This window comes from Channa argus, chromosome 1, assembly GCF_033026475.1.
Source record: "Channa argus isolate prfri chromosome 1, Channa argus male v1.0, whole genome shotgun sequence".
NCBI classification, from domain to species: domain Eukaryota; kingdom Metazoa; phylum Chordata; class Actinopteri; order Anabantiformes; family Channidae; genus Channa; species Channa argus.
Window position 1 is genome coordinate 31,854,652 of NC_090197.1, and position 144,179 is coordinate 31,998,830.

General features: G+C 38.1%; 1 protein-coding gene across 6 annotated transcripts; it reads left to right on the forward strand.

Annotated features, from left to right (window-relative positions):
- Positions 1-22,581: 22,581 nt before the first annotated feature.
- cdh11 (cadherin 11, type 2, OB-cadherin (osteoblast)) lies at positions 22,582-104,785 on the forward strand. 6 transcript variants are annotated; one of them, XM_067512712.1, is made up of 17 exons: positions 22,582-23,096; positions 57,885-57,950; positions 65,840-65,921; positions 75,208-75,610; positions 76,560-76,699; positions 77,358-77,652; positions 80,977-81,096; positions 82,812-82,979; positions 88,007-88,194; positions 95,772-95,885; positions 96,012-96,151; positions 96,451-96,587; positions 98,347-98,468; positions 98,684-98,801; positions 100,727-100,978; positions 101,782-101,933; positions 102,225-104,785. In XM_067512712.1, exons 4-17 carry the CDS (start codon positions 75,463-75,465, stop codon positions 102,588-102,590), a joined length of 2,460 nt encoding a protein of 819 aa, XP_067368813.1. In that variant the 5' UTR covers positions 22,582-23,096; positions 57,885-57,950; positions 65,840-65,921; positions 75,208-75,462; the 3' UTR covers positions 102,591-104,785. The 6 variants fall into 6 exon arrangements, with proteins under 6 accessions (XP_067368813.1, XP_067368803.1, XP_067368835.1 ...); XM_067512753.1 differs by having other exon boundaries at positions 22,589-22,689; XM_067512702.1 differs by lacking the exon at positions 65,840-65,921.
- The last annotated feature ends 39,394 nt before the right edge of the window (positions 104,786-144,179 follow it).

Genomic DNA, 144,179 nt, shown 5'->3' on the forward strand with positions numbered 1-144,179 from the left:
TCTAAAAACCACCACTCACATCTCTGGTGAGCTCTACAGCTGTGTGTGTGGGTGTGGTTATATTTATATGTTGCTTTTTGCATATATGTGTGTGTGACAGCAATAGACCAAGAATCAGACAGTGGGCAGATGCTGCAGGACTGCTGAATCCACAATACACACGCACATACTGTACAGGGAGAAAGATTAGTCATTCATAAGACAGATGTATGTGTTTGTGTGTGTGTGTGGCAAGTGTGTGGTTATGTGTGTTTGTAAGATTACTCTGGCTTTTCTCTGAAGTGTCAAGTGATGAGGTAATACTCACTGCTAAATATAGAACACTAATTCATATGGCCATAAAATATGTGTTTGTGTGTGTGTGTGTGTGTGTGTGTGTGTGTGTGTGTGTGTGTGGGGGGGGGGGGGGGTTGCTATTTGATTTTTCTGTTTGACACTTCCTGTTTTCTACCTCATGGCCTCAGGGCCACACACGTTTGCGTTCCCTCTTTCATACATTTACTGTCACATTCTAAATAATTAACTAATTGTCCTGGTTATTTGAGTGGTATGTGATGCAGCATTTGCCAGGCTTATTGTCTGGCATCTGTGTTTAAAACAGATGCGTTCATGGAAATAAAAATATAGTTTTGGTAGATAATCATGAATGTAGGGGAAAGCACTGCACAGAGGACAAAATGGTAATATACAATGTGATTTAAGTTAAATGCTGGTTATGCATTTAACAAGTGGGGTATCTTATATTTGCTGCTCCTGCAGCTCAATGTAAACATTGACCAAAAAGTCACACTACCTAAAAAAGCAGTAATAGAGTTGGTAATGACTACTTTCCATTCCACTAACTATGCCTCCTCGTCTTTGCTTCTCCAACCCATGACCCAGAAATCAATCGAGGTCCCCCATCATCGATCAATTAAATGTGTCTCAGTGGAGACAAAGAGAGAAGAAAGAAAATACTCCTAGAATAGTGTGGAGTGAGGAACCACAGGTGTGGACATTTTTACCAGATTGGCAACACCTCTACATATTAAATGCATTGCATGATTAGAATTCTGTAGATCTGGCAAATCATTACCAGTGGAAAAATAAAATATGTGCTCTAAATATATTCCTGTTTATTCATGAAACAAAATGCTCAGCTGTGTATAAAATTATGTCATGGATGAATTAAAAAAAATATTTGCTCAATAGCAAATAGACTTTTATTTTCTTATTTTCTGATTCAATTTAATGATGGCTCAGCTAGTAAAATGTTGCACAAAATATTTTTCTTATACAGTCACAAGTATTAGTCCTCAAAGTGCAAGTACTTATCATACCTATTGTAAAAAAATATTATGTGCTAAATTCAATCCCACCATGCTTCATCAATCTCCATCAGGAAGAGATCAGCACGAGACGAGAGCAGGAAGAATCCATTTTCCGCTGATCATTCTTAGTTGCTGTGTCAGTTTATCTTAGATTCTAGTTTTAAAAGGCTTTATCTGCTGCATCCTCCAGTGGCAGAGTAAAGTTTAAGTACACAGACTGCCAAATATTGAACCAAACGCCAGGTCAGGTCTTAGGCCAGTGCTCAAGAGCCTTGGCAACAGTAAAGACATTTTTGGTTAAGGCTGGCTTGTATTTCACAGTTGCTAATCTCATAGGTCCTAACTTTTGCCTGGTCTATAGTAATCCCATCTGGTTTCCCATTTCCCGTGAAGCCAATAAGATGCTAAATGTTTGGCCTGTACGAGCTTGAAGTTTGGAACAACATAATAACTAAAGTATACTAAGAATAAACATTAGGGTTGTAACAATACATGTACCAAACCATTTTGGTACTGGGCTTTCAGTCTGGTCTAAAGTACCCTATGCACTTTTTAACAGTAGATAACAGCAGGTTTGCATGTGGTAGGGACTGATGCTTAAGAATAAAGACTAGAAACTTTAAAATGCACACAGTTAAGCTGCCAGCTGTCAGCATCAACTGAGCCCGATTGGCACTAACCAGGACCAACTAAGTCCAATCAGTCTTCATGACTAAATCAGATTGGTAATCATCTCTACCTTTAGCTTTGCCATGCCTCTAGCTAATAAACCAATGTTATGTCCAATGATAACAAGAAGACAGTCCCCCCCTCCCTTGTCTCTAGTATGAGAATAAAATAAGCACAACGAGCAAAGAAATGTGGACAAAAGCCAACCCTGTCTCCTAAAAATTATGTTCCTATACAACAAAACGGCAAGCGCATTTCTGTTTTCCTGGAAAATGTAATTTCAACCACATTATGTTTCCTGTGAATGTAATGACAATATGTTATCATCTAACATAAATGGTGAGTTGCAAATACGTTGATAGTGAACATATCAATGAAATGTTACCACACAACGTATTTTGTCTGCCAAAATATCTCATCTTGCAGCAAGATATCCGCTTTAATTTTCTGCCATAAAACCCGATTGTGCAGTACAATCTCCAGTTTGTGTGAGTACAGTGTTATTAAAGCATTTTATGGCTGTGATTAGGTACAATACCTGATTGAGTCTGAGGAAAACCGAGGGCTGGTGTAATAGAGGAAAATCTAACAGTTGTTTTACACAAAACAAGTTTCCTCACTTTTAAACACATCCAAGATTTTGCTCTAATCCTAAAGTGAGTAGTTGTCTTGCCTAGGTCTAAGGTCTAAAAGAATAAAAACTGAATAGTACAAACTCTTGTTCCTGCATCATATAAACAAATTAGGATTATGCTTAATTAGGATTAAGCAAAACGAGTATTTTTATAGCAAAATATCTACTAATATATTTAGTTGAAAGAGCACAAATTTTAAAGATATGTCGAGGATTAGTCATGCCCGGAATGAAAAACCTTCCTGTCCCCGTTTTAGCCAGAAAGTCATACCAGCACTTTATCAACATGCAAAAACTGCTGTTGTTTGCTGCACTTCAAAAGCAGCTGCTGCAGCACTCACGACTGCTGGCTGCTCATCACAGGCTACTGTGGTCTACTTAACAGTGACTGGCCGTCCCATCTCATCTTTTTTATTTTTATATATTTTCTTAGTTTTATTTAAATGTTTCATAAAATGTTGACTGTACAAATAAAATAACCTGTGACTTTAAAATAGAGGAATGTGATTTTTGTGTACTGTTGCATACCTACTAAACACATGTTCACAGAAATGAGAAAAAAGATGGGACTGGCACGTCAGAAGGTAAAGGAATAAGGTGGGCAATAAGGACTGTAAACTCTGCACTAAGAATTGGACGTGAGTGAACTTTAAAACACTGAGCTAATCCTCAGCTGAATTGTGACTCTGCACTTACTGAAATACTCTAAATACATCTATGGCCAATGATTTCCCATTTGCTGATTGTTTCTTGACTTTTTTTCTTTGGACTTCATAGACTCCATTCTTGTAAAAAAAAATAGATATGTTCAATTGATCTAATAGGAAGAATGAGACTGCATGACAGTATGATTTGTATCACATAACTCTGCTCCTGTTAAGCGATGATGGGACTAAACATCCAACACACACCAAGACACATTGGGCCTCCATTGACACACTAAGGTTTAAAGTGATAGCAACCTGTCTTTGTTGTAAAACTAAATAATTTAATACAACTTCTATATTACAGCAAGTTCTATATACTTGGAAAATGGCTTTGCAGTGCCTGGCATAGTTCTTGCTCCCATCTTACTACAGCTTTCAGTGGATGTGCTGTGTTTCAGTGGAAGCGCCTTTGCTTTTTCCCATCACTTTTCCCCATCTCATGTTGTTAGCGTCTGATTTGTGTCAAATAGGCCTCGTCTCATCTTGTCTTCACTAATACTTTGATAACCAGGTTTTTAATCTTTGAATACAATACAGCTCAATTGATTATTCCTATTGGTTGATTACAAGTTTGCACTGAAAATAAAAATGCTCCTGCTGTATGCTTGCTCTATCCTTGTGTTCTTTCCACATTCCCTTCTCCTCAGTCTGCCAGACTTTTCATGCATAACAATGAGAAACCATGTTTCTGTTCCCACCACTAACCCCTTTCTAAAATTTATTCAGACATGTTTTTTCTCTTTTCTTTGCTTCTCATTCACCAAATCCCCACACTGTAAGGGTATTAAAATATGCGCACCGAGAGGGAGAGAGGAATTGAGTGAAAGAAATAAAGAAAATGACACTAGAATGTGTGCATGCTTATGAGCGTGCGCAAGAGACAGGGAGGGATGTTAGAGAGTGAAAAGACAGAGGAAAGAGAGTCGCTGTGTTCTTGAAGATGGCGTGTTGGAGAGAAAGGATGTTTGAGTTGAGGAGGCAGCGTTAGACAGCAGAGTTGAACTGAGCCCAGTCCTCCCTCGCTAGCTTGTTAATCTCCCCGGACTTGACATTTGAAAACCTCCACCCCTCTCTCCTCCTCACCCCTTATCCGCCCTCACCCCCAGCTCCCCCCTTTACTCCCAGTGCACTGATGTGTATAAATCCAACGCTACCACTGAATAGACTAAACTTCTCCTTGGCTCTAAATCCCTTCTGAAACCTGGTAGGACAACTATTTCTCAGTGGTAAAATTCACCTTGAACAAATGACTCTGGCTTTACATAGAAACTATAATACTGTAACAGGGCAAATTATGGGCAATGACATGCAGGTAATTTTTGGACATGAGCAGTGTTGCCTTGCAGCACAGTATCTCCTGGAATTATGCTCATGTTGCAGATTCTGCAGGGACTAGTGTGCCAGAAAGTGAGGCAGAAAGGGCCGGGTTTAAAATGCTGGATTCTGTCTTACCACAATATCACTGAGTACCCATTTTACCAATCTGGGATTGTTCAGTATTTCCTCCTTCGTTTGTTCCTTAAATTTTGTTTTGTTCAAACACTTGGAATTTAAAACTGCTTTCACAAACTTTCATCAAAGCCACTTTAGGTTTATTATGCTAGGTGTGTAATTTTAAAAAATGTACAGTGATGACTGTCGTCTACACTTAGACTGGGTCTACATTGACCAGAGTAAAATTGTAAATGCATGCATTCCTCTCCAAACTAAAAACTCGAAACTGGCATTTTCCCCCTGCTACAATTGAGCTTTTGTAAAATGATCACGTATGATAATAACATTGTGTGTAACAGCCAAATTGTTCAGTTTCATCAAACCATGCACAAATATCCAACAATTCATCTGTTCAACTCCATCTCTGTCGCTGCTCTCCTGTTTATTTTTACTGGGTTATGAGATGCTGACAAAGAATGTTGTTGACAGGCAATGTGCACTCGTGCACTGAGGTGAAATGCTGGGAAAAAAGAAAACCATGAATTTCGATCTCACCGTTCTGACAGTGGTCACATTGTGTAATACCAGACAGGAATCGGGTCTAAAACCACATACAAAAGTGGTGCTGATCTGATTTGAGGAAAAAAATAAAAAATTCAGATTTGACCTGAGTCAGTTGAGGAAGAAAGATTGGATTGGTTCATTTTAGCATGAAATTTTAACAGACCCAAGGAAACAGAATACCATAGAGAAATAAAATTGGAGAATTGTCCGTTGTATTTTGTACTAAAAATTTACATCCCTCCACAATGTACATCCTTCTTTACAATACATGGCTTTGTAACATATAACAAAAGTGCAGTTAGTGCAGGGCTATTGTAACGAACGCAACCCATAATCCACAAACACCTTGTTAAAATAAACATGAAAAATGTTAGAGGAACATTAAAAGGGTCAATAAATCCTTAAAAATGACTTGAGTGTATCTTGTTTTGGAAAAAAACCCCAAAACAAAACAAAAAACTTTATTGTGTCCCTGGACACTGTTCCTTTGAGCTAGAGGACACCAAAAAAGACATGGAATTCCAATAGAATAACAATGTTAAGTTCGGAGAGATCCACTTGATTTCATTATTTAAAACTGTATAAGCATATTAGGTCCTGTGGTGCACATTGGCACAGAAGCTTTCGTTAATTGTAAGCACAATGATGGCAAACAAAACAGTTTCAGTGTCCATATGGGTATCTGTTATGTTAAGAAAAAAAGCAAACCTATCCTTCAAGATTTTATAATATAATTTTGTTATTTTGGCTTTGTCTCAAGAGAACATAACATGTTTTATATGTCTATGTGGAAGACAATATTGGTTTTCTTTGCCAATACAAATACAATACTGGTACACAAAATTGAAAATGTGAACTTTGTTGAGAACTCCCCAAACATGAAATGCATTTTCAGATATGCCATAAGTCATCTGTGCCGGAAAAAGCAAGAAGGGTTTGTGTGTGAATAGAATTTAAAGAATCACTGATCAGAATTCAGCTGTAGATCCAGTCAGCTCAACACTGTGATGTGTTATAAGAAGTGGCAGTCAGAGTAAATTGATTCCACTGGGTGTATCTGCAGCAGGTGTGTGTGTGTGTGTGTGTGTGTGTGTGTGTGTGTGTGTGTGTGTGTGTGTGTGTGTGTGTGTGTGTGTGTGTATTTCCACAATTTGATCTTCAACTTGCAATGACCTGGTTTCATAAGCAGTATAATGATGACCATGGACATCACAGGATCTGATTGAATAGACAGTACATACTGATATCAATCACATGACCAAACACAGACACCCACACACACACACACACACACACACAGATAACATATCCAGTTGCCAGAAACAAGGCCAGATATACCAGGTGAAGGACTCAGATTCCAGATTTAACTCTGTTAGTGGGGTGTCAAACATATGATTATGGTTTGGTAAAGTTAAGTTTCATATCTGATCTTACACAAATAAATGTTTTTAGTTCATCTTTCTGAAAATGAAGTGTTTAACAGTACTTATGTAAAATTAATCAAATAAGCAAATATAAAATACAGAAAAAGATAACTGATTTGCACTGTGTGAGTCTCTATGTCTCAGTTGGAATATTCTTTTATCATCTGGATACCAGCTGTCAATCAATCAGATAACTGGCCAGAACACACACATGGGACCACCAATGGACAAGTATGTGTCTGTTTGTGTGTGTATGTCTGTGTGTGTGAGTGAGAGAGCGACAGCAGGCAGTTGTTATCATCCACTGAAGTCACTGGCCCTCACCCTGAGCCATCCATCACTAGAAAGAGAAAGTTAGACATAAAGCCAAACATAGAAGGAGTGTGAGTCAAGGGCTACTAGCTGGTTGGCACGGGGGGGAGGGGGGCTTATGAGAATAACACTAAGCCAAGTGAGTGTGATGCTACTCAATGGTCAGCCAAAGGATATCAGCAGAAGCGGAGACTGACACAGACAGACACAAAACAGGTTGCTTGTAATTCATCCTCATTATTAGGATGTGCTTCTTTGTTAAGGCCTCTTTTAGTAGCTGCACATCAGGAATGTTTGTTTTTTAATAAAGAAGTCAAATATCTGGATTCCTTCCAAGGCCAAACTCATTTGTACACTACAAAGCTCCAGCTGGTGTTGGCAGGAACAAAATGTGCTGCTGTAAATGAGCAAAAACTAAATGTCCTCCCACAATATTTGTGACCGTTTTGTATTACTAGTGTTTTTTCTTTGCTACAAAGTTGGCAAAATGTTTAGGGTTTTTTTTTTAAGGACAAGGACAGTGAACTTTAATGAACACTGCTGTAAATCTGCCAGTGTTAGCCAAGAGGCTATTTATTCAGCAAAGCTGGGGTTTCTCTAGCGGGTTCCCTAACCCTACTGATGCAGTGATTTAAACTAATACAATTGTTGTCATGTTTTGTATGTCAGATACTGTATGCTCTTTACTCTTATGTTGGTCTATATGACAAACAGGCAACATATTTTTATTAATTAATTTGTTAAACTTGTTGGTTGCCATAACTGTATTCTAGTTCAATAAAGTTCAGTTCACTACGCTCTGTTATGGGTTTCATTTAGAGAAGAAGAGGTTAAAATCCTGAAAAGGTACATTTTCTCCAGCAAACTCTAAACCCCAGATATTTGTTCATTTAGAAGAAGTAAGCCCATGTGAAAATGTTAAATTGTTTGCCTCTGCCACGTTTTCACTTTGCTTTGATTTTTTTTGTTGTTTCCACAGTTTGAGAATAAGCAGTTCTCCAGTGTTTAGAAATAACTGAATATCAGTGTTTGTATGGGCTGCTGTTTTGTAGTATAGCTCTAATAAATAAAATATTCCTGAAAGGTTAACTGAATCCTGTTAGTGTTATGTATATCTTAAATGACTGAGCCCTATGTATTGCAGTATTTACTTCATCCATTTGCCACAGGTGAAACTTGTGTTTGTGAACCAGCCTAACCTGAAGTCTGAGTAACGCAGAAAACTGCTGACTGAAGTGAAACATAAATCTGATTAGACAAACACTAACCTCAGGGAAATAGGACACATGTTCATCATGGTTTCACCAAGTCTCTCACATCTTGTGAGACTTGAAAAAAAAATCATTCGATTTTCCCAATTGACACCTATGCAATTCTGGCATTTTACCTTTACAGTGGCTGTCTGACATTTTCTCATAGTCACAGTGCAGTGAGAGGGATGAATGCTAATCATTGCTGCACTGTGCTGGAATATAAAAATGTGTTTTAGTTGGAGAGACAAAATGACCAATTGCTTCTTATGACCCAAATGTTTCTTCTCTTTTAAAATTTGACAAAACATTTTTGAGGTTCTGGGCTTTTCTGCAGAGGTGTGCTCTAATGATTTTACATTGGCCTGTCATCTGATCAGCGGACTATAGAAGGCTCATGTGCCCAATTGTGCCATTTTTATTTATATACTTATTTGTTTGTGTACATGTGTCTAAGCGTGAGAGAGTGTGTGTGACTGCTTATGAGGATCTACATGGCAGCTTCATAACTCAACCAATTCCACAGTGGGTGGTTGTGTTGGGTTATTGTGTTACAAACATGACAAATCACTAACTGGCTGCTCACTAACTGTCCCTTGAGCCCGGAATACAAGTGCTTGTTGTGAGCTAATTGTCACCCAAAGGGAATGTGTAATTCACTGAAGTGAGCTGAAACAATATGCACATGGCTGAAAGGCTGTTATTAAAAGCAAAGCCATAATAGATAACTGATTACCTGAAAATAAATGGTACATTCCACCAGAGATCCAAACGATCTTTCAAAGCTGTTAACATAATGTTGTCCGTTTGGATGTACTGACCCTCAAAAATTCATTGAAGTTTAGGTCAGCTCATCTAATTTGCACTCTCATTTGAGTCATCTAAAGTGGCAATTAATGGCTGCCCATTGGGAGCTGCCTTTTTGGAACAGTTGACTTAAATACTGCTTGAAAACAAGTGGCTTGCCCTTTACAAAAATCTGAAAATTTTGGCTACATGCATAAATATACATAACTTCAATTTGTGTTCACATCATAAGCACAAATTATAGCTAACTGACAGAACTCTGCGTTTTTAAATGTAGATGCCCATCTGGAAAACACTAATGTAGCTGTTAACAATCTGTTGAATACTAGTTGTATCTTTTTCCTTAAAATAATATGGGGTCTGATACATGAACAAACCCTGGATCCCTGTACAGAACTATGGTGTGTTACAGACAACGTTCCTCAACCTATGTAAGTTATTTATTTATTTATTTTCCCCTCACTACTTTGAATTGGTTGGAACAGATGGCATCACATATTTACATACGCCAGGGTCACAAGCCACATTTTAAGTTGGTGGACTGTTTTTGAGTATTAAATCTTTAATGAATCTGAATTGTATAGTAAGTAATAAGAAATAACTTCATCCAGTTTTGAGTGAAAAGCCCAAAACTTTCCATTGCTTAGTGAATACAGGGCAAAGAATCTTAGAGAGGTACCTCTCAACTGCAGTGGACTGTTGACCACCATTCTCTAGAGGTGCAGCATAACAGTTAAATTAATAAATTAGATATCAACCACTTTCTTTGGAAAGATGAACATTTTTTGACAAGCTTTTGCCAAATGAAACCTAGTCAACTGCAGTATCACAACACACAGGGGTAGCAAGTCATCCCAAATTACATTTCATTAGATAAATAAAACCCAGAGTTCATAATGAAAAATACTTTACCAAAAACAGAAAAACTGAAATGAAAGTTCAAAGTTGAAGACTAGAAAATATATTATCATTTTCCAAATGATTTAGGCCTATGTAAAAACTATAACAAAGACATGTGTCTGCAACAATTGATAGCAAGACGACGTGTTGATCGAGGTAAAAATGAACATAACATTTGTAATATCTAGTAACAATTTTAACAACTATCAAGTTATTTTTAATTGGTTTTAAACCAAAATCATTTTTTTCTTACAACACTGCGAACAAGAGACAACAGATGCTTAGGACTGTGGCACTCTGTGGCCTAATGCTGGGCCCACAATTTATTGATAACTGGGCCAGTTTGCTCCATCCAACACTTGGAGTGGGGTAAAATGGTAAATGGCAAATAGTGGGGAGAACCGTATTACAACCCTGGTCGGAACTGATTATCTAACCAAACGTGTGACGAGTTTACAGACTTCTTAAAGCTACTGACTGCTTTAGAGTCCCGAATTTTGATTTAGTCCTAAATATTGCAGTATTGAAGGAACAGACTCTCTATGCTGATTCTGTCTACAGATCGAGAATTTATCCACATTTTCTACTCTTTAGCTTCGCAGTGTAAAACATACACTCAAGGGCTACAGGCTGAAGATGATGTTCTGTCTGCATATTTGTTTTGCCCTGAAGCCAAGATTGACCACACGAGGTTCTGTGAGAACCCTTGATTTGCCTCTCTGAAACTATTAGGCTGAACACTAACTGTGTGGTTCTGAATCTGAACAAAACATGTGCTGTGTGTGTTCTTATGATTAAAATATAAAAAATATGGTAAACCTGCTTTATGTCTGTGCTTTCATAAATCGGTTAAAATTTGAAAATACTCTAATGTGCATCCAGCATAACTTTAAAGGCTTTACTACAAGTCATATTGGTTGATGCATTTTCATTGTCATTTTGTTGCCCTTAACAGCAACACGAGTTTGATTTGCTTGGCCATAAATACATTATCTCACTCACTTTCCAGGCTGGGAGAAAGTGTATAAGTAAGCAAACAAATGCCATTTGAGTACCTTTGACTAAAGTAACTCTTTACCAGCAAAATAGGGCTGTGGTTGTATTGGGTAATCCTGGGACTAGAGACTTTCTGTAGAAAACAAAGGACAGAAATTTACTGTGGTGTTAACGAAGCAACTATTTTTAAAAAAGCAGATAAAATCAGGAGCAGTAGTGTAAAGGAGAAAAGCAAAGCAGCTCTGATGGACGTTAATAGGGAGAGAAATCAGAGTGTCTGTGTTTAGTCATTCATTTCCTTTATCACTTACACACACACGGACACACACATATTTGCAGGCATGGCCCACTCAGTCATCAGGGAGGGATCAGAGATAATGACAGGAGATGGATGAAGAGGAGTCCTGCTGAGAGAGGAGATGCAGAAAAAACACAGAGTGTGTTTGTATCTTATTTGGCCTGTGCTCAGCAAGGGGTTGTGGCTAAAGAAAACAGAAGTGGTTTTCACACATTAGCCAATAACCTACAACACACACACACAGAGAAAGCACAAGGCTTTCACACGTTAACCACCCTAGTGGAACAAATGCGGATTCAAATTTTGTTATGTTTCTAAAAAAGAGACAAGAAATCTTCAGAAAAAAGTAGAGAAAGAATGAAAAGTCTTACCAATCCTTTAAACTGATTCCAATAATTTGTAGAAGATAAATCTAATCTATCTTAACAACAAAAGAGCATCTGTTTGAGTGTAATTATTATATCTCCCAAATCTGATTAGTGTATCCACAGGTGAAAAATGGATTAAATCCTTAATTAGCTTCTCGGTTTTGAAAGGATCTAAAATCCTAACATAAACACAATGGTGTACCCCCCACTGAATGCTAAAACACACCTTTTGCCCCTAAACTGACTGACTGAGAGCTTGTTATAAGGCCTGTGGGTGGGTGGCAGCTGAAAGGCAGGTCTACTGGGTTTCAAAGCTAGCTCAACATTGTTGGCAATTGCTCTAAGTTTTGAATTTAGCTGCTTGTTATTTATTTATGAAGGCAAAATATCTTCCTTGAAGCAAAAAGGGTACTGATCTTAGCTTGAACCTCTTTGTCTTGAGGCTATTTGTAATGGTGGGATTCATAAATACTGACTTGCACTTACTGAATCTGGAATGATGTACAGCGTCAGCTGTATGCCTGAAAAGCAAGCTTGCTTACCATAAGCTGGAGAAGAGCATATTCTTAGTGAGTATAGTACTTGTTCAGTTTGAAAAGTTTGATGTACTAAAGCGCTGAAAGCTGTTTTAGCACCAAAGGAGAGTGATAAGTGCTAATTTTCCACAATACCTTATGTTTCCATTGTAAAAATTCACATAGTTTATGTAAATGTTGACATTCATGTGACTAATTCTGATCATCATGGCATTTTATTGTCGCTTTGAGATAAAATCTTCCACACGTACCCTGCAGTGTGCAGTGTCCACAGTGGTGATAGAGAGTGGGTGTGTCATGCAGCAAGAGAGCCAGATTTAAATAAGGGTTAGGGTGCTGGAGGTTTCTAACAAGTTGTGGCAGCAATACATGAAGAATCCACATAAAAACACAATTACATGCTGATCAAAAAAAAGAATTTATGAGCTTTTATCACACCTTCTTTGTAGAGATGCATTCTTTAACACGTTTAAAAAACAAAAACTTTTGGGGGGAAAACTTCTAAGGTTTCTTCATAAGTGTTTTCATGCACTTATGACGTTTACTGTTATGAGATGAATCTAACTAGATTAGGAAAAAATATTAAGTATCAACCGGAATTGGGATTTGGCAAATGTAATTTAAGCAATTTACATCTAGTTAAGTAAAGTGTTTTCAGATGTCTGTTGACTTGCAGAAAGCTGGTGTCCTAAAAAAAAAGGAATACAACAGTAGAGAAACTAACAAGCGTAAACTAAACAGCTTGCATGTGGTTTTTAAAGGGTGAAATACTTTGGTCCCATTGACTGTGACTATGAAATGCAAATAGGCCACAGCCGCCGATTTCTCAAGCACAGCAGCATGAAAACATTTTGGATGTCTGGAAGAAAAGTGTGTTTTTAGAAAAGGAAAAAAGTTATCATTAGGAATTTTTTGCATGGACTTCTAAAAATCCATCCGACCCATTCCTTCACTGCAGCATGTAGCAACAAGCCCCTGTCAATATTTTCTAATTGGAATGAATTGAGGTAGAAAGTGGTAAAGAGCATGCTGTGTCTGGGTATGTGAGATGGGCAGGAAGCGAGAAAAAGCCAAAGACAGAAAGACAGAGAGAAGGATAAAATAAGAAAAGAAAAAAATGAGTGATTAAGAAAAAGAGAAAGAGTTACCATGCACAGAATGATACTTACACTGTGAAATCCAATAGTCAATATTGTGTCAGAAGCCTAATCTGGCATGTCTGTTGAGTGTCAGAGAATTCCATTTTGTATAATGTGGTGTGCTTTACTTGCTGCGTGTGGGAAAGGTGTTAATGCATATATGCCTGTCTCTCTCTCTCTTAGACAGCAGGTTTAACGACAGCCAATCTTGTGAATCAGCTTTACAATCCTGAAACAAACTGTATTCCTACATGTGCAGGATTGTGTCATTTAGGCCTCCAATGTGGTGCTATATGCGATAAGCGCTTGATGTGTGCATGTGAGAGAGAGTTAGGGTGCTTGCTACTGTTTGAATTAGAAACAGTGGCCTAGTTCCCATGCCATAAAGTGCTATCAGAGATGATTTAAAGATAGGGAAGATTGAAGGGGAAGGAGTGGAGCAAAAGGATGGGAAAGAGCAAATAGATCCATCCAGAGTAGATCCAAAGTATAGATTCTTGTCCACCCTGTCAATCACCAACCTGACTTAACTATGTCTTGAGTGCAAACATCCCTTGAATTTGTTCTTTTTTTAGTTGGGTGTCAATTTTAATTGCTAAAGTGTCTGCCTCTGGAATAATTTTTGATTAGACACGATTGCACTTAACAACATGACGAATGTGATTCCAAACTAAATGTGGCTTCATTATTTTGTGACTATGTTCCACTGCACTGCACAGCAAGTTAAAATTCCTTACCTTGATGAAGTGCTGTCGACAGGTCACTACACAAACTATGGTAAAATTCCTCCTTCCGGTTTTTACAACTGACCTCCCAAACCCACCGTGCAGAATATTTCCTCATCTCTTAAATTAGACCAGCTAGCCAGTGCACTGGCAGTGTGGACAGTCAGCATGGACACAACTTTTTGGGCTGCACACAGCTATCTGTAGAATGTCTGCCCTGACCCTCACAATCTTAGAAAGTGTCACACATACTCTATTGAACACATGGATGTCAGAAGCATAACCTGGCCTTAAGGGAGATGAGGGACTTCACAGGATGGCCTGTGCTTGCCCCTACTACCAAAGATGGTCCACAGTTCGCTACAGCTATCCCCTGCTTTTAGGCTAAAGTCAAGTCATGTGATCATGACTTGGCACAGCACATTTAAAGAGTTAAAGTATGATAATATGATATGAATTTTAGGATATAATATGATATTTATCTGATGAGAGCCTTAAAACATCATTGAGTGAGCGTCACCTCATCCATCTACACACTTAACAAGACTTATCCCAATCACAAAAAGTTAGGGATATTCAACTTTCGAGTGAATTTTATGTAAAATATAAGTCCATGCAACGATGATATTATATCATGAAAGTAGAGCATTTAATAAGCATGCAAGGGTAATGTCTTCATTCAAGCAATTTATTGAAACGAAAGCTAAAAACAGTGGTGGTATACCACAACAAAAATGTCCCGATAACTTTCAATTGTTAGGTGGCATCTTGGTCTCATTATGGATGGAGGATGAAGAGGACTGTTTAAATACCAATTGTCATTAAAACATGGATTTATGGATCAGACACTTGTGCTTGTTATTTTTGCGGGTTATCACCTTGGTAGAGAACAGCATGTTATGCAATAAGGACTGAAACATTGAAAAGTTGGCCATGTGCCTTCAAAGGTTTAGAAAAGGTCTTATTAAGTTCACCTTATATATTTTCTATGTACATTTTAGGTGTATTCCGAAGTTTCACCCGTAAGTTGAATATCTATTATATAACTTTTTGTCAGTAGTGTATTAGTGTGCACTGGGTCTAGTCCCTACTGTGACATTCTGCCTCTCCTTACTTTGCTCATTGTTTACTTGGCTTCAACATCCAAACCCATTCCTGCCCTAAAACAAGTGTCCTGCCCTTTCTCTTTAGATCTATCCCCCCTTTTTATCTCTTGCTGGACACTTTTAATAAAGGACGGCAAAAGTCAGAATTCTTTTCCTCTCTCTGGCTCTGTCACGTGCATTGTTTCTCAAATATATCCATTGAAAGCCAACTTATCGTCTGCGTATCAAGTGTTGCAGACACTGATATATAAAGAGATGGTTAATGCACAGAGTGAGGATTCTGATTAAAGGAGTCTAGAATGTAGGAGGGGAGCTAATGTTTAGCGTTGTCTGACTGATTAAAGCATAGCAAACAAGTGATTGCTATGCAGCTCTGCTCCTCACTGCTAGCTCATACACAAGGCAGCTCTCTGTTCTCCCCCCATGTCGCTTCATCTCTAGATCTTTAATTCTCTATCTTTGCCCCTTTGCCTTACTAATTCTCTCAATCTGTCCTCTCACTGTCACTCTGATTTGCTTTTTCTCTCACTCTTCCTAAGAAGAGTTTATCATTTCAAGTCATCCATCGTTGGTAGCATCATTTTTATATATTTTTTTAAATAGGACTCGACCTTGCAGTGAACCTGACTATGAGTACTCAAAAAACTGCTGAAAACTGAACTCTTCCGCATCTTCCTATGCACTTAAATCTCTAATATAAAAAAAAAAAAAAAAAAAACCTTTCTGCTCTCTTGCACTTGTATCTCGTGAACTGTGAACACTTTTCTGATAGGACTTTGCTTTGATGTTTTCTCCTTGACTTAGATTTTTGCTTGCCTTGTACCTCACTTGTAAGTCGCTTTGGATAAAAGTGTCTGCTAAATGACTAAATGTAAATGTAAAAGTAAATGGCTATGGCGCGTTTGTTTACTGCTTTTTGGCTTCATGTCTCCGTTGTTTTGGCATCCCCTCTTTCTCTATCTCTAAATAAAACTATATCCCTGTGCCATTTTCTGTACTTCTAAGACAAGACAAGCTCCCTCAAAATCCCCTCGCTCGGTTACCATGCTGACAGCCCAAATTCAATTACTGCAGACTGCGTGATAATCCCAGGTCACTGATTGGTCGCTGAAGCCCTCTATTAGGTGAGCACAGTGGGAAGGACAGGAGAGCAATAAGGCTGAACGAGGAGTTCACACATTTGGATACAAGAGCTGAAGCAAGCGTCAGTTGGCCATTCATTGTCAACAAAAAGCCGTCATTGGCGTTTATTGTTTCTTACTGAGAAAAAAATGACTTGATTAAACACATTTCCGACATTACTGGGGTGTGTAGTGGTGGCAGATACATCAAAAACTGGCAAGTCAAAGAAGAGCATGGAAATTAAGTGTTCTGCACAGCATAACTGTAGCTCTGCAGATTCATGAGAGCCCAGCAGTGGCAAACTACTTTATATCGGTATGCATGAACAAACTGTAACACATATTAAAAGTAATGTAAAATATTACAACGATGGAGTCAAAATTAAAAAAAAAAAATACAGGGAGAGACATAAAAGGTAAGTAATTGGAGATGTTAAAGGAATAAAAGAAACGTGTGCCCCATTCCATTTTACAGTATCCCCTTAATGCCCCTGTATCATTCAGGCTTGAGCTAAAACAAACAACCTTGCCCTTAAAAGCCCAGAAAATAATCCCTGTGTAATCACTGAGGCAGCCTAACATAACCAAAACACAAGAGTGAAGACAGAGATATATAAAGGTTTTTTGTTAGGTTCAAATGAATCGGCTGGATTTCACATCAAAGAGAAACTTGAACTAGTAAGTTATCCTGAACATTAGTCGAAAAAAGTAATTTGTCTTCAATCTGCAGTGTTTAAAAAAAAATCAGCAGAGAACGGATCAGGAACAGAATGTTTAAACTATGATGAGTTAGGAGAAGTTTAGGTTTTGACCGTTTTGTCTCTCAAAGGAAAACAAAACAGTAATTTTTTTTGGTCACTCGATGAACTATGTCATCAGTATCCCCCAGGAGTTAGCCACCTTTTACATGAGAAAACACTGACCTGTCAGGTTTTTATCAACAACCCAAACTGTGAAAATAACACCTTTTGGGGGTATTCAGAGAACTGTTTTCTCACCTTAAATCCTACGGGCTTTATATAGAAGACGAGCAGGCGAGTGAACTGTGAGCAAGATGGCAATATAATACAAAGATGTTGCTGAGAGCTGTATCTGTAAAACTGAAGGTTCAATTTAATAGAATGTTTTCTCCTTTTAATAAAAAACTTCAATTGGAAGGTTGAATCGAAACTGCTTTAAGTTTTTTAATTTATTTTAATCAAAGTTTGTCAAAAGATTTTTTAAAGACAAGTGTCTGTGGTCAAGGGTCTCCATACCTTTTGCAACAAATAATGACCTTGTGTATTATTTTTATGGCATCACACCTTTTGTGTTTTCTAATGATAGTATGATTAAATGAAAAATTTCCAGTAAAACTCTAGGTTGCACAGATGTAAATCAAATATTTACATGTTTCAGTAGATTAAATTATTATTTAGTTGAAAAAAATAAAGTATCACTCAATTCTTGTACAAGAGGTGCCCCATATATGCTTATGAATAACATGTTTCTTTCTTTGTCCAATGCTTCTTGCCCTATGGCACGCCGAATAATACATATAACATCCATAAGGAAAGCGGGGGAAAAGACCTTTCCTGTTTTTCCTCTCCACATCTTTTACTTTGCAGGCTCTTGCAATCTTTTTAGTTTTAATTGATTTTTAGCTTCTGTTTCTGTTACTGTGTCTACGAATGTCCCAGTGTGCATCCTGTGGGTGGCCCAGCTCATGGTTGTATATTTCCTTGCTATTTAGGGTTTTGTCAGTTTGTACAAAGACGGACTCATCTTTTGACTCCAGACCACTTATACAGTTGAAACCAGAGGTTTACATACACTGTATAAAAAAGACACATAACCTTTTTTTCCTCTTTGTCTTACATTGAATCAGAGTAAACTTTTCCTGTTTCATGTCTGTTAAAATGATTACAATTATTTCTATTTGCTGAATGCCAGAATAACGAGATAAATGTTTTTTATTACTTTATCAAGGTCAGAAGTTTACATACAGTATGTTAGTATGCAAATGCACACAGGGACAAAAAACCTTAATTATTGAAGACATGTCCTGTGGTCTGGTAAAACTAAAAATGAACTGTATGGCCATAATGACCATCGTTACATTCAGAGGAATAAGGAGGATCCTTGCAAGGCTGAAGACACCATCCCAACTGTGAAGTATTGGAGTGGCAGCATAATGTTGTGGGGGTGTTTTTCTGCAGGAGAGACTGGTGCACTTCACAAAATAGATGGCATCATGAGGAAGAAATTTATGTAGAAATGCTGAAGTAACATCTCAAGACATCAGCCAGGAAGTTAAAGCTTGGGCACAATTGGGTCTTCCAAATGGATAATGACCCTAAGCATACTGTGAAATTAGTTACAAAGTGGCTTAAGGAGAACAAAGTCAATGTTTTGGAGTGGCTATGACAAAGCCCTGATCTTAACCCTAGAGAAAATTTGTGGGCAGAGCTGAAAAGGCCGCCTACAAACCTGACTGAGTTACACCAGTTCTGTGAAGAGGAGTGGGCAAAAAGTTCAGCAAACTATTGTGAGAAGCTTGTGAAAGGATATCCAAAATGTTTGACCCAAGTCAGAGTTCAAAGGCAATGCTACCAAATACTGAGGAAGTGTGTCTAAACTTTAGTTTACTGACTTTAAATAGTAATAAAAAAGTATCTCTCGTTATTCTGGCATTTAGCAAATAGAAATAATATAAAAAATTCTAATTGACCTAAAACAGGAAAAGTTTAATCGAATTTAATGTCAGACAGTGCGGAAAAAAAAGGTTGTGTGTCCTTTTAAACAGTGTATGTAAACATCTGGTTTCAACTGTTAGAGCTGCCTCCTCTGAACGAACAATATGAGACTGCAGGCTCTCACTGCGACCACCACACACAGTATTTACCAAACTTCAGACTCAATGTGCAATATTAAAAATGATTTTGATGAGACACATTAATTTAAATGCAAAGCGAGCAGAATTGCTTAGACGTTTAAGGAGCATGCTTCTTGTTGCAGATGGCCTGCGGTTTGAATTTCAGAGCGAGTATTTCCTAAGATAAATCTTATCTGTTCGTTCTTCTCTGTTTTCTGTTCTTTTTCTTGGTTATTCTAGCATTGAGAAAATGCTATATTATGGAAAGGTGTAAGACAAAGTAAGACTCAAGAAAATCAGCCCCAAACACACATCTGTGTTAAATACAGATAATAAAGTTTATACTTTATAGAATTCTTGTGTTCATATAGGTCTTTTTAAAACATTTTAAAACTAAATGTATGCTGACAAATTTTCTATGTCTATTTGTCATGTGTGAAAGTCGTTTAGGGACTTTTTAGCAATATGAGCAAACTCTGCAGCAACAGCACAAAAGCCTTAAAATTAACTAGTAATGTGCAACTCCAGTGGAAAAGTCAATGTTGATTTATAAATTAATGAGTGATTGACACAGTTTATTGTCCACATACTGTAGGAAACAGTTGATGCAACCGTCCAATGTGTTGTGGCTGCCCCCCCAAAGTTGAAAAGTTGAACCGCCAGTCAGTTTGTTTTTTCCTTTTCTTGTCAGTCAATGTGCATTAGCCTACAATAACAGCATACAACAGTAGCTGACAAAATGCACTGGGATAACAAATCTTTGTAACGCATATCCTGTTAAGGGTCACCTCCCTTGTTAAGGGTGCTGGATTCCAGCTGTCATTGGGTAAACGGCAGGGCACATTCTGAACAGGACACCAGTCTATCTCAGGCCTGACACAGAAGCTCCTTTCACATATGAACTCTGGACAATGTCCAGGATTTCTCCAGAGTTTTTATTTCACACGTGTAACTCACAGCAGCAGATTGTCCGAATCAGAAGCGCTCTCACAGGATAAACTCGGCTTGATTTCAGTGAGGGATCAGCATGTACAGGAGGCCCAACAAGATAGAAACAGTATTTTCTTTATAGCACATTGGAGCCGTCATCTTCAAAAACACGTCCATTCGTTCACTCAAAATCCTCAGGACAGTTGGGGACAGACCTCCACGCACATGCTATAGACTTGGTACTAGGAGGCTTGTGAAACAAAGTCCACAAGCAGGGGGGGCTGTAGCCCCCCTGCACCTCTACTTTTCACAGCTATGTAGCCTAAGAACCTTGAAATGAAAAGACTGTGCGAAAAGGGTTGCAGTTGTTTACATGTTCATTCATTATGGCCAAAAATACCCTCTAATTACATTTGACAACCTGCCCTTTATCCCAATCTAATTATGTCATTTTGCATCCAAAGTAAAAAAGGCCTGCTTAATGTTATAATGAAAATGTGTATTATTATCTACTGCTCCCTATTGAATGAAAGCCCCTGCTGTCCCTCTTGCAAATGAGCACTATATCAGAGCTTTTCAAGCCTCTGCCATTAGCAGCCAAAATGCATACAAAATATTACAAAAGATAGTGCTTTGAGCTATGAGCCATTTGGATATGTTATGTATTCGAAAAAATTGTTTCCTAAAATTTCTCAAGTGAGCTGTGGTTTGGGGCAAAAGTACGATTTTTATCAAAGACAGCAACATGACTCAACATGTCGCACAATGTTAGCAAACAAATCACCAACAAACTGTAGAGTGGTTTGGGTTTTGGTACCTTCAAATAGGCAATAGCAGCTGCTATTGTGTTAAGTTCTACTAACAGCTGCTAAGTTCTACTTGAAGCTAAATGTTTTGTTTTCTATCCTAGAGCAAAATACAGTCACGCAATGTGCAATGGTCTAGTTTTTGTGCTAAGCTAGGATCAATGCAGGAATTGGTCTCCATCTGTGTGAAAGACACAGTCGCTGACAAAGCTAAGGATATGAGAAAATATTTTTACACTACCATTTCTAATAGAGAAAAAAAAATCAAACCATATACTAGCACTTGATTTATACTGCAACAGATTTACACAATTAGCAACCACTTTGTGTTTTACTTCTGCCATTCTGTTTAATTGTTATTAGCAGGAGCCTGTTTTGAGCTCTGATTGCTACAGTGAATATCTTTCATCTGATCTGCACATTTGCAGAAATCTGGGTATTGTTTTGCAAAATAGTAACATTAATATGCTGGTTAAAATAAATGACTGAAATAATTAACATAACTGCAACCACATTATGTTCTCTATTAATCTAACGAGGAAATGTTGATTTACATATTTGGCAAGTTGCTGACACCAAGCATACAAGTAAAATGTTCACAGACAACATATTTGTGGACTGTCCAAATATCTGATGTTACAGTACAATATTCACTACAATAGTCACTGCATTAATATTAAACTGTGGTAAACTCACATTTGATGTTTTAAAGGCCTTTGTTTAATTTGAAATTGTTTATCAAGCCTTCAGACACATTCATACACCCTCTATCCACCCAGTGCACCTTCTGATTCCTCAGCTGCCATTAACAAATGAGATGAAAAATATTAAATAAAAATGTTGAATCCAGTCAGAGATTATGCTGCAACCAATGGGAATTAGCAATCCATGTATCACATAAAAGCTTAACATGCCTGTGGTACATTTCTGCAAAGATTAATTTATAAGTCATGTTCTGTTTAAATGATGCATCAAACAAATACATAAATAAATAAAAACTGTAGCTTTACTTAATGCTTCCATGAGACACAGAGAGACATAAATTATGTTTATCTAACTGAATTGAGGAATTTGTTCTTTTTCTTTTTTCCCCAGTCTTGCTTTTAATTGGCCAGGACATATTTTAAATCAGGGACATTTTCAGCCAATCTCCTCCTAGAGAAAAGGGTTTCCTGAGCCACCCCATCCCTCACACTCCAAATCCTCTCCAGTCATTGGCTGCCTTTGAGAGTCTAAATCTGCCCTGCCACTGGTTGGATGCTGCTCTCTCAGCCAATAAGGAGAGAGCAACTGTTGCATTAATTTACTTCATCCTGTGGTGCTGCTGTAGCCCCTCAATCTAAAAGCTCATTTTAAACATTAGATTGTAATCAAAACCAAAATGCCTCTTTAACGAAAGAGAACATAAATTTAACTATCTGACATATGGATTCCGTCAAAGTCAAACGTGGCTGCTCTAAGATGATATTGCGCTTGATTATATTTGTCTGCCTTGATCTTGTTTCCAAAGTCCCGTGACGGGCGATTTAAACTGCATTCTACTAACAAATATATTTCTTTAACAAGTCTATATAAAAAGGCAGACAAGCCGAGAGGGTTACTCTAGTTTCCAACGCCCTCCATCGGCAGCATCTCCCTCTCTCTCTCACCCTCTCTCTCTCTCTCTCTCTCTTTGGTTGCCGCTGCTCTGCGCCCGTTCAGTTTTCCCCTCACACTGCTTCCGAGGCTCTTGGAGGGAGGACGGATAAACGGCGCTGACGGTACCGGATTTGACACCCGGAGGAGGGAGGGATGCTACGGTGATTTGCCCTTTCTCTCTTCCGACACATACTTCTTTTTCATCACCACCACCGCCCCCTCTTCATTACTTCCATTTCGGAACCTTATCAAGACGCACTACTACTCTGATCATTTCTATTCATCTGTAAACCCGCTTGGCTGCTTTTGTATTTTGCCTCTGATGAAATTAGGAAAACGAACATTTTTGGTTTGAGGAGAAGCGACTTGGCTCTGCTTTATTTTTTTTACCCTCTCTTTTCCAAGAGCACAAAACCCGAAAAACTGGGTTTTCAGTCAGTGGATGTGTCGGACATCTTTTAAAAGAAGCAATACTACTTGAGAAAAGTGACCGTTTTCTACTGGCTTGTATGTATTGAGGAAATTTCCTTAGAGAGACTGTCTGCGCGCCTAGTGTTTCACTGCCAAGGTAAGGACCTCCTGAGTTAAATGACACGGATTCTGTCGTTGGCACCTCAGCACAGTCCCATTCTCCGTGTCGCTCCCTCTTTCTGTTTCACTGTCCCTGCTCGCTTTCCTGCAGAAGCTTTACTGAGCGCACACCAGAATGAAGTCAAATGTTTCGCTTCCCGGGATGTTGGTGAGATTGAGGTTCGGACAAATCCAAATACTGGGCTGTAAGGCAAATTCAGAAAAAGCGCATCAGTGTGGGTCACTGTGAGATGATGCCGAACTTCGTTGTGTTTGAGCAAATGTGCAATATGTCACAGAAATCCCACGGAGCCTTTGCGCATTAGCGATGGTCCAGTATGTGAGACTTGAGTGTGTTTGTGGTGTTGTTGCTGGTCAACAGAGCAGACTTTCTTTGGTCCTCCGGGGACACAGGAGGACGGTTGGATTTGTGTGGTTTTCATATTACACGGCTTGTATTTTCTTCACGTTTCGAGCGCAGTGTCGCTCGGTATGTGTCTGCACAGATGCGCTCGTTTGGCGTGCGCGTCTGACTGACAGTGTGTGTGTGTGTGTGTGTGGCCACGTACGCTGGCTAACGTCGGTTTAGGCTCTCTGTCGCTGTCTCGGTGCCTCCCGGCGGCTTCGCGTAACGGCAACGCACAACTTTTCTTTGGATCGCCGTCAACATAGGCGTCCTGTGCGTGTTTATGTGGCGCATGGTTAAATTAAACTATTCACGACAGGAAATAAATCACAAATATAGTTTTATCCCTTTAAAATTACAACTACTTGTCTCTTTGGATTTATTGAAATGATTGAGTATCTATTTATGCACACCGACCTATTTTTCCTAGCAAGCGCTTTTAATCGCACTTCCAAACTCCATTTCATTAAATTAAGTGCATTGTTTACTGTTTACATCAACTATGACCTCTTTCTTTTTCAGTCTCTTTATCTCTAAGACGTTGCCTCCGACGTCCACTATCGTTTGGTGCTAATAAGACCAGGTTTAGCATGCAGTACATTTGGATACTTCAGCTGGAGCTGCGTCCTTGCCCTTTCGCTGTGCGCCAGTTTCGGAGAAACTGCATAAAAACTGAATACCGATCACTTGCCTGTAGGCCCATTCAGGCTCATTCTGCACTCAATTAGGTCCCTGTATTGGCTCACGGTGCCTGTAAGGCCACTTATATATATGTCTAATTGTTGTACAGACATCTACTCAAAATGTGTTCCTGTTGGTTGAGTTTCTCTCCAAGCCCTCGTCTGATATGAATAATTATGTGTGGATGGAGTTGAAAGTAATTGAGATATCGGTGTATAATTCGGGCAACTGCAATTCCGCTGCGTTTTCAATGGGTGAGCAGAAGGAACGAGAGAGAGAGAGGCGTTGACTGTAGGGCCGTATAGTCTTTGGTATTCATGGCACAGCTCAAGACTGCTGCTCTCAAGCAGGCAATAATCTCCCTCCCTCACTCTCCACCTCTCTCTCCTTCTGTCTCCCACACTGTTGCGCTATGAAATGTCTCCCCTCTCTCTCCACTAGCTCCTATGCCTCCCTTCCAGCCCTTTGCATTTCATCTTTTGCCTCTTTCTCCACACTCTCCTCTTCTTCCTGGCCTCCACCTCCTCCTCCAATCTCCTCATCACTCCTCATCCTGCTATCCCTGTCTTTCTCTGTACTCTTCGGTCTTGTGGGAGCCATTGAGAAAAATCATTTGCTGTTGTTGTATTTTATTGGATAGGGGGTTCTTGCCAACCAAGCTTGGCTGGTGTGCACTGCTGTTTTCTGGAGTGCCTTTAAAAAAAAAACAATGACTCCAACAATGGAGAGAAAAATGCATAGAGAAATACTTTAGAAGGGCTCTCTTTGTTAAATAGCCAAAGGAGGTTTGTAACTTCTTGTGTTTTTTTGTTTTTTTTTTGTCAAACAAAAAGGTTTTGCACCAGTACAGCTCAGGTTTTTCTCCACATTTCCTTTTTTATGTGGTTACTTTTTAAAAAGCGCTTTACTGTTTATTTTTACCCCCTACATGCTGCCAATTAGCCTACACACCAGTCAACATGGCAGACAAGAAACACAGCATTTGCCTTCAGTTGGTTCTGGCATTTACGTTTTGCTTCGGTGGCCACCTGAGACACATCATAGTAATGAAATACTACTTCTTAAATTCACTCTGCCACTTGACTTAACGGGAACTTTGCACTACAGCTCCAAAAAGGGTTTTTGTAAATAGAACCAAAGAATGTGCACTTTTGAATTTATTATTTTTTCTATTTTCTAATGTCTTATTCTTGCTACAGTATTTTAGTTAAATTCAGTTTGAGGAGATGAGAGACAAGAGAGGGGCAGGAACAGAAGCGGAGAAAAAGGATGAAGTCTGCAGAAGAGATCAGGTGTAGAGAGGGGCAGGCAATCGGAGGAGCAGAGCTGAGAAGAAAAGAGCACGACTCCTATCAGGATGTGAGGAGGCAGCGGGGGAGGAGAGGAGGGCAGTGTGACTTCTATCAGCAGTGTATTTCGTCTCACTCTTTTATGAGAGCCACTGCCGTCTGAGCTGAAACGAGACCTGCAGCTAGAAACCGCCTGTCTTCACTTAGCTTTCTGGGGAATGAACATATAGCTCCCTTTTCAGTTCCCTGCAAAAGTGTGGTTTTATGTCTGGGAAAGTGATTGTATACTTTAAAAAACAGACAGAAACATAGAATTCCCCTGTACCAGTATGTCTTTGTGCTATTTAAGGTGAGCCATATACAGAAACCTGGCTTGGATGACAGATGAAAGCGGGGTGGGTGAGGTATCAGGTTTTTCACTGATGTTCAGCCAAGAAATCATACAGAAAGTGACACATCAATGTCGTCAGATTTGTTGGATTCATCAAAGCAGTTTCAGGACCTGGCAATGAAAATACACTGCTCCATGGCTGTGTTCCTTGTAGTTTGTAAAAATATAATTAAACCTGTGAACAAGTACCTAAGAGCGGCCGGCAGAAAGAAATTAATTTCCATCAGCTATGTTTGAAAAGACACAACTAGGCCAGTGAATTCTGCTGCATTCAAGCTGCACACCCTCATCACTGTTAACAATACTTTTATTTATGGTGATGTTCTTATGAGCTGACAATAAGTGGATAATACTGTAGAGTGCTGTTACCTGTTTCTAAAAGATCAGTTAACTTGGATCTGAATCAGAGTTAAAAGCTGTAATATCACAACGATTTCAGTTATTGTCTTAGCTCTTTTCACGTGTTTGCAAAGCAACTGAAACCTATGTTCTTTACCTTGCAAAAAATCCACATCGAGCCCGGGGGTATGATTACATTCATGGGAATCTGTTGGTTTTATCTTTTCTTTTTTTACCAGTAGGTCTGCTTTTGACTTGCTAGCGGCTACGGTCAAAGTTGTCTTGATTTTGTTCCCTCCACCCTACATTCTTAAAATGTGCATAATATTTCTTAAGAGTAAAAATATTGGAATGAGTTTAAAGAAAACTGACTGTAAATACTGCTGACATAGCTCACCAGGGAAGATGTGAGATAGAGGGATTAATTTATTATACTTATAATTGTCATATTTATATTTAATTAGCTGCCAGCTGCTCAGACTCATATGTTGTGGCATTGAAAACTAGTTTCTTTGAAACAGAGAGAGAGAAAATGGGTTGGAAAGACAAAGACAGAGGGAAATGTGGCAGATAAAAAAAAAACTCCAAAAAGGAAGACAGAAAGAGCAGGGAACTGGATGAGACTCGAGCTTTTCTCAGTAACAACAGAGGGAGCTGTTGAGCTGTGCTGCAGCAACAATGCTTTAGTTCTTCCTTCTGCTCTCTTTTCTCTTACCCAAACTCTCTCCATTTTTCATTTTTTCTTTCCCTCACGCTCTCTCAAATGGCCAGGAAGAGAGATGGAGGGGTAGTTAGGCTCCACGGGGATGCTGGATTCAATCTACAAGCTCCAAACACACACACACACACACAAATGTCTAGCCTGTCAAGATAAGCATGTCCGCTTTCGCTGGCGTCTGTTACCTTCAGATTTACATTGCCTCCTGCAGAGAGAGAGGGGGAGGGAGGGAGACATGGGGGAACAGCAGTCAAAAAGGGGGACACTGAGGGGGAAGTTGAGTTGGCTTCTCAACTACTTGTTTTAGGTTTTTTTCCTGTGGGTCCACAGGTTCGATAGAAAGCAAAGTAAAAGAGACAACTGTTTAAATTCCTTCGCGCAACAGCTCTCCTCCACTGCTACATCTTTGTTTTCCTGTCCTCTATTCCCAGGCAGCCAGGTAGATGTTAGTCTGTTATATAATTTCCCATGGCAGCGCAATGAGATTATATCTCTAATCTCCAGTCTCAACCAGATTAAATGACAGAGTCAGTAATTAGTGTTTTTGACCTCTAATCCCTTTACTTGACCTCTGGAGAGAGAGAAAAAAAAGACAGTGGCTGATTTGTCTGCATTTAACGGGGTGTAAGGTGGGAGGGGGGCGCTTTCCTGGGTATTGTAGAGGAGTGAGGGAGCACAGGTGGTTCACTGTTGCTGACACAGTTTCCTCGCAGTATAAAGTCTCGGGTTTAGTTTCCTTGGCCTTTAAGTGTGGAGTTTGTACGACTACCCGCTCTCCCCTAATGTGCTCATGTGGTTTCAATTAGTCCGCCAGTGTTCTACATTCCAGTAAGACAAAAGTTTAGGGACACGGAAAAGTTGAAAACAGTGTCAACTTAGCCTTTCAGTTCAAACAAGAGTTCAAGCCGTTACACAATATGTGTGAAATATAAATCTTTTCAACACATCTGTCTGTCTGTCTGACCTTTTAAGGCTGTTCCCCTGCTTTTATTCTAATGCATGCTGGAATTGCATGCGATATCTCTAGCCCCAAAAAGGGCAAAAGAAATGAAGAAATTAAATAGCAAGATGAAGTCAGTAAGCTGGAAAATGTGTTCCATTTTTGGGCACAGAAACAAACCAGTAGTAGTGTGATTCATGAATGTGTCCCGTGCTCTCATTGTTTGATGAGCAAAGTCACATTGAAGTCATTTAACTAGTGTAGGCTAGAGGGATGCAAAAAAAGGTCTTGGAAAAAGGAAACTGCTACAAATAATACTAGAAAATAACAAGGACACCCCTTAGAGCAATTAAAGAAAAACATGCTGTGGCACAGAAACACTCCTGCATCAATTAGACGTTGACTTTTAAAACGGATTTGTTTTTTATTGCCTCTCATCCTGGGAATATAATGGAAGCTGCTGCTGCATGAAATTTGTTATTTTTAATATTCAATCTTTGACGTTGTCGTCTTTGTTCTCTGGGTGTAGCTGAATATTGCTCTTCAGCTAGCTTGACCTTTTCCCCCATACATGAGAGTGTAGAAGAGGCTCTGTGGATTTACTGCCAGATAATGAGACTCTGTAACTGTAATTTTGGTGGAATCTGGATCGATGTTAATTAATTAGCAATTGCATTGATTTTAATAGTGATGATAAGAACACAGTGCTGGCATGGTTATTGATCGGATTAGAATGAGAATCGATACCCCAGGTGGAGAGCAATATTGATCGGAGCACCTTGTGGGCATCTAAGTGTTCTCACCTGTGTGCGAAAGCAAAAGTAATGCCAATTTGATTTTGCAGGTGTTAAGCGTACATACTGTGTAGCTTTTCAAACACATATTCATGTGTGTGCACATGTGAAAGAGAGCATATCTGTGTAATTCCATGTAATTTGTTTTCTGTGACAGTCATAGGTGGATTGTGGTCTCTTGTGGTCACATGAGGGAAAGAAAAGCAAGGTTGTTTTTTTTATAAAGGCCAATTTTAACTGCATTTCTGCTTTGGTAGACAGTTTTTAGCAGGAGGAGACACTGAGAAACACAGGAGAGAAAAAGAGGATATAGGATAAATGTTAATGATAAAGCTCATCTCACATGTGTGGATTTTAAAAGGTTGTCTTTGCATGCTGTCATTAGTTTGATAACCCAAAAATAGAAATCTCCAGACTGGTATCAGCGAGGATTTTGATTTAATGCCAATTAATCATTCACAGCTGAAAAGGCCTCTGGTTTGACAAGTTTTGTATGAAGTACAGTAGAGTCCGTGAGAGAGAAAAAAAGAGGGAACGAGAGGCTAGGTGCTGTGTGCGGGTCAAGGAGAGATTTAATGAGTCGTTTGCTTCTCATTATTCTGGATAATAATTAACTGTGTGTGTGTTTGTGTGTCTGTGCGCACGTTCATTCTTTTTTGGAGCCAGCAGTGAAGTAGTCATTCATTGCTGTCTCACCTCACTTACTCTGTCTTTCTACCCTTTTTCTCCTCTCATCCGTTTCTGTGTGGTTCACTTTTTTACAAATTATTAAAATAATGAAATTTATGAGAAAAGAGGAAAAGTTGATGCCCTGACAAATTTTAGATTTATTATCTGTCAACTAACCTCCTACGTCTATCTCCGTTTCTTTCCTTGTGTCACCTTCATCCACTCACCTTTCCCAGTGTCATTTCTCTCCATTAAAGCAGCTGATGTGTTTTGGATTATCATAATTAACACAGTTATGTTGTAGGAAGTATATTTTGCTGATAGTACACATTTGTAAAGGTACAGACAGCTACTGCCTTAAGGTTTATACTGATCAGCCACATTAAGCCAACATTAAGTACACATGTACATCGCGATGCTCTGCCATTATTTGTTCTTTTACAAGGTTATAATTTCTCAGTTTTTCACTGTCAGAAAGGTGATAAATCTACTATGGGTTCATTATTGAGCTCAAAGATGTCGGTGGATTTGTAATAGAATCCATTATTTTAAGGGGTGGTTCCAATGTTTTACCCCCCTCATTCATTGTGGTCCAAACATTACAACAACCTCCTAATATAATATACTACAGCACCTAATATTGTAGCTGATCTGTGAACACTAAACAGAAGCTAAACATCCACCTACACACACACACACACACACACACACACACACACACACACACACACACACACACATCATCTTACTGGTCAGCCAAAAACAGAAATGCTGCATGGGGCTTATCTGATTATGGCAGGGTTAGATAGAGGACTCTGCATGGTAGCGTGAATGAAGAGATATTCAGATAAAAAGACTGATTGATGGTTTAAGTTAGAAAAGTTGCATCTCTGTGGCTCAACAGTCTAAAAAAAACATGTAAAAGTGACCTCTGTCTGCCCAAGAACATTTGTCATCTGTCCCTCCCTGCATGTTTTTCCTTCATTTTGCCAGTTTAGACAAACAAGAAAGTGAGAAATTAAATTGGATGACAGAGTGCACAGAGGACAGAAATAGCTGCATAATGAACATCCCTAACATATTGCTTGAAGGCAGAACACACAACAAATTGATATAATGTGTGGCGTTCGATGTCAGAGGAGGGGCTGCTTTGCCTATTTGTTTCAACTTTGTATCTGGAAGTAAGCAGCCCAATTTCTGTGTTTAACATCCCAACTTTCTTCTCACTGCATTGTTTATGATGGTATCTATAGCAGCTTAAGCTTCCCATGAGAGACATGTGTTCTAATATTTCTTACAGGATTTCCCTGTTCAAAAAAATTGCTTTGTGCCCTCCAGTCTTCTGTATTACCATCCATGGAGACACATGATGTATGGCTCTAACATTTGGACTGATTTACTAGTAAAATTATTTGGTAAGTTGAATTATTTATAAAAATGTCATAAAAATAAAACCATGAAAACCAATTTTTCAAGCAGAACAATAGATGTTTGTCCTGTTGTTCGCCTGTGTATGGAGCTGGTTATGACATCCTAACAGAAATATAGAGGCTTATTCTTAGTCCATATTTTCCATATTTAGAATTGAAAATACATTAAAAATATTTTTTTTTTTTAATATTCTGTACTGCTTTGTGTATTAGTATCTCTTGGATAAATATGAGAAGAGGCTCCTTAGCCACACATATTCTAATGTTTCAAAGTGTGTAAGTGTATTTCTAGCATTAACTAGTCAGTGGGCTGGCAAGGCCTGCTCTTCATGTCAAAGTGATGCTTTGATCACATTGGGACTTATCGGGTGGTTCTCATCCTCTCCAGCTCCGTCCTCTCACGTCCTCTCCTTCCACCCCTCCTTTCTCTTAATATTCTTCATATTTCTTTTCTCTCTCTCTTCTCCCTAGTTTCTTATCTCTTCTTTCTTTTATCCTCCTGTCTTCTTCAATATCCTTCAGTCCATTTCGAATTCTTTCCCTCTTTGGCATTTATCCCCACTGTGTATTAGATAAACAGACTAGTGAATCACCTGAAAATGTTCCAAAAATATACCTTACTTGTACAGCTAGTCTATATTAAATAGTATAGATAAATATTGTATAGATCAACATAATATTGTATAGATAAATATATAAGATCTGATAAGTACAAATAGCTGAATATGATGTTTGCTAAATTTAACATCAGGTAACATATAGTTGAAGCTTGCATCTATTTGGTCATTAATGAGCCACTTTTCGAAATAATTCTTAACTTCTGGTCCTTATTGATTTAGCTGTGCACATACGAAGGTGTTCTCTAAAATATAATAATGTTTCTGTCTTGTGTGACCATCACATGGAGCAATCTTTCAATTTACATGACCACTGTCCTAGTCTGCGGCTAGACACACAAACAAAAGTGCACAAACACCTTATTAGGTCTGATGAGACGACATACTTGCAGATGATGGCTCACTCCCATGGGTATGCACAGAAAGGGAGAAAGCAAGATAAACCACACACACACACAAACACACAGGAAACTGTGACACACATAATTCACACACAAAAAGCCTGTTTTCTTTTCTACACGACAGAGCATTACTGCAAGCTTGACCTCTTTACCACAATAACCTCTTTCCATTTGTCTCTTTCTGTTTGTGTTTCTGCATGTATATGCACTTCTTTATATTTTTGCTATTCTTTCTCTCTCCGCTATCGCATTAACTCCCATACTCCCCTCATCTGTCTGACTCCTTTTCCTGCCCCTTCCCCAAATTTCTCTCTTTCCTATTTCCTCAGCCTCCATCTCTCTCTACCCATGCTTCATTGACTGTGACACTTATAATGGCGTAATATGATTGAATGACTGTCGCTTCTTCATTGGGCAGTATTAATTTCACTTTTTTCCATGCGAACAGCTTAAGTCCAGTCTATTTATTTGCCCGCTTCATGCCTTAATCCCAGACCAGAGCACAGACACTTCTTCCCTTTCTCTGTTCTTTTCTGTCCTCTAAGGTTTTGTTGTTTTATGTCTGCTTATTTCTATCCTCTCTATCTTTTATCTGGGTCTTTTCATGTCATTAGTCTCCATTTCTTATTCTGCCTCTGTCTTTATCTCCCCCTTCCACTGTCTCTTTAGGCTTGAGTTGCAGCTGTGAGTACGCTGACCTTTTCAGGAATAGGACTAGATGTAACTGACAGATATACCCTCCTCTAGGACTGGCTAATTGTTATTTGACTATAGAAGACCATAGCGAGAGGCAAAATGACTGATATAAGACAGATTCTGTGCTGTCCAGTCATTGACATTTTTCTTCACACTGGTTTTAATCAATGTTTGAGGTATACTTAACACTAAAAAGGAAGGATAACACATTTTACTCTGAACACTAAACTGTGATGAGTATGTGTAAGAGTGTTAAGAGTTTTCCCCTAACTTTAAGATGTGATGCCAATCGCTTTGTGTTTGAGCAGGTGTTAACATGAGTGAATTTCGATTATCCACACGTTTATCCACATATTTCCCATATGTGGATATATTTTTAATGAACAATGAAGGGGTTGTCACTATAGTTAATTTCAAATGTACACTGATAACCTAGCTGGAGTTATTTTTAAATTTAGAAAACAAGTGCTTGCTTTAAGCCATTTTCATACATCGTATGTGTTTTCAGTGGTTATGTGGAGTGACATGAAATTTGTCACAGACATGTTTATTTTTATTGTGATGTTATAAAAGCAAGTAACATCAACACTGTTTATATTCTAGTGGCAAGGTTGAACACACAAGGTCACAGTGTGTGTATGAGTTCATGTCACTCCAGTGTGCCCATTCATGTGTGTTTTAGTGCTGAAGCTGACCAAGCAATGTCATTGTGTATACTGCGTTTGTTGTGTGCACATGCCTGAGCACCAGAGCATGAGCATCACCAGAACAACAAATGAAAGTTGTTTCAGGCATTGTGTTTGCATCTGTCCATGTCACTTAAAGGTAGAATACTCATACTTATCTTTGGTTCACTCTTTGGTAGAAAGACTTGAGGGTGTGAGTAGGTTTAGACGTACATTTTGCCTTAAGCCTTTATCTTCATGAGAACCAGATGGCCCCATATAATCACACAAAGCCCTGGAAAATCCTCCAAAGTTCGGACATGTTTGGGTTTTAAATAAAATCCCTCTACATTTTTAAAACTTTAGTATGCATTTAGGTTTAGTGATGAAGGATACAGCTTGGATAAGGAGTTTGTCAAGTGGATATAGTCGGTGAAAAGCCATTACAAGTATACTGTAATAACATTGTAACAGTATGTCTCTATATGCATGTGTGTGGGTTGGGGGGGCAGACATACTCTAGAAGGGTAAATAGATCAGTGCTCGTCTAGACAGTTGTTTTGACCTTTTCATAAGAAAATAGCCCTGATGTTTTATTCACAAAGTATGCTAATATTTTATTGAACAAGGTAAGAGCTGTTTATAGGACAGTGTGTCGCCAGGTTTCACTCTTGAAATAAAAATAAATATATTAAAATGAAAGAAATCTTTGTGACATTTCGAGGCGAGAAGAGATTACCCTCATTTATGAAGATTGCCACTTTCTATTTATCCTTCAGAAACTGTATTCATCTGATGATTTATTCAAAGCAACTTGCACTGAGTGAGAGGTAAGAGGTTCAGTTGCTTAAGGACACTTCACTGCACTGTGATACCAGTGTAAGTATAGCAGCATTAAAATTAACTACAGTCACTCACAAAAGAGATTTTGGACAGTGTCACTCCCAATGTGATGAACCATAAATTGTATTCCATTTCTCTAGAATATATATTAAAACATTTGTTCTGCTGATAGCCTTTGGCACTAATTAATTCATAAGGCATCAATGAAAAGTAAAAACTTGTTGTCCCTAGACAAAAACCCAATACTTTGAAGGCCTTTTAGTAAAATTATCAACTTTCACAGCTTTGTTGATAAGTGTAGGTCTTGGAGCAGGGGAGAGTTTAGAAACCAACCGTACAGGGTTACTGAGGTATGTGATTGAAGCTTAGAACAACAAAGAGCTCTGTGTCACCCAGGAAAAAAAGGGGAGCCTTGGCTTTCGGAACCCTGGGGGATGGAAGAGTTGTTATGAAGGATCCAACACAAAAACAAGGACACAGATATGAATGGAGGGAGAGAGCAGAGAAATGGTTTTGCATGGGGGAATGTTTTGGCACAATGTCTGTCTGTCCCCGAGTTGAGTGATTTGAGGGTGGCTTCCGAGTGAGGGGAGAAAGAGGGGTAATTAGGGTCATTACACATGCATGATAGGTGTAATGGCCCGCAATACCACACACCACCACCCGCACCCTCCTCAATGCCTGCAAATATTATGGTCAATTCACCACAACTCCTTAATCTTTATAGTGTTTATTTCAATTTAAATTTTTAACCATTTAAGAACTTCAAAAACCCTCACTCTACAAACAGCACACCCAGATAAATGACATGATAAAATCATTCAAATCCTGCAAGAATTTAGTTTATAAAGTAATTCAACAACATTTCGAAAAATCATCTAATACTACCCTTATGATGTATTTTGTTTTGTGGCAGCCTTTAACAAGCACATTTCACATGAGCCCTAGGCGTCTGCATGCTAAAGGTCACTGGTGGAAAGGAGCTGTGGAATAACACCGGGACAAAGGACTGAACGCTGTAGAAGTTCTTAGACAACAGGGATTACAACAAAAATGAAAAGATGACTTGAGATTATAAGTTTTTTTTTCTCCAGATGCCAAGAACCACATAGTTGATTACCTTTCTTCAAGTCATGAAGGAAGGTTTCTACAGTAATTCTTATCTGCTTTTAAATAACTCCTTTTCATGTATAAGGCTGCTGCTTTATGTTATTTGCTGCTTCCTAGAATCAACTCATTACACTTCATGAATAAAATACGTTTCATATTTTAGGAACCAATATTGACTTATAGGCGAACACATCTTGACCTGCCTGGAAGCCTAATTGTTGGGCCAGCATAAGGTTTCCATGTTAGTTACTGAGTAAATGGGCTTTGGGGATGGAGGGTGTAGATCCCAGGCTGAAGGGTGGTCGTCTTTAAAGGCTTAGTGGCATCCATTAAAACCTTGTGTTCTGCCCCTTGCCTCCTCAATAGAGCAAAGCTAATCTGGGTCTGCTTAGGGCTGCTCCTTGCGTCTGTTGGGTAACCATATTCCTCCCTCTTTCTCTCAACTCACTGTCTAGCTCAAGGACCCTGTGACTGGACACACTGCTGTAGATGCACATATATATTTCAATAAAAGACATGTTGACCTTTGAACAAAATATACTACCAGTCAAACCACCTGGTGTAAATTCTTTGGGTCTCCATCAAGCTCTGTCTGACTCGTTCATCACAGATATTCTCTCCTTCTGTCTGCGCACTTTTCCTACAACCATTTCCCATCATCGTTTCAGAGCTGTCTATACTAGGTTTATCTAGAAACGTATTCTGTGCCTACTCCAACTAACTTTGTTTGCTGCTGCTAAAATGTGCCCACCAGAATGGAACAAGTATATGTTGTTCTAATGAAAATAACAGTTTTATCTTATACATGTATGAATCTGTCTGTCTCCACCTCCCTATCTCTTCTTTATACTATCACTCGCTGACTCCCGAGGGTCATGGTGTCAGCTGTTGGACAACAGGACAGCTGTATCCAGATCGGCCACAGAGCCACAATCCCCCCAGGGGTGGGTTTAAGCCAATTAGTACCTGTCAATCACCACGACATATCATGGACAGTTGGATCAATACGTGGATAAATGGGGGAGGGTGGGTAGACGATGGGGCAGATGAGTAGATGAAGGCTGGCAGTGAGGGAGGACTTAAAAGATGAACAGATTAAGCAGCAAATGTGGCAGGGTAGGAAGAGAAAGGGATGAAGAAACGAAGTAAAGTCTAGAGGATGGAGATTGGAGGGATCAATACATTAAAATAGGAAGAGAATCCGTAAATCAGCTGCTGGTCTAATTTTTCAGCTTTAACAGTATTAAAAAAAACTTACATACTCTATGCTAGATGGTAAGACACAAAGATATTCTTCCCAATAGTATACAGAATTATTAAATTATCACAGAGAAAGAGACATGGGAGACAAAGATGCATGGAGAGAAAAGTGGAAAAGGATGGTTAGAGAAGAATGAGGGATGTAAAGAGACATCTGGAGGTCTAGTTCCATAATAGTGCATAGATTCAGCAATCCCAAGAGAGGTTGAAAATGAAAAGGTGTGCGAATTAGCCAACTCTCTCATTTTCCTGACCATTTCTATCCCATCTGTACTACAGTTATATATTTGTGGGTGTGTGTATTGTATTGCAAAGAGTTCTGCCGGAGAGATAGATTTTATCATGGCTGGGGACTTCAGAAGATCCCATCTCCTACTGACAGCTGAGACAGGGAAAAAAGGCCCCAGTAGAGAATCAATAGGCCTCAGAGAGAGAATGACAGAAAGAGGAAAGGAAGAGGGTGTGGGAAGTTTGGGGGGCGAAGGAAGCAAAGCTAAAAATTAAGAAGAAAGAAAATAAAAATAAAATAGGGATGCAGATGGTTAATTAAGAAGCATGCCATCAAGTTCAAGAAAAAAAGAGTTTTGGAAATATGGTTTCATGAATGCAGTCAGAAGTCAGTGAATTCATTTCAATCAAGAAAGACCCGAAGAATGAAAATGAATGACAGAATAGTATTAAGAGAGGACATGGAGTAGAGTGCAAAGGAAGGAAGGATGACGATCTTAAAACACTTTGACACATGTGTCATAGACTATTAGGAAATAATTGAGACTGAATATGACTTTAGTAGCAAAAAGCCAGTGTTCCTTTTAATTTTGAACTGATTGAGCTCAATGTGAATGGACTGTAGAATTAAAGTATATAGAATGGCACTGACAGTAAAGAGATGGGGAGGAAGTGAGGAAATGAGAGACAGAAAAGGAAGAGAAGATGTTGTATGAACATCCAAACAAATTAAAGGATGTGGGAGAAAAGTGGAGGATGCAATTGACATCACAAATAGGACAAAATGGAGGGGGATTAAATCAGGAGTGAAAATGAGAAGCTATAAAGTCAAATAAAATGGAGAGCTGATGGTGTTGAGGATGATGTTCTGTGAATATGAAGCTTGGAACATCTGGCATGACTCTCAGTTCTTCATCCGTTTTGAATTTGTGTGATTAAATTTGTGTGTGTGTGTGTGTGTGTGTGTGTGTGTGTGTGTGTGTGTGTGTGTGTGTGTGTGTGTCATACTAGGTGGAGGGGGGTTGTTAGTCTAAAGGAGTAATGCACAAAGACACACCAACCAGGCCTGCCACACTCACTTATATACGCCTGGATGGGTAAAGAAAGAGATCGAAGGTTTGAGGAAGAAAGGGATGAACACACACACGCACAAAAAAAATTTAAAACGAGAGGCTGGATGAGAAGAGACTGATAGCGAGAGGGGACAGAAAGAGGGAGGAGGAGGGCAGATGGAAAGGAGGGGTTGGGATAGACCGAGAGCGAGTCTGAGGAGAGATTTGTTTTTGATTGATTTACCTCGCTTTTCAAGGCCAGTGAGTCATGTAATCAGCAGAAGGGGGATTTTTGATCTGTGCTCTTTACTGCAGGGATGTGTCATTTTTTTCCCAACTCATTCTAATGTCTGCTTGGAGGTAACACACATGGAGTGCAATTTTAAAACTATCCAGAAACATATTTTCAATGTTTTAACTCTTCAAAATGTTATTTTTCTATTTAACATAAACTTTTTAAACTTAATTCTTTTTTATTTTTGATATTTAGGATTGTTTAGTGCCACTTAAAATCTAAAAAATTAATTTGCTAGTGTAATTTCTACCCATTTTCTTTTTAGTTTTTTAATAACTCATGTTGTTTCCAGCTTTTGGAAAAACTTTTCTGCTTTTGTTGCTTTCTCTGTGAAATGCTAAATGTGCATATTTTACGAACACTAATTTCACTTTGATTGATAGAATAAACCCTTTATATTTAATACCTCTGTAAGTTCTCCCAAGCATTCTTCCATTTTTCCTTGTTTCTCTTCTCTGTTGTATTTCGTCTCTTTCTTTACTCTTTAAATGTGTATTCTGTGCGGTCTTTGAGATCTTAACAAGCATATTTTCTGCCTGTTTTAACCCTTAAGGAGGCCCTGAATTATTCACTGGTTGTGCTCCCACTAGTTTTGCTAAAGGGTCCGTTAAAGCCATACATTTGTAAATGAGGGTAATCCACCTTTCAGTTTCCCTGTGCATGTGTGCAGAGCAATGTGTGTGTGTGTGTGTGTGTGTTTAGACGGGTCAGGCTCTCAGGTTTTAAGACAAGGAACGTTTTGTCCAACAAGACTTATGTGTGTATGTGTGTGTGCGCGCGTGTGTGAGCGTGTGGATTGTAGCTGTCGGGCGCTGAGTGCTGCCAGGATTTGTAGCTGTGCTGCCACAATGACCCTTTCATCCAAAGAACCATCTGATTGTGCGTGCGTGCGTGCGTGCGTGCGTGCGTGCATATGGTCGTGCATGCATCCATGTGTGTGAGTGATTTTGTAGGCCTCTTTTCACTGCAACCCAATCTCTTTATCTATCCAGAACAATAAAATTTTGGAGCCTGAAGGCACACACACACACAACAGACAGAAGACAGACACGGAGACAGACAGCAGGAAAATATGCAGACAAACAGAAACTAATGGAGAAAGAACTTTTCCAAGCTGTACAATTCAGGTCATTGGCATGGCCTAAACTGTCACATTCTAATACTTTGCACACAGGCAAAGCCTCTACACCTGCTTCTTTCACATTGCCATTAGGTGTTTAAAAGTGAGTACACTGCAGTGAAAAGTGTATGGTCTATTACAGCTTTTCTATCCAGCAGATGGACCACATGTCCTGAAGAATGCTCTGAAAAACATCTCTTGTCCATAGTTTATGTATTTACCTTTAATAGGTGCAGCTGACAGCCTTATAGCAACAGCACCAATTGGTAAAATTCCTAGATTACAAACATCAGCAGTGTGCAGTAATAAGTGCTAGAGTTAGAGCCACAAGAGAGAAATGAGACCAACGCAGCGAAGCAGAAAAGCTTTTTTTGCTGCAAGATAAGAGCACATTACGCCAAGTACAGGTGGAACAACCTGAAATGCTTTAGTAGCTGTTGTCGAGGCAGGTTGGATGAATAAAAAGGTTGTTTCCACCACTGAGAAGATTTGAATTAAATGACAAATTATGTATATGCATTTTGGATCGATGGCCAATGTCCATCTACTGTATAAAAATAGTTTGCTCTTTGTAGGCATGTTTGCTAACTGAATAAGGGGAAGAGGAAAAGAGAGAAACATAAATAAAGATAGAATAGGGAAGGGAAATGTAAAGAGAAAAAACAAAGAATAGAAAAACAAATTAGGCAAAAATAGAAAAGGGAAGCAAACTCAAGTGATGCAAGTTTTGCTTGTTCATTGAAGTAGGGGCAATTGTTAAGACAAACCTGGTCTGACAGCAATCGCACCGTAAAGCTACCAGCTTTGAGGGGCTGCAATTCTGACCTCTTTTTTCTTACTCTGCAGATGTGTTTTTTGGCCTACTCAGACTCCTAATTTGATGAGTTTTCCATGGTAGGGGCCTCAAGTTCCTCAGTGAAAATGAGCTTGTGTGTGGTTTTTGGTAAAAGGGACATGCTATTTCTGGCATTCTTCACTGGTTGGTTACACTAAGCAAGCCAGAGATTTATTGTTTATCATATTTCACATCCTCCAGATTTTTTTCTACTTCTCTTTGACTCTCTCTTGCTCCTTTTCTTCCTCTTCATTTCTTCTTATCTTATCTATCCTGCGTTCAGATAGGATATTGTACAGTGCTTGAGAGAAAGAAATGACAGAATCTCTTGTTAAGTAATGGATTCTAACTAATTTAAATAAATACTTTTTTGAGCAGGAAAAGGAAACTGAAGTTCTAGGTTAATATCTTTGCTGAAGGAATGTAAGATAGCTTCTTAGAGATGAAACTGGAAATTGTAGGCCTGACTGCATAAATCCTTGATGGCACACTTTAACATATTGTATTACATATATGATTACAGTCATGTCCATCAAGGCACACACCTGTTTAGCACCTTCACTTTCACTATTTGTACACCTCAGTGCAAAAAGATCAATTTCTACTAACTGTTAAACACTAATAAATATAAAATGTCCGATTTTAGTAAATGAGATGCACACTTCAAAATCCTGCAGAGAAAGCCTGCAATCCTCTATGAGAGCTTTACAAATGCCAACTCTGATTTAACTGAATAGATTCTAATTATATTTTCTCAGAAGAACATTTGCCTTTTCATCAGATCTTAAAGATACACAGAAACGAATGGGTCAGTGATCGACTGTTCGCCGTAATGACAAGTTAATCAATGCATCTTAGTTCACAAGAGCTCACCATGCAGCACACACACAACAAAACGCAGATAATGTTGGATAATGCTAAATCTATAACTTTAAAGTAAGGCGTGCCTGATAGAATTACCTCTTGTATAAACTCATACATAAGATAATGTCCTCTTTAGATTTGATATAAAACAGCTTGATTTACAGTTACACATCTTCCAACTCAGCTAACTGTAAACAAAAGTATCTGCATGATGGGGACAGGTGGATGGAGTCTGTGTTCTCATTCACAAAACAAAAGTGGAAGACACTGAAAGTTAAATCAGCTTACAGTGGCAGTAGAATGTGGGTGGTCCTGGAGGAGGGTGGGTCTATAGCGCTGGAAACTGTGTTTGGTAAAAACTTACGATAACATATAATTGAATGGTCACTGTCAAAGACAATGCAGTAGAGTGTTTTATGTGTAAGAAAGAGTGACGCCCTGTTAACGCCACTCATTTACATAACAGTAAGTCCACTGCTGTAAAAGGGACACTTCTTGTGATGGTGTGTGTACCGGACCCGCAGGGAGACACAGTAGGAGGTTAGAGAATACACCACACACACACACACACACACACACACACACACACCCACACACACACACACACAGAGTAAACGGCTAACAAATGAGTTGAGTGTGATGTAAATGATTAGTCTTTTCATAGCCTTTTTTATCTATGTGGTTCGTTCCTGTTGAACAGTCAGTGGCAGCCCACACTGGTTTCCTGCCATTCAACCCATTCACCATAAACTTTAACGCCTTTAAAGCCAGACAGGAAGTCATACAGCGTGCTTTCTGAAGCAGCAGAATCAAGTAGAATGCAATTTAAAATCAGAATGGTCTTTTCTGTCTATTTTAATTCTTCATTTGTTTAACTAGTGTGTTGTGACACATCAGGAAGGGCCACTTCCTGTTTTATCACAAAGCACAGAGAAGGTGATTTGAATGGAGGTTGACTGTTGGTTCCTGTTAATCTCTGTTTTGCCAACCTAATACAGAAATGAACAACTCCTGCTTTCCTGCAGGATGCAAGATGCTGAATTCAGATTTCTAAATAAATGTTTGACCAATGGTATGATGTGCCAGAAAGCAGATGCTTAACATAAGCTGAAGCTGAGGGACTTGTGTAGCTCCAACTGGGCTATTTTCCATCGAACATCTGACATATACTTTTAGTGCTGGATAACCATGACACTGGCTTTCCAAAAGACAGTTTAAAATAAATATATAAGTTAGTATTGCATGCAGTCATTGAGATCAGGAGAAAGACAAAGATAGGACCTTGAATGCCTTGGTATTGCATATGGATGTCATCATACACAATTGTGCTCACAGGTAATGATGGCTCTCTCTTTATCTTTGTCTTTGCATATGTAGCCGTGCATCTAGAAAGTATGACGGAAGCTGACAAAGCAGCCTCGTTTTACACATATAAAACGTTTCAAAAAGTGCCTGTAGACAAACCACAAAGAAATAAGAGACAGCGAGGAGGGTGTGCCGGAGTATCTGTGGCTGCATGAGTGGCACAGAGCTGGAGATTTGAGGCACATTAAAAAACAGACTGTCTGTTATTACTATGTCCTTGGAGAAGCTGCACTGTGTCTCTCTGCCACAGTTTTATTGATTCTCTAGCTTTCTATACACTTATTACATATGGTATGGTAGTAATGAAACATGTTAATAGTGAGACCCAATTACATATAATCTCAAGGTCAAAACATGACAAGCAAAATAAATTCACAAATAGTTACATAAGTCTTATGTGACATTTATGATGGTCACTAAGAATAATTAAAAATGAAAGAGTATGTTTGACAAAGTGGATAAAATTATTCTACATGGGTTTGCTTTTAGTTCACGTCTCACTGTGTTCCTGTCTGTTGATGCAACATGAACACTGGGCATGACCTCCATTTGTTGGCTATTATAGAACCTACAAGATGCCCACTTGCTGGACTGATTAAATTAGAAAAGAGTCGTCCACCACTGTGGTTTTTCACACTGGGGTGTGAAAATAAGGACAGCTTGGGGGATTTAAATTACTGCAAGCTGCTGCAAACACTAAAATAGTTTAAAAAACAATCGGCAGGTTTCCCAGGAAATTGTGTGGAATCAGTAGAAGGCGGGGGGCTCAATTTCTGACAGTCTCCAACAACCTGTCTGAAATACTGCAAATCCCAGTGAATCAAATCATCCTCTCCTTGCTCAAAAATGCTGTGCAAAGACTGAAAACATTATACGGCCTGAATGTTGTGCTTCGTTATTTCAGTTTATAGAATTTTTACTGCTTTGTTCTATATTACTGTTGTCGGGCATTACTTCTTAAAAGGTTAAAAGAATGAATTATTATTGATTATTTTCTAAATTTGTATTTATGTGTCACCTAGTGTCTGGTTAATGTGCTGTTAATAATTTTTGTACAATGGAGGTCTATGGCACAGACAAACAAACTAATCCAGGTCATAGACTGAATGACACTAAATATGAGTAAAGGCAATTAATTGACAATTTTTGTTTCTTAATGGATGCTGTTAAAAATATGATTCTTTTAGAAAAGGAAAAAAAGGTGTCCTTAGAAGTTTGGCTAAGCAAAGGTAAGATTATCTCAACATCAACATCAACATCATAAACATCATGAAATTGCCTATGGAAACTATAATGGCACCTTAAACAGAATATATGGTTGTCTAAGCGAAGCTTGTGTCCAAGTTGACTGTCTCTAACGTAGACAGTCCATCAGATGGCATTTCAACAGATCAGATCATTAGATAATGGTAATTTCTCTAAGCATAGATTCCAGAACTGAACTTGTTTCTGCAACTCACTTTCACCCTTGCTGGTCTAAATTAGCAAGACTGACACTAACAGATTAAGGAGTTAATCTCATTCTTCACCTTAAAAAATTCCAGAACAAGTAATAGTGCAAACCTGGTTCAAACATTCATTAGATTGTTGTGACCTCTGGTCACGTCTCTAATCAACACTACACCTCGATCAATTGATGGAAGGGCTTCATTTCAAAAGGCCATAGATCTACACAAGCCATCAGGGATCCTAGAAGCCTCTGCTAACTCACTAATAGCATCACCAAGCAGTTTCTCTTAGAACCGGTTTGCAAAAAAACAAAAGTACAAAGAGCTGTTAAGATTTGGTGTAATGGATGCACTAAAAATAGGATTTTTTTTCTCAAAATCTGTGTGGGGGAACAGGTGTTTGCCACCCTAGTGTGTTTTGTCCTGTTTTGTCATTCGTTACCACAGTCTCCCTGTGCTTATTTACAGCCCAGGACACACCCTAGATCCCTGTTCTCTTTCTAGAACCCCTGAGGTGGTTTAAAGGGTGTGTGTGCATGGGGCACTCTCAGCTTTAGCATAAATGACAGGGTTATTCATCACTGGCTATTTCTCTACAAGCAAAGCAACCACCCTCTTATTCTCTCTGTCTATTTATTCATTTAAATGATGCATCTGAATATTTTTGCCCCTTCTTATATGAACTTCTGCAGCTATAGCTGTATTGACAGTGCATTGAATGAATGAAACTCTTGTCTGCTGACCTCTTATTATAAGTCATTGTGGCTTGGGGTGTAAAACTGTAAATTAATTAGTCCAAATGTGACATTTATAAGGAAAGATATTAAAACCAATTATAGCCTCATTTGGGAGATCCTGTTTTGCATGTGTGCACATGCAAATCCCAGCTCACGACCTCTCTAATCTTTCTCAAGCGCACATGTACATTCACAAATGCAGTCTTTGCAGGTAGAGTCAGATCACTTAGACCTAGCTTTTTAGATAAGGGCAGACTGCTTTAAAATCGAAAGATATTCACACATCCTTCAAAGAAATTGAAACATAAATGACAATACAGTTAAACACACACCCACCCACACACATACAATCCCATATACAAATATAGATACACGTTACAGGGCTGCCTTTACTCCATTACTATTCTGAAGTGAATTCTCATTTCCATGGTTGAAGCTTGACGATTTGTGAGAGTGTGTGTGTGCAAGCGCAGTACTGTTATGGGTGAGGGATCCTTGACAAAGATTCCGACATAAACCATTAGCAGTGCTGTCCTAGTGTTTGAATGCAGGCATGTTTGATTGCCGTTTACATTTAAGACCCTATAAAGGCTAGTTTGACACAGAACAAATACAATGGTGATAAAAACATAGAAAGAATGAAGGACAGGAGAGAAAGGGAAAATGCACATTGTGCTGAGAAGATTTATGATAGAAAAATCACTGCTCTAAATAGTAAATAGGCCTGTGTGCATTCTTTATCACCATTTCTAACCAGTGTTGAAAAAGATTAACTTTCCTTCAATTTACGTATTTACCACTCAACTAACACAAGCTGCTATATGAACCAAATTACCCACCAGCAATAATGACAAGAACAACCATTGTACATTTTTTATACACAAACTGCTCATGAGCTGATTCCCCTGCTGTGTGAAGAGAGAAGATGGGAGGTATTTAATTGAAAAAAACGCTCACTCATTTACACAAAGGTGGTTGCACATCTGCTATGTCACCACATGGGGATGGCTTCAGGTTTCCACTGATGTTACGCATGGTTAACAGGTAGTTAAGCATCCAGGCAGCAGATAAATATAAGTTTGCCAAAGAGCTAATGTGTAGAGACGACATAATAAGGAGCTAATTAAGAGGAAATATATTTGACACTTGCAGGGTGTTTGGTCGCGGCTTGTAGCCTTGTGACTGCAAATCAGGAAAATCAGAGAACAATTAGAGGCAGGGCAGAATAAAAGCAAAGGACACATGCAGATTTAAGGCAAATGGATTAAACTTTGTACACAAAGACTTAATTTGTGCAGCATAGGGCTTTTAAATTTGTTATCTTTGTATCCCCCTGGCACTGTCTACATTCCACAATACAAAACATGTCAGCTGGGTAATTTCAAGCAACAAAAGTGAACACTGGAGTTTGCATAATTAAACAGCAAATGTAAAGCAAAAAAGTAAAACTTAAGAAAACAACAGAGGCAGAGAAAAGACTAAACTAAAGTGGGCAGTAGTAGAATGTCAGATAAATAAAAAGGTTTAAGAACACAGGTAGAAATGAATGACAGAAGAGGAGGCAGCGACGAAGCTTCTCCACCTGCTGTTGTTTTACCATTCCTGCAGCAGTTAGGAGTCTGATTGATTATCGCGACCCCTATTTTCTAACTGCAGCTTCTGCATTGATCCAGTTACTGCTGCCACTGCTCAGCTCTTTCCAAGTGATACTCCCAGGAATTACTGCCAAGATGGAGACCACTTGTCTCTGTGGTCTCAGAAATGAATTCAATTCAAACCTCAGTCAACTCCTGAATGATTCTTATACCAAGTGTATTCGCTGATTTAACTGAATTAGTAGAGCTGAGTTTTAGTCCCCTACAGGTGTTAATTGGAGACAAAAATGAACCACTTCAGGCTACATCAACTACTCAAACTGTCATCTTGCTATGCTGTTGAGCGCACAAATCGATGAATTAAAGTCATATCCACACCCAGACACCAGTCAATACTTTATTTAAACAGAAGCCAACAACATTTGGTAGCCAGCATCAGCTTACGTTTTTAGGTAGAAATTGTGCCTGCTGCTACACTTATAGAACACATAGTATCATTAAAAATATCATGGACTCTTGCTGAGAAATGTCTGCACATGGAATTTGCCTGCCATAATATAATGGACAATAATCTTTCTTTATAGTGTACCAACTCACAATACAGCAGTCACACAATCCACCCCCAGCAGCAGCAGCAGCATATGCTCTGCCACTTTACCTTGAAATCAATTTCATGTTAGGTCACAGTGTTCGTGTGTCCTCTAGAAGAGGTCACAACCTGTACCGCTGACTGTGTCTCCTTTCCTAAATTAAAAGACTGCATCACATTTCATACAGCACACACACACACACGTTGCAAACACTCTAAGCACAGACACACACATTCATACACAGCACATCGTATTACAAAGCTATTGCAGCTAGTGCAAAGAAACTTGATAAGCTTTTAACATTCATTTAGCCTGGACAGCAGGGCTGACTATAGCTGTACCAACTAGATCTAATGGCGCATACAGAGAGAAAGAGAAGGAGGCAATAGAGATGGATTGAGGCTGACTTTACAGTAGAACCTTCTGATAGCACAGGGAGAAAGACAGAAACACTAAGATGGGTTAAGAGAGATGGAGAGACACAAAAGGAGAACAGGCTGAGGAAGGAGAAATTGCTAAATATATAACAAGTGGGCTCCAAAAAAAGAGTTGTTTCGGTTGTGTAGATCTTTTCAACACACACTTACACAGTCAATAAATGTAACAGTAAACGAGGTTGATTTGTTTCCAGGTTTACCGTATTGTAACACAGTAAACTATATTGTTTTAGGCTTTGATGGCTGCAGTGTGGGCAGGCTGGAGCGGAATTTTTCTCACAGCTGCTTTTATTATCTCTCAGTGTATCCTTGCTTTCAACGGTTCAACATGATATACACTGTAACTGGTTGGTTCTTATTTCCACTGTTGGCTTACTTTTATTGAATTATTCAAATCCATATAGAAGTTGAAGAACTGGTAATGTAAGCTCCCCACTGCGTCGTTAAAGCTGTTTCATAAGCCATGGCCATATATCAATAAAAACAGAGTAGATATAGAGTAATCAAGAAAGTCAAATTAACATCTCAGTTCTTGGAACTTTTTCACTCCTGATCTCAAATAGGACTGAACATGAGTCAAAACTAGGGTGTGTGTGTGTGTGTGTGTGTGTGTGTGCACATGTGCGTGAGAGCGAGTATAAGAGAGTGTGAGAGAGAACTTGTTTGTTTGCATGTGTATTTGTATACTGCAATCTGCTATGGTATCTTTGCTACCAGGCTGCCCATTGAGTCTGGGTCACAGGAGATATTGACAGCCCCATATTAAGATACATTTTGGAATTGATAAGTTATAAACTGTAGCCTTAAGCTGAAAACATCACCAAAGCAACACTGCTTGTTAAAAAAAATGGTGTCATCAAGATAACAAGGGGTACAAACTTACAAATTCCCTCTTGCATTGATAAGAATTAATACTGCTCACTGTTGCTCAGCTTAGCGTTTCATTACTCAGGCATATGTTGGACAGTTTTTGCTGATTTATCATTGCCACAGGCTTTCAGCAGATCTTAAAATAAACAGCTAAGATGGTTAGAGTCTAGAAAATCACCAGATGTACAGTAACTTTCATGTGAAGCTAGTTATTAGGTCGGCATGTTTTTCATGGTGCCAGCTTAGAACAGAAATCCATATAGTCTTTTGCAGCAGCTCGTCTCTCTTCCTCTCCTCTCCCCAGATGCCTTTTAGAGTTGTCATTGGAGAGTGACCTGTATTATCTATCTCTGACTCTCACTCCCCAGCTCTGTCTCTTTCTCTGTCTGAATGGAGATTTAGATAAGACAGTCTGAGCTGCAAGAGAGCAGCCACTGAATACTAAAATAAAGACCAAAAGAAAGAGAGAGAGAGGGTCCAGAGAGGAGCACGGAGTCATGGCCAGATTTACGGAGCCATTTGCACTTTGTTTCAGACCCTAGAGGTTCCTGCAGCTAAAAAGATCCCTGTTATTTATCAAACAGACTCACTAGGGTCAGAGTGCAATTTGACTGTCATTTGCAGCTCAAGTTCCTTGAGTGTACTTCAACTCCTCTCCTTTTAGCATTTGCATACAAGGAAGATTCATGCAAATACAGAGGCAGGTTACAAAGTATGACCAATGTCATTGTTCTCTCAGTTAGATTAACAAAAGGCTGATGCTGTTTGTGGTGGTCAACATCGCTGCACCTTAAGGGCAGCAGTAAACAGCTGGTGAAGAGAAGTGGTAAAAGTATATTTATTAAATCTGTCCCATGTACTGTATAAATGTCACTGAAAACAGATCAATTGTGGGTATGAAAGAAAACAGAGAAGCAATAATGCATGGACACAATATGTGAAGATTTCATAATAAAAGAAGATATTGGGAGTTGTGGCTTTATGGTTTAATAAACCATAAAAGTTCAGCGTGTTTGTGAGTCTGAAGTCCCTATCTTCATCTGGTTGTTTTCTATGTCTGCATTTCTTATTCTGAGTGTGCGCATTTAAAGTGAGGAAGCTGTTTCAATCTGCCTGAATCTGCATATGGCGCACATACAAACACACACACACATGCACGCACGCACACCATTTAAAATGTTCCCAAGGTGATCGATGAGGTGGTGATGGAAATGTCATCTGCCGCTAATACATTTATCATCGCTCATCCAGCCTCATGAATTTCTCCTTTTGCTTTTCAATCATTTTTGCTCTTTTACCACGAGACCATTTGAATGTGGTGATTCATAGGGCTGCCAGTGGTTTTCTCTGAGGAGGCAGACTGAGCGTGGAGGCATCCAGCACTCTGACTGGACTCATTAATTAGTGGGCAGGACAATGATAGCCTGTCTTTACATGAAGCCATGTGATGAAGTGGTAAATGAAGAGCTGCAAGAGTCACAGAACCCAATCAGTGATTATCATAAAGAAAACAAATGCCTACATAACCACAACACCAAATGATTTCTGTGGGAAATATTTTAGTTGAAGATGAACAGTGAGTCAGAACTGAGGTAGAATTTACCTTCTGCTTCATACAAAAGAAGTTCATTTTTGGGTTATATGCTATAAAAGAGCAGTCGAGGAGAACATTTGAGAACACTAGATGGGGAAGAAAACTGTTTCTCAATATTAAACCTCACAGGCAGCCAGCTGGAGACCCAAATGATAATTTACAAATGTTGTACATAATAACTAAGCCATAAATAAAAGCCAGTAATAAAAACTATTTTACATAAACAAGATCTAGGCTGAAAAGGGTGAGCAACTAAATATCTTTTCTCAATTATCTTTTCTAATTGTTAACTGATAAGAAGCAGATAAAAATGGATATCAAAGTAACATTTCGTGGTATATATTCTGCAAAGGCTAAATATGTAACTGAGGTTTGGGAAATTATTTCTTTATGTATGTGCGCTGCGGTGTCAGAGGTTGATTTGTCGTTTTGCAGAAAACTCACTTTAAACGGTAGAAGCACACTGCAGAGGCTGTATCAGATGCAGTTGTGAGAAAACATTAAATATTCAGGTGAGTGTGTATTTGTGTGTGTGTTTGAACTGCTGTACGAGTAAGAGAGTGTGTCATACAATAACAAACTATCTAAATGAAAATCATCGACAAGTGAGGCAAGTCATAACAGAGTGTGCACAAACACACATAAGTGACGCAGCCATGTGGAACTGAATCTTTAAACAGGATATTTATTAGCTCCCCTCTTCTCCTCCTTTATCCATCATCTATCCCTTCTCTCCTTCTTCCCTATCCTGCCCAATTCTCATAGTCTCTGTAAGTCAACTGTCAAGCAAGCATGCTGTATCCCTTCCCTCAGTCACATTATTTGCAATACATACACATATTATGTGGGGCTTTTGCATTAGACCAAGTTTGGGCCAAAATCAAGGGCTTTCAGCTGGTCTCTTCAGGGGGCACCAAAGCAGAATGTGTTCTGCACATTGATTTGGCATATTTTATCCAGGCTCGGGACCGGCACCAAGGTAGCTCTTGATGGCTTGGTGGGGGCACACCTGGTGGAGTGGGGTTTGATCCCACGGCCTTCAGCATTGCAACTCGTTGCGCTATCCATTAATCCCCCACGCCCCCTTTTGATGAATTTGGGTACAAATGGGTAATTGTTGTGTGTGCTTGGATTATGTGTTTATACAGTTGCTATCTATGTTTGACAATAAAAAGAAAAGTCTTTATATGATGATCTATTGCATGAGGACAGATGCTTATTTGCCTGCATATATGCTAGTATGAAAATAGCCTACTGTATATTGATGTTGTGCATTTGTTTATGGAAATCAATCTAAGCTGCCAGATATTATCCACTGAATCCGTGTGTATTTATGACTGTCTCCAAACTTAAACTCATTTGTCCTCTCTGTCTCTACAACCACCTTCACTTTTCTTCACTTTTAGCAAAAGCAAATCTCCATCTTCATGTTTTGCTTTGTCTCTTCATGTTACACATTACTGGAGTGGGGCAAAAACAATGCAATGCAGTTGTTTGCAGGTAGTGACAGACTTTTTGTCACAATAGCAGTGTAAGAGAAAGAAGCCTGTGGTCCTTCATTAATTGTCTTAGCAAGTGAAAATATGATGTTCCACTAGCTTGTTTGCCCAACCCCCCCCCAAACCCCCACCCTTCATATTTATGGTATATACCCCACTAAACAGGGAAAGAATAGCAAACTCAAACAAGAAGAAAAACTGAAGATACAAGACACAAATGACTAGTGTGTGCAAGTAAGAACCTTGAGGGCCGATAAAAGCTTCTCGGCTTAAAGCAATAAAGAAGTTTGTGACTCTGGGAATGCTTAGTGTGAAGTCTGAGTATAAAATTAAATTACAGATTTTTTTAAAGGGTTACTTTTTATAAATGAGCAGCTTTGCCTCTCCAAGGACTGAAGTAATTTAGGGGAAAATCAATGTGGAAAATACAATGAGCTACAATTTACAATAGTATCATCAAAAGGAAATACTGATGGCTCACAGATTTCAGCCAAATTGCTCATCAGCAGCATGTTACGTTTAAATCCCCAGCGCCTAATGAACTAAGATGTAGTTACGAAGTCTACAATTAGAAATGTAACAAAACCATTATGATCTTAATGTGTCAATAAGATACTGTCCAATAAAAATTAGAAACTACTTTTCAATTTATATAGAAAGTATTGCAACAATATCACTTAACCGTGTTCGTGCACAATACGCTTTTTTAAAAGAGACCAGATAAGGCATAATTTAAGGTTTAAATTTTCATGCTGGAGATCTATTCTCCAAAAACTGCTTATTTTTGTTATAATGGGCCTTGTTAAATGGTTAATTTCAGCTCCTGTCTCTTTAAGTCTTCCATCATTTCAAGTCAACTCTTTTCTGATTGGCCAACCTCCTGTTGATGCGGAGAGCCATAGACATTTTATGAAAGCAGATGGGTAAGACTGTCTGTGGGTGTGCAGACCCTAAACAAATGTCACTTTATGGACCGACAATGTTCGTACGTAGGACTTTTTCCAGAGAAAGACTACAGGAGCTGCTGATTACTGGATGAAACATGTAAGAATTACAACTATTTTTATTCAATCCTGTTAAACAAATGCATTATTTCTTCTTGAAAAGGGAAAATATATTTCAGATAAAACTGAAAACTGCTTTTAAAGGCTGACTTTACACCCACAACTACTGTTTCAGATATAGCAGTAATAAAAGCCCAATTCACAAAAACTTGGGGCAATGTATAAAACAAAATTAAATGCAGGATGCAATAAATTGCAAACCTCATCACCCTATAATTTATTCACAATAGAACATAAACAACATCTCATTTGTTGAAACTGAGACATATTACAATTACATGGAAAATGTTAGCTCCTTGGCATGGCAGCAACACATCTCAAAAAAGTTAGAACAGGGGCAACACAAGGCAGGAAAATAGATTGTCGCTAATCAAAAAGTAACGGAGAAGCAGTTGACAAATTGTTAGGTTAACTGGCAACAGGTCAGTAGCTTGACTGAGTATACAAGGAGTATTTCTAAGAAGAAAAGCATCTGAACTGTAAAGATGGGCAAACCAAAATAATACTGACTTATATCTTCCAAGCTTATCTAACCACACAGAGCTATTTTAGAGCATCTGACAAAGAAGCAGGCTTATATTTTCAGATGAGGAAGTGAAAAACTATTCAGCAGTCTAGAGCAAGTATTGTAGGAGTAGCACTATTGTGGGAGCAGGATGTCTAAGCTCAAGGATAAAAAATAGGCCTATAGTTACCAGCCAATTCACAGTAAAATAGCAGCCCGCCACTTGCACCTGCATCTCCTGTGTAGCATTTTATTTTAGACACAGCAATGAGTCACAGAAGAGGTGAGAGGAAGAAGAAGAGGAGGAGGATAGCCTAAAGGATAAAAAAAAAATTGATAAAAAGCCACAGATAAATAAAGTAGATATTTTACAGACTGGTTATACATTTAGAAAGGGTCACAAATTCCTGGCCCATTGCTAGTTACCACTTTTTTCCACGGTTCTTACCAAAGTGACTGTAATTATAGCTGTGGAAATCAGTCAGGAAAAAATAATGAATAATGCCTGCGTAGGGCCACGTGCATGGACCAGTAAATGGTAACACTTCAGCGATGTGTTTACATTCATACAATGAACTGTGCTTGTATAAAACCCATGAGCCTGTGAATGCATATTGGTGCATGTATAATACTGGCACAGCTGGGATCCACCAGTCCCTGCCAGGCTGTGTGTGTGTGGGTGGCTACCAGCTGTGCTGTTTCCCAAAGCTGCCATCATATTTTTTTTTTGCATCATTTCACTGAAGTAAAGTATAAAACTCAGGAACACATGCTCACAGTTATAGGCCCATTTTTACTCTCAAATGCCTTCACTTAATCACTTTCTCAAATAAATGCCCACTTCAATGTGACATGAGATATGACGACTTATCACTTGAGTTAAGCTCCTGGCTATAAAACACGTCATTTATAAAACTGATTGTTATACCACGCGATTTTCTGACTTTAAAATTGTGCATATTCAACTGCTGTGGTTAGGTAGTTCCAGGGAGGAAGCCTTGAGTTTCCCCCAATAAGCATCCATTATTGCAGACGTCTGCAGAGGCCAGATTGTTTTCTAAGCTTTGGGTCAAGAATGACTTCAGGGCACTAAGATGTAGCCAGGTTTCTGTATACAAAGTTTATTTGTTGCACTGTGCTATAAAGCTGAGGAGCAGTAGCTGTGTGGGTTTAAAAAAAAAAAAAAGACTTCAAACTTTATCTACAGTACAGACAAAACATTAGCAACTGCTATAAAAGACAGCATGGGGTTTGGCTTTATTCCAGTTTTTCGAACGTCGAGCTTCCAATTGGCTGCTATCATGGACTAAATCACAGCATCTTGATTTAGAAACACCAGATTTTAATCTCAGAGAGTGTAATGTGTTTGGATAGAGCTCAGATAGAGGACTATCATAATAATTACTCTGGTCTTAGTCCAGCCTCAGGCCTTTTAACTAATGAAAGACAAAACACCAGTGTCTAGATTTCAAGCTGTCAATTTGCATGCACACATGAGATGTGTACACAAGTATGTGTTTAAAACATCAATTCACACACACACAAAAAGTGTACATTTATGGAAAATTTTGCAGGGATGTCCAGCTAAGCCGAGTGATGATGCCTTTGACCTTAAATGACATTGTTGCCAGCAGCTGCTGGCTATGGTTGTTTCTGTTTAACAGAGGAAAACAGAACATACAGCATACGTTTTACCAATACAACAAAAATGCTGTATTCAGTTTTGTGCATTGTGTAATTAAAGTTGAGCACTAAGTGCTGTGTGAAAAAGTAAAATAAAACAGGACTGTAGAGTCAAATGTTAATGTTTTGATGAATTGTCCTATAAAGGAAATGTGTAGTTCAATATTATAAAGTCCTACATTCTAATTATGGGTCACATCTATATTTATTCTGAAAAAAAGTCACTCTTCAGATATGAATGCAATTCATCAAAATAAATCAATACAAAATATCACTTTCTGAAAGCCTGTTTTCATAAAAAGGAACGTATGCACCGCAGCTGTTAGCAGTGGCCTACCAATCAATAGGCCTTTTTTCATGCATTGCACATTTCACACCAGAACCAATTCAGACAGTGCTTTGTAGTATTGACAGTATTGTCTTAGAGTCCCTTGCAAAACCGTAACATAGTGAAATCCATTTTCCCCTCACATAACAAGCTGTCATTTTCTGGTTGGAATGAGCTCAATCGTCTCCACATACAAAGCAGGCAGATTCCACTGCAGAATGACAATAATGATAGAACAATGGTGACGGGTAATTCACAGCGACATTGCTAATATCACACAATAGTGATTAGTGAAGGGCCTCAGAAGCATGAGTTATGTTGAAACATCTGTGGTGTAGTTAGGGACAATGTAATGCGTTGTTGCTTTTAACATGATGTGCCGTGTCAGCAGACGATGTTACAGATACGCTGATATATTTCTTTAACAAGGTGAATGGAAGTGTTGTCTGGTGCATACAAAGCAGGCTGGCCTGCTACATGATAATAACAAAGATAGCATGATGACAATGATCAGCGTTATACTGGATGGTTATTAGCTAAGCTGAATTAAGCAGGCCGGCTTTGATGAAGGTGTTTGTGCAACTGACAATTTTGATGCGGCTGTAGGTGAGGCTGCGCTGCTGTTGCTATCTTCCACTAATGCAAAGATGTTGACACAGTCTTAATTACATATGTTAGGGATCAGGGAAACTCAAGTATTCATATTCTCAAAATGGTTTTGTTTCAAACATGTACACGACAAACACAAGGGGGAAAAGTCTGCAAACATCGTCTCATTCAAAACAAAATCAATGGGGTAGAGTGTAGAGTAATATAATAAAATCTATTTATGAGTTTTAAAGGTTACAGCACATTTCATGACAGAACTACCTCGAATACAATTTTATTATTAAACATCTCAAACAGCTTATTTCCATTCTGACTCATTCAACCTATTTTCAGAAGTGACACAGACATCACCATATTATGCATCACATTTCTTACAAATGTTTTTCCCACTAAAGCCATTTGTGCAGAATCTCCATTGTTGTAAAAAAATGGAGGTTAATTATTGCAGTATCTTGGTTCTTGAAGCCATGTGATCTATCACCGCAGAGGAATGTGGATAAAAGAAATGTGCCACAGATGATAAAGGCAGTTTATGGCCTTTTGATATTTACCCATTGCATGTTTAAAAATATCACCTTCGCCATTCATGTATAACTCCACCCACATATTTACTAGATAGAAGGAAACCCTTCTTATGTTTCGAGACTGCTTTCTTCTGTTTTTGCCCTTATTCACCCAGTGGAGGCTTGCAAAAGTCACTGATTTTCATTTTCAGTAATGCCCTGCTTTACGCTCATGCAGTGGAGTTTCTCTGTACAAGCACTCAGCACCACCACAGGCCCCCAGCCACTCCACTGGGACAAACCAGGGTTAAGTAGCTTGCTCAAGGGCTTCTCACTGGTAGTTACTGATGGAGGTGAGAGCATGTCATGTTCATTTTCCTGCCCTGATAACACCTCGGGTGATATGGGGATGCAAGTGAAACATAAAGGCAGCCGCTTTTATTACAAATTCCCTTAAAATCATTTGTGGACAATGGCAATTTTCAGTAGACCTACTTTTGGGCCCTGACCCAGACTTTGAAAGACTCACTTGCTTTCAGTCACTGTATAAACATCTTCAAAACTGAGACAAACTGCTCATGTTTTGCTCAAAATGAACTGTTCATGTTCATTTTGGGACATGTCATTTGTGTAACAAAACTCAACAAACACACATTATACCATGTATTATACTGCAGTTGTGAAGTGACCGTGATGTAATAGCATCATGGTGGTTATTTAAAGCCAAGATATTCCTGTGCATGCTTTGACGTGGCAGTTTTGCTTTGTGGTTAGAGACACAGCAGCATAAACATTCCCAGTTACCTGCAATATTGAGCACACTTAACTTTCCACCACACTATGTGACATGTAAGCAGTAAGAAATAAATACTACACCAATAATGAACCAATGAACCAAACACAACTCTGCTCTATGCTATGATATCTGAACTGTCAGTCTGTCAGTTCTTATTTTAGTAGAAGGGCTTAACCTGAGCAACTGACTATTTGCATGTTGGGTAGATAGTAAGATTTTAGTTTTGGTTTGGTATCTTCCCCTACTGTAAAATAATGCGTAGCAGTTCCAAAACATGGATAACCTATGCTGTCCGTTTGTGTCTGAACTGCATTTGGTAACAACTAAGGGAATGGCGCTATTATTGTACATTAAAATGAATACACAAAAACTACTAGTTTTAAAGTATTTTCATAAACTAAAATAAAATAATTTAAGTAAAATGAAACATTTAATCAAACCATGATTCTGGTCCTGACTACTGTCATTTCAGGTAACAGCGTCTGTGACATAGAAATCAAAAGCATAGCATAACTCTTAAAGGTCATATTTAAAGTCACCATTGAATGAGTAAAAAGGCCAACATTAGCACACAACAGCTGAAGATACCAATGCATTGAAGATGCATTCAATCTTTTTATTGACTCTTGTGTTAAACAAATTAAAATGTTTATATTAATGTTAATGTAATTAATTAATGTCTAATAATTAATAAATATTTCTATATTTTTATTAAGTCAAAACCAGAGTAAAATTCAAAACTTTGTGCACAGAATAAATCTGACTAAATGTACTTGGCATTATGTAACAAATCAGGGAAATGCAAGTTAAAGGTGAACTTGATGTACTGTATGTGTGTACATATGTTGAGCAGCTCTCTATGCTTACACATCAGACGGTACAATAAGGCTGGCAAACAGTACATCCAGGTAGTGGCTTAGTGACTTTAAAACAGCTAGCTAAGTCAACACATGAATTTGATATATTTCACATATATTTTCCTCACTCCACTCGTAGGAAACCGCACTGCAGTTTTCCTAAAATAGGTAAGTGACATGCAGTAAATTTGGAAAGACAGTGAAAGGCATCAAAATGAACACTGCAAATTCAAAATATCAAGCGGAACTACTAAAGTGCAGTGAGCCAGCTGCTGTCTTTGCTTATATAGTTTTATAGTGGGCTGAAAGCAGTTTTAAACTTTAGAATGTATGATCAGAGCTTAAGAAAGAAGGATTAGAATCAGTATTTGACAACTTTACGGTGTATTTTGAGGTAACACGAGGTTTGTTTGTGAAGTTGGAAGTGTTTAATCTGCATAAGATACTATTTTAAGTATTCTTAGTTGCGCTCTTTCTGAAAAAGCTTATGTCGTCCCTTTGACTTTACATCTGTATGCCGTTTTTCTTCCTTTCCTATAAATACTGACATATACAACCCAATAATACCTCTCCCCTGCACATTGAGATATACAGTACAATTCATTAACAAAAAGGCCATCTTAACATGTGATTAATCTAAATCCCTTCTCCTCTTTCTTTCAGGCAGATTTGTGTCACCGGGCAGACGAGAAAACTCCCATCTTATCTGACACCAGTAATGAGCTAAAGGTGCGTTCACACTTCTTCTGTGCTGTGTGTGTTTGTGTGGGTAATTAAAAGGCCTGGGAACTGTGTGAATTGGCATTGGCGCCCCTCTAGCCTGTTTAGCATTCTGTTAAACCGGCTCCCTCTCCTTCAGAGAGATAGAGACCAAGTGAGAGTAATGGTTGAAAGAACACTGTTTGAGAGCTTTATCGCAGTTCCTTTTCTTCATTCTTCCAGACTTTGAAATATTATTATATTTATGCTATTCTTTTCTCCCTTGGTTCCTTTCCTACCTTCTTTCCTTATTAAGACATTTAGCTGTTTTTGCTGCTGTTGTTTTCTGTCTTGCTCTGTAATGACAGTTAATAGAAAATTATTCACAATTATTTAGCTTGTATTTGCCTACAGCAGGTTGACTTGTAAAAATGCATATTTAATGCAATATCATGCTCAAAAATGCGAATTACAATGCATTTGACCTCTGGACACATGCTCCCAAAGTCACCATATCAGGTACCTCACATCTCCCATACTAAGCATTTTTTTTCCCCATTTGCCTAGAAAAAGTTGAATAGATTAAAGGTAGATCTAATCGATCCTGAGTGTGCTTATCAGTGGCTGGCAGGCTGACGAGCTGATTTCAGAGCAGAACAGTCTAATACTTCAACTGCTCGCTGAAAACAGGAAAAAGACAAATAGGTAAAACGACTCGCAGACAGTGGGTCAGATGCTGACTGTCTGAAGCACAACAAAAACAAATGTGTGGTTGTTTTTCATTAATTCTTGAAGAACTGTTGGATGTGTCGCTAGGAAAGATGAGAGACAAGTAGATTATTACACAGATTAAACCATTTCAGAATTTATTTTATGATTTGGAAAACGTGCACAATTCAGGCATAACTTTATGACCACCTGTGCAATTTAGTGCAATCCAATACAGTGGGCCATGAATTCCACTTTTACAAGGTTATACTTTTCATTATAAGAAAAGGGGGTTTTGATGTTTTGGTCACCTCATTCATTAAAGATAGGGTGGCCAAAACATTAGAACCACCTCTTCTTATAATGCACTCCAGTAGGACTCCACTACCCACTTTGACCTCATTAATAAACACATAGTGGAATTATCACCTTTCTGACAGTTTCAACCTGAAAACTGAGAAAATATAACATTGTAAAAGTAGTATGCATGACAGAGCTGCTGTATTGGATTGTATTAAATTGCAGTCATGGTCATAATGTTATGCCTGATCGGTGTATAGAAAGTGAGAAAAACACTTTCCCAATACAAAGGATAAACATATTTGATCAATCCATAATTTTTTCTGTTGGGGAACTACAATGTTGCCCTTTAAAAGCTCATGTCAGTCAGACATAAATGATGACCTAAACTCATCCTCCATCTCTTCTTGCCTGGATTATACTATGCTTTGTGGTGTTCAAGTAATGTGTTCTTATTGACATCTATTGATTTCACCGGTGACTTACGATTTTTGGCTTCCGACTGTTTAACAACGCTTTGAGCTGACTGGATGTTTAACCCTTTGATCTCAAAACTAGGATCTGCACACGTCCCATAATAGGATGCATTCATCCAGATGACCTCCTCTGTCACAGTGACATCTCAGCAGCAGGCAAACTGAGAGATTCTGTTCAAGTGTGTGTGCCTTAGCATTGTAGGAAGAGAGATAAAAAGAACAAAAGTGCTTATCTGAACCCTTCTTAGGTCACACCAGTCTTCTCTCTGACTCTTTCTATCAATTAGTGTATATCACTATTTCTCTTTCTTAGACTAGCATCTCGTCCTTTTGGCCTATTGCTGCTGAAAGAAAGCAACACATTTGTTATCCTATGTGTATGTACATAAACACCCAGGGCTGTGTTTCTCAGTTAATTCACCAGTTTCACACATGGAGACAGCAAGTGGGCATTAGGACTGGCACCCATTTCCCCCTCTCTTTGTTGTGCTTTATATAATGTGGGGGTGTAGTTTCTAAAGTATGCTGCATTTCAGTTTAGAGGCAATGCAGCCATAGTGCTTTGCCACATCCAAATGCTTGAGGCTTGTTAGCATTAATCTTGTCTGGCAGCAGAGTCGCAAACTTAAGCTGCACAATCCTCCGCACACCAGTTTCAGTTGAGTGAGTGAAACACACTTGACATCACAGTGGTTATGGCAAAATGTGAAGAATTAGTTCACTTTTCTCTGCAAATCAAAGTCAATTACACATGAGAAGCTCTGCTGCGGTTGTATTACCGCTTTACTCCAGATTGTGTATACAGTATTTTTTTTATCTGCATGCTGATTCGGCATGCATTAATTACAGTAAATGTGAACAGCAGCATTGCAGATTGAGTGCATCTGCATTGTAACAATTCCAAAATGAGATACTGAAGTGCGAATTCCCCTGAAACTGCTGCTGGGTTCTGCCAAAGACTAATAAAGAATCACATCAAAAAAACAACTCAAAACCTTTTTTCTGATGCTTTAATGATCTGATTTCATATGTAAAAGACACTTGGGCCTTAAAAACTGAGTCAATGAGGTCATAATTGTTTCTCTATGGATCTTACCCTTATTTATGGTGCATGTGTGGCTATTCTATGTCTGGAGTACATTGCAATCTTGAAGGGAATTATTTGTTTAGTTTTAGAAATTATGATACCTAGCTAATGATTGTGAAGTTCAATGTACATAAAGAATACGCTGCAATAGTATATAGATTTATCTATTATTGTAAAAGTGGCAAAAATACTGGGGCTTTCATTTAAGGCTGTGTTTGAATAAAATTAATACACTTTTTATTTTCTTATAAGAAAACACTTGAAGCTCAAGCCTTCCCTGATGCCACATCGCCAGTGTAGCATTAAAGAAATGGTGTTCATAACCTACAGAAAAATGTCTGACATTAGCAAAACATTAAAACTTGGTTGCAACAGTGAATGTTAACACAACAAGTAGAAAATGCCAAGTGCAGCAGTTTCCTCTATATACAGTATAAACACATAAAGTCAGTGGAGGGTGCAATGCAGTGCTGATAAGCCTTTCATGCGAGTGTAAAGTAGAGTGAAAAAAATGCTGTTAAAACTCGTTAACTATCAGGCTCATATATCTTTAAACATGTGACACTGATGGGTGTCTGCGAGGAAAGATAAGGAGCAGGAATTAGGAAGGAGAAGATTCTCTTTCCAGGGATATACACAAACACACACTGAGTGAGTTTTAATGCCCTCTACTAGTATTGATCACCAAGCAGTCTGACTGATTGAGAGCCAGATATAGAAAAGCACACATCAATAAAATCCTCTGGAATACCTGGGGAGAGTTTTAAAGACACACATCCTCTGTTGCCCACATAGAAACACAAACTGTTACCATGCAATTAAATTATTCCAGAGATCAACTAAGCTGTGACAGTGAGAGTGTTTCAGGAACTCTGTCACTGCACTGACACCACAGAGGCTCAAAAACTGGCAGAAAAAACACTAAAGAAAATGAAAATAAATCAACATCAGCACATTTGCTCTTAAGTCCACACACACAAAAAAAACTAAAGGCTGCTCTAACCACCTGTTTGTTTATGATCATACTGTTCATAAGTCAATTACAGACTTGGCTCCGCTTCCATCTCCATCCATGATCTGATGCTATCTTACTGTGATATCAGAAGCTTGAGTTTGTTTGTTAATGTGTGTGCGTGTCTCGGGAAGCTCGGAGGCTGCAGTGCAATGAAACCTGGCAGTGGGTGTGTTTTATTAGTTCTGCAGGCTCTTTATTACCTGTTCAATGTGTGGTCACTTAAAGCTACAGAATTTCATTTTTATTTTCAAATATTTTTTTTCGAAGAAATATGTTCCAAAACTTCCGACGTAGAGAGGTGCTGTCAAAGCCTCCTGTGATGGAGACTCATTGAACAGCACTACCAACAGTGCAGAGATATTAGCTTGTAAGAGTTTTTGTTTAGTTTTTTAAACAAAGGGTAATCTTCTAATCAAATAGAGAATTTAAGCAAATTCTACTCGATTAGTGAGTTTTGGAACATTTCACACCCTGACTACGTGAATGGCTGGGAAGAGTGAGGTGGCAGGGAGCAGAGTAACCAGATTGAGTCTCATTATAGCACTGGCTTTAGTTGCACATTGTAGCTTTAGGAACATCAAAAAATTATTTTAAACTGGTGACAGGTGGCGAAGATGGCAGATGGGAGGATGAATCATCACATAATGGAAGGAATCTACTATCAGGCATTCTGAAAAAAATCAACCCTTGAACAGAAGAAGCAAGGATAAATATGACTATTCTTGCAGCTGCACACTACCATCCCTTTATGTGAGGTTAACAGAAGCATGACATTGCAAATGCTGTCTGGACAGTGACTGTGGCTTTGATGATCTTATTCCCTTCTTTAAATACCCTTTGTAGTGTTTGTAATGCAGTGGTTTAAGCTTATATTGCTCCTCCACTCACTTAGACATTTTTGCTGCCATTTTAAATAAGGAAATGAGCTTAATGCCTAATGAGTGTGAGGTACTGTATGTTAGAAAAAGACGGTTCAAGCTTTAGTGAGAGGTTTTTTTTTTTTGGATGGCACAGTAAGTGAGCAATGATGCAACTATTGTGTAAAATAATGTACTTAGTAAATGGCATAATTGCAGTCTCTTTTTATAAAATATCTACCAAGCTGAAATCTTTACTCTGACAGAGCAAGCACTGGCATTAAATTAAAATTTACAATTGAATGCTGCTAACATTTTTCTTCCTTTTTATGCACAAGGCACCTTCAAAGACTGGTAAATTCAAATGGTAGATAGAGGTAACTGAAAGATATGATTGAATGCTCAGGAAACTTGAAATGTCATGTCATTAAACACTTATGTCTAGAGTGTTTTCAAGTGCCCAAAACTAAGAGAGGCAAAACACCTGCCACAGTAATCCAGTTTTCTTTGGATGGAGTTATTTAATGTCCAAAAGTTTCAGTTTTCAGAAATTGATTGAACCTACAGTCTTATTTACAATGTGGCACTTTTATTTATTTGTTACCGCCTAATTTTGTGTCAAATCTGCCCAAAATGTTTTCCTATAAAATGGCTATACAGTTGGTGGTGGCATAATCGTGCAAGCTCTGGGAACCCTAACCCTAAATCAACCAATCCAACCACCCCAAAGCCACCTGCAAAGTATTTGCATGAAAACTACGCAAACAATAGTATGTGACATTGGTCTACATCCTGCTATGTTTTATTCTGTTCAGTCCACTTCTGTTCCTGTGCCAATAATGGACATTCCACGGTGTTGCATATGTACAAATCAAATGTCAATATCACAAGATCCATCACTCCAGCTTCTTGGTAAGCAAGAAGAGAAAAAAAAGAGAGAAGGGAAAAAATGAGCGATAAAAATGTTGCAGTGAGATTACCATGCATCATAAACCCCTAAACCCTGCAAGGAATCAGAGGGATGGAGAGGGAAAAGAGGAAAACGATGGGCATTTTGGGACAGAGGGAATTCAAGAAGAGCAGGACATGGAGGTGGGAAAGATAAGATACAAAAACGAATGGTGGTTAACGTAAGAATAAGAAGGTTACAAAAAGAGATCAGGGGGGGGAAAGAGAAGATCAGTCTGGAGCGTAGAGAATATCAGAAGACAGAGATACTAAAATACTGAGAGATACAGGAAAAAACAAATGTAAGCCCATGAGGATTAACTCTCTCATTTCTCTGTGGGGAAGAATGGGGGGGAAAAAAGAGGATTTCCACCTCCTATCCTCCTAGTGTCCCTTTGATTTCTCTCTCTCTCTTCCTCTTTCTGTCTCATTCTAATATCTTTGTTCCAACATGATGAATAGAGAATAGACTCGCTGATCTCGCTTAAGCTACAACATACATGGCTAACCTAGCTGGACACAAATCCCTCTCTACTGCTCTCTTTCTTCCTCTTTCTCCCGTAGTGCTTTGCAATTTTGGCTGATCTCCTCAGTTCTCTGTCAACATTATGCATTATTTGTCTCCTCACAATTTTACTTTATCATGAACTTCATCAGCTCTGTTCTCTACCTGCCTCCTTCTTCTGTATCTGCAGCAGTTTGGCAGCTGCCTAACTGTTGCAGGAGGGCTAATAACACACAAAAGAGCTCATCATTGTTGTGGTTGGTTTAACGAGCTTCGCTAATAAGTGGAACAAGCTTCCTGCTGAATAGTTAATGGCACATTCACTGGCCCTCTGCAGTTTTGGCATTAGACATGAAAAACACTGACCTGAAGATTGATGCAATTACTGATGTAATGTCGTCTAAAAGTCTTCTAAAGTCCAGATTTTACAGTAAATTATGACCTAGCTATGCAAAACATATACACAATATTCTTGGATATTAAGTTTTTCCAAAAGAGCCCACTCAAGCACACACATTTTTCTTTTTAAAGGAATACTTATTCACTATAATCATTTATAAAGATGATACTGTAAGAGTTGTAACTAAACATGGACTAGTTGGTTACTTTTTAAATACTATTACAGCATTATATATAAATACCTATAGTGCTATACTTATAGCGCTACTTTACACACACAAGCACACATATGCACACTAATGAAGACAGAGCTGCCTTTCATGGTGCTAGCCGGAGCCATCGAACCACCAACCCTGTGATTAGGAAACAACCCACCCTACCTTTAGCTTTTAAGGTGGACTTCATAGGACTTTCTATTACCCCATTTCACAAGTTAAGATTAATTTTTCTTTACATAGGATGTGTTTTCTTTTCCCATGTTTAAAAAAACGCTCGCTGTGGATCTTCTTGTGAAGAACTACGTCCCACACGTGTGAGGATCACAGTGCTATCGATGCGATGTTGAATGCTTGTACACTGCTTTTGTAGCTAGAAACGGGGAAGTAATAGAAACCGTTTTACCGCTGTAGTGTAAAACATGGTTTTAAGTGAATTTCAAGCTACTGCAGCAGTATCTGAAGTTGCTCTCCTTCCATCCCATTACTCGTTCCTCCACTCCCTATTCATCTCATCTTCTCTTCACATCAGTTCTCCATTGTGGTGAATCCCCTAACACAACTACTCCTGTTATGCATTTTCTCAGCACTCCCTTTTATTTTGGGGTCATTTTGTTTATTGCTGAATTGAATATGAATTATACCGACTCAATGTCATACTGTTGTCGGTAGAAAAGTATGATAGTATTAGATTTTTGCATGTGGCTTCATTTAGTAACTTACACTGATATTTTGGACATCTTAATGCCTTGACTATAACCTCATGTGCCTTCCTCTAATGTTTTTTCCTTTCAACCAGCACCATCAGTTTAGCCCTTTGTGTTGTTGCACTTTTAAAAGCAGGTTTGGCCGAGCCTACAGTGTACTTATGGCGACCTCAGAGAGTTTTGTTCAGAGGTGTAAATTCTTCTTAATGCTGGCTTTATATTCCCCTTTTTTATTGTATTTATTTTTTTGTTGTGCTTATGTGGCCTCACTCACTCCTCCTCTCTCTTTCCTGCCTTCCTTTCTTTCTTTGTGGTCGTCTTGTCCCTGCTCCTCCAGCCTTTAAGAATCTGAAGTATTTTATTTTTCCGTTAGCCTCAAATCAATTCCAGACGACACTGCCCCACATTCTTTCTCTGCCTCCCTTAGGGGCTATAGACCAAAACCACACACACACACAAATGCATGGGGGTGAGAAAGACGAAGTGAGCAAGAGGCATAGAGAGTCTCAGGTTTTGCTTTCTTTTCCATAGCATAAATTCCTCAAACACACCCCCTCATTTTAGTTCCAGGAATTGTGTGCGTTTGTTTGTCCTTTCTTAAGACTGAGCAGCATCTTTTCTCAGTGATTATTCCTTTTTTTTCCTTTCTGGGTCTGTGTTGACACATTTCCTGTCATACTCATTTGTCTTTTTATCTCACAGATTAAAAGGTGCAGTGACAGTGTCATGAATCTCCTGTGATGGAGAGTGTGTGCGTGTCTGTGGACCTCTGCAGATGTCCTCAGTGAGTTGGTTTTGAAGTACTACATTCATTAACCATGTGGGGATGTGCAGATACATGAAGAGGAAAACCAGATGATTGAGTCTGGATTCTTTACTGCAGGAAAATGCCTGGCTACATCTGGTGGTCATGAGCCATTTCTCAAAGTGAGAGATAAAAGTAGAATTGGATGAACAAGAATGGAAAAAACAAACTGTGATCTCCTGCAGCACCCTGTGATTATCCATATTCATTTTCCATCCCTAAGTATATTCTTTTGCAGTAATTACAGTGTCATTTTAAAGTTTCACTGCAAAACTATAATTGCTGTGGTGGATCCTACTGGACTGCTAAAGAAAAAGGGAGAAAAACTGTTAAAAAAAAAAATAAATAAAATAAAAAAAGGAACAAGAAAAAGAGCTATATCTAAAACAGTACAAAAGAAGGATGAAGCAAGCTAGACAGGAATAATTAAAAGTTCTGGTTAATTGGGAATATCCTTAACAACCCCATACATAAGGTTTCTATTTGAGTGAGTAAGTCAATTTGAACACAGTCGTCCGTACAAGGCCTTTAGACCACAATGCTTCTTCTTTTTAATTTTCTCACTTTTAATTCTAGCACTGGCCATTTTGGAGATTAGTCAGGATAATTAACTGTGAACACCATTAATGTGGAGTTGGTCTTTCCAATTGTCAAGAGTGAAAGGCCTAATAGTCACAAAGTTAAAGCCCAAGAATAGGGCATTCCCATACAAGCCAATAGCCAATAAACCGCGGTCAGCAGGCTAATTGGAGCTGCATTGTTTTGCCTCAAGCTTAACTGCATCTTATCAGCTCGCCCGTTGTTTTACTGTCTGTTTCAGCTGCTCATTTGGAAGAACACAGAAAGCAGAGTGATTCAGTCATCAACTTGTTCTTATTTCTGAGGATTTCTTTAGAAATGTAAAGGCCAAATTCAGAAGCAGCAGACTGACGTACCCTGGAGAAACAGCCATTCCATTACAGGCATTGTTTTCATTATATTCCAATACACTGAAAAGGTATTTTGCTTCCTAGAATTCATTGAGTCTTTTTTTAATACCGTGACAACCATTTACATTTTATGAAAACTACAGTGGAATACCGCTTTGCTGGTTGTGTCTTGCAACCAGGTTGTGCTTTGATGGATGTATAATATGAAATTATGTAGCAGCTGTCTGTGGAGGGGTGAATCACGGTCACTATAACATAAAACCCAGAAGAATACCGGCCACTAGCATCTATTAAAAGGCATGTTTGCTAAATGATTTTAAAATGCCATCTCTGTCTCATTAGCAGAAAAAAAAATGCTATGATTGCACATAATTTGGGGCTAATTGCATATTATTTCCATACAAATTAGGGTGATTCTCAGTCCTTGGGGATGCTAATCAAAATAAGCGAAACAAAAAACTTCTCAAAATACACATGTAAACTGAGTTTATTTTCATGAAACGATGTGCTTTAAACACAATAATCTGGCTTTGTGTGTGAGCAATGACAGAGTTCATTAAATGCTAGTTGACTGAATCCAGCAAATAGAAATTTGCATGTGCTGTCAGGACATTCTTTTTGTTATTATTTGCTTAGTTTATTTTGCATTTTTGAAAATAAAAAAAGTGCCACAACTTTTTTGTGCCTAAAACAATGTTGAAGTTACACTATACTAGCTTAGCTACCTAAATTCTCCAACAGAAGTAATTACCTGTCCTCACAACCAGGAGCAACCATAGTTTAAATTACCATTATACAAAACTTTCAGGAGTCTGTACGTAAAAAACCTCAAATTTCACCTACTATATAATACAAAGCCACTGGTGTACGTGAAAAGGCAAATATCCGAGTGAGCCACATTTTCAGAGTTTATCCTGTGAGCCTCCTAGCACAAAGTCCAGATTATGTGCGTAAGCCTAAGTGTGCAGCACGCTGCTCTGTCCTGAAATGCCGGGAGGATTTAAATAGAGTTAATGGGTGTATTGATGAGGTTTCTATCAGGTTACTGCCACACCATCTATCTTCTTTTTTTTCAATGCACATGCATTATGTTTTGCCTCCTGTGCACGCTGACCCCACACTGAAAACAAGAGGAATTTCTCCTGTGAGAAACCTGCTGACTCGGACAATCTCCCGCTCTTATATGTGTGAAACACAACTCTAGTAAACATGTTGCTGTGACATGACTACATTTTCAAACAAAACCATTACAGACGACCACTAACAAAGGAGAGGGTGATTTGAGTGCTACTTCTCTTCCTATAGGTCAGCCAGAACTGTGAGCAGCATGTATTGAGTTCTTATTCCTCAAAACACTGAACTGTTTCCTACATGTCTTACCTGACCTCAGAGGGTCACAACAACGCATTACTTACTTAACAAAGTTCATCTCCTTACAAGCTCCTTGAGTCCACGTTGAGCCATGACAATTCTGCATCAATTTCCTTGTTGGAGATGCTTTTTTGATCCGCTTTACCAGGGAAACCCATTCTCTCCAGACTGTTCCTTCCATTATATACCAATAAAAGCTTGACAACATAAAACACGTTACCTTTACAGAAAAGGACATCACGACAGACCTTTAACTGTGGTATCATTAAATGTCAGTTTCTTTGGTTTGTGTAGTTGGGTTATGTGCTTTTGATTGGGTTTTGATGTGTGTGTCACTGATTCAGTGCCTGGAATTCTGAGAAAGCATAATAAACAGCATAATTAGAAACTGCACAATCATAACATTACATAACAGTAAAAATATTAGTTAAATTTCCCTATCTTGCACATCAACAGCACTAGAATGTCGGTAGTTTATTCCCTTTCATACTCGAGGACACTAATGATGTTAAAGTGAGGCTGATTAAAGATAGTAGTACATGAAGAAACTGTGTATGTTTGTGTGCGTGTGTGCCTGTGTGTGTGTGTGTGTGTGTGTGTGTGTGTGAGTGTGTGTGTATGTGTACCAACAGCAGACGTGGGGTCTTGTGGGTGGTAATTAGCACCTCAATTTCACTAATGGCTTAACAAGAATCCGCAACCTCCACACATGCACACACACACAAAAAACAGAAATTCAAATATGCCAACACATACACAATGACTAACTTTGTAGTAACTGTGTTGCTAGCCTCTCATTAATACCTATTTTGTGAATGCTGAGAAAGCATTGCAGCTTTCTTTGTAATCACTCACATGCAAACACACACACACACACACACACAGACAGACACACACACCTATTAGTTCCTGTAATTGAAAGGCAATTAAGCCCCAGGTTTCATGGTGTGAGCTAAATGCTGGGTGTCTGTTTTCAGTACCACTCTGCTTTTAAGCTTTTAATAGACCACAAAGAGCCGACCACAGAAACAAGACACCCTAAGTGATCTTTAATACAGCAATTCTCAGTCTGTCTGTACATCCTTGTGTCTTTTAGCTTTCTGCATCCCTCAATCTGTAGTCCTATAATAAGAACAACTACACTCATGACAATATCTACTCATTGAGTCCTTTATTTATGGTTGAACTGTTATTTTTTTCTCCGTGGAAGTGAATGTGCTTGCTTTATGCCAAGAGATGAAAACATATACAATTTATAGATAAATCTTAACAACATCTCAAACATTTGTGTAAGATTCACTTGACAGCCATTAGACAGAAACATAACCACATTTTTTTTTGTGTCTGTCTTTCTCACATTTCTCCCTTTTACTTTCTGGCTGCTTCACTTCTTCCATTCCTCATGTTATCAAATCTCTCTGCAGAACAAGTCATTTGAAGGAAATAGTCATTTGAAAAAGAGAGAGAGAGAGACAGAGACCTTTACAGTTCACTGCTTTGCATGTACAGCAGAGGAACTCAGATCTGTTTTGGATTGTGAAGTGAATTTCTCTGTAAGAGAAGAATTCATTGTAAACCTCACATGACCCCCTTTCTCATCACAGCATAAACATATCCTGCATCTGTTTTAAATAGTGTTTAAGGTTACAGAGGAGTCCAGGGTTTGGAGGAGACCTCTTGTGAATGAACAATTACAGGTTTGTTCCTGGCAATAGTGACTTGTTGCATGTTCTGGGTGTCCCTGAGTGAAGGACGTGAAGCAAGATCTTAAAACCATACTACTTAACTTAGTGTAAACAAGTAAACTCGCAAACACTTGCATCAGAGCAGAATTAGCCTTATAACATCTTGATGCAATGGGGACAAAACTAAACTTAGGTAAAATGTGTACTACGTTAAATACTGATTAAATTTAATCTCAGCTGTGTAATTTAGTTGCTTCACTTGAATAATAGTTTAAAACAGAACAGTGGCTTAGAACTCCCTCCTGTATCACCATCTTGGTTCATGGCAGTGCACACTCACTAACATGCCAAATGACACCAATGTGGCAGGAACAAATGATGATACAGTGGCTGTGAGAACAAAGAAGGGACAAGTGTCACCTTCAGGCTATGCTGAGGGAACAAACAACACATTATACACCCATTTCATCTTCATGTGAGCTGCTTAGCTAATTCAGACATAATCCTTTAGATGCAGGGCTGGGGGACAGGTAACGCTGCTATGGTCAGTTCAGAACAGAAACTTCGGAAGTCAACATCCATTAATCTCACAGAGCAGTTGTGAAAATTCAACTACACTGTGGGATTAAAAACAAATATTTTATGGACAAAAACACCTGGCAAAGCCAAATTATTGCATAAATATGAGCAGAAGGTTTGCCCTGTATGAATGTGATGATGATTATGGATCATATCTGGCTTTCTGGATCAGATTAGGAGATTCATTGTGAAAAGAAGAAAAGATGCTGTAAAGGGAAATCTTGTATCAAATGCCAGCATATCTTTTACCCTTTCTCTTTATGCATTATTCCTTTTGGACACATTGCACAGACAAGCTACAGTAAGTCACTCTTTGCCTATATACATAACCTTTACTCAGACAAAATGTGGAGACAGGAGGGAAAAAAGCATAAGATACACATAGTGAACTATATACACAATCATGCAGTGTGCGCAGATGCAGACAGGGATATATATCACATTCGTACACGAATGAATCAGCTTTATTACTAATGACCTCTGGAGAGAGAAGGAGAGAGAGAAAGTTTGAGCAGAGGGAACAAAAACCAGGGTCAAAGCTATTTTTTTTTTTTTTTCATTTATCTCTGTGTAGTTCCCAGGCATTTCCAATGTTATTTTAATAGATGGTGTTGGAGGTTTGGCTCACCGAGGAGCAAGAGCAATGAAGGCACAGTCCAGACAAAGACATCGACAGATTGAGTACTGACAAAAATGCACAGGCAGGGACAGAGAGCAGAAGAGAAAGAGTGATAGAGCAAAACAACTAAAGCAATCATTGTTGTAATATGGGTCTTAGGGATAGGTGTCCCACATAAGAAGGAGTAAAATGCATCATAATGTTGAAATGATAATCTCTGTATTTTGTGGAAGTAATGGTCAATCATTAAACTAAACTACTGGTTACAAGTGAGTGGACTTGTACACTTGTACAGTGCATAACAGTAAAAAAAAATTTTAAACTTTTAACTACAGAAGTCAAAACCACAGCCTTTGATCATATACATTTGATTTGCCATCTGAAAATTAAATGTAAAACACAGGTTGGAGAAGTAGGCTGATGTTAGCTACAACAGAAACGAAGGAATTGGTTCCAGTCTACTTGTGGAATACTCCTACAGTATTTGCTATGTTCCAGTTCTAGAGATAATCACTATGATTGCAGCTGGTCAGCCATTACAGCCATTTTCACTGAAAAGGAACAGCATGAAACACAGCCAAAGAAGGAGAGCGTGACAAAACCATTACCTAGTGCAACAACCTTTCACTGCAGACTCAAGTTCTCTGTTAAACATGATTAGAGCTACTGTTAGCTTATTATTGTGTTCTGTAGTATGACAGGTTTGATGCAAAGTCAAGAAATGCATGAACGATGAAGGAGATTACGGGACTGATTGCAACTTTAAACTATAAGTAAATATAAGAAATTTACATATTTTAAGAACAACATCTGAATACATCAATTTGAAGTTTGTCCTCCTCCAGACTCATGTCTGAATTAGGGCTGGACGATATACTGTATATGGAATAAACAACATTAAATATTTTTTTTAGTTTTTGCACGATGTGAAAAATGCCTAAACTGAAAAATCAAGATTATTACGTCATTTTCTCTCACTTAAAAGGCAGAGAAAGAAAGAGCCAGCAGCTTTCTGGAGGTACAACAGTAATGTTTGTCACCATTATCAAATGGCTGCACATTAGTTGGCTTTTCTAGTCAACAAGCTGCAGTAATGGTGGCCGCAGCAGCTGAAGACAATAAAATAAAAAGGTTTTATGAAAATTTCAGACATTTCAACTTCCTTCTTTCACTTGTCTTTGTGCATGGTCTTCACATTAAAAGACACTATGTGTCCATAGAAGCATTAGCCACCTTTTTGCAAACATTAATGAGTGAGGCTGTGCTTTTGTTGCATTCAGGGATGGAACAGTGCTTAGGTCACTTGTGTTTCATATGTGTTTAGAGGCCATTATGCAATTACGACAGGATGTTCTGTATAATGTTTACGATATGAAAAAGTATAGTAGACTTGCTGGATAAATTAGTTATTTGTTGTTTTAAATGTATTTTTAATCGTCATCATAAATTGACAAAAAAATGAAAAAGATTACTTTTTCTTTTTTTGGCAATATCACCCAGCCATAGTCTAAATACACATGCACATTCACATACCCTCATATTTACATGTAAACTGTATAGGTATGCACATATTTAGGTATACATGCAAGATCTCCCAATTGGGCTGTCATGCTTACACACACACACACACATACACACAAACACACACTCTAACTGACCGATGACACTGTGTATCAGCAAGCAGGGCTTGTTGCACTGAATTTATTTTTCTTACCTTACTGGTTGGCCTACTGAGACACAGTCAATGAGTCAATGTATCACAGTAGGCTGACACTTGACTCATAGACTCACAGCAGCTTTATAAGCCCAAGGGAGTAGTGCATGCACACAGACACAAACGCTGTTCACTTTTCTAATATTACTCTTGAGTCATGTATCCAGACAGAGGAAGTGGTCTGGCCAAAAGGCATGTTCACCCTGGGGAGTTATTCTCTTTCCCTCCATTTCCCTGTGCGTGTGTGCATGCATGTGAGCGCTTGGATTTGGTATCTAGTTAGGATCAAACACTTGTTTCCTAACAAAGTTGGGACCAGTTGGCGAAGTGAGGACATTTTGCTGGTCCTATCGAGGCCTGTTAGGGTTGGAATTAGAGTTGGCGTTTAGCATTTAGAGCATTTAGTGGTAAAAATTATTTATTTAACTAAAAGTATTATTAACACAGTGTGAAAATACTCTGTTACAAGTAAAGGTCCCACATTCAAAATTCATAAATACTGATAATGGCTTTCACAACAAAACTAAATGTGGCTTTTGAGAAAATAAACTGAACTGGATAGGAATGGAAAGCAAATTTAAGTTGCGTTTTTTAATTATAATTTAATTCGTTTGAGAGGAAATATTTTTCTAAATATGGCTCCTGTGACAATAAACTGCTTTTACTGTCATCAAGTAACAAGTAACATGTAATGATATTCACAGTCACACTTTTCATAGGTTTTTGTTTGTTTGCTTGATTTATGTTTTTGAGCCAAACATCTAATAACTGGTGGTAGGGTATCGAGATTTTGGTGAAAACAATTTATTTTGGACATCTAACAAACTAGCTAACATCTAATTTGACACATAAATGACAGTTTGAGAGCCCAGTAATATATTCTGCATGTCAGGTGTCAGCTCTGGGCACAACCGGTGCCTTTCAGAGTTTTTATTGGTTTTGATGATTTCTTTTTAGGTATTAGCTCATTCTCTGCTTTTCCAATTCACAAAATTCACATGCAAATGACAAGTTCCAAGAATAGACACTTTTGGATTTTGCTTAGATTTGACAGAAAAAAAAGGCATTCAGACAGCAACTGTTCCTTTTACAAGAGTGGTGTCTCGTTGTCATTTTGAAGTTAAATTTAGACATGTCCAGTTTGAGGTGAATTACAAATGTTAGGGAATATTCCTCATTCCTCTCACATATTTTTAGATTTTACTCTTTTCTGCTTTCTACTTCTGTTCCAATTTGTCACAAACTCTTCTTCCAATAATTTTGTCACAAGTTAATTTTTGTGTAGTACCTGACATATTGTTTCAAGAAGTGGCATTGAAGTGAAAAAGCTTGAGCCTTGCACAGATTAATGACAGACAGGTACATTGAATGCACAGAGATATTTGCATCAGTCATGGGATTTAAGGACAATTAACTATATGAAGTGGTTCTAAATTAACCGTCAACACTTTAGGTTGGCTAATCATGTAATCAACATGTGAGTCTGCAGTTGTGTCCCAAATCTCCTGAACCCAGTAACCTTTCCTGTTCTGTCAAATTAGATGTTTAGAAAGGCAACAAACATTTTACCTCCCATGTGGCAGCTGTGGCTAGTCCAATCACCTTTAGCCCTCTATTAAAAGGATCCTGGCATCCTTTGATTCCTTCCTTCGCCGCTCTGATCAAATTTATTTTACAGCACTATCACATGCCAAATTTTTCAGTAAAACTGCGCTTAAGTCTTTCATTGACATTTCTATAGAGTTTCTTGGAATGAACAAGCAGTTTCCTGACTCACAGGTCAGGCCTGTTGATGGACACATTGAATTTTCAACAGATCAAATTTCATCTTCTGCGGATTCATTCAAGGGATTAGTGTGCTTTTTAAAAGCCTAAAGTGAAATCCACAAAAACAGGGCTTGATAGAGTGTCATGAAACTTAAATTCGCCTTAAATGACTTTCACACATTGCCATCTTTGCTTTACATTACTCTAATTAGAAAAGGCTGTAAACAGAGTAAATACAGCAACCCGCTGTCGCACATGAGCCGTACCTCCCACTCTTAATCATTGTGCGTCTAATTGAATTAAAGCTAACGAGTTTACAAACAGCATTGTCGGGGTAATTGGTATAATGTCCTAATCAACACGATAACCATTTAAGAAGTCAAATCACAAGAGCAGTCGATTAACATTACCCTCTCAAACAGACTGGAATGAATGATTACAAAACTGTTGCTTTCGCTGTCAGTGTTATATTAATCACTTTTATGGAAATGTATTTGTTTGAAAGCTGTATCAAATCTGAATGTAAATGTGCTCAAATGCAAGTATTTCTATTGTCACGACTGTCGCTGACAATGCTGCTTTCTTCTCTGCTTTCTTTTAGGTTCTGTGATTGGAGGAGAGAGGGAGCTAACTGTGAGAGGGAGGAAGAAGAGCGTGTACGAGAAAGGCAATAACTTGAACATCAGTGATGAGTATTGACAGTAGCAGGCCCCATCTCAGCTAATGAAATAGACGTTAATCAACAACATTTCGTTAGCAAAAACAAGATATCGCCTCAGTGGGAGCAGAGCTCCACTGAGAAGAACCAGAAAGTAGAGGGGCGGCAAGAAGTGCACAGTTGCCCAGGTTGAGCAGGATGGCAATGCTGATGAAGATGCAGGGCTTCGGGATGCTGAGGTCCCTCTTGGTGTTGGTGGGAGTTTCTGCACTGTGTAATGTCGCATTAGGAACAAGGAAAGGAACTGCTTCTGGGGATCACAGGAGCCACAGACACAGACATCCAGGTAGGAAAAAAGCCGTAACATGTATCATGTAAGAACATTTTTCTTCACCTTGGCTGGACAATACAACCTTAAACTGTGCTTGTGAAGCACCCACAGACACATCTTTGCTTCCATCGGTTAAAACACAAACGTACCACTTTCTGAACCAGATTTGGACATTTTAAAATTTAGAACGTTTGTCTATTTTTTTTAGCATTTGCAACTATTAGACTTTATTTTTCAGCATCCTGACAGTCTATTTTTGACTGTTACTGTATAGGGTTGGTATCCATTACAACCTGTGACCATCATGTCAACTTAAACATAACATTTTAATGTTCCTTTTCACACACTTTTGCACATTACAAATTTTGCAAATTAAGACAGGACAAGTTTTTTACTATTCAGTTGCCTGTACAACTGTATACATTTGTGTTCTATCCATTGGTTTCATGTTGAAGTACACAGGTTTACTGTATTTGCATTTTAATTCATGTTTCTCCACCAAAGGCAGGCTTCAGTTACAGATGTTCAAACATGGCTATTGCTAAGCACAACCACAGCTTGCTCCTGTTAGGCGCTCAACAGCTACACTACTACATTGGTAGCTCACTAAGAGCCACCTAAGACTAGCTGCTGAAACTTGTGTCGTTCACTCCACCAACTCTCATTTTCTCAGCTGGGATTTGAAACAGTGACCTATAATTCAAAAGTGGGCTTGCCTATTCAGGAGGTTAGTGCTTCCCGCCCACTGTTGAGTTTAGTCTAATGAAAATATTATCAGAACACACACTGCAGTTACAGTGATAATTCATTCATTAAATACAGAGTGACCTAAATAAACTGTTTAATTTTGCCTCTTAACATTTAAAAATGATAAAGAATAAATGGGATTTAGATTTCATATGGTTAACAAAAGTCATACAGTCCTCCCTCACAGAAAAAACAAGGTTTGGTTTTGTGCTTGTAGGGCATTTGTCACTGCACAGACATGGACAGATGATGGGAAAGGAGGGGCAGGTACTTCACAGATCCAAAAGAGGATGGGTCTGGAATCAGTTCTTTGTCATTGAGGAGTACACTGGTCCTGAGCCGGTTCTGGTGGGCAGGGTGAGTATAATATAGTGCGAATAAATAACCTGTTTTTCCAGCAACGTCTCTTCTCCTGAGTCAAACTGAATTAGCAACTTAATAATAGTCTGAATTTGACTTGGTCTTTAATTAATAGCCACACTGCCCTCCAGTGACAGTCATGGTGGGGAATGCAGGGTGACAAGCAAATGACTTACTACAAAAGGATTTAAATTCACTTGGCACATTCATCACATTTATCAAGGAGAGATAGAGTGAAAGAGAGAGAGACAGAGAGAGGGAGAAAGAAAGAAAGACAGAAAGAAAGACAGAAAGAAAGAAAAAGTGCTGGGTCATATTAGCATTCAAGGGTGAAAATGATTGGTCATACTCCACAACCATATAATTCAAACAGAGCACCGACTTTCATAACAAACAACAAATGATATACAGCACATCATATTTTATAGTCAAGGGATTTTAAATGAAGAACAAGAATGCAATTGAACATGAACATTGTTCATTCTATTTTGGATCAAAATGTTTGAAATCTATGTCAGGATTTGAGCTCTTTTAATATTTTGACTTGAGAAATAGAAGCTTCATGTCACATCTGCCAAGCAGCCAAGCTATATGCAGTCCTATCTATCTCTGTCCTTTACTAATGGTTTGTCTCGTTCTCTTCTCGGCTTTTCAGCTCCACTCAGATGTAGACTCAGGTGATGGCAACATCAAGTACATTCTGTCAGGGGAAGGTGCAGGAACGATCTTTGTTATCGATGACAAGACGGGCAATATCCATGCCACAAAAACCCTGGACCGAGAGGAACAGGCCCAGTACACTCTAACAGCCCAGGCAGTGGCCAGAGATACTCATAAGCCTCTGGAGCCTCCATCAGAATTCATTGTGAAAGTTCAGGACATCAACGATAATCCTCCAGAGTTTCTACATGGGCCGTACTATGCCAGGGTGCCCGAGATGTCCAATGTTGGTGAGTAGTAGATGAAAGGGGAAGAGAAAACCATAGGGCGGATAAGATTGGTACCAAGAAAATTGGAAAAGCTTAATTTTAGTATGGCAAAGATTAAAATGTCCCCAGATAAGAATTAAGTGAGATGTCAAAAGCAAAACTGCAAATGAGTACATTTTATCTTTAATACTACAGCTTTCAAAAATTCATGGAGGGTACTTCAAATGCATGTTAGCTAAGCATGTTTACTTACAAGGAGTTGTCAACTGAAATTATTGGGTTTAGGTAAACACACTGTTTTTCTTATTTTAATGCTTTATTTTAGTTTCTGCTTTATAAACTCTGACCAGCATATTTTTTATATTTCCACATACAACAAAGATTTCATGAAATATTGGGTTTTTCCGCAGAGTAAAGCTCTAAAGCTGTCTCTGAAAGACATTTACTCATGATGTCACTGATGGAGTTCATCATCAGTGTTATTTGTCCGCTAAACAGGCTTTTCCATACATTATTAATTATCACTGAAATCTGAAGCCAGGAAGTGTGACAGAAGTAGATGCCAGAGAACACAATGAGCTGATAACATCCAGCTTCTAAAAAGCCTTTTGAATTGTTTTTTATTTTTTTACAAAATTCAGCACTGGATTAAAATGGGCAAGAACCTCTACAATTTCCTTAGAAACATCTGATCTTGAAAGATTTTCTTTCCAAATATGATGTAGCCTTGGATAGTCTTCACCCCCTTAAGACTGACCTGAAATGAACTATACTGGCAGTGGTGCTGCCTGAAAGTCTGAAAGCCAGAGAATTCGCTTCCCTGAATGGGCTGGACTTGTAAAGAAAGAACTTCAGAAAGAACCTTTGAATTAATTTTGTTCAGTTTTTTTTTTTTCCACTTATTTGTTTCTTTAGCTCAAACCTGAATACAGAAGTCTGGCAGGTAGGGGCCACCAGTTGCCATCAGCCTCAGTCACAGAACCAGAACAGAAGGGAAAGCTATAATTTGACTAAGCAGGCCCATGTTCCCTCATGGACGTCAGAATGAGGACAGAGAAAGAATAGAGTCTCTTTCAAATTAATATACTTGGTAATTTATACTGCAGACTTACAGACAGGTGTCTGCCTCACTGAGACCATGGTTGATTGAAACTTGATTACAGTTATATACCCCATGGATTTCACATGGAGTAGGGTGTGGGTATACATAACTACAACTCACCCTGCAATGTCCAAGCAGTGGAATTAGAAATAAGATTTTAAAGTAGCTGAACTAACTAACATGGATAGTGTTTGATGTGACACACTCACAGATGCAGCATAATGCACTATATCCAAATATAATCCAACATATGTCACAACATGCTCCAGCTCAAAATGTAGACATGATGATTTTATGATGATTTGATAGGATTTTATGATATGATGATCATGACAATTTATGATTTTCATCTCACAAAACAGGTTCTACAGTTTTTGTACCTGCAATTGAAATTGTTTTGGTGTTTGGAGTTTACCAAATCGTGTGCTTAATTAATATTAGGAAAAAATGCACACATATACTGTATTGCAGGTTATGACTTCTGTGATTTTTCTTCCAGGTTATTTACACAATGGAGGAGATTCTAAACAAATAATATCTGTAGCAAGATAAATATTGCAAGATGAAAAAGCCAATTTAGGGGAAAAGGCAGCAGCTTAGGCACACTAAGTTCTGTCAGTCAGTGTGTTTACATGATTTCAAGTAACCAGGTTACATTGGGCTCTCGGTAAAGCCAATTTCTTAACTGTCAGATAAACTGGAAAGCTGATTTTTGAAATTGTGGTATGGGATTAGGAGAACCGGACTTTCCCAGAAAGTATTCTGCCAAAGAACGCAGATTTCTTTACCATTTATACGTGTAACCAGGTTTCTAATCACCTTTCTCAAATTTCGCATGTGCGTAATAAAAAGGCTTCAGACAGTTGAAAGGTCGAATGAAAAGAGTAATCATTAATGCTAATTTCCAAAACAAAGTCTGAACAGAGTCTGAAATAAGTTACCTTTCCTCAGAGATTTTTTTAAATTAGACAGTTCCCACTGTGGATGTCACCTTTTTTCCTTATTTTCTTCCCCTGCAGAGTTAGAAAGCAGTGTATTGTGTCACTATACAGTTAGAATCTGTGCATAATGCTACCAAAATAAGTCTGAGGTGGAGCAGAAAACATTATTTTTCTGGTGTACATATACATGGATTTCCAGTAGCCAGGTTTCTTAAGTGCGTGTGAACACCGTTAGCCAGAGAAAGCTCATTTCTCCAAGTATCTTGGTTTCTTAAGTGTATATGTATATGCAGTCATTGTTTGTCTTCACTGCCTAGCAAAATAAAAAGTCTTAATCATAAAAAGACCAGTGAAGAATAAATTCACAAAATGGTGTTATTTTATTCCCACAAACTGAATTACATTTGGATTCAAGAGAGTGCTACACTGTTTTGAATGAATTACTTATTTTGTGGTGTAGACAAAATGTTAAAACCAAGTAACATAAAGTCAACACAACAACAATTAAAAACAGAAATACAGCTGTGATGTGTGTTGCCTGCAGCCAGTGCATACCTTGGTTAATGTAAGCTGAGGAACTGAGCTGAGGAAATTATGCATTTCTCTTCCAAATGGGCGATGTAGGTTAGCAGATTTAGAACTGCTCTGAAAAAAACCTTTCCACAGCAGAGAAGAGGTTATAAACCGTGTTTTACTTGTTGTGTCGTATTTGAAAAAGGAATTTTTGGATACTATTCAAAGTTAATCAAAAAAAATTTAGCACTTCTGTAAAAAAACATTTTTGCTCATCTTAACTTTGTCCAATTTAGTTAAGAGTTTTACTGGGAGTGAATCGCTGTTGCTGAGTAAAACCACCCTATCTTTAAAAGTGTCCATTTTGGGGTGCTAAGATAAACAGCCTCGTTTTTCAGCTTGACAACCGTGAGTTTTTTGTTTGTTTGCTTGACATTATCCAACTTGTTTTGAAAGGGTCCAATAAATACAGGGTTTGAAAAATTCTGTTAATGCAGGGAGAAAAAAATATTTTATTTAAAACATGAAAATCCCCAAAATTGAAGAGTCAATGTTTCCACTCGACAATGATGAAATGTACGAAAATAATAGTGGAGACCAACCTAGCAGGAGCTGTTCAGTTGCAGTGTGTGTGAGGGGAAAGCAATTTTCATTCCCTTTTCCCATCCACCCGGTGCAGGCAAGGGGATTGCTGTGTGACAGGCTTGTTTGTCAAGCCTTTCTTGGACGAATCACAGAGGTACAGTCATATCCTGACCTGTCTGTCATGTCTGTGTGTCTGTCCTGTAGGTACTTCAGTGATGCAGGTGACAGCAACAGATGCTGATGACCCCACCTACGGCAACAGTGCCAGACTGGTGTATAGCATACTGCAAGGGCAACCATATTTCTCTGTGGAGCCTCAGACAGGTGAGACTGAAAACAGAACTCCGCCTTGGGTCTACAATCAAATACAGCCCTTATGTAGTATTACACAAAAAGAACTACATTACACAAATGTAAGTTTACAAGATCAGGACACGGCCCCTCCCTAAACTGCATCCAGCAAATAAACAATAAAAAGCACAATTCTTTACAATAAATTACGTAAATGTCATGTGTGAATCTTATGTTTAAGAAATAATAATTGTGCATAGTGGCAGATTCCAGCATTGTAAACTACAAGCTTGCTAGGTCTGGCAGGCACCTCTTTGCTGAGGCCAAACCACTGGGTTCCACAATATTTTTACCTTTTCCCACTATTAATACAAAAAGCTAAGGATTCGGTGCTGCCTGGATTGTGTAATGCTATGTCTTTTACACTGAAATTGGTGAGGAAAAGAAGGCACTGCTGTAAAAAGAGGTCCCCAGAGGACATTTGCTCTGGTCTCTGCCGAACCAAGGCCTAATATTTGGGTTTGCATTATGAGAAGAAATTGGATGTGAGGAGAGAGGTTAGGGCAGACAGGGAGCTATGTTGGGCCCAACAGAGTGAAGAAGAACAGGAAAAGAGAGGTTAGGGTAGAGGAGGAGAAAGAAATTGGTTTGGAGAGAGCGAGTTCATGGAAAGAGAGTGGTTAGGACACAGAGAGGGAGAGAGATTTGGGCAAAGTAAATCTGTCTAATCAAACCAGTGTTGGGTATTTGACTGGCTCAAATCCATAGCTCACATTTCTAATTGGTTTGGAGATTATCAGCTTTTCATGCTTTCCTGTGCACAGACACACACACACACACACACACACACACACACACACACACACACACACACAAAGAGTTGGCATAATATGACAGTAGAAAGCCTCAACTCCCTGACACTGCAGCTAGACATGTGGAAAAAGAAAGAGCAAGATGGATCAAGAGTAGTGGTTGATGAATTAAACAGAAAGAAAAGATTACTGGGGCTTGAAATAGAGAAAAATAGGGCTTCACAGATGTTTAACTGAAGTTCGTATTTATAAATACGAAATAAAACATCTTTAAATAAATGATACATACTCCTAGAAAAGTAAATTACACTAACTTTTGGCTTCCCGAAAGGTTCTGTTTTTCCAAGCAGGTGAGAGAGAATGTTTTCAAAATATTAAATAATTCTAAGGCACTATAAATCTCTAGATGCCACAGGAACATTCTCAAACCTTGAAAAAATAAATAATATGTACATAACAAACATCAGTATCATTCAGAGCACAATAAAGAATCACTGCACATTATCTATTACTGTGCAAAAAGCAGTTAGATTAGTAAGTCTACTATATTAACAGATGATCTAAGCTGCTGTGCTATGTGTGTTAAATGCACACCACTCTTCTCTCAATTTGAAGATACTTTGTGTATTGATCCTGCTGCTATGTGATGATCACTGATTTAATAACATCAAAGAAAAAAGCAGCTACACTGCATTTGTTTGGTCAGTGTCAGACAGTCTGAAAGTGTGATGCTTAATACAAATGTGTGACAGCACCACAACTGTGTTTCTTGTTGGAATTACATATTTTGGGCAGACAGTAAAACAAAACCACAGGTACATTATGTGTACAACACAGTTTTTGCACACAAATACATGTACACATAGGTATAAAGGTTGCAACAAGGTATAAAAGGCAACCTGAGCAATAACTGGAATTTAAAAACTGTCCATTCAGGTATAATTCGCACTGCCTTGCCAAACATGGACCGTGAGGCACGTCAGGAGTATGATGTTGTCATTCAGGCCAAAGACATGGGTGGCCACATGGGTGGGCTGTCGGGAACTACCGAGGTCAAAATCACCCTTACAGATGTCAACGACAACCCTCCGAAGTTCCCACAGAGTGAGTACAAACACCTCCTAACGTTTTTTTTTCCATTGTATGTTATTGTATTGTCTGCCACACACAAACATGCATCAGTCTGTGTGTACTGTAAAACTAGAGAACATGTTGCAAGACATCAATACATGGAAATCAGTGCAGGAGACATTAAAGATAACGCAGAATAATTATTAAAGGTTTTTTGATGGTCCCCTGCAATGCCTCTAGACATGTGTGTGTATGTTTGTGTGTGTTAAAGAATCTTCTTGGGACACGTTGAATTACCGATGTGCTGAGCAAAAAAGTAGTGAAAATTTAGCCTAGATTTGTCAAGAACTGTAGATATGACGTTTTCAAAGTGAAGGACAAAAAACACTTTTTTGGGGGGGGGGGGTAATATTATTTGAAAAAGTACGGTCTGTAGTAAATCCCAATCTTAACAACAATCAAACAAATGGTAGTTGATAGATTGTTAAAGTTAAAGAAGCAATCATCAGGATGGAAGATCCTTCCTTTCTTTGCGTGTTTGTGTCTTAATAATATTAATATTCCAAAATCCAGTATAGGGTTAAATCTGCAGAGCTAAAGATTCACTATCTCTGGTTCTTTGGTTTACAGGAACAATCTAAACCACAGTGATTTGTACCAGTGTACAAATCAATCTCCACTCTACCTAGACATCCAGAAACCCCCTTTGACTTAATTTTCCCTGCTATGTTTCTTACTGCCTCGTTTTTCTGTTCTCCCTCAATCTCACCTCCTTCCCCTCCTGTAGCTCTGAGGAGAGGAACTTCTGGCAGAGACTCAGCTGTGCAGGATCAGGGATGGTTGGAAGAAGGGAAAGGGAAAAATGAGAGAGCAGTGCTCAAGATTTAGCCTGTGGAGAGGCTGAATAGGTGAGAAAAAATAGAGAAATACAAGCAAAAGCAGTAAGGGTGAGAATGTAAAAGACAGGGAGATGCAGAGAAAGAATAAAACGCAATCCTTTAGTCAAATGCACAACTTTGTGAGGGAACGTAAAAGGAATTTTGGTTTTACATAATATATAGAGTAAAGTTAAAGGCGGGCTGGTGGCCCAGTGCCAGAGCATTGGGTTTTGATGCAGAAGGCCACAGGCTTGTATCCCACACCGCCAGTTGTGGCCCCGCCCATGCTCAGTGACAACATTAGGAACTAGAGTAAAATTTAATGGAACTGTTCAGAAGTACACCATTACCAAAACAATAATGTTTAGCTTTGATTTCCACATTCAAAATTGTTTTACCAATATGTTTCTTATGGGAATTGCATAATGCCATCAGAAAGCAGCTTTTATAACAACATATGATCAAGCGTAACTGTTTGCAGAGTATGTCCTTGCATTACTTCTACATATCAGCTATACATCAATGGCAGTTTACATCTGTGTGATACAAGACAGCACAGTGAACGGCAGTATGTTGTGGTAGTAGGTCTGCTTACAAAAAAGTGAAAGCAGCACAAACACCTGCAAGTCTCCCAGATGGTGTGAATGAGGACAGTGATTACTTATTTAGTAGTTAGGCAGAGTGGGAGAGCACAGAAAGAGAGGAAAAAATGGGAAATGAGATAAAGTCAAGAAAGAAAAACAGAGTCAAAGCAAGAGGCAGAGAGAAGGCAAAAATAAAACAGATGCAAAAAGAGGAAAAACAACTAAAGAGATAAAAACCGACAGAAAAGATATGGCACAGTGTGACTCTGTTTCGTGTGTTCCAGCAGCTTTTCAGTTTCCATTTAAGTTGTATGTTTTTTTCCCCTTTCACAGTAAGTCTTGATCTCTCGGTTTCTCTCTATTTCTCACAGTCTTTATGTCCCTGTAATTTTCTCCCTTTCACTTCATTATCGAGCATCTTTCATTTGCCACCATAAAAACCCATCACAGAACAGACAGGAGGAGGAGCAGCCGGAAAACAACGGCAGATAACTAGCGTTAGTTCTACAACTTCAGTTCTTTAGATGGACATCACAGAGAGAGTTTAGTTACATGTTAATGCTGTTAATAAACGATGTCAGCTACAGTTCTATAAAGCTCTTGCTCTCTCTCTCATTCCTATTTAAACACGAACAATGCAGAAAGCTGGAGATAAAAGATATTAAAAGCTGTGCAGGATAGTGTTTTGGTCAATATCTGGAGGCTTTCTATTTGTACATTGCATTTACCTCCTGAGTTCAAGATTGCTATACTAGAATTAGTCTATTATCATCTGTCAGTGAAAACCGCCTGACATACCTTAAAATATGATTTTTTCTGTATCACTGCAGAGATCAATCAATCCTCAAATTTATTTAAATGGCTTTTTCACCAGCATTAGGAAGAAAAACAACACTTAAAATTTAAATTAAGGGAACATTAATCAAAACTGAAAGTAATTATGTAAGTTAAAGAGACATTCACATATTAAACCTTGATAAGTATGTAAAATGTATTTAAATTGCACCTTTCTAGAACAGGTGTCGCAAAGTGCTTCACTGTAATAGACAAGAAACTGAATAATATTAAAATAATAAATAATAATACTAAAACAGGCAAAAGACACACAAGTAAAGAATAACAGGGTACGGGTAGAAACTGTCACTGCTCAATCGCCAGTGTAAATGTCAAAAGAGAACATCAACAACTATGAGGATTATTTTTTGGTAAGAGGACTATGTTCACACTTGAATTATGCCTTCCCTGTCTGCAGGGAATACAGGTATGTCGGTAGCCTATTAATGTTAATGTGAGGAGAACTCGGGTCATGTTATAAATTGCTTTGCTAGCCACAAGTTGCATCTCAACCATTGGTATTGACAGAGTCAATTGTTGCAAGTCACAAACAATGACAGTGACATTACCATTTTAGGATGTGGGCATTTTGAGAACATGTCAATATGAAATTAGCAACAAAAACTATATATAATCTTTATACAGATATGAATGCCTGTCTTTAAAATGCTCAGCCAAGGTAAAGGGTGTTTACAGTCATGATTTCCAAATATTGTTGTTGACTTTTTATCATGACATACATAGTGTAAACATGTCTTTCTTGTACAGAATGTGGTACAAATACAACTGGGGTGTAGTACATGCTGTCCTGTAAACTAACAATATGCTTCTATATTTTAAGGGCAGCACAGCATCAAACTGTGAGAAAATTACAGCATGGTTCATCTGTGAATTCAGTGCTTCACAATCTTCATAAAAATAAACATGTTCTTTGGGCTTTTTCAGCATGTTTTCTTTGAATATAAAAATTTACAGTAGGCTCATTAAAGATATCCACTTAGTCTTGCTAGCCATAAAGTGACAGTCAGAGCACTAGTCCAAACCCAAAACAGCATTTAAGAGCACACGACAGCACAATGAACAAAACAACTATTCAGTGTATTCTCAATGTTCAATACTGTCTATCTGATAATACCACCAAAGTCACTAATATAAGGTAAAATAAAATTAGACAATTAGACATGCAAGTTCTAATTGTTCTTATTTCCGTAAATAAATTCAATGACTGAGGTCATTACACAGTCTGTATTTATGAGGCTATTTATTGGTGTTTATGTGTAACGTTTCCTGATTTTATTCGCTGCTTCTTCCAAGACTGGACATCTGAGTCAACAGCAACAGTGCAGCATTTGTAGTTGAGTAATCATAGCAACTACTAGCTTTGTCATGTGCTCACTTTTCCACAGAGTAACTGACAAAAATAACCAAATGTCTTTGTTCCAGAAAAGGTAAAAAGAATGAATGATTTACAAGTGCATGACATTTTTTGAAATCTCAAACTCGCATTTGCTTCCACAGTGGTCCTTGAATATACATATACTGTATGTGCCGTGCTTCATTTCCGCCTGCAGCCAGGTGTGCCAGGCTGCCTGTGTGTTCTGTCTTACAATGCTTAACTCAGCTGCCAGGAGCCACTGAAGTTAAGCTACTTAGCAAAAGCAAGAATAGAACGACAGAAAAAGAGAGGTAGCAAAAGGGCAAGGGGAGGGAAGGGATGAAATGAGCTTTTAGCCAGAATAGGCAGGCAGGCGAGACAGAGAAAGAAGTAGAGAAGAGAAGAAATAGGTGAGAGAAATAGGGCGGAGAGAGGGAGGATAGGTGAGGATGACTGGAAAGGTTTGGAAAGATGGTGTAAGAACAAGAGAAGAAGATAATAAGAGAAAAAGATAATGAGAGATGAAGATAGATAACAAGTAAAACAAGATGACGGGAAAGGATGGAGAGAAGGGATGTGGTGAGGATCGATGGAGATGTGAATGACAAAAAATTAGAGAGCTGGAGGGTGGCGGGGGGGGAATGGACAAAACCCTGTGAATTACACTTCTCTTCCACTTGCTCAAAAGCCACATGACCAAATGAATTTCATGATTCACAGGATTGTCACACCTGGACGAGCAGGATAAACATGCTAATGTTGCATGAAGCATGAAATTATAATTTCAATCTCGGCTCAATGTCTGAATCGTAGAGTATGAGGAGGAGAAGATGAAGGAAGGAGGGACTGCGGAAGTATAGACAAGAATGGGAAGCTGCAGAGAAGGTGCATAAGGAGAGTGGAAGAAAAAGATGACAGATTTGGGAAAACAGTACAGATAGAATGACAGTATGAGAGGAAAGAAGGATTTTGTGGAAGAAACTAAACAAAGACAAGACAGATAAAACGAAGTCAGAAGAAAATATTAAGGGAGGAGTGAGGTGATAGGCAGAAAGAGAATGTGAGAAATGGTCGAAGGATAACAGGAGAGAAATTAGACATATGGTCCTACTGCTCTCATTCTGCAAGCCAGGTGTCTGCTCCCTCAGACACACACACACCTGACACCATAGGGGATATTACAATCCTCTGGGCCATGTGAGACAGATGGTATAGTTCATGTTAGTCCCTCTCTGCCCTCTAAAACTGACCCTGCCTCAAATCGTAAACACAGTGGCAGCCAGCCAGGAATTCTCTAAAGACAATCTAAAGAGTGTGGAACACCAAAGCAAGGTGTGACCAAAAGCCACCCAAAGCCAAGCAAAGTCACTGCGTTTATTTTTCTTCCAGGTGTGTATCCAATGTCTATATCAGAGGACAAAGTGCCAGGAGAGGAGGTGGGTCGTCTTAAGGCTAAAGACCCTGACCTTGGAGACAACGGACTAGTCAACTACCGCTTAATAGATGGAGATGGATTAAGCATGTTTGAACTGAGCACTGACTCTGAAACCAGAGAGGCTGTTATCAAACTGAAAAAGGTAATAAAAAAGGAGACATGCTTTTTTGTTGATTTGGCAGCAACAAAAACTAAATGTGAACACACCTGATATATTGTGTTTTGAGTCAAAATCAAAAATGTTTTATCTAGCAACATTATTGATGATTTACAGTTGTGTTTCTTGACACCTAGCAAATATTTGGCTAATCATCATCTTCATCAATGTCTGTTTTTGGTCTTCTCAGGGAAACACGTGTATTATACAATACCAGTTTACTAAACTGAGATTTTTAACTAAAACTGCTGCTTTCTATAGCTATGCTATGAGAGCAATGAGTAAATGGAAACAGAAGATTTGAGAGTCTGGTAGACAAAGACCGAGCTGAAAGCTGCAATAAAAGCTGAGTGGAGCTGCAGATTAATGTAATAACGGACAACAAGTTCATCACTCCATCCTACCCTTTTAAATTAGCTTCACAACTAGTTAGTTTGACACTTAAAAATCAGAGCTGACCAGAATGGTTATATTTAAAGCTAACAGTTTTTGGAAACAACAAGATTCATAATAAAAGGGGAAATTAATAGAGGTATTGTTTTTTTTTTTTTAATTTGTCGTGTTCAATTTAATGCAGTAAGTTGTGGCAGTTTTAAGTATAGAACCTTAGTATAACAAAGTGTTGTTAGCTGATAGTTGCTGCTCAGACTCCAAGCTCTTATGGAAACACTGTGTGCGTCATCTACCACTTTTCAATAGACCAGCAAAGAAATGCATTTAGGACAGCACTTCTTCTGTGAACAAAGCTGTTCAGTACAAGCTCCGTATTTGTCTGGATTTAATATGCTTGGAAAAGAAAGAAAAGGAGAAAGAACGAAAAAAGGAAAATATGAAGCAGCAAAGAAGAAAAGGTTTTGCTGTGCTGTGTGTTCCTTTTTTTGGTGGCCCTCACAGTTTCTTATTGTGTTTGATATGAACACTGCCTTTCAGTGCATTAACTTTCATGCTTCCCTAGGCCAGAGAGCTCATCTTCTGCCCTGTGACTGTAATGCATAAGAGCACAAATGCTTGCTCGCACACACACACACACACACACACACACACACATTATAGCTTTCAGTGATCCAAGTCTGCACACGCAATTACGTTTTCTCACTCTGTGTCTCAGTCTCCCTCTCTCTATCACATGTGCACGCAGACTTATATTTTCACAAATACACACAGTCAAATACACAGAAACATTACACAATTTTTTTCTCTCCCCAAATATCCTACACACACACACACACACACACACACACACACACACACACACACACACACACACACGTGTAGCTGCAGGTCAGGATTATGAGCTGAATGTTCCAGTGAGCTGTAGTAGCCTGCTTTTCCCTCCTGTGGTGTGCGACCCCAGAGTTTCTCAGTTAAAAAAATAAGTTAAAAAAATGTTTTTAGCCATGCTATCATTGTGAGGGAGTAAATAAGAATATAATATACACCAAAATCTGTTTTTAAAAGGCAGCTTTTTCCCTTCTGTTTTAGATGGTTAGAAACAGACCCACAGAATTGCACAGAGGTGGATAGTTTTATTTTTTTTCCCCGTAGAACAAATTTCCAAACCATGTCATTATACACTGAAATACTTGGCTTTTAAATATGTAATTATATGCTTAAAAGTATGATGGCATTCAGGGCAAGTTGTGTTTCCTGCCCAGACAGCAACAATGTTGCCCAAAAGAGCTGCCAGCCTTAACCTACAGCTTGTTTTTACTGATGCAGTGGGAAAATCTCTGTCTGAATCAATCGATATGAGTCTGTTTCATACTTTTTCCCACAACTGTCTGCATGAGCAATTTATCTGGAGCTCTGTTTAGGAGCATGGCATTAAGACTGCTGAGTTTAGGGGCTCTCTTCCCACTGGTGTCCTGAGAACCAGCAGGTAAAAGAGTGACTGATACAGATTAATGATCCCTCTGGTGTTTCAACAACTATAATTTGTGCGTCCTGGAGAAAGCCAGTTAACCTGCAGATCAGTTATCAGACTTCGAACTGTGCTGTGCAGTGGCAGTGGTTGCACAGGACAGCTCTCAGGGGGCAATCTGTAAATCAGGCTGGATTTGAGAAAGAAACGACATAAAGATCAAATCTTTTATTTCCCTGATGTTCCATGTCCCCGTTTAAAAAAGAGACATGGAACAGCTGAAATGGCTACATTCCTTGAGAGGATTTGCCTAAAAGGTTTTTAGAAACCACTGACTAAATGTATTCATTAGCGGTGAAAAACATCCAAGTACATTTTTTTTTAAGGTATGGTACAGTTTTCCTGTTACTTCATACTCCAACTTTGGTCTTACCTGAATGTATTTATTTCATAAATACAGTCACTGTATTTATTAAGTATAAGTCTCATTATTAAAACAGAAAACAGTATAGTCATAAAATCCTATTAATCCCCAGTGGGAACTCCACAAGATATCTAAAGCACATTAAGTAACTCAGATTATAATTACTTTGATTCAAACCATCCAATCATTCAAACAGCTTTTTTCATTAACATAAACTCCATTGTTGCTAGCTGCGATATTAGATGAATTGACACTCAATAATAATAACTCAATAATGGGCCATTCTGCATTGTGTATTTTTACTTTTAATCTTAGTCAACCTAGTGCTAACCTAGCACTAGGTTGACTGAGTCAATCCCTCTTCCACCTGCTTCACCCTATCAAGCACTGCACTGCTCCTCAGGTACAGTGTTATTCATAATCCTATTACTATAAATAAGAACTAGGGTTGTCATTCGATGTTAATCAATTTAATCATGATTGATTGCAGACTGTCCGTAGTCAATCGAGATTCATCACAAATTATTTGCTAGACAGAATCTGCTGTAAGGGGACATAACACACCACCCACGGTCAAACAAGACAGACAAACAGCGAAGAAATTGCATCAGAGATGCCACAACTATAACTTCACATCTGTTAATCTTACTCAGTGCACTCAGTGAGAGCAAATTCAATGGTGAAAATCAGTCAGCATTGCTCAGAGTCACTCACACATTTAAACTCTGCACATACTATATGAGGCAACAGGTCATCATAACAGAACCTGCATAAACAGCATCAAAACTAAACATTCGCTGCATGCTTTTTTTTTTCTACACTGTGGTCCTGCTACGTCTTTGACCATTGATACTGATGAGCTAAACAGTAGTCAAACTAAGTGTAGAAGGTGTTTGGCGTGGGCGCGCACACACTCAAGAGCATCTCAATCTAAATGAAGGCACATTCACAGACATTGAGCTTCTCTGGTGTAGCCTTGATCATTGTAAATAACTCTCTTTTTGGTAACAATCTGAACCATTCCAAAATAGGTAACATTTAGTTAACCCTCTGGAGTCTATGGTATATCTGTTCGTCTTTGAATACTTTGGATTTTATTTTATTAGTTTACCTGAAAATTGTTTAGCAGGGAAATAGTTGGTATCCTTTTTTTCACAACCATTTTTTTTCACCTGTGTGACTTTACAGTTATTTTCTCACAGAAAATGTTGTATTTTATAACATATTCATGTTCAAGCAAACACAAATGTTTACACACATGAACCATTTATCATAACTCTGGCTTTCTTAGGCCTATTGACAACATTCGACACAAAAAAAAAACAAGCATCTGTAGCGCTTTGTCTACCTGCTACATTATCTTAAATAGCGTGTAATTTGGATTAAACTCTTGTGATTTGCCAAAAAAGTCGCAAAAGCAGCAATAATATTGAACAACTTCAACAAATAACAGTAATGAACAATAAAATTACCTATTCAGAATGGTTTTAATAAACTATAATAAAATTTTAAAACACTATAAGTACCTATACTTATATATTAATGATATATTAATATATACTATTATTATTAATAAAGTTAAAAATAATAATGTGTGTGAGCAGGCAGTGAGAGATGAACGCACAAAGCATCCACACTCTTGTGCCTCTCAACTTGATTAGACCATATCAATTCAGATGTGTGTACCTTTATGTGTATGAACAATGTTGAGTGCGAGAGTGATTGCATCTTAATATGACTCTGGGGAAATCAGGACCTTTTTCTCCCCTGAAGACTGTGCCACACAAAACCCAAACATCCACATTCACACACGACATTCACTCAAAAAAAATGCACATGAAGACTTGAACCTAAAGACACGTTGAAATCAGCATCAAGAGTAGCCTTCGCTAATCTCTATTCTCACACTCTCCTTCACACCACACACACATGCACATTCTTACACACACACATGCACACAGGGGGATGAGCTTTAATCAGCTATTCTCTTTCAACTGTGTCCTGACGAAAGCAGTCCACAGAATATTAAGGAGCTGCTTTTGAGTGAAACAGAGGAAGGGGTGGAGGGTGGGGTGGGGTTTGTTATTGTTTTGAATATTATAATATCACACTGATTACGCAAAGCTGGAGAGACTGAAGAGGGAGTAAATCTATAAACAGTAAGAAATATAGGAGGTGAATAAAACAGAAGAGATCCAGAGAGAGAGAGAGAGAAAGAGAGAGAGAGATACAGAGAGAGAGAGAGAGAGAGAAATAGAGAGATCCAGAGAGAGAGAGAGAGAGAGAGATCCAGAGAGAGAGAGAGAGAGAGAGAGAGAGAGAAAGAGAGAGATCCAGAGAGAGAGAGAGAGAGATCCAGAGAGAGAGAGAGAGAGAGATCCAGAGAGAGAGAGAGAGAGAGAGAGAGAGAAGAGAGAGATCCAGAGAGAGAGAGAGAGAGATCCAGAGAGAGAGAGAGAGAGAGATCCAGAGAGAGAGAGAGAGAGAGAGAGAGAGAGAGAGAGAGAGAGAGAGAGAGAGAGAGAGAGAGAGAGAGAGAGAATAATAAAAAACTGAATATGAAAGAACTGGGTCACATCTGTCTTATTAGCAATATACTGGTGATCAACACGTTAAACACCTACACTGATACCACAGAGCTGGATGCTCCTGCAACTGGCTAAGTAGCGAGCAATCTTTTGAAAGGAAAAGTCACTCAAGGTTTGATTCATCTGGCAACACCAACACCCTATGAAATGATTCTGATAGATTGAATAGCTGCCACAAGCTATTTTTAAAGGCATTACTATCATACAATTATGACTGGTGTAAGAGGAGGGAAAGGAGGGATCTCTGTCCAAAACAAATTATTGGTATCAGTGCAGATCCAGATTTTCATTAAAGTATCTAGTAAAAAAGTAAATTAAAAACAAAAAATAAAAAAACAGCAGAGCCATTTACCTTCATCTGAAAAGAGGGATTCGGGCCAGTTCTTTTTCTTTTTAGCCCATGTAAGGCATGTCTGACATTGTCAATGGATCGGGAGTGTCTTGATACTAGGAATGAACAATGGAAGCCCCTTTTCCTTAAAATGTCTGTGTAGGGTGGCTCTTGATGCGCTGACTGTGATGCTCTGACTTGAAGAAGTGGAGTGGGGCTGCATCAAGTTCTTAAATTAGTTCTGTTTAAAAATCTAAAGCCTGTGGTCATCCCTGTTACTTGTGTACCTTTTTCTACCACACTTTTCCCTTCCAGTCAACTTTCTACAAAAATGCTTCCATACAGAACTCTGCTATCAGCCAGCCCCTTTTGCTTACCTTACTTGTGTGAAGTGTCAATGACTATCTTCTAAAACAACAAGTCAGCAGACATCCCCATGATTTTAGATGCATATGATGAACTACTCATCGAGATACACAGTGTTTATACAGTATACAAAGTAATTTATCCAAACTTGAAATTAAATACTCTTGTTACAAGATAATAGAAATTAGATTTTCATGAGCTGTATTCCATAATCATAACAATTCAAACAAAAAAGGCTAATTTTACATGTAATAAATAAAGTATAAATGGGAGTTTCACTTTTTTTAATTAAACAATGAAAAAAAGAACTTTTACAACATTCTAACTAACAGAGATGCCCTAGTACTTTCACATTCAGCTAGCAGCCTCCCATTTTTAGTTATTACTAACACAGCCCTTACTGGTTAAAATGACAAAGATCTCAAACAGCATCTCGTGTCATTAGCCATCACTAATGAACGTCAATTGTGTGTTAACTTATTGGTTAAACTGCTCTAATGCAAAGGTTGTTTGTGTTTGAGATCACTGTACAGACAGAAGTGCTTCTGTAGCTCCAGAAAACCCAGCGGAGGGATACATCTTGAATGTAGGGGATCCCATCATATCAGTTAGCACTTCAAACAGGGTTTTTGAGCCTTGTCTTCTACCACTAGGATTTCATTAAGTGATGGCAACCTTGAGATGAAAAGATCAAACTTAGTCCTGGGACTCTGTCAGTTCAACATCCCATTAAAAGCAGAAGAAATGGTAGCGTTGGAAAGTGGTTGCTATCTGGGTTCATAATACAGCAATGATACCAAAAAGAGAGTTATTTACAATAATCAAGGCTACAGCAGAGATGCAAATGAGTGCAAGTGGCAGCCAAGTGCTGCTGGCAAGCAGAAGTCCTCATAATCATAGCAGAGAGAATCTCTAGGGAGTTATAGCTTTTATGCAATAAGCGCCAATACATTTGTTGACATAAAGGTTTTCCCAGCAGTAGTATACACTCAGTTCATAAGAATGGAAGATGGGAGAAGAAGAACAATTTATAAGACGCATGGAACAAAGTAAACTGTTGAGGGTCGTTGCTTTGAAATAACCAATTCATTATAACTGAATTCAAATGTGATGTAAGAAAGATGTGTGATGTTTTCAGTTTTGCCATAGGACAACAGAACATAAAGCCCAAGCTTGAGTTAATTCAATATCGAGGCCATTACAAACAAATGGGTTTCTTCAAATATAAAGTAAATGTACTGAAGCTCAGATCAGTAAAAGTGAATTTAATCTCAGGGTTAAATAGTGATATTAAAAATATCTGCCAAGGACTTTAAATGATAATGTATTTGCAATTTGTCTTTTTTAATAAGAAGGTACAAGATGACTAGCTAAATAGCAAAATTAAAAAAGGCTGGTATGACTGTAAGTAGAATGTTGTTTTTGTGATCAGGGATTTAAATGTCATTTGCCACCTTGTGACCCAAAGCAATCTCTACTTGCTTTTATCATGCGGTGTCCCAAAATCCCAAACCTAATCCCGGCTCATTAAAAATCAGACTAGTATTGTTTTCATCTGATGATGAAAACACCCCTATAGAAACAACCAAATTATTCATTTTGGTCCCTAAATAATCATACATCATGTTATATCATGCAATACAAACTATCTTGATATTAAAGGCAGTATTTAGGTTAGGCCATGGTTTTGTTGACAGTAGTGGTAATAGTTGGACTGCTGCTGTCAATATAACTGACAATGTCCCCATTTTCATACATGCAGCAACAGCTCCCCCTACCAGAAGACAAGGATACAGCACTTATTCCTTAATGCATTTCAAAGCCAATACAACCTCTGCACTCAATAAATTTTTTCAGCATTTAGTTGTAATTACAAAGTGAAAACACAATATACCAGTTGAATGTGTACTTACAGTTAAAATCAATGATAGTTGTACTTCTCAAATGAAAACCTAATAAGTGATATGAACGCACTCTCGCGCTCTCTTTCAGCCAGTGGACTTCGAAACTAAACGAACATACACTTTGAAAGTTGAAGGATCCAACCTTCACCTGGACCCTCAATTTCTCGCTTGGGGGCCTTATAAGGATGAAGCCACAATTAAGGTATTTATGTACAATATTAAAATGTGTAGAATTATGGAATGCATGCTTAGATGTGTGTTTAGTGCAAGAGCACCAGTTTGTGTGCATTAATGCACATGACTGAAAAATGTATGCTTGTCTGTGTAGATATCAGTGGAGGATGCAGATGAGCCTCCTGTGTTTGTAGCTCCCAGTTACACTTTTGAGGTAGAAGAGAATGCGCCTGAAGGCACTCTGGTGGGACGAGTCCATGCCAAGGACACTGATGTTGCGAACAATCCTGTCAGGTAACAGAATTACGCCAAGTATACAAGTACACATTTACTAACACTGGATTGTAGCGGTGGTGGAATTTCAATTTTTATACTAGTATAACAACTCTAGGAACAGAAAATGTAACTACTAAACAGTGTTCCCTGAGATACACTGAACAAATGCTACAACTCATATAAACTTAACTTTACACTCTAATGGAGAAACAGAAACAATGTGGATAAATCACAAAATAATTACAATAATCGCAAAAACACAGCGAGTCATATGCAACACCTTAATGCTTAATAGTAATTGTTTTTATTCTGTGTAGGTACATGATACCTCGGTACACAGATGTAGAGCAGTTCTTTAGTATAAACTCAGAGGATGGCATGATTACCACAACAAGACCACTGGACAGAGAAGCACAGGCCTGGCATAATATTTCTGTGTCAGCGACAGAGATAGGTATGTATGTACACACGTATACACACTGCCGAAAGAGTTTAAGATAGTTTGCATTCAGTCTGGTATGTGTTGGCATTTGTGTCTCTCACTAGTTCTCTAACCAATTCAACCTTCAAATACACACATGCTTCTAATCATCACCATATAAGATAAGTACATGGACATCCTACCGTTTAGTTGTCAAACTCGTGCTGTAATGTGAAATTACACAATGGCTATAACTACGCAAGCACAGTTTTACTCATATTTCTAGCCATTCAATGAGAGCAGTTAGTCTGCTGGTGTTTGGTCTTGGCTGTGTGATTTGTGCTGCTGATACAGGATGGAGAAAAAAAAATCAGTCAAAAATGATCAAACAGATGGAAAAATCCCAGATAGCCACCAGGCAGTACATTATTTGGCATTTGAAGTCCAGCCTGTCATTCTGCTGTGCTGGTCTATGACAACTTGAGTACAGACTAAAATTTAATTCAAGCTGATTTAATTTTTTTCCAATTAATACAACTACAGTTCACATGTTTGTAATGAAAATCGAAGACAAATGGCATAAACTCTGGTAGAGTATACGCATATTCAGCTTTAGTTAGGAGGGAATGGCTGTGTGTAGCACAATATAGTAAATAGTTGGTAGCATAAATGTTTTTGGTGTATGTACCTTGATTAGACTTCAGTAACTATAATCTAAGATCAGTAAGCATTTAGGATGTTTCATTAATGTGCAGTTTGTCCATTTAGCATTTTATATTTTTTTCATACAACGTTTTTGATCAAGTTTATATTATTAGTACTTCATTTTATAGAAAAAGCAGATATGTTGAAAAGATGCAGACATAACAGAAAAAAGCAAAATGAAAGAAAGTCTGATTACGCAAAACATCATTTAAACCCCGACAGGGTGGAGGAAAAGCAAAGTAAAGTAAAAACTAAAGTAAAAACACCACCAGCCCAGTTGAGCCACAGGCCCTTCAGAGCTTTCTTTCCATAACTTCAAACCCTAAACCCCTTCAGCCAAAGAGCCACATTGGCCCCACCCTGGTATTCTGTGGTTGGGGCTCAAACTAGCAGAGCGCCGCGTGGTTTCCCTGTGGCGTGTGAGACGCCAGACGGCCAGATGGAAACGGGCTCACCGCCCACAAAGCTAGGACCAATGCAGGCTACACTAACCGCTAACAGGCCCTGGGAAGCTACATAAATACATGGTAATGACAGGGTAGTGGAAAATTCATACTGACTAGAATTGCAAATATGTAAGACTGTATAGAGTGGATTTTTTAATATGAATGGATAGAGAAAAAAACACTTTTATCGCTATCATTATTAATAGTTTGAATGAATCAGGTCATTTATATTACCTAATTTATTCTTTATTTAATCTCCAGCATAACTTTTGTCACTGTAACGTATCAATAATGTTTTAGGTAGAAATGTGGGATCAGGCTAGATGAATGGCAGACTGTCTAACTGGATGTCGATGTCTCACAAAGTCATGTCTGTAATTTTTGCAATCAAAATAACAAATAGCTGCCTGAGAAGCAGACTGATTGACAGGCAATTTTGGAAAATATTCATTGTTAGCTTTGCGTTCGGCCAACACCAAACACAGTTTAGAATACAGACACACAAGCAATCACAAACACTCAAGCACAAATGACAATCTGTCTTTAATGACTTTGAAATGGCTCTGAATTTTTCTGTGTAGCTGAATGCTAATGATTATGCTCAATGCTGTCATGTGTATGTGACGTGTGTGTGATTGTAGGAGGTCACCACCAAGACACCAAAGTACGTGTTAACATCAAAGTAAAAGATGTGAATGACAACGCCCCAGAGTTTGCCACCAACAATGAAGTCCTCATGTGTGAAACGGTTGCAGCAGGGAAGGTACATTCATCTGTGTTTAAGAAAGAAACTGTGTGTGTGTGTGTGTGTGTGTGTGTGTGTGTGTGTGTGTGTGTGTGTGTGTGTGTGTGTGTATTTGTGTGTGGGGATGTATGTATATTATAGGTGGATGTTTTGCAAGATTATGGCAAACCATCGTAATTGGTATCTCAAACTAGTATTGTATGTACATGGTGTTTCTTTCTTTCGTGGTTTAGGTTATTGAAACAGTAAGTTCAGTGGACAAAGATGAGATGGCTCACAGACAACACTTCACATTCAGCCTTGCTCCAGAAGTGGCCCATAACCACAACTTTTCCCTCAAAGACAACAGAGGTAGATGACCTTTAAAATACAATTGTTTTTTGTCTTTCTTGCTTCTTTTTTTCCTTTGTGTTTCTTTCTCACATTTTGTTTTCATCCCTTTCTAATAGCTAATCTTACTCCTCCTTCATCTGGGGTCTCCCTCTCTCTCCCCTTTCACTTAGATTAGATCAAAGCATAACCAGATGGAGGCTTACAGTACCTTGTAGGAAGCAGCAGGTGTTCTAGATCTCTGTCACACACACACACGAATGCACACATGTCCTGGGGGCTGTATTAATTGCAGTGGGCGTCTCTGTCCGTCTGTACATATATCTTAGGGGGCCAACTGATTGAATTAAGTTTTGTGAGTGCTAGGACACAGAATACAAGACAAATATGGGAGAAAGACAAGAAGGAGATGGGTTGGGAGAAGAATACACATTATATACACATACACACACACACACATATATATATATATATTATATATTATATATATATATATATATATATATATATATATATATATATATATATATATATATACACACACACACACACACACACACACATATGTATATAAATAGATAGATAGATAGATACACACACATATATGGGTGTGTGTTTGTGTGTGTACATATTAAATGTGTTTGTACATTTAGTCCATCTGTACATATCCCACACATTTCTCAGATCCCACACATACTGAAACATGGACACAGCTGTGAGCGGAGACCAGTGCTGGCAGGCAGTTGATAGATAACATATGACAGTGACATTAGTAGCAGAGAGGGTTGGGATTTACCTTTATTTTCTTTTGAGCTAAAATGTTTCAGTGATTGCTTCTGAGCTCTTCTTTTCTTACTTTTCTAAAGCACATTGCTACATTGAACTGAAATAAAATATCAAAATAGATTTTTTTGCTATTTCACTGTAGTAAACCCCACACAGAGTGAGGCTAAGCATGTGTATTAGAGTGGGCTGATTATAAGCCATTTTTATCGAAACAATTACCAAAATGAAAAACAAGACAAATCATTCAGCTGTTGCAGATGGTATTAGGTGTGTATGTATACGTCCTGTAGTGACCCTTACACCTCAGCATACAAAGAATTAATCTTTGAAGAAAAGTAGGCTCAATGAGTAAATGACTGCTCAGGCTGCCTTAACATAAAAAAACTGAAAAATGGTATTAAAAAATAACGAATAAAAATTGTGTGTTGACAAATGAATAAGAAATGTTTTAATCTCAATTAAAAATCCAAATAGGTAAAATGCAATACAATACCATACACTAAAAGTGCAGAGGTTATTGTCTCTCTCAGTTTAATAGAGCTACTACTATGTTAGTATTTTTATTTATATTCAAAACAATTACTAAGGACCAGTTGCTTGATGATTATGGTTCTTCAAAGCTGTGAAAGTACTTCACCCCATCCCTTGTTGAGAATAAAGCTTATGACATTAGAAAAGAAGTGTTTTGATAGGGAGGAAGGGAGAGGCAGAGAGAAGAAAATGTGTTTTGAGGGGGTAGGGGGTGGGGGTTAATGTAAAAGTAGAGCTACTTGCAAGCCTAGTCACAGGAGTAACAGTGGCTTTTAATTACATTTCTTCTTCTGTTGATGATGAATGGACCCACTAATAAACAGGAATTTAATATCATTGAAGTCACACGTCATTGGCTATTGTGTGCACAGTATCTGTGTCTTCGTATGTTGCTGGATGACAGTGTGTTTGGCCAGTGCTAAAGGAAAATGTGTGTTTACGTTGCTGTGAGGAGGCACAGAAAAGACCTTTATTATGTTTGATGAAGTTCATGATGAACATCTAAACATAATTTGTTGTCGGCAAAATCAACAACATACTCCATTGTAGTCTAAGAAAAGAGTGTCTTTCTACCATTTTACCTACTCATCTTCCTATCTACCAACCAACATATTCCTCTCCCTTCACAGACAGCACAGCCAGCATCTATGTGCTCCGTAAAGGATTCAGTCGTCTAACCCAGGATGTTTATCATCTTCCAATTGAGATAAACGACAATGGATTCCCTGCGATGAGCAGCACAAACACTCTGACCATTAGAGTGTGTTCCTGTGACAGCAAAGACACCATCCTTTCCTGTAACGTGGAACCTTATGTCCTACCTGCAGGCCTCAGCACTGGGGCTCTGATAGCTATACTAGCATGTATAGTCATTTTGCTGGGTAAGGACCTAAATCGTTGCTTAAAATTGCAGTTGAGATCATAAACCACTGCTGATTTAAATAAGATTTTCTTTGTTGTAACATGAAATATCAATTGTTTGCATAATTAAGATTATGCAGCATTGTGCTTACAAAATACATTTAATCTAGGTTTTAATCAGGTAGTTCAACTCGCTGTCTTAATAATACCAAACATGCCTGATATTTACTCTGAGCTCAGTCAGGCTGCCTGCCTCCATTGATGCCCTCATTCAAATTTCACTGCACAGGTTGAGCTCCTTAAGACTAGAAGTCACGGAGTTACTTGAGTATTAGAAGCTTAGGTATTATTTCTGCTTTCTCACAAACAATCATTAAGAGTGGGAACATCAGTGTCTGAGGAAAACTAAGTTTGTATTTGTAAAGATGTGTGCAATGTTAAAATGTCTACAGTCTTTAATTGTGTATGAAGCCTTATTTTTTCTAACTCAACCATTGGGGGAACCAGATTGCAGCTGTTACCTGTCTTCCTTTTTTTCACGTTTTGCAATTTCTCACAGTCGGAGTTGACACTACACAACTTAGAAACTCTTAGAAGCCTGACATGTTTTTAACCACCTGCAATAAAAATGGCATGTGTATATAGCACAATACTATAATGATATTAATTGAACTGCCCAAAGTCTAATTACATCTCCCACAGTGCATACTAATTATCTAATGTTCACATTTCATATTTTCCACAGAGCTTGTGTAAGGATTATTATGTAATCACTAAATCCAAAACAATTTTTGAATTGTGGTTCTGTGTTTCCCTTTGGCAGCAATAGTGGTGTTGTTTGTTGCCCTGAGGCGTCAGAAGAAGGAGCCATTGATAGTTTTTGAGGAGGAGGACATCAGGGAGAATATTATAACTTATGATGACGAGGGAGGTGGTGAGGAGGACACTGAGGCTTTCGACATCGCTACATTACAGGTATGAAGAAGGGTTAAGTGGCTATAAATATTTTTCCCCCGTTATTTTTATGACATTACAGGCGTAGAAACAGAGGGTAGTAAAGAAGAATTTATGATGAGTAGTTGGGAATTCAATAGACTCAGCTTTACAACAGGTGTGTCAATTGATATTTATATCTTTCAGTTTCAGCCTAGTGTTGAATACTTAAATAAAGCAAAACAAAATTCTAAAGCCTTTTAAACTTTGTTGAAATTCCACTTATCCAACTCTAAGATTTGAAAGCCAGGTCCTCTATTTGTAACTGTTTAGAACCCAGATGGCGCCAATGGTTTCCTCCCAAGGAAGGACATCAAGCCAGAGCTTCAATATCCCCTCAGGCCTGGCATTGGCCGTCCTGCAGCCAACAGTGTTGATGTGGATGACTTCATCAAGACTCGAATTGCAGAGGCTGACAGCGACCCAACTGCACCTCCCTATGACTCCATTCAGATCTATGGCTATGAAGGCAGAGGATCTTTGGCTGGGTCACTGAGTTCCCTCGAGTCTGTCACAACAGAGTCTGACTTGGATTATGACTATCTGCAGAGTTGGGGTCCGAGGTTTAAGAAGTTGGCAGATTTGTACGGGACCAAAGACTGTTCCATTAATGATGCCGATGAGGGTGAAGACTCTTAACGGTGGTCTTCTATTCTGAGTTACTGATTCCATGAGGATTTGTTAACACATCACCGTTCCCAATGGTTACCTACCAACTGATCAGTTCATGCCAGTTTGTCAATGAACATTAATGGCTCTGCCTCCCATGGCACCTCCCTAGTCCTCCAAGACAATTTGATAATGAACAGACAACGATCGCTTGGACTCAAACTGCTCCTAGTTCATTTCCCAAATCTCTTCTTTCCCTCTGTGTCTCTTCCCACCTTTCTATTTCTAGAGACTTGAGCATTGCAGGGCTGGGAGAATTGTTATGCCACAATTTGTCTGTTTGAAAGTAAATTGCTGGGAAAAAATATTGCTGTATGATCAAAATGACTTGCTTCTAGCAAATTGTTTAGTTTATTAGAGGTTCTATATACTTTTGTGGACTGGTTTCACATACTTCCTCAATGGTACTTGAGAGTGATTTATTACCTGAACAGGTTCCTATGTGTTCCATAGTTTCTCTCTTTGTCATGTAAGAGAAAGAGAGAAAGAGCAAGACACTAGCAAATTAAAAGGAAAAGATGTGGAGCTCAGCAACTGTTTGCTAAAATGAAAGAGAAATGAAAGGCATTGATGATGGGTCACAAGGTGAAATAGTTTAAGCATAATGTTTTGGGTTATTTTTTTTGGTCAAATTTATTGTTGCGTGTGCAAACTCACACAGGTACCTTGTGTAGTTGGTGTGACAGACTCTGGGTTGTTGATACTTTGAAGACGCTCACAGCATCTTCACAGTATGGTGGCCTTATAATAAATAAACAACAACCCCAGGGGTAAACACAAGAATAACAATACGAACCACTGTATTCAGTAGCTAAACACAGATAAATGAACACAGAAGGACTTGCTACATGCTACACAAATACATTTTTGTACTCTGAAATAGATACAGACTCAACATGAAATCAATTTCAAACCTGTGGATGATTTGTTTTCATATTTTGCTGCAGAGATAAATGCCGGCCGATCCATGCCCCTGTGTCTCCATTCCTCCCATCAACAATCACTTATATACCATTTCAACTCCACCAATGAATGATCATTTCCTCATTCAGTCCACCAATGATGGTTAATCACTATGAGTAAAAACCTGTGAGCTCTAATCGCCTTAAACTTAATGGACGCTCTTGCAACCCAGTGCATTCACTTTTTTTCCTCCTTTTGTTTCTTTTTGTAACTTGGAAAGTATATACAGAAAGCAAACTATCTCCAACATAGGTATGTACAGAGCAATGTGCAGACGTGATATATCACTTTGAGAAGCCAACTTGCACCTAACGCACTCTTAAAATAGGATGTGCTGTTTCTGTCGGCACAGTACATGTAGACCAGGAAAATGTGCATTGTGTTTTTTCCCCCCACACACCAGATATGTTGGCAGCAACATCTGTTTAATCAACACATGTTGCTAAAATTTAAAATGTGTACAATGGAAAATAACACAAGGCATGTTTTCTGAGACACATATACAGAGAGGCCGATAATCAGAACAAACTTTTTTAACTGTGTAGGTTCTTGTTCAATCTCTTTTTTAATGTTATTATTTTATGATTATTATTGTTGTTTTTTATAATTATTATCATTATTATGACAATATATGTTCTTCCTTTGGCTACAGCTACACAGGGAACAAATTCATGTTTTACTTTTTGCAGCTCTGATTTGATGTTCTTAAGGCTGTCTAAACATGGGAGGAGACTTTGTGTTGTTCTGTTTTCATTTTTGAACAGCTTTAAGAAGTTATCTGCCAAAAGTTAAATGTCAGCTTTGGTTTATGCCTGTGTGAACCTCTCACATTTCATTTGTTATCACTTTTTTCATTATCTGGCGTTTCTTTGTTCTTTCTCCCTGTTTAAGAGGAAAACTAGCTATCTGTGTTTGTTGCAGTGAGAGAACGCCTCGTTTTTATTCTTATTAGTCTTATTAGTTTTATGGTAAAATTTGTACAATTTTAAAAGTTCTTATTTTAGTATACATGCAAAATATTCCAGTATTACAACAAAAACATGTTAAGAAGATTGAAAAAAAAATGTTACAGCATCACACTTATATTTTCTGAACATTGTACTGTTGCTTTACTATGTGCTTCAATCTCCGAAGCAAAAAAAAACAAACAAAAAAAAACAACAACTTTGAAATAAATGCTCTTTTTATAAAAAGATATAGAACTTTGTGTCAGAGTAAACTTTGTGTTGATTGTCATCCATGGGCACTTCACAACTTATGTCATGTACAAAAGTTAGTATCCACTTATTTTGAAAGAACAGAGAGTAAGACAAGTTTTTCTTCAATCACATATTTAATGCACATTTAGCTATTACAAATGTATCTTCATCCAAAATTATTTTTTAATTATTAATCAAGGTTGATGAAAGTTTCAATATTTTACTGTAACTTCTTTATATACACCCCTTGACAATTTTTGTACATTTGTCATAGTGAAAGTGCATGTAGGAGGATTAAAAATTTACTCTAAACCTAGTATTATAACAATGTACATTTAGCTAGTAAGAATGTTTAGTCATGATCAAAAGTATATAATAATGAAAATTACAAAAGTGCAATAGTTTGCGTCCCCCTTAATAAATTAATTAAAAGTAAATTTTAATAATGTCTGATGAATTAACACTTTTGAAAGCTAATTGTGGATAAAATATTATGTTGCAGAAAAATACTGTGCTTCCTTTTTTGGCAAAATAAACTGCTTCTAACTTTTGCAGGACTGTACATCAGACAGCAGTTAGTTCATATAGTGGTCTTCCTGTAATGCACATCTGATATATGACAGTTGTAATCAAAATTGCGACCAATGAATGGACTCAAATGCAATTCATAAAATATTTGAGTTTTATTCCTGTTTTTGGGTTTTCTATTTTACAAAGCATTGATATCATACTTCATCCATCATAAATATGCAGCATTAGGCACAGGAAAAATAAAGACTTTATGGGTGTTCTTAAATCTGCAGTTAGTTTGAAACAATGGACCAGTATGCAACATTGTCCATTCTCCTCTCGGTTCGGTTACCTTTAGAACCCAAAAGCTTTACTAGACGTTTTGTGAGAATGGTCTTGTCTGCTCATTGGTTATCAGATAAGGGGCAGTAACACAGAACATAAAACACAGAAATATGATAATGTACTAGAGAATAGCCCTATGTGTTCTCTGCAAATATGAAAAAAAAAATCAAAATCAACTATGTTGATTATCTTGGCAATAAGCCAAGAAAAACCCTGCTAACAGATGCTGAATTTTCTTTGGAAAAACAACTTGACAATCAAACACAACCTCACGCAATGTAAAGTATAAATGCTGTCACAACTGAAACATGCTGTTTTGGGCTGGATCACGTTCTCACCACAAACAAACCACTTCAGAGGTCATTTGGAGCTGGGCCGAGACCCCATCCAGGGTTGTTTTAGTCTGCACCAGAGTGCAATTGCTTTGTCCTGCCCAAATGAACCCCACCACGGGGGAAAACTAAGGGAGCAAGATTTAACTGAACTAAACAAGTTAGGCTTAAAAACGCCCTTTGTCTGCAATCAGACCAACTATGGCCAACTGTGGCTACAAAGCCACGTCATCCAACAAAGAGATGTAGAGACCAGTCAAATACATGCAAACACACATTCCTTGTAAATTCTTTTGTATTGCTTTTAACTCTGTATTTGTACAATGTAGACCAAGGTGGTCTTGAGAAAAGATAAAACAATTTTATAAATGTGTCTCTTTATAATACAAGTACAAGTTTTTCGGCATCTTATCCGCAATCGATCCCATGGTTTTACTCAAACTTAATTGCCTTCAACATGCTACATCATGCTTAGATTTAAGAGGTACATGTAGCAGCTGTGATGATGGTGACACCTTAGGTGAGTTTTGTAGGGTTTAGTCAAAAATCAGTCTTATACAAGTTTTACAAAATGTCATCAACAAAGAAAAAAAATTATTTATAAATAAAAGAGTTTGAAATATATTTGAGACCATTTCCCGGCAGTTTTTTTAAGGTAGAATGCAGAATTATTTCGCTGTCATTTTCATTAAGATATTGTTGATTAAATCTTTAGTGAACTACACAAACACACCTGTAGACAGACAGGGCAGTGTTGTTCCCCTCCATTTGAAATATATGCAATGCCTGTGTACAATCACATACACATTAAGTATACCAACAGGTGCGTGCCCACACACACACATGCACACACACCCACACACATAAAAACACACACAGATTTCATTCAGTCACTCCTAGGGGAAGCAACACTAAGAAAGGTCAGGCTGCACTTTCAATAAAACACAAAAGAGATGATATAGAAAGTGACAGTGAGAACACAAAAAGAAGTAAAGGAAAAGGAAAGAATAGATCAGAATGAGCAGGAAGTGAGAGGTACAGGGGACAGGAAAATCATAACCTTTTTGTGATGTGGGAAACACATGAGAATGAGACATAATATTTCTAGTGTACATCTATCTGATCGTGCTGGTAGTGAAGTATTTATTGGAGGAAAAAATCTACAAATACCTATGTCAGGGGGGATTCTAATGTTTTGGCCACCCTATTAAAAACAAATGAGTGGGCCAAAATACCTCTTAATATAATGCACTCCAGTAGAACTCCAACACCCACTATGACCTCAATAATAAACACATAGTGGAATTATCACCTTTCAATTTAAAAAAGCGAGCGTATAGTGTGTGGCTCATTAAGGAGGTGCGTGCTTTTACTTTTCGTACTGATGTTTTCAAGATATTTAAGTTGGGATTCTAAGGGATTCGTGTGTTTGACTTACACAGATGTATGGTGTTTGACCTTAATTGAATCCTGGCAAGATTTCTTTAAATCAGATGTGGGACACTTTCATATGTACTGTTACTAATATCCAATCTTTAACAATGTGACCAATGTCAGAACATGTAGTTTGGGGGCTTTTTATTTTTGTATTTATTTTGTGCATCCAAAAAGGTCCTTTTAACCAGTCAGTGCAAACAGCAGAGAAAATATATCCAAGCAGTATACATTTTAAAATTGATTTCCTGCACCAATTAAATTGTTGTTATTTTTGTAGACGTAGAAACCCCTCACTTACAGGCACAAACATGAACTATCAACATAAAAGATTAGATATGACAAAGAAATTGGAAATTTACTTTTTGTTTGTCCAAAAATGTTTTAGTAAGTGAGAATTAATCTATCAATTGTTCGAGCTCCCCAATGAACACTGGGTATTGCAGTAATGGTTTATAAGTGTCACATAGGACAGAGAGAGAAGTACAACAATGTACATAATAAAAATAAAGAGGAAAAGAGGAAAAAAAACAACTCAACATGGATCATACAGATGTGTTTTAGAGGTAAAAACAGATAAATAGCATGCACAAATACATAAGCAAAATATGTGTAATAGAGGGAAAGGTAGTGTAAATAAAAGATGAAGAAAGATCAAAGAAAAAAGAGACGTGAACTTTTGCACCTCCTGCTAACTGTTGTCCAACTGTGAAGAAGACAGTTGGAGGGATGGGGATGGAGGATAGGTAAACTTCTGCACCTGAATGAACCTTTTGCTCTCTTCCCACTGTGAGAAAAAAAAGAATAAACACTGAGAATTCAAAGGAGAATTGATCAGAAAAATGTGGAGGACAAGAAAACTATTATGTGTGTTGGCTGGAGATGAGAGGAGGGGGCTGGTGGCTCAGTGGCCACAAAGGGCCACCTTGGTACTGGTTTTGAGCCCTGATAAAAAGGGAGGGTTTGCGACAGGAAGGGCATCTGGCGCCCGAACACTTTCTGCTGTGACGACCCCTGAAGGAACAAGCCAAAAGTCATTGATCCTCTGGAGGTGAGAGAGGGGAAGAAAAGACGACTGAAAAGACAGAAAATGAGTCTAAGAGGACATGAGGATAAAAACTAGAGGCTACAGCATGCAGTAAGAGAGGGAGAATAAACATTTGCACCCATTATGCAAACTAAGCATATCCAACTGAGAAAGATAGAGATGAAGGCAAGAACAATAAGGTCTGGCTGGTTAAAAAAAGAAAAAATAATGTAATTGGTAATGAGCCAAATGTGATCTTTAGGGCACGTAATCAAAGACCAGCAACTTTTCTTTGGAATTTTGAGTTGATGAATTTTCATGGTATTTTTATTTCATTATACTTTTGACTAAGTTTTATATGGATAATATTCTATAATATGACAAAATGTGGCAAAGGTGAGTATATAAACAAGCTTATGCCTAAAATAAATATTACTTAAAGTTTTCTGTATAGGTTGTTCAGCACCCTGGGTTAAAACTTCTTAAAATCAAAGTAGCAGGAACATAGACCTAATCACAACACATATATTTTAACCCTGCCCCCATGTTTTGAGTTCCCCTTTAAAACACAGTTACTAAGGTAATCGTTGCAATACCCCCGTCAAACACTTATGCATAATCATAGCCAAACTAGCCGTCTTGTTTGCTGAGACTTCGCAGGAGCAATAAAAGGCAGGTTTAACTCTGTAATTCTCATTGCCAATACACACATAATAGACTAGCACTATAACCCATTCTCTCACACTGCCTGTGTCCACTGCTGTGAGAACAGCACCACTGTATCTGCAAAAATCAAATCATCTTTGAAACAAAGTCCTAACAGTCATGAACATGGCAGTTCAACTGCACTGGAACTGGAAAAGTGGTGAAACCCGTGAGAAACTGAATATTTTCACCCAAATTGGAAAGCAGGAAGCAACAATCAGGAACAGAAATCAATGCTGCAGAGGTTTAATTCTATTGTCTTGTCGCTACTTTCTCTCCTCCTGTGTGAGTGGTTTGTGTAAGAGTTATTTAAATCTCTAAATAACTACATTCCACGGGTCCCCTAGAAGTCAGACTCCATTGCACTCACAAAAACAGTGTTAGTGTCTGAGTGGACAGGATGACCATGTGAATATATGTCCATCTGTGCTAAACATGCGAGTAACAAGGTTCCCATGAAAAACATATATTCAGGTCTGTTTCCTTGTGTTTTCGTGTCTGACTTAGAGAAGTGGCCTCCTTAGTATCCACGTCAAGAATGTACTATGTGCAGCAGTTTGGACTAATCTGCAGCTCACATTCTGCTTTCTGTGCCTCATGTGGAGGAAACACTGCTGCTCTGTCACTGCTTGGTAATTCCAATGTGCGTGTGAGCCAGAGCATGTGTACTCGTGTATTTTCCGGTAGGAATGAGAACAATGTTGTAAAGTTAATCATTTTGTCTTGTCCTCACTTCTTCAAAGGTGTGTTTAAAAGCTAAAATTCAGTTTAAAGTTTAAAAATACAGTAGGTGTAGCAAGGAACAAATGTGACATGGAGATGAATTTTAACTAAAACAACCACACCCCCAAATCAAAATCAATAAGACTGGCTATTATGGAAGATGTGCCAATATACAGTAACGGTTTTAATGCTGCACTTACTGTCTTGGTGAGACCTAGTGACAGTGTCCTTAAAGTAGCCACATTCCTTAACAATACTGACTGTAAGCATGCGCATACTGTAGTGGCTTTAGTTTGTTTTTGTTTTTTTAGACATTCGCTTAGAGAGCAAAATAGGCTTAGGGTGCAAAGTCTTGATAAATGTATGACTTGTGTTACTATAGCTCAGTTATACATCTAACTTTTTCCTCTTTCTGCTTTCTAAACTTCCAATCTACAGGAGGGGATTTAAAATCAGCCAGTGAGCTTCAGAGTGACACAAAATAAAATGTAATATTCAGCAGTATTTTGGAACTTAACTAAACAAACCTGCCAACTCATCTGAGTTAAATGTTAAATTAATACTCAGTCACCATGACTAAATACTGCTGAAGCTAAAGAGAGAAGATACGTTGTATCAGAATAACTGAATGTAACAGAATCAACAGCATTCTTCCTTTTTGTTTACCTCCATTTTATGAGCCCTCTTTTTTCTGGCATAACTCCTGCTTTATCTCCGTTTCTTGTACTTTCCTGACTCCTCACCTTCCCTTCACTCTTCTATTTACTCTTACATCTCTCTTCTCTCTCCATCCATGTCCTCTGCCTCTTGCTCCTCATTCCCGTTAAGATAATTACAGTGCTTTCTGTGTCAGTGTGTATGGTATCCCAGGCTGGCTGAAGCCTGATTAGTATTTAATCATGAAGTGGCACTTGAGTAAACAGGGAAATATTCTTCCCGTCACTCCAGAGAGGAGAGATGTGTGTGTCTGAAATAGTTTCTGTGCAAGTTGGATGGTCGTCCTTGGATGCGCTACAGACAGACAGTAAGTTAATTAACCAGTCAGGCAGCAAGTCACTAATGTAGTTATTCCTTTAGTTTGCCAGTGAGCCTCTAAGTTGGTTAGATACATGGGGAATGTATTTTTGTATCAAAAGCATGTCGCTAAGTGCCATGCAAACAGTAATGCCACAAGAAACCACTCACACGGCAAATTAGCCCATCAGTCAGTCAGTATGTCAGTGAAATGGAGAGTTAGTCAGTTATTTAGAGGTCAGCCAATCCCACATTTTAAAATTATGTATCATTGAGTCATCCAGCTTGGCAGCTGGACTGATCTTTCAGCATAAACCCTAATACAAGGGGAATGTGACTGATGGTCGAACTTAGCCAAGATAGACTCAAAACAAATTACATCCTCTCACAAGATTATATTTGCAATAAAAATAAAATCTTTCACCACATCACCAAGATGCCTACTACATAATCCTTTACTGATGCAGTTTATGATACCTACAATTAAAATGTATTAATACTCAAATTCTGAACATCACAGTAGTAGAATGGTTAGTCCAGCTGCCTCACAGCTACACGGTCCTCGGTTCAAAACTACCTGTAAGCTATGGACAGTGTTGAGCTTGCATTTTCTCCCTGTGCTTGTGTGCAGTGACTGCAGCTCGGGAAGTAGAGCAGTCATCCACCAATCCCAGGGTTCTTGGTCCAATTCTGCTCTCCTCCTGTCACGTGTCGAAGTGTCCTTGAGGAAGACACTAAACCCCAACTTAGTAGCTCCCAGTGAGTCCAGAAAAGCTGTATAGCAATTCCTGCATGTCTGTGTGATTGTGAATGAGTAGCACTCACCTATTCAACTTCAAATGAGCAGCGTAAAGCCCACTGGCTAGCGATAATGTATATTAAGGTAATGTATGTATGTTGGGTTAATCGGTGACTCTAAATTCCCCATAGTTGGGAAAGTGAGTGTAAATGGTAGTCTGTGTGTGTGTGTGTGTGTCTCTCTGTGTTGGCACTGAGACAGACTAGTGACCTGTCCAGCCTTTTGTCCAGTGGCAGCTGGGATAGGCTCCTACCCCCACAACACTGAGCAGGATAAACAGTTAACCTAATGGATGGATGTGTTATCTGATTATCGTTAGTTTAAAAAGTTTTTTTTTTGTTCTTTTGTTTTTTTATGAATTGGACTTTATAAAACTTTGTGAAAGCTCCTCAATCATGCCACTGCTTCCTGATAATGATGCTGACTTCCAACACTGCCAGGCTTTCCTTCAAGGGGGAAACTTTTTATTGACAAGGAGCACCACAGCAGCCGACTGTAGACCAACCACTGCGGTGGCAAAATCTCAGTTGTGTGGAACACCTGCTGCATGTCCCAGGAAAATATTGAAGAAAAAAAGGGGTTCCCATGCAGTTTCAGAGAAATTGAAGGTTGTGCAGGCAATTAGTGGACTTAAAAGCTTAGCACTGTTTGAAGCCACCAGCTGGACTATTATGTGTCAAAATCTGGGTTTGCGCTCAAAGTTGTGTCATGGGAAGATTAAATGTATCCCGAAATGATTGAGGACAAATTAATCTTCAAGCTAATTGGCAGAAATATTTTCGAAAAGGCCTTTCCAAATAGTGCAGTGTGCAGGAAACACCCAATTTGTCAAATATGTTAATCTAAACCAACTTTCAGCGTGAATGTAAAAATGGCTTTCCATGTTTGTAGCATGGGTATCGAGTTAGCTCTGCAAGTCTGCATAGTGTTGTGCATGGTTTATTTCTTTAGAAAACAGTGTTCACTCCATAGTACATTACATGTCACATTACTCCATTTTATTGACTTGTCTATTAAATATAAATACATCTTGTGGCCGAAATAAAAAACATGGGTTTTTTTTTATATATTAGATTTTATAGCTTCTTATATGGACCCATATTTGGAAGACTTTCTCTTTACTGTGCCTATAAACAGTATTCACCCCCTCCTGGAAATGTTTCATCTTAATTTTTTTAAATAATTAATTATGGTTGGTTTTATGGTTGGTGTAGATTATTATTATTATTGTTATTATTATTATTATTATTATTGTTCGAAGCTCATTTAGAATTAATTTAAATTACTTTGCAAAGGTCTGCTTTCACTTTAATATGTAATAGTTTTTGTGAATCACTGTCAAAAGAACCAAATTAACCATGACTCAATGTTGTATATAAAAATAAATAAATAAATAAATACATAATTAAAAGGTGAAAACGTCCAAGGGGTGAAGACGCTGTTAAGCCTTGCATTAGGGTTCTTGTGTGTGCACAGTAAACATGTTACTTTGTCAACAAAGCTCTCCACATAAGATACAAATCTAGTCTACAAATCCACCAGGAATTGCATACCTGCAAAACCATGCACATATAAACAAAGAAGGTACATCAGGCTTTGCAATGAGATGAGTGGTCCAATAAATGAAATGGCAGCTCTCTGCTTTGTTTGTATGGTGATGTTTCAGTGTGTATCTAACGCTGAATCTTAAAGAGAAAGTTAGGGTGAGGGCACTTTTACAAAGCAGGGACAACAGAAACAGCAATGGGACCATGAAAAAAATGTGTATATGTATATGTGTGTGTGCGTGCACGAGTTTGAAAGCGAGGGAGCAAGAGACAGAGCAAGGCTGTGTCTCAGTGAATGAAGGTTATGTAAAAGCAATCAGTGGCCTGTTTAATCTTTTAGAAAGAGAGCTTGCTCATTTCCATAATCATCATCTCTCTTTCCCTGATCCTCCACACTACTTTGCTGCATAGCCACTAGTCCAAGACAGTGAAACAAGTGAGACCACCTCCTCATCTCCTCTGGTCCCCATACCCTGATTTGTCCTCATTATCCTCCTGTGGTGTCATTGCCCAGCCACATTTAAAGGCGAGGTGAAAACCCTCTTCTTAGAGAGCAGAAAGACACAATTTTGAACAAGCTCTGTTGTTGCCCCCCCAGTGTAACAGCTTAGCATGCAGGAGTTTACTTTAAACTTTCCATAAGACTTTGACCTCACTGTTTGCTACAAAAATAAGAATAGGTTGGCAAATAAATAACTTGTCTTGAATTCCTGTCTTTTGTCTCACATAATCCAAAAAACAAATTGCTTTCCTGTCTCGTAAAGAAACAACTGCTGGCTTTCTAAAATGCAGTAACTCTTCTCCACTTCTATTGTCCCATTATACTCGTATGCATTAGCTGAGAGATGGGGAGCAAATAATGTGTCTTTTTCTTATATTACTGTTAGATTTATAAACCCAGAAATAGAAGAGATCTAGTTAGCACTGTGCTGACAAAGACCTGAACTCATTCAACCAACTTCCTGGCCAAGTTGGGGCATACAGCAATGAAAGCTGCAGTTTAGAGCAATATAATTAAACAAGCCACATCTCATCGAACTGGAACAACTGTACATTTGATGTTTCAACGTGCCAAACCAAAAATGTGTTTGAAACCTTTACTGCATGACTGGTTCGCACCCACACCTATCAGATCAACAACTGGGCCAAATAAACATCTCCAGTGGATGGACACACTGAAAGCCATCTGCTGAACAATCATGGTTTACACTGATTTTGACTGAAAAGAAGCTTTTACATCTGTTTGAGTTGCTATACTGCAAGAGCCAGAAAGGCACGAAAAGGATAAGGATGAAGGGAAAGAAAATATAAAAAGGGGCAGAGGGAGGACAGACAATCTAGATTAATCCCCCCTCCCCTCTTTCATTTAGCATCAACTGAACCCATTCATATTTAATGCATTTTTAATGAACTGATCTTTCATTGCCAATCTAAAGCTAATTTGCTATGAATTCTTTTTGCTGGTTAGCCAACGTGCTAAAGTTGACGGTCACTGTGAAATTTCTGTTCAAAAAATGAGATTGCTACTGTGAAATTTGCCCATGTGCAGAGTCTGCATTTCTGTGTGGGTGTTTGTGTACATGGAAGTTATTGTGGTGTGTGTATTGGTTAGGGCTCTGCTATGGCTGTGTGTGGCTCACAGATGGGTTGGATATGCAGACTGGGCACAGAGGGGCTGGCTGAGCTACAAGCCATATCATCCAATAGCGTCATTACTCACAATTAGACACTAAACAGATTAAAGAATAGGGTGACGACCAGCCAGCCAGACACTCGCACAGAAAGAAGGAAATTTTATTGATACTGGCCTTGTTTAAAATTTTTGTTAATTTCTTGTGCATTCCTCCTTCGTTCTAAGTACAGCAACATTGAGCCTTTCTTTGTATTTTTCCTTAACCGAGATGCACTGAAGTCATACCATTTGACCATTTCCCTTCATATTGCAACTTTGACTTCACTGCTAGACCATGGAGTTGCTTGACTCTAATGGTTACAAATAAATGCAAGCTGAAGCCCTCTCTGGATATTAGTAATACCAGGGGATACTGGTAATTTGGTTTTGTCATGCACACCAGTAATTTCAATCAGTCATCCCGACGGTAAAATAAATTACTGGAGGGTTATGGCAAACCAGGGACGTGACACGCCACAATTGCAAAAGTAGTGCAAAACCAGTAAGCCCAAATAATTGCTGCTGCTGTATTGTGTCCCCAGTTTTACTGCATGGTCCCTAAACAGCAGCTGCAAAGGTCAGTAAGAGCATGATATCGAAGGTTTTGAAATAGTTTAGGCTTTGGTACAACTGAAAATACAAGGCTGTTATACAAGGCTGATACAAGGCTGTACAGTATAGAATATTGTCTAATTACAATAAGTGCAATGTGAATGGAACAAATAGCACACTAATGAAACTTATAAAGATAACTTAAAGAGAGCAGAGATTGGTAAATGGCCTGCACTTATACAGCACTTTTCTACCTACTGGCACTCAAAGCGCTTTACTTGTTTCTCATTCACCCATTTGCACTCACAATCACACACACACACACACACACACACACACACACACACACACACACACACACACACACACACACACACACACCAATGGGAGACCATCGACCAATACTCACCAGGAGCAACTAAGTTGGGGCTCAGTGTCTTGCTCAAGGACGCTTTGACATGGGAACGGAGGAGTGGTGGATGACCGCTCTACCTTCCTGCGCCACAGTCGCCCCAAGACTGAGATCTGAAAATTAGTCATGGTATTTACAGTGCATGTATGCTGTACATTTCTGTCTTCCTCAGTTGTGTTTTTGATTTATTTCTTTTTTGGAGAAAGGTTGAGGAAAAGACATCAGGGACAAGAGGCTGCAGAGGAAAAGATGACACACAAAAACCATTTTCCTATGTGCAATAAAATCTTTGCAAAAGGCAAGTAAAAAGCCAATAAGGGTAATTTAGTAAAACACTTCTTTAAAAGCTGTAGATAGGCATAAACTTAAAGGAAAGTAATGATGTATGTCTTTAAGAATTGGAGGCGTGAGCTGCTGGACAGGCAATAAAAATTGTAGGAGAAAGAGGTGTAGACATTTCCAAGATAAAAAAAAGCAACAAAAGTAAATTTAAATGAGAATCCGCATGTGAATGGCCTAATTTTAGCCAATACCAACCGTGTAAAATATTTCTGAACTGGATGCCATACTTAGTGCCATTTCGATATTAAAACAATTTTAAAAACTGGAACTAACATTATCTTCCTTTTACACTAGGCCCAAACAATAAAAAGGAAAATGTAGTCTTTAGCTGAGAAGATTAATCGAGCACACAGTGACCTCTCTAGAGGTTTAGATTTGACAGGTTATACTAGAGGTGTTTAATTGAAGCTTCAGGCTCATATTAACTGCAGTTAGGATATTGTTAATTGATTTCTCTGGGATAATTCAGGGATGAGTAAAGAATACTAGAGGACACAGACTTACTGTTGTATGCCACTGGACGATACAAGCTTTGAAATACAGAAGTTGGTTTTATTTAATCAAATCACACACACACATACACAAAGTCGTGTCTGACTACACTTGTGAGGACACTCGTTGACTCATTGCATCTAAATTATGACAGTTAAGATCTTTTTCTCAAATCACACAAACTGTGTAGAACTACTAAACGACTTCCTTGACAAATATAAAAGTTACTAAAAACATTGTAGATTTATGTATTACGCCTACAATTGAGCATAAACTTTTATTCCATAATGCTATACACAGACTGTAAATAACATGCTTAAAGCAGAGCACAAGGAACGAAACAAGGAAGGTAGAGTACAAGTTTACAGAACTACCTTGACTCAAGTAGGCATCATGTTATATTTAAACTTAAAGAATGACTTTGCAAAAACTAGACATTTCACAGATCAAGCTGCCTCAAATGAACCATTTACAAGCCTTGAAGAAACCATTTACCACTTCCTGTACCACATTTACAACCATTTACCTCTGCCTACACATTCAGTGTAATCTAAATATTTACTGAAAATAAATTTGCAAATGCAAACATTTATCTTTTCAAGGTCTTTCAAATTTGTTTGAATTATTCAATAAATATTAAGATTGTATTTTTCTATAATCCAGCCATACTTACAAGTGGAAATATAAGTGGAAAAAAAGCAGGTGAGCACAAAACAGTTGCTGCCATGTTGAGATGTGTTGAAATCTGAACTGTATATGCTCTAATGTCGGTAGAGCTGACAGCTAAAGTAAAATGTACATTTCACAGAGCTTTGGGGTTTCCATATCATATGAGTATTTACAATACTCATATTTACTTTTTCATTTTTGACAAAGACATTTTTTTACATGCCCAATTTGGCAAAAATGTCTTAGTCGTAAAGATAAACATAAAGTCACAGGTAGGCAATATTAACCAGCAGTTAAGCACATCATATGCACTCAGTTGTCTTAACTGCCTTATGATTTATGTACGGACTTCATACGGCTTCAAATGTATTATTATAACTTCTTTGGAAAAAGACGTGAATTCACATCATTTTCTCTTTTACCATCTTAATCCTGTGTTTGCTGTATTTTCCTACTCTCCTCTTTTTACTGTACCTGCTACTCACCATCTGAGATCATTTTCATTTAATCTCCTCTCATTTACCCTCTACTTCATCTATTCTGTCTGCCTATCTGCCCTCCTTTCCTCTCCTCTTTCCCATCCTCTTCCCTCTCCTCCATCGTATGTCCTCGACATTTCCCCCTCTCCTCTTCTCATTCTCTCCTCTTCTCATCCTCCTCCTCTCCTGACAGAGCTATGAATAACAATTAGAGGATATACAAGTCACAGAGAAACCGTTTAAAAGTTTGAAATCACTTTTCTGTAAAGCATCAACCTGTTTTAACCTGAGGGAGGAAGGAGGGGTTATGCCAAAAACCAGGTCCATCACTGAGGGTACAGAGAAAAAAAAGAGGGAGAAATTATTATTTCTCCTCTGCACCGCTGTCTGCCAGTCCTCAGTAAAGAGGAGATTATTTATCAGCCGTTCCTGTCTGGTGCCCAGAGAGTTCTAGTTATCATGTGAGAGGCGCTTGAACACCAACACAAAGAAACTCCTCTGATTGTCGTCATGCAGCTGCGGCTTTAATAACAAGCTGGTAACAAAGAAACGTCTTTGGCTTGCTGCTTATTAAACAAGCTTTGACAACATGCGTGAAGACGAGGTGAAGGGGGGTTTATTTTATTTTGGGATGGGATATGTGGTTTGGTGGCACACCTTTCAACGTGTGAACAGAATATATTATCGGGTTTGGAAGCAATGGGTTTCTGGCAGGGTTGGTTTTTAGGTTCTTAATAACATAATTTTGTCTACTTTATGATATAATCTAAGGGATTCATACAAAGTGTAATTGCAATTGTTTGGTTTCTTATTAACTACAAATTAAACACAAAATATACCATCTAGATTACATTCTTCTTAGCATTATTTCCAACAAGGATTTTTTTGGGGGGTTAATTACAACACAGCTTTTTATCCAAACGATTACCTAGGCAATAAAAATGTATTTGTGACAAATGATTTATCATGTGATGCCCCATAACTTTGTCCATCTCCTGTTACAGTTAACAATTGTTAATAAGTCGAGCACTGTTATTTGGCAAGCACAACTTTCTTCAAATGTGCCACACCTTATCTCCAAATATGCTTCTGTGTCTCTAAGACATTAATCCATGTTTTAGCATTGCTTTATGCAATGCTAAACTATTGAGATCCAGTGAAACTTGATGACAGGACCCATGTTTGAGCTCCATGTGTTTTACAAATCACCACAGTAACAACATTTTGTGACATTTTGAGAAATCACTATCATGCATCATCACTGCTATTTAATGTTGGTTTGGCGACATGTAGTAAGGATTTAGATGTTAAATTAAGCGTGGAAACCTCATGGAAAGGGATTTTCATCCCCCATAATAAATTCCAGAATTTTCTTCCCCAAATTGCTTTGCTTTGTTGTTTGGGGTTTCTCACACTTCTCTCCTTCCAGCAAGTTTATTGCCCCTGGCCTTTTTTATTCCTGAATATTTATTGCAGATCTTCATCACATTCCTTTGTATGATGCTTCTGTTTTTATTAAGCTTGTGGTGTTACAACTTTCAACACGGAATCTCCCATTTGAAAAACGGTCACACTTTGTACTCTTCTATTTAGAACCAACCTCACTTTTGTAAAATATATTCATAAAGCTAACATACAAACAGCATGCAGGTGTTCTCGCTTGCTGTATAGATTATGTCACTACTTGCATTTACAGGATGTCACAAAAGCCCATGCAGCTATTTGAATGATGAACACATTTTCATTTCAGCATTTAAACACTGTTTTTGGCAAGTATTCAATGACCATATAACTATGACATAAGTCACACTTTTTTCCATTTTATTTTGGACAGATTACATGTAGTATAAGAGAAAAAAACAGCTTCAGTTTACACTTTTTATAGACCTTTAAAGACCTGGTGAAACTAAGTCAGGGGGCTGAATAAACACTTGGAAAAATAACATTTAGAATAAATAGAGCAGCAGCAGTTTTCCGCAGCTGTTCTGCTCCCACTCCCACCACCACCATCCCTATTTTTGAATCCCCCTCCACTAACCAATTTCCACCACAGTCACCTCTGTCCCCTGCACTGCCTCTCTCTGGCTAATTGAAATTGGCACATTTAATTTAGCCCCACAGCCAGCTTCATTCCAGTGATGGATGGCAGTGGATGAGTGTAATTGAACTTTGGAGAAAAGAGGAAGGAAGTAAAAGAGGACACATCAATTAGCATAACCTGACTGGCCACTTCATTTATCAGCAGGGACTGAGGTTTTGAAATAGAATAGAATAGATGAGAAGAAAATAGCATAGAAATCTGTTTGTGTGCTACTTTAACAGGGGTTTTGCATTGTTGCTGGAAACACCAATGGAGAGGACAATTCAAAAGAGGAACTAGTGCAGACTGCAAAATAAGTGACAATTAAGATGCCTGGATTCTATTTCATCTCCCCGTAATGCAGAGGGAGGATGTGCCATGCTTGTCTTTTTAGCTTTCCTTCTTTGCTCTTTTACATAAAGTTTTATTTTTGGAGTGTACATTCCTTTCAATGCTGAACTTCTCATATACCTTGTTTACATTTTAATAATATCATGTATTACTTTTTTCATTCTATTTGGCAGTCACTGCAATAAGCCTACAGTGACATCACTCATGTTGTATAGATTTACTTGCTTGCCTAGCAGCTAATTTACCTTATTTTATTATTTATAGTGTATTTCAAAACTACCTAATGTCTCTTCCATGCCTTTCACACTCAAAGGGATATTAGAACTAGCAGCAGGTTGTATGCACCTGTCGCTATGGTTAGGCTTCACTCAAACAGATACTCTAAACAGCAGGTATGTGCATAAGCTTTGTTTTTCCCTGTGCATATAAGCTGTATGTGAAGTTACTGTCAAACCTCTGCATGCACCAATAATGTCAACGCTGTCCTCTATGAAAAAAGTTAATTTCAGTGATGAAACACATTTTACCAAAAGTTGATTTATTCCTCACTAATTCATTTTGCTTCATTGATTTTGATGTGTACATATGCATAATTGAGGTCAAGTTATGAAACAATAAATGTCACTGAAAGTCATGAAAAGGCCAAAATGATGGATATGCATTTGACACAATGTGTTGTTGGAACTGGATTGTTTGGTACGTTCTGGTTATAGGTGCAGTGTGTATGAGTCATAGGGCTCTGTTAGCACAAAATTGATATAGTACTCCTAATGTTTTTATTAGTGTGTAATAAACTTAATATAAGGACTGTTGCATGTTCTTTATTTTCTAAATCTTACACAATGGACCTACAAAGGAAAATATAAATGTCAAAGCAGACCCCCATTGGTTCGGCAAGAGACCTGCCAAACTATAATATAGACAAATACAGTAAAAGCAACTCTAATCTGTGTAGACAAAACAGATGGGTTTCATAAAAAAGTCTTCACAATGAATCATAAATGTTTACGTTGTGTGATTATTAGGATGTTGCTTTAATATTTTTGCTTTTAATTACTGGTTTGATTAAATTGTTTCATACAAAAAAAAAAAAAAAAGGACAGGTAAACAGAAACATCTCCTTTAACCATGATGATAAACTTGCTTTACTATTCAGAGGCATAACCTATATATGAATATTGCATAAGCAGATGTACATGCAGAAACACCTAATATAGAAGTCATGCAAAGAAAGCTCTAAAGACTCAGGAAGGACTGTTTTAAGTGTCTTTACAAACCTTGCAGGCAAAACATGACTTCCACACATGTTTCTTACGTTCCTTGATTGTTTTCTTTTTCCGGTCTCTCTTTCAACCCCCTCCCACTTCTTTTAGTTTGCTCTGTTGTTCTCCCGTTCCTCATTTCTCTACCTCCTGCTTTCTCTCTCCTCTGTCTAATTAGATCAAGACATATAGTGGATGTGTGACAGTATTCTCCACAGAGTGCAGGGGCAATATGAATAATTGAGAAGCTATTATCCCCTGCTATTAAACCCTGAAAAGAGCAACAGGGTTGGCTGACACGGATAAAACCTCAACCACCATAATTTGTCATCATTTGTGTCCGCTGCTAATGAATACAAGGACATCTGTTTTCTTTCTTTTATCATAATTATTAGTATTAGCAGTGCTACAATCCCTTTCACTCAGTATTGTTTTGCAGTGCACAGTATTGCAACTGTGCCTGCCTTTAGACAAGACACTGAAAATTTGTGTTACCATCCTGTTCTACTTTTATTTCTTAATTTGAGCTCCCAAAGAAACAATTTTACAGGATATAAAAATTATCAAAGGCTACCAAATAAATCATCTTTTATAACCTTTACCATCAGCATAAATACTCTAAAAGATGTGGCAAAGCAGTTATTAGCTGGCTGATAGCTAGCTACAGTAACTGGTATTTCTTCAAGGAACACTAATGTGTTCAAGCCTTTGCTGTCAACAGGGTAATAATTTAATAAAATTTCAAACTAGGCACATAGAAAGACTGAGGCGAGTGAGGTCTGAATACATAAACTGGCTATATGTATTATATACTGACAGCACATTAGCGAGGTCTCATTAACCTTTGTGAAAAGAGCACAATGTCAACGCAAACAGCATGCTTCATGAAGGCAAATAAGAGAAAAATGGATGGAAGAAAACAGAACAGGCAGCAACAGGTACCAAATTATGATGAGGAAGTTTCATTTAATTTTCTTAAAGTAATAGGAAGAATAATATATTGATTAGTGTGATTTATATTAAAGTGAAACAAAACATGATGGTGAGGCTAAGGATTTTCTTTCATCACATTTTGAGAAAAACTTTGAAAATAAACTGCTGAATTACTTTCTGCATGGGCATTTATTTATCTTCCAAAGTCTGGAATTAACAAATCAATAGATTATGCTGTAATTCTTTTCTCCTGACTGTAGACTGCAGAGTGCAGTAGCTTCAGGAACACAAGGTTTCCTGTTGTGCCTTCTGTTTAAGGCTGACGTTTTTCAGTTTCTGCCGCAATCCTTTGAACCTCCTCCTTTGACTTCGCTCCTTGATTGTGCAGATAAATACTGTCACAAACAGACCACAACAAGTAAAATGACTCATCCTTATTATAATTCACAGAGAATTTTCCTTGGAAAATATGAAAGTTGAGCTTGCAATCACAGACAAATCAGAAAATGCAGACTGAATAGGTCAGCTGCCAGGTTATTTAGGATGTAGATAACTATGCTGTTAGCTGAATGATTTGTGTAAAAATCCTACTAAAAAAAGGCAATGTTGGTCCCCATCTACACCCTCTCACCAAGACTGGTAGATCAGAAGGAGGAAATTATAAAATCCCACTTTGGATTGGTTCACATGCAATGTGCATATGACAAGCGTCACCAACTGACACATGAACACCACCTTTAAGGATTTGTGAAACTTCTAAAAAGGAGGAAGGATTCAAGTGACAGAAACTAAATGGCATCCTGTATACATAGAGTCTGTAAGCTTCTTGGTCTTTGTTCACTTATTACCTCATAGTTATACAGTACACGAACAGAACTGTAGATTTTTCTTTGTGTTGTCAAGTGCTATAAAGTGCTTTTTATTGCTCAGCAAGAGAAAAGAAAGCCATCTTGCTATAACTGATGATAGGCTGCTATAACAGAATGCAGGAATTGAGTTAGTCACTTTTTTCTTCTCAAAACTAACTTGAAAATTTAAACTGAATTTACACAAGACAGACATTAGTGGTGCGCAAGCACTACTGAAGGAACATTCTGTCCAATCCACAGAAATTCTAACCTGGGCTTTTATAGTCGATTCCAATTCAGTCCCTTGGCCATAAAAGGGCAATGAATGCATTTCTGCATTCATTTTATTCAATTTCCCTTTATTCTAGACCCTTTGAAAAAGTGTTTTATTGTTACTGTAACCAAAATATTATTATGTTAAAAATTAACTGAATTATGGTACAGGCTGTAGTGTGGTACAGCCTCTCTACTTCAGTTTGTGATCATTTCTGTGCTTCTGAAAAGCTTAGCCAGCTCAGTGTCTGTTGACATTGTGTCTGATGAAATTTTTTTCATATTTGGATATCTGTACAATGCTTTGCTAAGTTCTGAAATACCATTTGTGTAGCAGCTTTTGATAGTGAATATCTTGATTCCTGGTCCCTGATCGTCTGAATTTGTTTTTATTTCTTTTGTCCTTTTGGCTTATACCGTGAGTTCAGGGTGGCCTTAGCAGATCATTTGATTGCATGTTGATTTGGCACAGTTTTTACGCAGGATGACCTCCCAACACAACCCTCCCCAGTTTCTACCAGGCTTTTGACTGGCACTCTACGGCTAATCAGCTGACTGAAATGCAAAATATCCCCAAGCTTGACTTCTGCTCTTCTTTTTTTTTTTTTTTTTTTTTTTTATATCTAAAGTCTTGGTGAAATTACATATAGTCCTGGCATTAATCACTAGGTGATGTTTAGGAATAATCAAGAATTTAGAAATTAGTTGCTATCAGTTACTGATCCATTGTCCTCTCCTCCCTAATATTATTAACTGCTGTTTGGGAGTGGATGAGAGTCTGTCTCTCAGAGTACTCTCTCAGAAACACCAGAACGTGTTTAGTTCTAAGATACTATGAGGCAAAATTGTCTGAATGTACACAAAAATACAGCTTTTGTTTTAGCATGTAATAGTTATTGGCAAACAAGCTTTCTACGTTAATGCATACCAACGATGGATGTGACATTGTAGGGAAAGCCAAAATTTGCTGCAGGTTTTTGCTCGTTTACCGGGTGACAGACTTACTTGTATTGGCTTGTTACTCAGAGCTTACATTGCAGGTATAGGGTTAGAGAAGAGAAGTGCTTTGGCATTGTCCCCCTGAGTGTCTCACTTCAGCTAAGCTCTGTTTGTTGTCCTCCAGAAATACAGTTTCCACTGTATGTGTAGCACTGAGGCCTTTCTATGGCCACATGAATGCAAACAGCAGAGAGAGAGGGGACAGAACTCATATTTAACACCATAAATATATTTTCAGATATTCTAATGCTTTCTTCAAGTGCTAATAAAATGCTGAGAATCAGTAGACATTCCTATTGCACCAGTTGCCCTAACAGTTTTTTACATTATAACACTCTAATTTTAAGTCACATATGTGAAACACTCATACTGCCAGGCTCTGCTTAGACCTTGAACTTTTATATCAAGTGAAAAAGTATTTTTCAATACTCATGTATTAATGTGAGTGTAAAATGTATTAAAGTCCAATGTCAAGCTCTAGTTAAATAGATATCACCTATGTTTCAAATATCATTGATTGTTCTTTAACCACTAAAAAGGGTGGGGAACGTGAAACCAGACAACTGAAACCAGATTTGAAAAGCCAACTTTGGCTTTACAAAATGAGAAGAAACATTAGACTTTAAGCATAATACACATGAGGTGATGAACATCTATCTCCATGTGGGAGTCCATATGGATGGTCATGTTTGATAAAATGTAATTGTATCTGCTCTGTGAGACATCTTGAGTGACAGGTTAAAAAAAAAAGTTTTAGAATGCTTTTTATTTAAATTGGCCTTGAAACTATTAGACCAAAAGTTTTTTAAAACTTCAGTGTCACAGCAGCAAGATGTGACAAAGTTTTATTAATAAAAATCTGCTTTTAGGTTACTCCTAAAAAGAAAAATGTATACACATACACATAATGTTACTGAAAGAAATCCAATCAGAAAAGGTATTTACCTTTTGTAATGGGGCAAAGCACAGTCAAACTCTATTCTTTCTTGCTTTTCTAGCTTCTATTTTCCTTAAATTGTTTTATTTTATTTTCCACATTGCTTTTCTTTATGTCCTCATCTTTTTGCAACATTTCTCTTTCTGTCTCTCAATCTTTCTGTCTGCACCTGGGATTTTGTCTGTGCACCGTTCTTTTTCAATTTTCACGCCCACCACACCACACACTATGCCAAATGGCTGAGTGGAGGTGTTATCAATTTAACTGGACATGATATAAAGTGAGATACAAGATACAAGGGTGTCTCAGTTGGTGTATGTGTATTTCTAATCTAATGCAGAGAGCATGTCTCTGGAACTAGAAATCATCAAACCCACAACCATACCTGTTAGAGAAGCCTAGTATAACCAAGTAATAATTTGCACATATAACACCAGGCAAATGTATGCAGTCATATCAATATATGACTGTAATTACAACAATTTAAATATTCAATCGAATAATAGGGAAAGACAAGCAAGGAACTGACAAGACATACAGTTAGGGTGGAAAGGTTCAAGTAAAAAAAACAAAAACAACTTGTTCAATTCGATAGACACAGCTTGAGCATGTATCATCCATTTTAAATAGGTTGAGACATCTACAGAAAAATCAAAAGTTACTGGGGGCCTTGTGCATAACACCAATAACCCAATGAAACGCCAAGCACAGCTGCCACACAGTATAAAAATTGGTAAATATTATCTGCTGTATGGAGTGTTATGGATCCAGGTTACCTATTCAAAAAGTGAAAGATTAAACAGGTTCGCAAGAATTATGCAAGCAGCAATACTTTCAATACAATGAACCATTAGGAAGACATCACTGTGACGGTTGATGGTACAACACTGACAATCCTGACCCCACCCACAGCATTGAATATTAAATCCTACAGAAGATACAGACACCCCCAAAATGGTATCAGAACCACCCTTATTGGTACATTTACATTATAGCAAGGTTTGTGGGCCACTCAACCTCCTTAATTACAGCCGCCTAATAAATCTAGAACCATTTAGCTATAATGCTGTTATGTGCATTTGCTTTTTGCTGCTTTAAGCAAAACATTAACTCCTTACCTTAAATAAATCAAGCCTTTGCACAACTTACAAATTTAGTCTTAGTGCTATTGACTTATAGATCAAAATGTGTATCCAATTGTTTGTGAGGAAGAGATACACAGACCCCATTTGCAGTCTAAATGTGAGAACAAATGCTAAAATATGCACTAGGTAATTGACTATATCTTGTCTATTTGCGTACAAAATTTAATTAAGCTACCATTCTGATTTACTAAACTGAGGTTAAAGACCACACTATCGTTTGTGCATGTGTTTAAAAATTGCTTAAATCCCAATCATCACGGTGATGTTTTGAAGTTTTTTGGATTTGTATCCATCTTACCAGCAGCCTGTAGTTTCAACTCATTTCTGCACATTATGGAAATTAACTTGCAAAGACTTGAAACTTATCTGAAATAGGTCATCCATCACAGTCAACGCTAGGTTTACTTCTGCTGTCGTCAGTGTTTGATTGATTTATGTCTGTGCTACCTTAGTGTGCAAAAATAGCACACTGCAGAAATCAGCATTGTGATATCAGTTTTCATGTGCATAACCACCCATCTCTGTAGTATCTCTGTCTATAAAATCAGACATGATATTTAGTATGATGGAACACCAAACTTAGGCCATTGTCAGCAGATTATTTGACGGTATTTACCACTATATGCATATCATAGTGAATGGATTTTTATTTGTTTGAAAGTTTCAGTTAACTGCAGACAGGGTAAGACTGCATGTTTATTGAACAAACAATCAACAGACCCTATTATTTAATTAAAGCTTGTTTCGCTCCATGTTTAGCTTTGTAGCTAAAACATATGATTTGAGTATTTTATGATGCAGAGGTATAGGAACCATCTTGATATTTTGGGAAACTACCAGATGTCAGTCCTTTAAAGTAACAAGAGCAATTTTTTAATTGCGGTTGAAAATCCAAACAGGATGTAAGACTTTTATGTGCATATAATAAGAGTTCTATGTAAGGTATACCTGCTCAAGCCCACAGGTCACTTGGGAGCAGATGAAAGTAGGACAACGAACACTAGTTGTACCTAGCTCTACTGAAATAAAAAAAAAAATATTGAGAGTGATGTGAAAGGCTTATTCCTGTCGTGCCACAAGAGAACTGCTGTATGAAAACAATTAGTCTCATTTCTGCAGGTTTGATTAACACTACCTAATGTTTAAACCCTGAGGCCTTAAGGCCACTGGAGACGGTGCTAATTAAAACATACATCTTCAGCCTTTCATTGCTGGCTAATTAATACATATAGCACCTTCAATTGTCAAAAATAGCCAATTTAATCATACAATACTTTTGTGTGATAATTGCTGGCTAATTAGAACATATTATCTTCAGTCATTAGCAGCTTATTAAAATATATACATCAATTGTTCATATCTGGGTGTTCTTAAAGAATACTGATTATTTTCTTGGCTCCAGAAACCGTGCGACTCTGAATCCAAGTTTTTTGCTTTCTCAAGGAAATATGCATCTGTGTAAAGGTAAAGGCCACTCTGAAATAAAAAGGAATAAGATCAGAAGAGTCGATCACCATTTGCAAGAAACCAGAGTCAATGCAGCATCTGAGTTGGTCCTAGTAGAGATATTGCTGTTTGTTCTCATGTAAAGCATTAAAGAACACCACATATTTCTTGTTAGGAATGCTATACAAAGGTCGTCAGTATCTATAAATCTTCTAAACAGTTAGCTTAGCCAGGTCCATCTAAATATATACTGTAAATCTTCTTCTCTTCCTTTCGGCTGTTCCCTTTCAGGGGTCGCCACAGCGAATCATGTGCCTCCATCTAACTCTATCGTCTGCATCCTCTTTACTCACACCAACTAACTTCATGTCCTCCCTCAATACATCCATAAATCTCCTCTTTGGTCTTCCTCTAGACCTCCTGCCTGGCAGCTCCAACCTCAGCATCCTTCTACCGATATATTCACAATATTCACATTCTCTGAACATGTCCAATCCACCTCAATCTGGCCTCTCTGACTTTATCTCCAAAACATCTAACATGAGCTGTCCCTCTGATGTACTCATTCCTGATCCTGTCCATCATTGTCACTCCCAAAGAGAACCTCAACATCTTAAGCTCTTCTACTTCTAGCTCTGCCTCATGTCTTTTCTTCAGTGCCACTGTCTCTAAGCCGAACAACATGGCTGGTCTCACCACCGTCTTGAACACCTTTCCTTTCATTCTTGCCGATGCTCTTTTATCACACAACACACCTGACACTTTTCTCCACCCCTTCCAACCTGCCTGCACTCGCCTCTTCACCTCTTTTCCACACTCACTGTTGCTCTGAACCGTTGACCCTAAGTACTTAAAGCCCTGCACTTTCTTCACCTCTGCTCCCTGTAACCTCACCGTTCCCCCTGGGTCCCTCTCATTCACACACATGTTTTCTGTCTTGCTGCGGCTAGTCTTCATTCCTCTGTTTTCCAGAGCAGACCTCCACCTCTCTAGATTTTCCTCCACCTGCTCTCTGCTCTCACTACAAATCACAATGTCATCTGCAAACATCATAGTCCATGGAGATTCCTGTCTAACCTCATCTGTCAGCCTGTCCATCATCAGAGCAAACAAGAAGGGGCTCAGAGCTGATCCTTGATGCAGACCCACTTCCACCTTGAACTCCTCTGTCACACCTACAGCACCTCACCACTGTTTTTCAAGTGGTATTCAAAAAGTGAAAGATTAACAGGTTCGCAAGAATTATGCAAGCAGCAATACTTTTAATAAAATTAACCATTAGGAAGACATCACTGTGACGGTTGATGGTACAACACTGACAATCCTGCCCCCACCCACAGCATTGAATATTAATTCCTACAGAAGACACAGACACCCCCAAAATGGTATCAGAACCACACTTATTGGTACATTTACATTATGGCAAGGTTTGTGGGCCACTCAACCTCCTTAATTACAGCCGCCTAATAAATCTACAACCATTTAGCTACAATGCTGTTATGTGCATTTGGTTTTTGCTGCTTTAAGCAAAACATTAACTCCTTACCTTAACCTTACCTTTCTAGGCATGAAACCATATTGCTGCTCACAAATGCTCACCTCTGCCCTTAGCCGAGCTTCCACTACTCTTTCCCACAACTTCATTGTGTGACTCATCAGCTTTATTCCTCTGTAGTTGCCACAGCTCTGCACATCTCCCTTGTTCTTAAAAATTGGCACCAGTACACTTCTCCTCCAGTCCTCGGGCATTCTCTCATTCTCCAAGATCTTGTTAAACAAACTAGTCAGAAACTCTACTGCCACCTCTCCTAGACACTTCCATACCTCCACAGGTATGTCATCAGGACCAACTGCCTTTCCACTCTTCATCCTCTTCAACGCCCTCCTCACTTCACTCTTACTAATCTTTGCTACTTCCTGCTCCACACCAGTCACCTCTTCTACTCTTCGTTCCCTTTCATTTTCCTCGTTCATCAACTCTTCAAAGTACTCCTTCCATCTTCCCATCACACTCCTGGCACCTGTCCATACATTTCCATCCTTATCTTTAATCACCCTAACCTGCTGCACATCCTTCCCATCTCTATCTCAAATATATACTGTAAATGTCGCTTTGTAATTTGTGTGTACACAATAACACCTGGGAAATATGTCAAATACTGGATGCCTGCCTCAATCACAAAGATATTGTACCTTCCTCCAAGAACACTTTAAAATATTCAGGGCATTCTTACATTGAATGGCTGTAATGTTAATCTATCCTCGATTCATCATTTCTGTTTGTTTTTCTGGATGAGGAAATCCATATCTACAGTATTGATATTAAATAGCTAAGCATATGTGATTATGTTGACTCTTCCAGTTGGCTCGAGGGCTTTTAGTTCTGCAAGTCTGCTCCCCATTCATCAGCTAATCACAGGCTGTAAATCACAGCCGTTCACTCCAATATCAACACTACACATGCAAAATAGAGGCAATGTTTATGCAGGACATCAAATACTCTTGGCAGTCTCATGTCTCTGATTTGAAGAATTATCAAATTATTCCAGGGTCTTACAAAAACAGAGGGCATTATTAAACATGAGTAATATACAAACTGTACTACATATGTTTAGTTATGTATATGTTCATACAAATTGTTTGAATATGACAGCGCTATATTTAGAAAACCACAGCTTGTAATATCTTAAACCTTGTGTAATCCAGTTAAGCCTCATAAAAGGCTTATTGTAAAAAACCCTATTGTTTGGATAAAGCAAGGTTAAAATCAAAGTTATATAATCCTCTAGAGAATCCACAGACCATTCTCTAAGAATAGCATTCATTAACCTTCTCTCTCCTGTTTCATCTAACATCTCCTGGTCACCATCTCCTGGTTCATCTGTGTTGTTAGTTTTGTCAGCATCAGAGAGGTTTCTTTAAAAAACACTTTTGGCAAATGCAATGGCTCACCTATATTAAGTAACACATCAAAATTATTGATCAAGCTTTTTTTACTCAGGGTAATTATTCAAGGTGTACAGAGCCCATGTCTTTTTTTTTTTTTTTTTTTACCATACTATATCTCCATATTGTAAACACCCCATTGGTATCAAGGGTGGTCTCTTTTTGTTCCCTCAGGAAAAGTTATTTTGTAATTTTATCACCACAACTTTCCAAGCTATAGAGATTGTAAGGCTTTAATACAATAGTAATTCTACCAATTTATGCTCCAGTGCAGACATTAAGAGGAAGGAATGAACACACTGCATATCTTGAACCATATCAAGGCATAGACAAAATGGGCACAAGGCTTTATGTATTGTAATGAGTCAAGCAAGCCGCTGTGATGGAATCATTAAATACTTACTTTGTATTTCAGAAATATGTTGCCTACCTCCAGATTATTCCACTGATACCTGAGAGAATTAGGTTCAATAAAAGAGAAGAACTGCTGCTTAGACAGATTAGGATCTTGTGGCTTAATGCATTCGAAGTCCCACACTAAAGGAATTTGTCTATAAGTCAGTCAATCTCTGCAGTAGATGATTGGTCATTCCCAATAGCACTTTAGCGCATGCATTTCAATTTTATGGAAGATGTGTCTTTTAAAGAACATGGACTTTACCACCTAATTTGGGGTACATTCAACCAAAGGGTGCCAATTATCAGTAGTGTACACATGTATGTATTGTAGAATATCATCATATAAAGATTTGTTGCAACAAAAGAATCTGTAGAGTGTCTGGTTTTCAAACACAGCTTTATAAACTATATGACCAGAACTATTTTTTAAATGTTAAATGGGGATAATGGGCCCTTGGTCATAATACTGACTCGGTGCATCAATGGTCAGGTGAATTTTTGATTAAATTATAAAAACAACCAAAAGCTCAAAATTGCAATGATGCAGTTTTTATTCAAGGCAACAATATAGCCTTTTATTAAGGTCACCCTTTCTAATGAGGAGAATTAGCATAACTGTCTTTAAAAGCATATATTATGTCCCCTTTTAACACCTACAGCTGGTAAAGGGGTTAATTAAAAGTCTTGATATAGGCAGCAGCAGATCAAAGACAATTAAAGACAAAAAAATAAAAAAATAAAAATCAGCAGTTAAAGAGTCTTGGAATAGTCATGGATGCTGGTCTTTCCAGGACATCCGACAAGAAAAAAAAGACTAAAAACAGACACAACATGGAATATCTGAGGAAGCTCTTCACCCAACGCCGCATCTCTATTTGTCAAACCCATACAGGCGCATGTCCACTCTGAAGACCACACAGCCAAACTTATGCAGAGCAATTTAGTGCATACAACATAATGTGGAGTGTATAGATTAGTGGGGGAAAGACAAAACTTCTGCTAAACAAATGGCCCCAACACAAGAGTACTAACTCAACAAGTCGAGATGAGGAAGTCTCACATCTAACAGACAAGAGACCCTCCTTGGATGCCAGTCATGTACATATATTGGACAGAGAAGATAGATTAAAAACAATAGGGAAACTATATCAAAGTGGGGAGAGGAAAAAAGCATCAGTTATATGTCACTTACACAGCTGCCCTAATTTCAAGAACCTTTTATAGCATGCACTACGCTTCTCACATGACAGCCATTTAGACTAACAACCCCTTAACTACTCTGAAGGTATGCGGGTCCCTAAAGAGGGCATTTGACGCCACAGTAAAAAAGATATGAAGACACGTTTTAAGTTAGTTGCAAAGAATTTTCATTAGTCAGGCCAGCTGTCCCTGAATGTTTAGTTCTAACTGAACAGCTCAGAGAGCTTTATAAGTTTTCAAAACTAGTCTGACTACTCAACAATAAAGTTTGAATGAAGGCCGGAAATTGACAGCATCCTCACAGGAAATGTATTTCTGAAAGCTGAGAACAATGGGAAATGGGGAAAAAAAACAATTATAATCAAAGATCACAATGCACATATTAATATTTTATTTATATATGGAGATATATTTATCTATATATAGATATATAAATATAGATATAGATAGATATAGATATAGATATAGATATATTATAGATATATTTAACCAGATGTAAATCTTCAAACATAAGATATTTAATAAACTGGGTACAAGCCAAACCTTAGGGATTTCTTCAAATCATATTTCCTAAAGTAAAATCTCACTAAATCAGCACCTTATTATTAGTCTGTGTCCCTTTGTTTCCTGTTTCCTTTATTTCTAGTAGAAACCAAGAAAAATAGTTTTTAAACACACACACACACTCATCTGTTCTAAATGCAGTCATGTTGGGCAATGTTTTACTTATCTTTTTCTTTCTGGCTTGGTGTAGACACATGTACATGCTCGCACACACACTATTTGCCCACATATCTCTCAAATACCTGACTGGTACAGTTCTTTATGTTCTCCCTGAACTTAGTTTTCTTTTCTTTTCAACCCTTTCCTCATCTTTCATCTTTTCTCATCTCTTGATCATTTAATTGATCATTTGCACTGTCCCATCTGGACATACCTCAAATCATGAAACAAACACACATCTGGCCTTGTCATGTTGAAATCTGTGCTATGTGTGAGTGTTCTGTCAGCAGTGATGATTTATTGCGACATGTTCCCATCTATCGTACTGTCAACACACATTAGACAAAAGGCACACACATACACATAACGTGCAATAATACATCCATACATCCTTCCAACATCTTTAACCACCTATCCTGTTCAGGGTTGCAGGGCCCTGGAGTCTATCCCAGCTTTTACTGGGTGAGAGGTAGGGTACACATTGCACAGGTCAGCAGTCTATTTTAGAGCCAACAAAGAAACATACACAGACAAACATTCACGCTCACATTTACACCTACGGGCAATTTAGAGTCAACAATTAACCTAACATTGCATGTCTTGTGACTGTGAGGAAACTGGAGTACCGGGAGGAAATCCACACAAGCACAGGGAGAACATGCAAACTCCACACAGAAAGGTGGCAGTACTAACCAATAAACCACTGTGATCCCCGAAAACAATATAATGAAAATTGTATAACTGATTAATACACTTTAAAGTAAAGTAAAAAAAATAAAAATAACAAGGTGTAAAAACACAAAAGATAATACGGCTGTGTGATATGACCAAAATTTAATTTACTAATAGAACATATTTTCTGTAAAATCAGTGAAAACATCACTTAGGGAGATAATCTAAACTTTGCACTATGGAGCTGGCTGGGTTAAAAAAAAAGTAATGTCAGACCCAACAGACTTGGGCGTTTGCGTTCATACATTGTGGCGCAGGAAGGTAGAGCTGTCGTCCACGGATCTCGCAGTTGTTTTTGTTCAATCCCCGGCTCCTCCAGTCACATGTCGAAGTGTCCTTGAGCAAGACACTGAACCCCAACTTAGTTGCTCCTGGTGAGTGTTGCTGCATAGCAGCTCCCCTATCGCCATATGTGTGTGTGATTATGAGTGTGAATGGATAAATAAGAAGCAGCGTAAAGCGTTTTGAGTGCAAATATGTAGAACAGAGCTATATAAGTGCAGACCATTTACATTCACCCCCTCCAAATACAATCTGGAGTTAAATATATTTATATTTTTGTCATTATGGCTTATTGTGCGAGTTCAGGGTCACCACAGCAGATTGTCCACATGCTGATTTGGCACAGTTTTTACGCCGGATGCCCTTCCTGACACAACCGTCCACAATTTCTATAGGGCTTGGGATTGGCATGAGGTCTTAATTCCAGTGCATGTCTGGAAGGGGCCTAAGAGAGTGTGTATGTTGTGCAACAGAAGCAATAAAGACAATTGCAATGGTCAAGGTTGTATTTAAATTTGGGGTTGATTGGTTCATGCAATGAGTAGCACACATAAAAACATTCTACCCTAAAAGTTGCTGGTAGACTTCTGCCAACTGTAGCTGTGTTGCAAGCTAATGTTAACTAGTAAAAAAAGAATTTCCAGTTTGCACTACATTTTCATAGATGAGCTCTCAACTTTTCCTTTCCTCAACTTTTCCTTAGAATGCTTGTTCCTAATGCTGTTTTTTTTTTTTACTTGTTTGTCTATTTGTCTGTATGACAGGCTATGAACTTTTATTAACTGTGACGCTTTAAAAGGAATTGTTAAATCTGGGGTGAAGTAACAGCGCAGAGCAAAACTGTTATGTTCATTGCTCCGACGCCTCAGCTCCACTGCTGAATACTAATGAACTTTGATGGAACAAGCTCCTCTACTGCTGTAAGTATCCGCATTGGCACTTAGGAAAAATACACCCTAGACAGACTACTTGACTGTGACAAATGAAGTCCAGTAACATTATGCATTTAAGTTTTTTGGAGCGTTAAAAACGTAGTATGTAACTATGCAATCAGGCAAATTGCTTGTACTGTACGCAGTATACCATCACAATCACTTCATTAGATTGGCTCTACTGTGGTAAACTTCTTTAGTTATTTGAAAAGTTGACTGAATAATCAAGATGAATGCCAACAGCAAAAAATAAATAAAAAATTACTACAATAACTGCAATAACTACATTGCAATCAACAAAGTTGTTGCTTTCCTCTACATTTTTACTGCCTGCTGTTCCCAATCCAGTCGCAGTGTATAACTGCACCATGAATGGCTTTATTCAAGCTAAAAGCTGAAATAAATAAGTGCCCAGTCTCTTCTCTGTCTGCCCCTTCACCTCCCTTTCTCATCATTGATAAAAAATATATGCAAATTGAATACCTGTGCCACTAGTGCCAGTGAGTTATAGCTATTCCCATTGCCAGCACGTTGAGCTCTCTGTTGTGGCTTCCACACTTTCTGCCACCAATAAAAAGGAAACAAAGCCCTGTGATTGCTGTGTTTTTCTGAAGAAACATTTATGAGGATGGATGTATGAAGTGGCCAAGCTAAGATGACTCAGTTACTGTTATTTTAATGTTTAAGGTTGGAATTTATTCTTTATTTAGCAGAATACTATAAAATGCAGACGCAAATGCAAACAGATTTAATACCTTATTTTAAGAAATAATTCAAGAGTAAAATGAAAAGTAGAAACAACCAGATGTCATCCATTGGTGAATCTTAAAGTATCTGCAATTTGATTTCAACTATGTAATTATAATTTTTACCATTTCCCAAAGACAACGAATAAAAACAACAGCTTCAAAGTCCTTTTAATAGATTATAGATAATTTTTACGAGTATTTATAAAAACATTGAGTCAGCAACTTGTATTCCAAACTAATTTTGTTTGATACCACAGTTTCCATAAACAACCCTAAAGTAATTAATTTACAGGGACATTTAAACTGAGAAAAAAGGAACATTATTTTTTTAATCAGTGTGTATGCAAAATAGTTAATTGATGGACTGAGGATGAATTACATTTTGTTGATATTAACCTTTTAAGCACTACAGCTGAAATTATGCATCTACAGTTTGTACATATGTTACATAAAAACTAAATATATGTTGAACAATCAGAGAAATCCAAAACAGAAGAAAATTACAATGATCTAACCATCAGACACCTATACATATCCAGAGGTGAATTAAAATGGTAGGCATGTAATGTATGAAAATAAAAACCTGAGACTGAAACAAACATGGAGGTCGGGGTACAGTGGGTAAATCAAAGACTAATTTACATGACTTTCCTTCAAAACACCAACTTTCATCCACTCCACATCAGATTGAAGTTATATTAGAGTGACATAGGGTGAATATATCCGTTTGATATTTCATTTCTGTCATAATATCAGCATGAAAATCCTCTGCTTGTTGACTGAGTTGATTTTGAACTTTGCCACCTCCTGCTAGCTGCCTTCTGTTGGAGGCTTGCTGAGAGAGAACAAGAGTGTGTCAACTTTTGAACATCTTGAGGAAGAGCCAAACTCACATTGTTTGGAGCATAAGACAAACTCTGTTCTGAGTCACAGCTGGAGTTTCCTCAGGAAGCAATGTTTTTCAGTTAGCCATATCCTGACAAAGAAAATCTATGCGTCTATGTTTCACCAGTCTTTCATACTGATGTTTGCAATGGTCTTAATAACAATCACTTCAAACTCAGAAATCATAAAATACAGCACCATCGTGAAACTATGAACACAAAATAACAAAATAATGCATGTTTAGTAGGGGTGAAGCAGTACTCTTACCTATGTTTTATTATAGATTTCTTTAAAATCACCAGTCAGCATATCTAAACACTGCAAACTGTTTTAACATTTAACTTAGGGGAGCTAGCTAGCCTTACTACCATGGCTTTTTACATGATTGGCAATGACGTATGAAGAGTTGGGTGTTGTTGTCAATGTTTTGTGTGTGCATGATGGACAGCAAAACAGTAAGCAGTCTATGCATTGCACACAGCTCTACTTCGAAATAGGTGAATCCGGACTTCCAATAAAATAATGTAAAGGAAACATTGTATACAAAGAAATATATGGCAGTCAGCAGCAGATATGTGGTGTTAACACAGACTGCAGTTTGCAATACTGTTTTGAAGCAGCCCCTCTGTCTGTGGGGATGGTGGTAGGGTGCGTGGAGTGGGAAGGATAAAACTGCTTTGCCGAGTCAACATCATGCCTATCCCTAATGTGTAAAAGCATTAAAGACAACCTGCAAATTCTCTGTAGTCACTGATTTACACTATTGAGTTTACACTATTAAGTGCTTATACACACACACACTGCAAAGCCGGTGGCCAGTGGTTGGCTAGTGCGTACTGGCTCTTACTCTTACTGGCAGCAATGCAGTTCGTCAGAAGCAGCAGGAAAAGAATCTCCAAATACAGTATATGTAGAAACAGAGAATATTTAGGGGGTGTAAACGATGGGGACTAGAAATGAGTCCTGAGAGACCCCAACAGGGGACATCTGCTCTGGAAGATGAGGAATTGCCTACTTTCACTGAAAACATTCTGTTTGACAGATAGGACCCAAGCCAGCTCAGTGCTGAACTGGAGATATCACCTACTGCTCAGGGCAATCATTTAACACTGCATGAACAATGGTGTTAATTGGTGTAATGAGGCTCCACTATGGAAACAACAAAATTTACAATCTCCTTGGGTGGGTATGTCACACTTTCTATAGTGTATTTAAATTTTGCAGGACCCGAAAAGGAGGAGACGGCAAGGGAAGGGGTTATAATGAATTAAAGTTTATTTAAACGAAAAGGCAACAACAGAAAATCTCTCCGTGAGGAGGACGGGAAAGCACATGCAAACTCTCACAATATAAATTAGGTAAAACAGAGAAAGAACTTAAACGGCTGGAGAGAGAGAGGATTAACCAAATAATAACCACACCGGGAAGACAAGCGAACTAAGAAACTAGATTAAAACAGAAAACCAAAACAACCAAACTACGCAGGAAAAAACGGAAAACCAAACCTCAGACCAAAACTCAAGGAACAGGTGGGCACAAGAGGGCAAAGTCCAAAGGGGGTAATCCACAGGCGTGTAGGGGAAGCGGGGAAGCGGGGAAGCCAAAGTCCAAAGCGGTAACTCATTAGGAGAGTTCTCTAGGGAAGCAGGGAAGACGATCTGGCAGTCCGCAGTGGGGAAAGCTGGGTATAAATAAACTGGGGAACAGGTGAAACCAATTACAACAAAATGAGGAAGGTAAAGATACTGAAAAGACTCAAAGGAAGGGACACAGGAGGATCAACAAAATAAAAGCACAAAACAGGAAATCAATTTAAACAAAACTAGACCAAAACCAGGGACTGTGACAGGGTAGGTGGGTAAGATGTGGGTAGGATTGTTCAAATGTCAACAGCTTTTGGGTTGTCCCTTCAGGGGTCGCCACAGCAGAACCTATTCCACAGGTTGATTTGGCATGCGTTTTTACGCCAGATCACCTTACTGCCGCAACCCTCCCATTTTTATCTGGGCTCGCAACTGGCACCAAGGTGGCCCTTGGTGGCTGGGCGGCCTTCTGCAACCCAACCCAATACTGACTTAATATTACATCTGGATTTCAATATGGATTTCTTTTCAATAAAAATGAAAACCTCTGCAGTTTATTCAATGAAGTTTGGCAATAAAAAATAAATATGGGATAATCTGCATACAATGCTATTGTGGAGAACCGCATGACAACATCAAAACAGACATGGTATACAAGCACATGGCCATTATGCATCTACAGTATATGGAATATTCATGCAAAACATTAAATTAACTGTAAATAAAATAAAATGTAACTAGTATGTTAAAACGGGAGAGGCCCTGCACAATTAGTGACCGCTGGGGTTCTGCATGTACAGTCAATAGTAAGCATTAAGGCAGATGAATTTTCTCAGATAAAACGACTTATGTAACAAAAAAAAATTTGTTTTCCAACCAATATGTGTAGTATAGAGAATAGCTATTAATTCAGTGGGAATTGTGGGCTGTGTTACATGAGATAGGATTATGGTTTCTTATGGTCATACATGTTTATGTTGAGTCACACCAAAAGCTGTTGAGTTACTGAGATAAAAAACAAAAACAAGATGCCTAAATGTTTCTTAGTGTAATTGAATGTATTTCTTCATAACAAATAAATTAAATGTTTCTATTAACAATATCCTTACTTGATCAGTTGATTAGTTGGTAATTAGTACAGTAGATATTGGACAAACTAAGACTTTCAATGTTCTTTTTCCAATTAAGCCCAAATTGTGATTTTTAAATTACCAATGGTTGCCGCATTATATTGTTTAGAAATTATACACATGCTAAATCTATTAGTGTAAGCATTTAGATAGCAAAAACAACGTTGAAAGCTCTGAAAGTCAGTCCAGGAATGTCAGGGATGCAGAGTCAGAGTATGAGACATGCATGCTTGAAATAAGAAGCAGGGAATGATCAAAATTGTCAAAGGATGCATTAAGATCTATAGCTAAAACGCAAGAGTCATTCATCACTTTAAGAAGAACAGTCTCAGTGCGATGAGGAGCTCTGCAGCCAGGCTGGAACTTCACAAATATCTCAATTTAACAAACCTCAATGTCTTTGGAATTTTTTTTTTTTTTTAACGTAACTTGTGAATTCAGACACACAACAATTTGTGTACATTACAAACTGTAAGCACTCTGAATTATTAATTAACAGACTAGTCTAGACGTTGGCTAACAATTGCATAAAAGTTAATTGCCCTTTTTTTTGTTGTTTGGGATTTTTGGGTTTTTATTTTATGAAGTCAACATTATGACATTTCTTTACATTTATTTACAACTTTACTTTTTCTGTTTTTTTCTACATTTAACTGATGTACCATTTGAGACTACACATTTTGTAAAGAAGTGTGAATAAAAAAAAATCTAAAAGGTTTATAAAAAGGGTTTATTCAGATTCAACATTCCAATTTCACTTCACTGCCCCTTTGTGCAAATTTCCATTGTGTTTACTTATGATTCTACGAATTGAAATTAACTTTGCATCCTGAGAAACTGATTCCATATTTGAGTCATTCTAAATGTTTTTAATGTTTATTGCATAAAGATAAACGTGTTCAATGCCTAAGGCCCATTCAGTCTCTACCAGTAACATATTAGATTTGGATTCTTACAAGCAACGTGCATGTTTTGCACTGACGCAATTGCTTACATGTGTTTTGACTTTCACAAACATATACAAAAGCTAATTTATATACACAATGTATGCAATTAATATCTGCTCAAGATTTTTCTCATATACTTGTAGAAAAAAATCTACCTGGTTTGTGGAGAATTCATACCACTTATGAACGGACCCTATGGTCAGAAGGCAGCCACTCTACCAACTCGCCATGGCCGCCCTTTTGAGTACGACTACACGATAATAATAATATTATTTCATCAATAATAAACAAAGTAGAATTATTACATTTCTGACAGTTTCAATTTAAAAGATAAGAAACTTGTATAATTCATGTTATGTCATATCGTATTATCTTCAGTGTCCAACCCAACAGTGCCTCTATAAACAAATTCTAAAAAAAAAAACTACATAGTGGGAATAACATAATCACATTTTCCGTGTATTTTTGGAGGTTAAATATTTACCTTACAAACTATAAGTTTGTGTACAGAGGTTCTTGTTCTCTTAATAACAAGGGCTACCAGAGTTGTGTCCATGTAACCCTATGAGTTACACTAATACTCTTCTGATAATGCCTGATTTAGTCCTGCTGCGGGTCTTTTTATTTGTTTGCATATTCGTTGTTTATCCCTCCTTATCTCTCTCTCTCTCTCACACTCTCTCTCTCTCTCTCTGTCCTCTCTTCCCTTTTCTGTTATGATTCAAGCCTCATGTTAGCTTCAGAAATAAATCTTAAGTTTCCACAATGAGCTTATATGGCATTACATACGCAAACAAAGGTCTGATATTAAAAATGTACTTTTATGATAGAGGGGGCTGGGGGAGACATTGTATTAATTTTCAGCAAAGCCCTGTTGACTCACATTTTAAAATACAGGATTTGTATTTGGGGAAAATAAAGTACTTATGTTTCATAGCTTACAATCTGTGAACAGATGTCCCAGTGCTGATACTCATCCCTTCAGTACTCTGCAGTTTTTATGCAGCTGCTTGTGATTCACATTCAAAATCTGCAGATAACTGATTGGTGGATGATATTTCATCAACACAATTTAGAGAAATTATGTAGAGATTACTTTGCTCTCTTACAATATAGAATATTTAATGCTCATTACAAGAAAAAGTTATCATTTGCCATGTACAGTATGTTGTGTTTATAGAGCAGACTACACCTATGGGTATCGGTATGTTGAAATATGTGTTGTTAAGAACTACACTCAGCTGGTAGTTTGTTACAGTAGTTGGCAGATACATGTACTGTCTGTACAGTCTAATCAGCTTTAATTTTTTTTTTTCACACTGTTCAGCAGTATTATTGATCACCTGTTGGTATAACAGTATAATTCAGTCATAGTTTTAGGTTGGTGCAATTTTTCTCTCCCCTGCTTCATAGCAGGGAATTTTAAACTGAAGCCTTAAGCTTTTCCTATATCTTCACTCACTGTAGATACACAGGATAATGCTAATGCTAAACCTAAGTACCAAACTCACGTTCTCGTAGGAGTTCTGCTCGCCGCCTTCCATGATTGGTCAATGCAGCATGAACCCTATTGGTTGGGAAATTCTGACAGTCACAGTTTGTCCACAAAAAAATATGAGTGACAGTGCAGAGATCCAAGAGCAGAAGTTTTGTAAGTACACAGTTTCTGGGAAGGCTTTGCATATTTCAGCAAGACAATGCTAAACTACATGCTGCTCCCATCATGACAGCATGGCTTTGCAGGAGAAGAGTCCAGGTGCTGAACTGGCCTGCCTGCCAAGACAAGTCAAGACATTTCACCAATAGAAAACATTTAGCGCATCCTAAACCAAAAAAATCCAGAAACAATAGACCAGACCTGTTGAGCAAATAAAATTCTCCATCAGACAAGAATGGGTCAACATTCCTCTCCTAAAACTACAGCATTGGTGTCCTCACTTCCTAGACAGTTGTTTAAAGCAGAGGAAATGCCACACAATGGTAAACATCACCCTCTTGCTACTTTTCTATTGATGCCATCAAATTCAAAATGAGTTAATATTTCCCATGAAATTTTAAAATTTCTCGGTTTCAACATCTGATGTTATGTTCTATTGTGAATAAGATATGGGTTGATGAAATTTGTAAATTTTACACATCTTCCAAACTTTTTTGGAAGTGGGGTTGTGTATTATTTGACTTTTCTATGGTTTAGGCCCACAGCAATGCAAATAAGGATTTAGTCCTAAAGTTTAGGACTGAATTCTCTGGCCAATCGTAATCATCACAGTAGTCTTGCAAGAGTGGATTGCCATCAGTGATTGAAAAGCTTTTTTAAATAAAGAGAACAAAATAACTCAAAAATAATAAACTGACCTGTAATACACAATAAGAAGGATACTATAAAACTATACCTAACAAAACATTTTGAGACATCATATTATAGACAGCATGTAAACATGGACTCCAGACATGACATGACATCAATTTTGTATTAATTATTTAATTAAGAAATCATCAAGTACTCATAGGTGGTTTGTCTAACTATTAGATCTGTTAAAATCTCAACTGCATGCAAAAATCAATTACTGTATCAATTTATTATGCATTTTAATCAAACCAAAACCGTGTCTTGTGCAAAACTGTCCTGTTTTACACATGTAGACAAAGACAAAGACAGGACTAATTTCTTGGTATCTCTGGATTGTTCAGCTTTCAAACGCAAGCAACAAACAGTTATGATTGATGGCATTAGAATTCATCAGCTTGGTTTTAAAGAGAGAAAAGTTTATTCTTGCTTAGAGCAAATGCAAGCCCACAGAACGGATGAATTTTTTCTTTTACTGTGATTAGACCCGCTAGATGTCCCCTTTCTTGTCAGGGTTAAAATGATTTGTCCACTGGCAGATCTTCGCTCATTTACTTGTATTTGAAGTCATCCATTTATGGCTAATTAGATGGCCTTTCGGTGTGGCTGCTGCAGGAATTCCCACCAGAATGAAAATCCCCACATAATATGACGGAGAAGATGCTGAAAAAAAAGATTACTGGAGTGAGGTGAGGTTGTGTACACTGTGTCCATGTGTGTCTGTTTATCCACATGCATGGCTCAGTGTGTAGCTAAATTCACTTCCTTACCATACTCCAAGCTAGAAAACTATCCAGATTGTGTGTGAGAGCAAGTGATTTTGTCATGGGTTTGTAGCATGATAGAGGAGTGGGTGACAGATTAATGGGAACAATGAAGAGAGTCCTGGTGGGAAGGACCAACTGAGAGGTTTCATACTGTTTATAAAACGTTCAAATGAAACAATGGCTCGATGTCTTTACTCATCCATACCAGAGATATCAGATGCCAACTGCTCATTGTTGCATGCTGTGCCATACCCAAATTTTATACACGACTATACCAGGACTAAAAATAAATATTTTAATGCTCTAAAGATTATTACTTTATTTAAATTGCAGGTGGCAAATATTTTTACACTAAACTGATCAGTACAATGTTACAACATCTCTCTTTTCTAACAGCATATCCAAATTTATTCAACTTTTGTTTCTGTTTTAAAAATGTTAATGTAA

Coding starts and splice junctions, on each gene's coding strand:
- cdh11 (XM_067512712.1), top strand. CDS start 75,463: ATGGCAATGCTGATGAAGATGCAGGGCTTCGGGATGCTGAGGTCCCTC. Junction 75,611..76,559: donor CCACAGACACAGACATCCAG/GTAGGAAAAAAG, acceptor TTGTGCTTGTAG/GGCATTTGTCACTGCACAGA. Junction 101,934..102,224: donor TCGACATCGCTACATTACAG/GTATGAAGAAGG, acceptor GTAACTGTTTAG/AACCCAGATGGCGCCAATGG.